The sequence below is a fragment of the Canis lupus genome, chromosome 16 (genome assembly GCF_048164855.1).
Source record: "Canis lupus baileyi chromosome 16, mCanLup2.hap1, whole genome shotgun sequence".
NCBI lineage: Eukaryota > Metazoa > Chordata > Mammalia > Carnivora > Canidae > Canis > Canis lupus.
This window is the reverse complement of record NC_132853.1, coordinates 48,433,927-48,536,906: the sequence shown is the minus strand read 5'-3', so window position 1 is coordinate 48,536,906 and position 102,980 is coordinate 48,433,927. Positions and strand designations below refer to the sequence as shown.

Sequence of the window (102,980 nt, the reverse complement as noted above, 5' to 3'; positions counted from 1 at the left end):
AAAGAAAGAAAGAAAGAAAGAAAGAAAGAAAGAAAGAAAGAAAGAAAGAAAGAAAGATAGATAGATGAATTTGGGGACAAGATCTAGTAGAGAAAGATCATCAAGTTGATAGCCATTATAGGCTTCTGTGAATATAAGCCCAGGAGCTAATGGGGCACAGAATAGACACTAATAACCCCTGGAGAACCCCAGTAATGTTTTAGGGGTGGCCAATTTAAGGCTATTAAGAAGAGAAATCAGAAGGGCGATAAAAACCCAGGAAAGAATGTTGTCACCAAAGCTGAGGAAGAAGGTATTGGAGAAAGAAGTGGTCAATAGCAACATAGCCTCAGAAGGTTCAAGTTGGAAGAGGTCTGAGGAGTGAACCTTGGGATTTGGAAATTAGATGGTTATTGAGTCACCAACCAAAGCAACATAGGTGGGGAAATACAGAGGACCCCCCCAGAGCTGGGCTAAGGAAAGAGAATGAAGAATTTGGATAAGAGAGGAGCCATGGGACAGGGTCCCAGGAGGCCCACAGGGAGAGGGAGCCATGCTGGAGCAGGAAGAGGGTCCCCTCTTCCACTGCAATATGTTCCATGCAGCTAAGAATGGGTGTGGGTGCAGCTTCATTCATAGGTGGAAGGCAGGAAGTTGAGGAAATTCCTGCCTGCTGGCTTCTATTTTTTTAGCTCTAAAGTGAGAAGCAAAGTCATCTCTTGAGAGTAGGTGGGAGGTGATAACAGGGGTTTGCAGGAAATAGTGAAGAAACTGGAAAAGCCTCTGAGAGGAATGAAAGAGGGAGCTGCGAAGTCGAGAGGGAGAATTCTGGGCAGCCCTCAGGGGCCCAGGCACTTGAAGTGGCCCCAGGTCTTTGGAGGGCTAGGCACCTGGACCCAGGTGTGGGGAATCCAGAGTCACAAATCCACAGGGTCAGGAACAGGAGGAAAACAAAACAGCTCAGATACTGACAAGAGGGGGTTGAAGTGATGGGTCATGGGTCCTACCTATGTTGGACAGAGATAGAAGGAAATCCATGGAAGAGAGGATAGGCAGGAAAGATGAGAAGAGCCAGTCTTGCTTTCATTCAGTATAGGATGGTAGAGGCAAGGTTTTCACAGAAAAGTGATTCTCAGTGATGACAAAGTCAGGTGTGGCCACAGTTAGCATGTGAGACCTGGGTTTACCAAATATAAATGTCTCAAAGCTCTGTCATTCCCAGGGTCACTGGGGGACTGGTGGCTTCCAATTGATGTGGAGCAGAGCCAGAATGGAATTTCTAGGGAGAAAGGCTAATATTTCCCTCCTTTTTCCTGCTCATTCCATGCCTTGCCTCTCAGCTCCCCATTGCCCCTAATGCTCAGAGAATGAATGCACAGTACAACAGTTATTCCCTTGTTTTCTCTATTACCTTGATGTCACCCACCATCCTGGCTACCTTCCAACCACTAGACCCACTGCTCTACTGCAGCACGGGACATTCGATCTCCAGCTTGCCCAGAATCACCCTGAAGCACAGTCCTAACCCCAGGGATGAGAGGGTCAGCCGCACAGCCAACAAGTGTAGCCCCAACCCTGCATCTCTCATTCCCATCAGAACACATCAACCCCCCCCTTTTAAAAAAATATTTTATTTATTTATTTATGAGACACACACAGAGAGAGAGGAAGAGACACAGGCAGAGGGAGAAGCAGGCTCCATACAGGGAGCCTGACGCAGGACTCGATCCCAGGTCTCCAGGATCAGGCCCTGGGCTGAAGGTGGCGTTAAACCACTGGGCCACCCAGGCTGCCCCATATCACCCCTTAAGTAACAGAAATGGGAGGGCTCAGCTGGCCATTTAACAACATATATATCCACCTAAACACAGGGGAATGTTGGGCTTTTTGTCTTTGGTTTTGATTTTTAAATCTTGAAAAGGAGATTTATATATAATATATTTATATTTTTATATACCCTGGTATATTTCCCATGAGTCGGTAGGAAATGTTAGCTCCTGACCAGGTTGTTAAAAAAGAATTAAAATTAAAGTGGAATTGCTCGTCTTGACCATTTCCACACATCTATTCTTCTCAACACCTATGCAGTTCAGAAGACAAAGGTAGTCTGTATTTGAGTAGCACTTAGGCAAAGGAAATGTTTGAATCTGTACTGGCCAGGGTTCCCCAGAAGGCACAGCTTGAGACTAAACTCACATTGAATACATTATTGTGGAGTATGAAGCCAGGAAGCATACCCAGAGCTCAGGACTTGAAGCAAGGATAAAAGCAGAAATGTTTGATAATGTGTCATTGGGATGGCCACATTCCAGGCTGCTTAATTTGGAGGGACTGAGAAGCCCTGTGGAAACATCTCAGGACCCACCATCTGGGATGGGGGAGAAAGGAGAAAGCATTTATCCAAAGGCTTCTGCCCCCATTGGTGAAAGGCTCTGCACAGGATGAGCCCTGACTCCAGGATGCACTGGCCAGGCACCAAGTGGCTGTTGACACATGCCTGGGTTGGGGCTGAGAGGTGCCAGCTGTGGGCCTGAGGCAAGACACTGTCAGATTGCACCTGCTGGAAGCTGGTAGGAGTATAACCACGAACTGGCCGCTGCAGCAGTGGCTGGAAGTTCTCAAGTGGGGTTAAGAAGTTACTGATACAAACTCCAATCTCAAAAAGAGTGCCTTATACAATCCCCCCAAACTGCCATCTTGGGGTATCAGGATATAAGCTTTCAAATGTCTTTTAATGCTGTTATAATGTTCTCTTTAGGGAATCAGCGTTAGGCTAATGGCTTTGGGGGCCATTTGGACCTAGGTTCAGGTTTTGCCTTTGTCATTTCTGAGCCATGTGGCCTTGAGAAGATACTGGATTTCCTCGAGCCCCTGTTTTCTCATCTGTAAATTGAAATGCCCACATTGTATGATATTGTAAAGATTCGCTGTATACATAAATGCCTAATATAGCATCGTTACATAATAGGTGCTCAATTAATGGAGGCTGTTGTTTTTCACTCTAGGGAAAATGGAAGGAGACAATAGAGTGACATGCTTAAGCCTCAGCAATAAAAGTGAAAGAAGATATCGCATGGTCGCAGGAAACAAACAAACTAAAAGGACTTCTAATACTTTAAACAACCAGACAGTCTTAACTACAGTAACTACCTATCTTGGAATTTCCAGGAAAGCATCAATATCAAATATTCTATCAGTACATAAGTTCACATTTGAGAAGGAGTTACCTTGATCTTGGACCAGAAAATGGCATTATAGATCTGTCCCATCAGGAAGGAGGAACGTTAGCCTTCTACTTTCCTTTGCCTTGCCCACTCCTGGAGAGTGGGAAGCACAGCTCTTCTTTAGAGGAGGTTCTTCCTCCCACACCTCAGTGGAGGGGTCAGCTTTGTTTGCACAGGTGAGCTAATTAGCAGCTCCATAACTTTCAAAAGACCCAGACACTTGAAGCACTGTGAATGCCACACAGTGAAGGAAGAACCAAACTCCACAGGTGGAGGGGTCCTCCCTCAGCACCCCCCCCTCCCAGGTCCTCCTCCAACCTCCCAGCACCCGTCTCTCTTCCTGGGCCTGTGCGATCCACCACAGCAGGAAATGGTTTGGGGTTTCCTATTATGAAAGAGATAGAAGCTCAATTTAGAGTATTAAAAAAAAAAAAAAAACCTAGAAGAAGGAAGAAAAAAAGCTCACTCATTTTCTTACTACTTATTAAAACCGTCAACATTTTGGTTGTATTTCCTTCTGTTCTCTTTAAAAAGCAGAGTTCGATTTAAATAGTTGTTATTTTTCACGTATACAATGTTGTATTCCCTATTTAAAATTTAACATTGTAATATATTGAGCATCAGTATAGGCTAAGGGAAAGGAGGGCTTGGCTTGGATTATCAGAAGGGTCTGAGTGTTAACCTCAGCTCTGCCACTTACTCACTATTTAACTTTGGGTGTATTATTGACTTTTTCTCAGCCTCAGGCTTGCCATTTGTACAAGGAAAATAATAGCCACATCCATTCTCTGGCACTAGTTTTCAGTGTGGTCCTGGATGGTAGGACCTAGACTATGATCTAAACTGTAAGTTCTGCAAGCTCAAAACTCTTCTGTCTGGTCCTCTGCTAAATCCCTAGGGCCTGGCTCTGGTGGAGTAAAGACAGTTACAAAGTCTTGGTCATTCCTCCCAGCCAGAGGTAGAAGAGTCTATTTCTCCACCCATTGGAATCTTGAGCTAGCTTTCTGTGATAGCCAGCCTCCAAATGGTCCCAGTGATCCTCACTTCCTGGTCTTTTGTGTCCTTTCATGGTCTCCTCCCACTGCAAGTCAGGGCTAGTCTAGCGTGACAAAAAGATATGGCAGGGGTGATGAAATCTGTCTTCAAAGCTAGCTTGTAAAGGACCGTCTTGGTCTCTTGGATCACGTGTTCCGGGGAAACCAGCTCCCATGTCACAAGGATACTCATGTGGGTTATGGAGAGGCCCGTATGCAGAAGAACAGAGGCCTCTTGCCAGAAGCAAGCCCAAATTTGCCAACTCTATGAGTAAGCCATCTTGGGAATGGATCCTCTAGTCCCAGACAAGCCTTCAGATAAGCACAGCTTGGGTTGACATTTTGACTGCAATCTCATGAGATACCCCAAGTCAGAACTGCCCAGCAAAACTGCTCCATATTTCCTAACTAACCCTCAGAAGCTGTGAGAGATAAATATTTATCATCATTTTAAACGACTAAGTTTTAGAATTATTTGTTATGCAGCAATAGGTAACTGATACATACTAACACTGGCTTTAACCAATAGAATGCAGCAGAAGCTTCCAGAGCCTGGGCATCAAGGGGACTGTCAGCTTCCACTTCCCGGCTCTTGGAAATCAGTCACCATGTTTTGAGAAACCCCAGCCACGTGGAGAAGCCATACAGAGGAGAACTGAGGCATGCCAGGTGAAAGACCCAAGCGATCTCCCAGCCCTCAGTCAGTGCCAACTGCTGTCTCTGTGAGTGAGCCACCTTGAAGGTTCTATCTGAGTCTTGCCCCAAATAACTGGAGCCTCTGCCATCACCATATGGAGCAAAAGAACCACACAGCTGAGATCAGTTGACCCACAGCTATGTGAGAAATAATAAAATAGCTGTTGTTTTAAGCCTCTGAGTTTTTGGGGTGATGTGTTGTGCAGCAATATCTAACCAAAACACTGGCCCAGCACTTGGCACATAATTGGCTCTTGAGAAATGTGTGGTGAAGAAATGGATGACCTTTGTTGGGATTCAGCCTCCTTTAAAAATCACAGAGGTTAGGCCATTCCATGCCTTATGTTCTACATGTGTCCATCTGTCTATTGTCTTATGGCTGTTTACCTGGCTGCCTGCCATGTGGTCACTTTACTATTATGAGAAGATTCCAATGTCTATGGCATCCCTGTTCCTCATCCTGCATAGTTCTGTTCTTCTTTCTTCCCGTGGCACACATACATTCCAGGCACCTGGTCCTCGTGAAGCTCTCCTGGGGATTTTCATCACAGACCAGTGACACTTGGCAGGAAGAGATCAGAGAGGCCTCCACCCTACAGGGAACACCTGCTCAATTCAGCCAGAGGAAACTGGAAACACTCCCAGCTGGTCCCTGGGATGCACGGGCTAAGAGCAGAACAGCCACAGCCTACATTTTTCCGTCTACCTTCCTTAAGGCCAAGTCCTACAGTTGTCTGTTGGCTAGAAAACGACTGGCCTCTTTCACAGTACCTAGGACCCTGGCTAAGTTTCCTAGAGTAGAGACAAAGTCTTTGCTTCTGAGAACACATACTCAGCTTTTGGTTTATCAAGTTTCCTTGTTTGCCACAGAAAGTGTCACAATTTTATTAGTGGCACCTATGGCCATTTGGGGTGGTAGGTCTCTATCACTTCCATAAAAAAACCAACCCCCAAAAAACAAAAGAGTGGGAGAAATCAAGTGGTTAACCTGAGGTCACAAAGCAAACCCAGCTCCTTGATGGAATTGGACTTGCCTTCCTCCCATTTTCTGATCACCCCCACCCCCACAGCCACTTTGCCACTCGTGTCAAGCTGAGCAATCATGGTGTGACCCATTTAAGTCATTATTCAGAAGAGTACTTGGTCCTCCCTGACTATAAGTCATCCCCCAAGTCATTGTCATTATTATGATTAACAAGGCCTCTCTCAAGAAGCTCTGAAGGTAGTCACCCAGTTACTGGAGGCTGAGGGTGGGGGTGGGGGGGTACCATGATGCTATGTATCTATCTAGACAGAAAATATTGATTGAAACCAACTGCTCTGTGAGGCTCTAGAGATGCATCAGTGAACAAAGTGCAGGCTGTGCCTGCAAGGAGCTTTCAGTCTAGTGTGCAGGAGACTTTCCTCCTCTTCGTGCAAGTCAGGACGGTGATGTCACACACCTAGGCCCGGCTTGTGCATAGTTCTCACATACTACAGAGCAAAAAGGAGGAGAAAAGCTCCCCATTACACTCCAGCCTTCCCCACCTGCCTGCTGGTCTCTGTGGATGCCTGCATATCATCTCATATTTAAATTCCTCAAACGGAGCTCTTGGTCTCTGCCACCCTCATCTTAGTCCGTGGCCCACCTGCTCACTTGCTCAAGCCAAAAACAAGGAGTTATTCTTGATTTCACCCTCTCTTGGCCACATCCAGTCCATGAGCAAGTCCTGGTCTGGACACATCCAAACTCTGCAGTGTGTCTGCTTCTCTCCTTCCCCCCAGCCACCATAGCCACCATCAGCGCTCACCTGGGCTCTCTGCTTTCACCCTCACTCGTGCTTCCACTTTAAATCCATCACCACAGACCTCTCCCATGGGCATTCCAGCCAGGCCAGCAAGGAGGCCTTGCCCCAGTGGGTTCACTCTCCTGCTCTCTGGGACAGAGCTGACTGCTCTCCCTACGGGTAGATGCCCAACACCACCTTCCCCCTCATAGCTGCTGACCTCCTCTCCTCCATCCCTGGACATATGGGCCCAGGGGGACTGGAAGCCCTCCGTCTTCTCAGCACCAGGTCTCCCTTTGGCATCTTCACGCATACTCTGTTTCCTGTCCTCAGTCCTGGCTTCCTAGGAATTTGTTGCTCTGGTCATTCTCCCCTCTTCCTCCTGCATATCAATTTCTTCCTCTCTACTGGTTCAGTCCCACCAACATACAAACATGCCGGAGTGGCTCTCTTCTGAAAACTCCCTACTTTCCGGTCCAAGACTCCCTCGTGTCCCATTCTCTGCCATCCTTTGGAGCACAACTTCTCAAAAAGGTTCTCTTCCTCTCCTATTATCCTCTCTAACCTGCTCCAGAGGGACTTCTGCTTCCACACTGCTCCCCTGAAATGCTCTTGTCAAATTCTTGATATCTGTACTCTGGCAATCTCAGGTCATTTCTCTGTCTTTCTTGACCCTTACTCAGGCCTTTCCAAAACACCTACTGGCTACCTCTCACCTCATCCCAACTTTGCTCCATTAGTCTGGTTTCTCCCATCCCTTCTGAGCCATGTTGGGATGGTGATGGTGATATTGGCCACCCAGGTCAGGTCACACATTTCTGATGATCTGTTTCCTGTCCGGTAGGCAGGATGTCAATCTGTCCATTGGTGCCAGGAAATGTAAGAGTGGGTGTTGGCAAGAGCAGGCCCTGGGATGTCTGCTATGACCACCAAATAATGTGCCCACAGGCCTGTGCTCTTCATCTTGTATGCAGGACTGGAAATGGAAATTTTAATTCATTGATATGAGAGTGTGATAGGATGGCTGTTATTTCTATCTACGCCCCCCCACCCCGCCGTTTCCATTACGTAGTTCTAATGGTGTTTGGGCAACAGAGAATAGTTGGATGCCAAAAAATGAAATGCCTGATAAGAAGATTAGGCCCTCATCTGCAAGGATCTCATTTGCAGGTGGAATGCCAGAGGAGGAGGTGCCCACGATGGACATCAATCCATGGAGGTGACTTGCTTGCCATAGCACTAAAGGATATGACATTCTGGGGCCTGGTCGGCATCACTCAAGACTCCCACGGAGCTGTGATTATATCTCAGTGACCTTTTCAAGAGCTTGACTATAGAATTCATGTATCTGCTGTAATTCTGGTTAGTGTTTACACTGATGGGAACAACTTGAAACCTTGCCTTTTTTCCCTTTCTGGAGATCAATCAATATCAAATATCAATATCAAATCCCAACTTTTCCAATCTTTTTCATCAATATCTACTTCCTTCTTCTCAGGCCTCTTCATTTTTAACAGAATCTTCCTTTTCTAAAGGTGAAATTGAGCCCCATCCCCCTGGCAACCATTTCCTTTGGCCCTAGGTTGTAAATCAGAGTGGTCTGGGTCCTGCTGGTGCTGCGTATCTCCTCTGTGATGCTAACCAAGAGTAATTCAAGTCATTATTGGCATCTCTACCTCCTGGACAGTGAGCTCCAAGAGAGCAGGGATCAGATCCTGTTTGTCTCTCCTCCTGCAAGATTCAGGCCCATCATAAGAAGGACCCTCTCTGGGCCTGTTGGACTGGAGAAATGTCCATCAGCTCTTCTCACCTTGGCTCTTATGGACATGTGTTTCCACCCAGCTAGAGCTTGGAAGGGTCCTGTCTGCCTGTAGCCTTGACTACCAGAAGGAAAGAAAGGCAAAGTTCCTGCAATTGAGATATTTTTAGGTTAGATGCTGCTGGGATGAGCCAGAGTTTCTTTCTCACTCCATGGTAGCGTGACGGACATCATTTCTTTCTATGCCTCAGAAGCTTCAAACTGACAAGTCCCATCAAGGGAACAAAGTGGCCTCCTGAGAAAAAAGAAGTGCAGACTCTGAATCCGTAGGATGGAGTCTCTAAGGCCTGAGGAATAGTATGGAAATTCTTTCTCTGTGTGGTGGGAGAAGGGCAGTGACTCCAATGATTTTGTATCCAACATCCACTGAGCCTAATAAAAACCTACAACAGTGGTGTTTGTTTGAGAGAGTGAACTCTCTCCCCTTGAAGGATTTTATTTCCTGAATCACATGGAATATAATAAGGATAGGTAGAAATTCCTGTTACTGTGGCCAAGTCAGGGAAAAAATGAGGGAAAAGAATGTGCCAATCTTTCTTTCCCCTTAAGAGCTCTCTCCCTGCAAAAGAACTCTTTCCCCCCTGAATATCTAATATTAAATATAAAATAGTAATAAACTTATAATTACATATTTAAAAGCTGAAGGCATCTTATATTTACTAAGCACTCATTTTGTTCCTTTTTTTCTTGCCTTTCTTAGTGGAGATATAATTGACATATAACATTTTCAAGTGTACAACATACTGGTTCAACTTATGTGTCTATTGGAAAATGATCACCACAGTAAAACTAATAAACATGCAACACCACACATAGCTACAAAAATTATTTTTTTCTTGTGATGGGAACTTTTTAAGATCTACTCTCTGAGCAACTTTCAAATAGACAAGGTGCCGGCCCACAGGAAGAAGTGCCTAGAGAGAAGGAATGGGAGTAAAACAGGAAGGGGTATGTGAACAGAGTGACAAAGGGTATAACTAACTCCCTTTCATTGTGATGCTGTGACCTCTCCTGGGGAGTCTCCAAAGGCTCAATGCTTACCCTTGTCCAGAACACACAAAACATTTTGCCTTTTAAATCTAAAATGATAGGTGAGGATGCCCACTAGGAAGGGAACACTGGACTGTTCCAGAAATTTAAAGCCTGTCCCAAGCAATGGTTGGGAGGTGGATGCACAAAATTGTCACAGAGCATTGATTATAATTCAGAAGAGGATTCTCAGTAGTTTAGAAGAATTAGGACCAGATCTCAAAGACCCTTTCTGGTTCTATGACCCTATTAAAAATAAAGAAAAGTCTTAGCAAAACAAAAGTGATTGATATGTTTTGGTTTTAGGGAGAACTTAACTCTTGTTTGATGTGGAGAGAGAGATGAGCAAAACTCTTCTGGAAAGCTACCCCATTATTCTTGCCTTTCTCACTGAATTTGGCAGAATAAGAATTATGGGTCTCGCTTCTACTGTGGATTATAAGTTTTTTTATGGGTATATTTTAAACCTTTTTTCATAGAAATTTACAAACATATATAAAAGTAGAAAGAATAGCATATTTGAAATTGTAACAGAGTTTGTTTTTTTTTTTTAAGATTTTATTTATTTATTCATGAGACACACAGGGAGAAAGAGAGAGAGAGAGAGAGACTGGCAGAGGGAGAAGCAAGCTCCACGCAGGGAGCCTGACATGGGACCCGATCCAGGGTTTCCGGGATCAGGCCCTGGGCTGAAGGCGGCACTAAACCACTGAGCCACCTGCCCCCAGTAACAGAGTTTTATCAGTGATCAACACATGCCTAATTTTGTTTTTATTTATCTCCCTACTCCTCCCTTACCTAGATTATTTTTGAGTAAATTCTAGATAATATTATTTCACTTGTAAATACTTCACTATGCATCTCTAGGAAAGGCTTTTTATTATTATTATTTTTAAAAGATTATTTAAGTAATCTCTATCCCCCATGTAGGGCTGGAACTCATGACATAGAGATCAAGAGTTTCAAGCTCCACTCATTGAGCCAACCAGGTGCCCTAGGAAAGGCTCTTTACATACATAACCAAAGCACACCTAGAAAAATGAACAATAATTCTTTAATATAAAATATCCAGGCTGAGTTTGTTTTCCTGAAAACTGTCTCGTATTTGGTGCTGTATATTTATCAAGGGCCTTACAAATGTTTAGATGTGATAAGTTCACTTTCAGCAATATTTCCTGAATCCAGAAAAAGCTTTGTGCATAAAGATGTTTTCTGAAGCTCTAAAATAATGAAATTTGGCAATAAATGAAATGGACACACTAGGTAAATGGTTAAAACCCAAGGAAATAGCACTGTGATTAGAGAAAGGCAATTAAGCATCTTTCTACTCACCGGTAAAATACAGGTCATAAGAGTCCACCTAAATGGGTAGGCACTACTGTGGCGAGGATTCTATAAAAATGCACATAAAACACCCAGCAAATGTTTGCCTGGTTCCAAGTGAGCCCTTAATATACACTGTGTTATGTGTAGCAATAAACGTGTTTTTGAAGAACTTGTAGTAACATAGAAAAATATTATATCAAATATAAAAGTGATTAAACAATTACACTACCATATAGCCACAACCATGTTAAAAAAAAAAAAAGTGTCCGAGTTAATATATCAAAATAAGTTTATCATTGAGTGGTGGTCCCCCTCACCAATTGGAAAGTGCAGAGTAGGGGAAAAAATGTAAGATCTGATCAGTTAAGAAGGGAGCAATCTTGAGTGTTTCTTTTTATTTTATTATTTTTTATTTTTATTTTTATTTTTATTTTTATTTTTTGAGTGTTTCTTTTTAAAGACCTGAATGCCAATTATTGTACGCCAAGCCCTCTAGCGCCACCTTGTGATCAAATGAAGCAACTACTTGGACAAAAATCCCACGAAGGATTAAACCTACAATGATACATAGAGCCCCAAACGCAGCATCGGTGTCACGGTAAATTTCCTGCCATGGGACTTCCAACCCAAGGTCCATCGCAGTCTGTTGGCGCGAGAGAATCCTGAGGACCTCACGTACGTGTCCTCAGGTGAGAAACATGCATGGGTCATGTCATTTCATATGACATCCTTCATGAATCTAGCTCACCTGTCCCATACCTGTTCTAGGTTCGGTCTGAGCCTTTCTGGAAACTTGGGTTCACTGTGTGACTTACAGAGGAGCCCAACTGTCCCAGGGTTTACTGCCAGCGCGGAGAAAACCCGGCTGACACCTTCCCACCAGAAAATCACCTGAGAGAGGAGCTGCCCAGGAGCAAGTGGCACCTTGGTCACCATAGCTCCACACACACCAGGTCCTTTCCGGGTCACCCCCATTGTGTAAGGAGCCAAACCAGCTGCCAAGCCTCCTCTCCTGTAAAGTGGAAGGAGTAGACCTGAGGTTCCCTGAGGTTAGTGCCTGGATCAGCTACATTAGAGTCGTTTGGGGAACTTTGACATAATGAGTTTTGTTGCTTTTGCCCAGAGATTCTGATGCAGGCGGGCTGCAGGGGGACCCCGGAATCTGTAGTTCACAACCCCTCAGCAGGTGTGGGGATCTGGGAGTCTCCAGATGATGTCCCTTCCGGATTTGCCAGTCTCTCTCTTCCTCCTGCAGAGTCTGGAAAACTTCCTCTGGAGTATGGCGTCGTTTCAAATACATCCCAAAGTAACACATACGTCACCGCGGTTAAAAGCAGGGCTCTGGAGGCGGATGGAAGGTTTCCTCCTGGATCTGTCCCTTAACCTTGCTAACCCTTAGTTTATTCATCTGTGAAATGAAGATAATAATGTTACACCTACCTCACAGGGGTGTCCTGCAATGAAGATTATTTATTATAATCATTTAATTATACTTATATTTACATTTAATTATAATTATTTTATGTATGCAAAGCCTGAAGCCCTTAAAACAGTGTCTAATGCATAAGAGTTATTATTAGTGATTATTTTAACTGCTATCATCATTACTATTATGTACAGATGGGTATCTTTAGATAACAATACATTAAAAAAGATATGACTCTTAAATCTTGAAAGAGAACCTATGAGGTATAGTTAAAATACAGGGTTCAAACCACTCCCCTACTTCCCCCTCAGAGTGAATCCAGGTGGAATATCTGGGACAAGGATAAGCTGCACTATCTAGGGGCACCTGGGTGGCTCAGTGGTTGAGCCTCTACCTTTGGCTCAGGTCATGATCCTGGAGTCCAGGGATCGAGTCCCATGTCAGGCTCCCCCCAAGGAGCCTGCTTATCCCTCTGCCTGTCTCTGCCTCTCTCTCTCTCTCTCTCTCTCTCTCTCTGTGTGTGTGTGTCTCTCATGAATAAATAAACAAAATCTTTAAAAAATAATAATTTATCAAAAAGCTGCACCATCTATGTTGGTGATGCTTGCTCTCTGGAGAAGGATGAGTAGTGGGACCCTGAGGGGTCTTAGGACCAGGCAAGGCCAATTGCGGGGACAGGGGCTATGTCTCCATGCTCCAAGGCTAGTATATAATGATAGGAAGCAGGGTTTCCTGAAGTGCATCACTGCAGGCACCTGCAGCGTTTCTGGTGGTTCAGGGACCAGTTGGTCATTAAGATCCATGGACCACACCACTGTTTTGACCCTGTCCATGATGGGTCAGCAAATACCAGTGCTCAGTGCTCTGGCTGTTCTGTTTTTTGGTTGAAATCAGTTAACTGCAAATGAATGTACTGGACTGTATGTAGTCCTGCAAGGGTGGGAACTTGGTGTCTTTCATCCCTATGTGCCCGGCCCCTAGAACAGTGCCTGGCAAACAAAATGGGCTAATAAATATATGTTGAATGAATGAGTGAATAGAAGTGGCTCCCTGGATTACTTATCTAGCTCTCCAGGGCTTGCTTATTGAGCCTGATGAAGTAAGCTGGGAGGGAAGTTTTGGCGAAGGTAAAGCCTGGGTTAGAGCACTGCCTGGAAAGACACTCTACTGATGAGTGAGGAAGACCCATCCCCGCCCAGCACTTGATGCCTGGGCTTCCTGGTGCTGTGCTGGGGGCAGTCAGAGCCGGTCAGCGGGCCCTTGCCTCGGGCCCCTCCATCCCTGTTGGCTGAGTTTAAGTGCTCCTCTGACACATCCAGGAAGGCTCCTGTCCGGGGCTATCAGTGGATTCAAGGCCAGCAAAGTGAAGTCTGATGAAGAGTGGCTTCCATCTGAGGTTCCATCACAGAAAGAAGCGACATCTCCAAGACATGGATGAATGGCTGCTGGGAAGTGGGAACTGATTCTCAAATGGTCACCCCTGCACCCACATCAGGAGCACGTAGCTGTTCTCAAAGGGCAGGGCTCAGGACAGAGAGCCACCATTTCCTTATCTGATGATCAACAATTAGAAGAGTCACCCAGGGGTGCCACAGCAGCCCAATGGCCATCTGGGGAAGTGAGAGTGATGTCCTGGGCCATCACACAGTCAGGATCTGCCACTGTCCTAGCAACCCAGTGTGACCATGACTGAGGAAGGAAGGTCTCCTGCCTTGGAGGAAGCTGTGCAATGCAGTAGAAAGAGCACTGTCTTGGGAGTCCAGGCAGGGCCCATCGCTATCATGAGCACAAGGTGAGCCAGGATGGAATCATTCATGAGTGGAAGTTTCCAGAGCAGCCATGGATGGACCTCTCCCCTGACTAAAGGAAGGTTTCAAGGTCTTCCCATCCTGAGGGGACATCATGAACCCTGGTGGCCACTGCAAGAAACAGCAGGACCCTTCTTCACAACCCCAAGCTCTGGGCATATCAGACTCCTCCTGGGACTTTGTTAGGGACTTGCCTCTGTGCACAGAGTCCCCTTGCCCTCCCTTTATGTTGGAGATTAAAGTAGACCCCCACGCGCATTGGATCCTGTTTCAAACAAAGCAACCATAAATAATGTTTTTGAAATGATTGGAGAAATTTGAATATGAACTGGGTATTAAGAATATCAAAGGAGGGAGACAGAACATGAAAGACTCCTAACTCTGGGAAACGAACTAGGGGTGGTGGAAGGGGAGGAGGGCGGGGGGTGGGGGTGACTGGGTGACGGGCACTGAGTTGGGCACTTGACAGGATGAGCACTGGGTGTTATTCTATATGTTGGTAAATTGAACACCAATAAAAAATAAATTTATAAAAAAAAGAGAAAACTACACCTATAAAGATGGAAAAAAAAGAATATCAAAGGAATAATATAATTTATTCTTGGTGTGATAAGAGTATTGTATACAGGAAAATATACTCATTTAAAAAATGTACAATATTTACAATGTACAATACTGAAGTATTTAGGGGTAAACTGCCACAATATCTGAAATTTACCTTAAAAATTTTTCAGAAAAAAAATCTAGCAAGATATTAACAGTCCCTAAACTCAGGTAATGAGCATGTAAGGCTTTCTGTAGGTTTAGAAATTTGTATAGTATAATGTGGAAATAACGGAGGTCACCCCCTCTGAGAAGCCTTCCCTGATCCCCCAGAACTGGATTGAATGTCCCTCTCATGGGCTACTTTTGTTCCAGGACAGGAACTATTGTCATTGGGGCACTTACTATCCTGAAGTCAAGCAACTGCTTCTTCCACAAGGCAAAGACCCTTGAGTGCACCTCCTGGAATCTGGGAGAGAGTGGAAGCTAATCAGGGAAGAAGAGGGGAGACAGGAGGCTACAGCCCCAGCACTCATCTCAGCATCTGGCAAAAAGCAAGTCTTCAACTCTTGTTTATAAGGCTGAATTTTCTTTTTCTCTTTTCTCTCTCTCTCTCACTCTCTCTTTTTAAAGATTTTATTTATTTATTCATGAGAGACACACACAGAGAGAGAGAGAGGGGCAGAGACATAGGCGGAGGGAGAAGCAGGCTCCATGCAGGGAGCATGATGTGGGACTTGATCCCGGGACTCCAGGATTACGCCCTGGGCCGGAGGCAGGTGCTAAACCGCTGAGCCACCCAGGCATACACTCTTTTTTTTTAAGACCAAATTTTCTAAGAAGCAGCCTGCCCAGGATGCCTGGGTGGCTCAGCAGTTGAACATCTGCCTTCAGCTCAGGTTGTGATCCTGGGGTCCTGGGATCGAGTCCTGAATGGGGCTTCCTGCAGGGAGCCTACTTCTCCTTCTGCCTGGGTCTCTGCCTCTTTCTCTGTGTCTCTCATGAATAAATAAATAAAAAAAAAAAAAAAAAAAAGGAAAAGAAAAGAAAAGAAGCAGCCTGCTCTCCTGTCTTCTTTTTCCCTGAAGCCTCCATCAGTGTGACAGTCAGAAAACAGGCTGGCTTTTGTGGCCACCATCACTGACTTTGTCTCAAGCACATCCTCAACCATAGTTCTGATGGAAATTGATATTAAGCATTTATGTCTACCACCCAAAAACTCGTGCATGAATGTTCCTAATAGCACCATTCATAACACCCCAAACAACCCAAATGTCCATCAACTGATGAAGGGACAAACAAAAATATGCTACATAGATACAATGATATTTTATTTGGTAATAAAAAGGAATGAAGTACTGACATGGTGATCCTTTAAAACATGATGCTAAGTAAAAGAAGCCAGTCACAAAGGACCATATCCATGTTTACATGGAATACACAGAACAGGCAAATCCACAGAGACAGAATGTAGATTGGTAGATTCCCAGGACCAGGGTTGTTAAAGGAAATAGGAGTGACTACCAGGGGCTATGGGGTTTTTTTGGGGGGTGACAAAAATGTCCTAAGATTGATGGTGGTGATGGTGGCACAACTCTGTGAATATACTAAAAGTCACTGAATTGTAACACTTTAAAGGGGTGAATTTTTACGGCATGTGAATCTCAATCAAGCTATTATTAAATCTATATACAGATATACTTATGGCCATTACCCAGTCTGTACCCACTGGGCAGAATTGCAGAAGAAGATGGATGTGGCATTGGCCATCTGTCCAATTTAAAATATAATAATAAAAGATGACCTTGGCAGGGAAGGGGGGGGCGGTTAGTATGTAACAGCGTCTATAAATAAGACCTTGGCTTTTAGCTGTCAGATGCAAGGTGCTGATGAGGGCTGGTTATCTGTGACCTGCAAGGGGAGAGATTCGATCTCAATCTATTTACTACAGAGTAAGTGTGATGCTACGGAGATAGGAAGGAAGAAAACTCCTTCCATGATGTTAGAAAGATAATAATTAAAAACATTAATTATACTTTCTAGGCTTTGGAGGCATTCATCATGCTGCTTTCCACAGGCACGCACAGATAAAGCAGTTTGAAGAATTCTATTAATTATCTTGAGAAAGAAAAGGCAGGGCCATCTCTGGAGTTGTGAGCACTGCAGCTGCCTGGAGGAGGAGGCAAGGGAAGAGGACAGAGCTGCAGTTGAGTACAATGTGGGGACAGGGAGAACATGAGGGGACCTCATGGCCTGGTGGTCCACACCAGAACATGTTTTGTGGGCTCACACAGCATTAGAGATTTTCTTCATCGGTTGCCATAAGAACATAAGCTCTGGGAGGGCAGAGATTTGGGTTCCTTTTGTTCATTGATGCATCTGGATGGCTGGTGCTCAGTAATTTTCTGTGTGTGCAATGAATAGATGAATATTTTAAAATTAGGAGATTTGACTTCTGTGTCTGATCAAGACAGAGCACCCAGGGACCAGCCTGAAACATCTTAAATATTGGACAAAATATATGTGACAATGGTTGTCAAAACATTGGACATCGGGCAGCAGAGGACAGTGACCCCTGAGAGATGGGAAACAGATGAAGTGAGCCCTACGATTGCCTGGGAGGATTTGCAAGCCACGGTGTGGGCAGTGGGAATCAGATGGACTTTGGTAGCCTCCCCGAATCGAGAAGGTGGAGCTGTGTGGCCAGGGCAGCTATTTTGCAAGGTAGAGACCTGGAGAAGAAAGCATCACAAAGAGAAAGTTCAGAAATCTGCACAGGGTCCTGCTCAAGTCATCAGCTAAGTACTGATCAGCGCAAACATGTGAAGAAACTATCAGAAGCCAGAGAAATGACCACCTGAGAGGAACAGACAGAACAATCTTTGCTGCTCATATAGGACCAGGAATAGGAATAGTCCGTGTTGCTACCAGCCAGAGCGGAAAATCTTGTAATTCACTGGGTTGCTAAAACTTGATGGGGAGGGGCCCCTTGGCTGTACCCCATACTCTCCTGGCAGCCATGCAGCAGGACCAAGAGGCCAGTAGAAGTACCTGAGAGTAAGGAAGAGAAGCCCCTTTGCCTACAGAATCCCTCTAGTGCCCCCTACTGTCAAAGCCTAATTTGGTGCCAGGGGCAAAGAAGAAAAAATGCTCGAGTCCCTGGCCAGCAATGAAGAATACATTTGAAACTGTGGGGGAATAAATGGGTAACTAGTACATTCACAGTCTGATATCCAATAAAAAATTATCAGGCATTCAAAAAAGAAAAAAGTGTGACCCACAATGAGGAAAAAATCAACTAACAGAAATAGAAAAATTGCAGACTGTATAATTGGTGAACAAGGGCATAAAAACAGCTACAACACACCCTATAGGTAGAGGAGAATGACCATCTTTGGTAAAGACATGGAAAATAGGAAATAAGATCCAGGCTAAACTCCTAGAGATGAACATACAATATCTGAGGGGAAAGAATACACTGTATGGTATTAATTTCAGATTAGACACTGTGGAAGAAAAGATGAGTAAACCTGAAGACAGCATTAGCAACTACCCAAAATTAAACTCTGAGGGGAAAAAAGACAGGAAAAAAAAAAAAAAAAAGAACAGAGTCATTTCCCTGCTTCTTTTATCTCCCAGTGCAAGGATTGGGATAGCTTTTCTTTTCTTTTCTTTTAAGATTTTATTTATTTATTCATGAGAGACACAGAGAGAGGCAGAGACATAGGCAGAGGGAAAAGCAGGCTCACTGTGGGGAGCCTGATGCAGGACTCGATCCCAAGACCCCAGGATCACGACCCAAGCCAAAGGTAGAGGCTCAACCACTGAGCCACCCCGGTGCCCTGAGATAGTTTTTCTCAAAGGGCAGATAGATTTAGGCTGGTGGACCATATTGCCTCTTGCAGCTTCTGCTCAACTCTGCCTTTCAATCGTGCTCAAAAGCAACAGCAGACAATATGAAACAAATGGGCATGTCTGTGTTCTAATGAAAATTTATAAAAACAGGCAGCCAGTGGTAGCCTGCAGTTTACTGATGCTATGCTGAGAGCACCCATCAGCACCCTGATGCTCATTCAGCACCCCTAAAACTCAGAGGGACTGTCCGGCCCACTAGATGATAGCCCACCCCAGGCTGCTTCTCTGCCTTCCTTTCTAGCCCTGTCTGACCTTCTCCTTCCAGCTCCCATCCCCCAGGACCATCAAGACCAGCTAGCAGATAAGTGAATTTATCTAGCTATTGTGGCTGTTGAAAAATGGCCCTCCAAAAGATGGCCACATTCTCATCCCTGGAACCTGTGATTGTTACCTTATAAGGGAAAAGGATCTTTGCAGATGCGACTAACTTAAGGACCTGGAGATGGGGCAGTCATCCTGGTTTATCCCGGTGGGCCCTCTATGCCATCACAGGTGTCCTTATGAGATAGAAGCAGAGGGCGACTTGACATACAGAGGGGCAAGCAATGTGAAGATGGAACAGAGGGAGACGTGAAGATACTGGCCCCGGGGTGACGTGGCCACAGTGAAGGAACCAGCAGCCCAGGAAGCTGCAAGAAGCAAGGAATAGATTCTTTTCTAGAGTCTCCAGAGGGACCACAGCCCTGATAATGTCTTGGCTTCTGCCTAGTGATACTGATTTTGGGGTTCTGGTCTCCAGAACCATGACAGGGGGAAAAAGAAGTGTTGCTTTAAGCCACAGTCTGTGCCCATTTGTCACAGTAGCTAGGTAACAGATACCGCCATCTCTAATTATCTGCAATATTACCTGTGATCGGGTGCCAGGGTGGCTCAGTCTCTTGAGCATCTGACTCTTGATTTCAGCTCAAGTCATGATCTCAGGGTCGTGAGATGGAGCCCTGCTTTGGGCTTTGTGCTCAGCCTGGGTCTGCTTGAGATACTTTCTCTCCCTCTTGTTCCCTTTCTGCTCCTCCCCCTCTGAATCATCATCATCAGCAGCAGCATCATCATTATCATCATCATCTGTGATTATCAATATAATTAAATGGCCTCCCCCCACCCCATCCTGGTTAACAGGTCTAGAGCCAAGTTAAAGGAGGCTTTCTGGAGCTTTTGCCTTAATCCACAGCAGGCCTCTTGGGAATCGGGAGGCAGCCCCGTCAAGGAAGCGGATGGAGTCCCGGCCAGGGAGTCCAGAGATCTGAGCTCAGGTCCTGCTCTGCCTTCCTCACTGCCTGAGCGCAGCAAGTCCCAGCTTCTGGTTCCCCTGCCTGTAAAACTCCCACACCGGGGTGCAGGAAGAGGTTCTCCTCCGGCTCCAAGGGCCATTAAGCGTAAAGGAAATGCCTATGAGAACACTCAGCACAAATGTGCTGTTACCACCTCCGGGGCTGGGGGGTGGGGGGACGCAGCAGTTCTCAGATTCTCCCACTGACAGCCACCCTGCTCTGAGTTTTAGGAATAACACCATTGATAATAAGAGCAGCTAACCTTTAGCACTGTCTTCTGTGTACCAGGCACAGTGCCAAGCATTTTATTTGTGCCCTCCTCCAAAGACACGAGGACAGGGGAGGATAGCAGAGATCAACTTTTAGAACCAGAAAGACCTGAGCTGGAATCTCAGCTCTGCCACAGTTAGCTCTATGACCTCTATGACCTCAGGCAAGTGACAGCCTCTGCAAGCATCAGTGTCCTCAGCTACAAAACGGTGCTGCCTTGAGCTATCTTCCTGGGAGGTCTCGAGGTTCAGGTTGGTCTTCTGCAACAAGACAGTTTGTTCTTCATAAGGAGTGGTGGGTTCGTGGTGATCACACAGGCTGGTAAGGGGGTTGCTGATGTCTCTCGGTGTGGGAACACCTAGGTGCCCCTGGCATCCGCTCCCAACCCGCCCCACGGCTGCAGAACTACAGAATCCTTCTTCGATGACAGCGCCCAGACACCTGCATTTGTGGTGCTCTTCGGGCAAGGGCTGAGCCACTCATCTCCCCACCTAAAATGTATTCTCTCTTCTTTTGTTATTGTAGGCCGGGAAACATAATAAAAACTCTCTGAGTCTGGCAAAGAGAAACAACATGAAAGGTGGTTTGAAACGGAAAGTGATCACAGTGTCTACAATTCTCTCTCTCTCTCTCTCTTTTTTTTTTTTTTGTTAAAGATTTTATTTATCTATTCATGAGAGACACACAGGCAGAGACATAGGCAGAGGAAGAAGGAGGCTCTCCACGGGGACCCCGAGGCAGGACTCAATTCCAGGACCTGGGGATCACGCCCTGAGCCAAAGACAAATGCTCAACCACTGAGCCACCTAGGTGTCCCCTGTGTCTACAATCCTTAAAAAATGAATAAATCAAAGAGAAGCCTTTAGAGTCCGGCTGAAGTCACACTGTAGGGCCCGAGTTCATCAGAGGGGGCTTTACACATCCAACAATTCTATTTTTTTCTCTCTCTCTCTCTCTCTAACATGTGCTCTGCCTGGGTTTTCTGTCCTGATTAAACTAGACTCAGGGGTGCCCTCCAAAGTCCCTTCTGGCTCCATGGGGCTGCCCCGTCCTGCGATTTCCTGCCTGTCAGGGTTGTGGGATATTCCCCTCGCCCCACTGCCCACCTGTTCAGGCAGCAGCAAGGGGAGTTCCCTAGCCTCTGGGCCTGAATTTGGCTGAGCACCTCCAGGCCAGCTGCCCTCGGATCTTTCCAAAACACAGATGAGAATATCCTTTTTCTTTCTTTCTTTCTTTCTTTCTTTCTTTCTTTCTTTCTTTCTTTCTTTCTTTCTTTCTTTCTTTCTTTCTTTCTTTCTTTCTTTCTTTCTTTCTTTCCTTCCTTCCTTCCTTCCTTCCTTCCTTCCTTCCTTTCTTTTCTTTCTTTTTTTTTTTAGATGAGAAGATCCTAATGGTGATAGTCAACGACCTAGTGTGTCTGCCTTCTTGCTTATACTTTCATTTTGTCTCCAGAAGCCCACCAGGTAGTTTTTATTATTGGTCCGATTTCACTGATGAGGCAACTTGCTTCAATGACTTGGCAAGGTTGCTGAGCTGGTAAACAGGGGAAATAGGATTTGAATCCGGTCTGTGGGACTCAAGTGTGTGCTGCTTCCATTTCGCTGGTTTCCCTCATGGGTTTCTTACTGACCACACCTGAGTTTCCCAAACTCTGCCCTTGGGGACACCACTGTGTAAGATGTTAATAATGAATTTTCTTTAAAAAAAAACATATCAGGGGCACCTGGGTGGTCAGTTAGTTAAGTGTCTGCCTTGGGCATGATCTCAGAGTCCCAGGATGGAACCCCACTTTGGGCTCCCTGCTCAGCAGGGAGTTTGCTTCTCCCTCTGCCTCTCCCCATCTCATACTCTCTCTCTCTCAAATTAATAAATAAAATATATACATTTTAAAGGCTTTGATGCATCCTGCAATTGAAAAAAAAAAAAAGAACAAGTTAACCTAGAGTTTTCCAAAGGCATTTTGCCATGGGACGCCTTCCCACTGAACATCTATCCATCAGTCTGAAGGAGGACTGGTATTCCTTGGCACACAGTCTGGGAACCACTGACCCTCCAGCTCAAATTGTAGGTCCTTAACCTAGTGCACAAGCCCCACTGAGGCCCTATGTGCCTCTCCCAAGTTCACCTCCTCTGTGCCTTGTGCAGACTTCTGCTCCAGCCACACCTCACTGCTCACATTTTCCCAAAAAATGCATGGGTGTTCATGCCTCCGTGTCTTCCACGCGGGCTGTTTTCTAGATCTGAAAAGCTGTTTCCCTCCTTCTCCTTTATAGGCACCTCAAGGACTGGCTGAAATGTCTCCTGTTCTGGAAGTGGTTTCCCAGGGCTTGTAACCAGAGCAAGGATTACGCTGGATTGCAGCGTACCTCACACTTACCTAGCACGACATGTTTTTCCATGTATATTGAAGTGTTTGTTTTCCCATGGCTGCCTCCCATGGAAGTCTGTGAACTTCACCAAGGGCCAGACCATACTCACTTTAATTTTGGAATCAATGCCACTATGGGGCCCAGTACACAATAGGTGTTGGCCAGCTGCACTTCCCATTGTCTTCCGGTCTGTTTTCATAATATATTTTTCTTTCTTTTTGCAATATATTTTTTCTGATTATAAAAGTAATTCAAGCCTATTTGAGGTCGATTAAAAGAAAAAGCAAATTTAAAGAAGAAAAACCTGCCATCATGGAGGGACCAGGTAAATGATTCTCAAACTGGTATTAGCAGAATGACCTGCAGTGAGCTTGTTAAAAATAGAGATAATAGAGATGCGCCACCTGCAGCTAGGCCACCTGGCTTCTGCCCCAATGTGTGGGTGTGAGGATGTGTACGTGTGCATGTGTGTCCGTGGGGTTAGTAAACTTCCAGTTGGTTCTAAAATGCAGCCTCATTAAAGGTCACTGTTTAGGTGATCTCCACTATTTCTGTACTATAAACAAGGCTATGACGAACATCTTCATAGATAAATATTGTCTGTGGGTCTATTTATTGCCTCAGGAGGGATGCCCAGAAATGGACTCACTGAGCCAAAGGGTGGAAAGGTTTTTAAAGCTCTTGGAAGGAGCTTTTCTTCAGAAAGACCATGCTCCTCCCCTTTCCCAACCAACAGCTTATGAGGGCGCCTATCTCATCACAACCCATAATTATGGCCACTTTGGATGAGAAAGAATAGAAAAATAGTTGCTATTAAATGTGAAAGAAAAATTGCCTAGCTGGGTGGTTCTTTAAGAGACATTTAACAAGCTTTGGAGGTATAATTACTGTTGATTCAGGCCTAGAAACACATGGACTCATTTTCTTTTGGTGTGTGGCTGGTGACTTTGCCCACGCTGTGTGTACTGGTCCCTACATCCAGTCTCCAGGGCTCAGGTTGCTAGAGGGTTTGCCTAGAAGAGCTGCTCTCTCTCCGTGAGGGATGAGTTTCCTCCAGCCCAGAGACTCAGTGAAGGGGCAGGTCCCTGCCCTGAGGTACTGACACCCTAAGTACACCCTAATATGTACTGACACCAGCTAAGCTCAAAGCTCGGTGTACTTGGCCATCCTAGTTCACACTCTCCCCTCTTTCTGCTTCCAGAAACTCTGGCAAGTAAGCTCGCCCCCGCCCCCCAGAGCTTCTCAAAGCCTGGACCCACCTGTACCTGAAGCCTCCCTGGGCCGCTCATTCCTGCCTTAGGGTGGAATAGGCCCCCAACTGCCTCCCTGTGCTCAGGGAGCCAAGGGTCTCTGTGGGCTCCCATCTAGTAGGGAAGAGAAGTCAGGAAGGACCACCTGAGACTGGGTTCAAGAGCCATTTAAATACTCCATGTGCTCATCTTCTGATCCGCAGTTCCCAGTCCAGAAATGTACCCCAGAGAATACTCACAGAGGTGGTACATAATGGTATTTGCAAGAACTTTCCCTGCTGTTTGCAATGGAGGGGAGGGGGAGTGTGCTTTAATGAGCAAACTGGTTAAACAGTGAAGGTCCTTCCATAGCATGGGAAACCAGGCAGTTAAAAATAATGAGGCAAAAAGATGAGGAGGCAGGGCTGTACAGACACCAGAAAACAATCTACTTTAAATGAAAGCGGCAGGCAGAAGAAAAATATGTTCAAAATGATCCCATTTGTGTAAAAGAAAATACTTATTTTATTCAACCAACATTTAATGAGAATCTGTTCCAGGCTGGGCACCACGAATAAAAAGGCAGGCTACCCCAAGCCCCTGCCCTCATGACATGTGCAGAGCCAGGGTTTATTTTATTTTATTTTATTTTTTTTAATTTTTATTTATTTATGATAGTCACAGAGAGAGAAAGAGAGAGAGGCAGAGACATAGGCAGAGGGAGAAGCAGGCTCCATGCACCGGAAGCCCCATGTGGGATTCGATCCCGGGTCTCCAGGATCGCACCCTGGGCCAAAGGCAGGCGCCAAACCGCTGCGCCACCCAGGGATCCCAGAGCCAGGGTTTATAAATGAACGCAAACAAGATGGGAAGGACCTGTTCACGTTGGTTATTTCTAGGCAGGGAGTATGGGACCGGAGCAATAGTTTTATTATTTCTTTATTTTTAAAGATTTTATTCATTTATTCATGAGAGACACACAGAGCCATAGGCAGAGGGAGAAGCAGACTCCCTGCAGGGAGCCCGATACAGGACTCGATCCCAGGACCTGGGGATCATGCCCTGAGCCAAAGGTAGACGCTCAACCCCTGAGCCACCCAGGTGCCCCAGGGAAATGTTTTTTTTAAATTATTTATTATTTATTTTTTTATTTTATTTTTTTGGGAAATGGTTTTAATGAGGGTTTTCCTATTTTACTCTCTGTGCTTCCGTATAGTTTGAAGTTTTCCAAGATTAAATATGCCATCGTATTTGTAATTTAAAATAATATAAAATAAGGAAATGAATGGGAGACACGGAGCTGGAGATACAACCCTGAACCTGATGTCTCACTTCTACTCTTTCCATGGTCCGGAGAGGCAGGATCCCTGTAACTTCAGTCTTCCAGGCGCTCACCAGCTCGACCTTAAGTTGACCCCAGCTCTTACTACCTGATTCATAAGTCCCTGGTCTCCTTTAGTTTCTTGTGACTTAAAGTATGTCCAAAGATACTCATTTCCCTTTCTTATTCTGAAAATTTTCAAGCCTTCAGAAAAGTGACAAGAAATAATTCAATGAACACTTGTATATCATTCGTCTAGATTCACACTAGTTAACATTTTGCCCATTTGCTCCCTCTGTGTGTGTGTGTTCCATTTTTGCTGAATCGTTTGAAATTTAGGTACAGACATCATGATTTATCCCTAATATTTCAGTATGTATCCCCTAAAAATAGGGACATCCTCCATCACCACAGTATATTATTATGCTTGGGAAACCTAACATTTAATACTAACTTAGTACTAGCACACATTCCAAATTCAAACTTTCCAAATTGGCCCAATAATATCCCTTTATTTGTTATTATTATTATTTGAAGATTTTATTTATTTATTCATGATAGAGAGAGAGAGAGAGGCAGAGACACAGGCAGAGGGAGAAGCAGGCTCCATGCAGGGAGCCCCTCTGTGGGACTCGATCCCAGGACTCCAGGATCGCACCCCGGGCCAAAGGCAGGCGCCAAACCGCTGAGCCATCCAGGAATCCCTATTTATTTTTTTTTTAAGATTTTATTTATTCATTTATGAGAGACCCAGAGAGAGAGAGAGGCAGAGACACAGGTAGAGGGAGAAGCGGGCTCCATGCAGGAAGCCCAACGTGGGACTCAATCCCGGGTCTCCAGGATCACACCCTGGGCTGAAGGCAGCACTAAAACTGCTGAGCCCCCCGGGCTCCAATAATATCCCTTAATAGCTATGCCCACCTTTTTTTTTTCTTCCTTCTTTCCTTCCTTCCTTCCTTCCTTCCTTCCTTCCTTCCTTCCTTCCTTCCTTCCTTCCTTCCTTCCTTCCTTCCTTCTTTCCTCCCTCCCTCCCTTTTCTTTCTTTCTTTCTTTCTTTCTTTCTTTCTTTCTTTCTTTCTTTCTTTTTCTTTTCTTTTCTTTTCTTTTCTTTTCTTTTCTTTTCTTTTCTTTTCTTTCTTTTCTTTTCTTTTCTTTTCTTTTCTTTTCTTTTCTTTTCTTTTCTTTTCTTTTCTTTTCTTTTCTTTTCTTTTCTTTTCTTTCAGGCCTGGGATCCCATCCAGGATCATGTACATGTTGCATTCTGTTCCCTGAAACTAAAGAGTTTCCTTTAACCTAGAGCAGTTCTTACCACTCTTTGTTTTTTCTGACATGGAGACTTCAAAAAGTCCAAGCCAATTGTTTTCAAACTATAATTACTGAAAATATAATAAAATATTTGAATCTTATATGTGATCCTTGTCCTAGAAATGTAAATTTTCCTAGGTCACCACCAAGTGGCGCTCTCAACAGCCCTTGGACCATAAAAACCCTGGTGGAAAGGCGATTTAAGGCAAGCAAACTGGCTTTGTCTCAATCAGATAAGGCTATTTGGTAAAGCATATGATGTTAAAAATGCCCATATATTTATAAAGCTGCTATATTTTTGAGCATGACTTCTCACATATGATTCATAATCTCCAGGGGATATTGCTCATCAGGGTTCTGATTCAGTGGGATTGTGGTGGGTCCCTTGAGTCTTCATTTCTAAGAAGCTGCTGCATGACTGTGATGCTGCTTGCTGGTCTGTAGACCACACTTGGAGGAGGAGCAGGGGTTTAGAACAAGTGTGTGAAGAAACATACCTATGCACAATTAGACAACTTTTACTTTTGTATGGTAATCAGTAAGGAAGCTGCTTCCATGTCCTTCTCCCCAGACCCCAGCACTTTGGCCTCCTTGCTTCCAACAGTAGGGGTTTCCGCTCTAGCTCTTTCCTCTGGCTAGAATATTCTTCCACCAGATGTCTTTCTGCTTGTCTAACTCTCTTGGTTCCCTCCAGCCTTTTCTCAAATCTCACCTCTTACTGAGGCTTGCCCAGACCACCCTCCTGAATACCACCACCTGCCCCCTTCCCTGCTTCCATTCCTCTTCCATCTGTTCAATTCTCACCACCTTCTCCATACTATATAATCTGCTCATTATGTTTATTGCTCATTTCTGTCTCTGCTTGCTAGAATCTAAGTTCCACGAGGGCAGGAATCATCTACTCTCTTCACCAAGATAGCTCAAACACCTAGAGCAGTGCCTGACACCTAGTAGGTGCCCAAGAAAATATCTGTGCATCTCATGGGACCTTCAAGATCACAGAGCCCAAACCCCTCATTTTCTGGTAAAGAAATGAGCTCCAAGTGTTTTGGCCAGATAAAGACTTGCCCAAGGTCACACAGACTGTAGGGACAGCGTCTCTAATTCTTCTAAATGAATCTAATTTAAAAACAGGACTTGTTTCTACCAGCCAAATTTTAAGTGACATTTTAAATTTCTATTATTTGTCTTAGGCCTTTTCCAAAAAGGATCTGAAGCAGTGGACAAGATTAAAGGTCACATAAAATGGAACAGTTAGGAATCAAAATGGAAGAGATATCATCTAAAGGAAGAGGGAGTCCACGTAACAGGCACTTGACAGTAGTTAATTACTCTAATGGGGTACAGGATTTGGCTCCAATTTCTTTGGCAGCTGAGTTAAACAGGAAGCACGTGGGACTACCTAGAGTTCATTGTCTGACCTAAGAAAGCCTGGACTCTCAGCAGGGACTCACTTCCAGGAGGAATTGGTGTAGGAGAACTCTGTGTAACATCTACTGGGCTCTAAGTTGGCCACTGTTTACAAAATACCCAAAGTCATCGTTAAAGAATGCAATCCCTTTATCAGCGAAGATTGAGAGTATAGCATTAAATCACATGATAGCTCTTTTTTTTTTTTTCACATGATAGCTCTTATGGTTCAAGTGAATTCTATTCTGATGCTCTAACTGAAAACAAAGATGGAAACTGGAGAATCTGGAAGAATGCATAGTTTAACACATCCAAGAATATGTTTTACAAATATCTGATGTCTCAAATCTTTGATAAACATTGAACCCAGGCAATTCATGGATTGGATTTTTTTCATGTTCAACAGATACTTATTTTCTGCCATAAACCACCTCTTTCCTTTTCTCACTTTCCCGCATGGAACTCCCCAGGCCCAGTATCTGTAGGGCAGAAAGGACAGGAGTGGAAGCCACATCTGTTTCTCCAAGTTGCATGAAGTCTTTGCTAGGGTTTATTACGTGTTTAAAAGAAAGGGACCACACATATGGCAAATTCACTTCTTCTGGCCACTGGGAAGCTGTGCCTCACCTCTGAGCAAGGGCAAGTGCTCTGTTTTCTGCTGATGCTCTTTCAAAGCCTACTTCTTTTACAAAGCTTCTCAATACCCTGTGGATGAATTCTAGCCAACGTATTTGAACAAATGAACAACTGACAATACATGCTTTCTGATAGACCCTTTGTCATTTTTTAATTTAAAGATTTCCCAAGACATTTTTTCTGTCCAAAAGTTTTGTGTGCATGTGTGCATGCACCATGTGTCATAAAATACACATAATATAAAATTTACACTTTAATCATTTTTAAATGTGCAGTTCAGTGGTATTAAGCACACTCATAATGTTGTACAGCCATTACCACCATCCATCCCCATGACACTTTTCATCTTATAAAACTGAAATTCTATATCCGTTAAATAATAACCCTCTCCCCATTCTCTCCCAAGCCTTTGGGACTACCCTTCCATGTTCTGCCTCTATGATTGTGACAACTTTAAGTACCTTATATAAGTGGATTTATACAGTATTTGTCTTTTTGTGACTGGCTTATTTCACTTAGCATCATGTCCTCAAGTTATCCGTGGTGTAACATATTGCAAAATTTCCCTCCTTTTAAAGGCTGAATAATATTACACTGCATGTACGCACCATGTTTTGTTTATTCACTCATCCATCAGTGGATATTTGGGTGCCTCCATGTTTAGTTATTGTACATGCCTCTGTGAATATCGGTGTACAAATATCTCTTCAAACCCTGCTTTCAATTCTTTTGGGTATATATCTGGAAGTGGAATCACTGGCCCACATGGTAATTCTATTTTTAATTTTTTTTTTTTAGGACTTACCATATTGTTTTTCATAGTGGTCGCACGATTTTATGTTCCTACCAACAGTGCGCAGTGCTCGGATTTCTCCACATCCTCACCAACACTTTTATCTTCTGGGCTTTTTTTAGAAGCCATCCTGATGAGTGGGAGGTGGTATCTCATTGTGATTTTGATTTGCATTCCCTAATGATTAGTGATGTTGAGCATCTTCTCATGTGCTTATTGGCCACTTGTAGATCTTCTTTGTCAATCCAAGTTCTTTGCTAATTTTGTTTTTTTTTTTTTTAATTTTTATTTATTTATGATAGTCACACAGAGAGAGAGAGAGAGAGGCAGAGACACAGGCAGAGGGAGAAGCAGGCTCCATGCACCGGGAGCCCGACGTGGGATTCGATCCCGGGTCTCCAGGATCGCGCCCTGGGCCAAAGGCAGGCGCCAAACCGCTGCGCCACCCAGGGATCCCTTTGCTAATTTTGAATTAGGTTGTTTGGTTTTTGTTATTATTGAGTTTTAGGAGTTTTCTATATTCTGGATATTAATCCCCTAGAAGATATATGATTTACAAATACTTTAATATACTTAACATATTTCCCAAGGCATTTTTTTCTGTCTGGTGCTTTTTATTTTTTTATTTTTATTTTTTTTAAAAGAGTTTATTTATTCATGAGAGACACAGAGAAAGAGGCAGAGACACAGACAGAGGGAAAAGTAGACTCCCTACTGAGCAGGGAGTCCCACATAGGACTCAATCCCAGGACCTTGGGATCACAACCTGAGCCAAAGGCAGACACTCAACCATTGACGCACCCAGGCATCCCTGTCTGGTGCTTTTTTTTTTTTTTTTTTAAGATTTTATTTATTTATTCATGAAAGACACAGGGAGAGAGAGAGACAGAGATACAGGCAGAGGGAGAAACAGGCTCCATGCAGGGAGCTGGACGCGGGACTGAGCCCAGGACCCCAGGATCTGGCCCTGAAGCTGAAGGTGGCGCTAAACTGCCGAGCCACTGGGGCTTCCCCATCTGGTGCTTTTTAAAATAAAAAGTCACTGTGACCATATCTTCAACTGAGTCCTCACCACACTGTGCCTCTGCCCATCACAGATGCATCACACATACACAGATGCACAGACACACACACAAAATATTTTTTCTCCACTTGGCATTGATTATGCCATGTTAACAATCTTTGGCTGTGAGAGGGCCCAGAGCTTGAACCTGCAATGTGTCAAGTAGCCTTAGCCATGAACTGGAGCTAGGTTCTGCCCTGATGAAACCCTAGGCTTTTGCGTGAATGGCCTGGTTTCCTCTGCTTTAGTTACATAGATCAATTGCTTCCATCTTGAAAGAGAAGACCCGGTTGGATTTGTCAGGAGTCTGCTGTGTGCAAGACACCATGATAAGGGTGCCATCTTTGAGGGCTGGGGGGGCCTGTAACAGGCTTCTAGTCTGTGCTGGCTATTTGTGGGCTCCTGTTTCTTTGGAGCATCTGCTTATCTTAGCATCTTCCACACAGCCATGGAACATGCAGAGCCTTGCACAAGCCAGATGCTCAGGGTTTGTTGAATAAAATAAAAGTAAAAGTGATATGTGGACTGTTTGGAGTCAGGCTGTCTTGATTTTCATTTTTTGACTTAAATATCACATATCCACATGCCAACACCTTCCTGTATAACAGAGAGAAGCACCTGTGTTGGTCATGGCACAGGATCTCTTTAGGGGCAGGGCTGGGGCATCCTTGTTCTCTGGTGTACTGTATACATGTGCAAGTGTGCATATGGATGAGCACATGAGTACTTGTGTGTTCACGCACATGGATACTTACCAGGGGCTGGGCGAGCACATCACCTCAGGACAGTGATGGGACCTCTGAGAAACTCAGAGATGAATACAGTAGACCAAGTTGTTCAAGTTGTAAGGACTCTTCCTAACTATAGAAAAGTTTACAAAGACTCCCACATGAGTTTAATTGACCTTTTAGCATTTGTAGCTCCCTATGCATTTGAGGACCTTGTGCAATGGTTCCAAAGCTCTCCAGATCTGGTGATCCACTTCCTGAGTAGACATTAACACTGGAAAGGGATGAGTACTGTGAACATTTGACATTTTAGCATCTTTCCCCCTAAAACTCATGACTAAAAAGCATTACTTCTCTAAGCAATGCATCATAAGCACCAGAGACCATGTCTGTCTGGCCCTCTGATGCATCTTTTTCCTCTTCCTAGGATTCAGTCTCAGGATCCTTCAAAGTCCCAACAGCAGGAGGTTTTCTTTTGCTGCAGATCCTGGCCTGAACAGTCTGAGCCCTGAGAAGAAGTTAGTTGTACCAGAAACTAATGGAATAGTTTCTGGCATTAAACCAGATCTTCCTGTGCCAAGAGGTTCCAGGAAAACTAGCACATCCCAGGATCAGGAGGAAATAAGGCAACAACTGGGGACTTTTTCCTAATGAATCTAATAAACCCTTGGAAAAATAATCCACCAATGGTCAAATATAGACAGAAACCAAAAACAACTGTGCAGGCTTTTGGAGGCATTTTTTTCCTAAAGAGAAAAATAGAAAATATTCCATGCATTGATTCTCAAAATAAATGAGAATATAAAACTCATCTATAAATACAAGAAATATATAAAAGGCACTGCTGGGTGCTCAGCTGGTCAAGCATCTGACTCTTGATCTCAGCTCAGGTCTTGATCTCAGGGTTGTGAGTTCAAGCCCCACACCAGGCTCCACACCCAGTGTGGGAAAAAAAAGAAAAAATATATATATAAAATTAAAATATAAATTCCACTACTGGTTATTTACTCAAAGAAAACAAAAAACACTAATTTGAAAAAAATACATGCACCTCTATGTCTATTGCAGCATTATTTACAATAGGCAAGATATGCAAGCAGCCCAAGTGTCCATCAATAGATGAATGGTTAAAGAAGATGTGGTATATATCTACAGTGGAACATTAATCAGCCTTAAAAAATGAGATCTTGCCATTTGCAACAATATAGATGAACCTAGAAGGTATTATGCTAAGTGAAATAAGTCAAAGACAAATACCGTATGATTTCACTTATATGGGGAATATAAAAAACAAAACAAACAAAGCAGAAACAGAGCCATAAATAGAGAGAACAAACTGATAGTTGCCAGAAGGGAAGAGGGTGGGAGTTGGGCAAAATGGGTGAAGGGGAATGGGAGCTACAGGCTTACAGTTATAGAATGAATAAGTCACGGGGATGAAAGGCACAACATAGGTAATACAGTCAAGGTAACAGCGTTGTATGGTGACAGCAGCTACTCTCGCAGTGAGTACAGCATAACATACAGAATTTTTTAATCACTATGTTGTACACCTGAAACTAATGTAATGCTGTGTGTCAACTATACTTTGGGATTTTTTTTTAATGAAAAATTTCACAGTGAAGTAAAGGAATAAGAAAGGAAAAAAAAGGAATATACAAACTTCAATTCTGTATTAGGCCAAGTAATCGCGGATGGGGGAGAAAGGAAAGATGAAATGGAGGGCAAAAAGGAATGGCACAGCAGGGAAAGGATGAGAGATGAGAGGGAGGACACAAAGAACATTAGAGACAGTAACACGGTGATAATGCAGAGGTGGAGACACCAAACACAAGAAAGCAAAGCACAATGAGCAAACAAACACCAGACTGGGATGGCTCAACAGATTGATTATGTTATTTTCAGGTAAATCACTGGTGCCATACCTTTCTATTTATAGGAGCATCTTAGAAACATGGAAAGTCAGAGCTGCAAGGACTTGAGCTCATTTTATCTAATTCCTTCTGTACTGGGTTGAATAGTATCCCCCTGAAATTCATGTCTATGTGAAGGAACCTCACAATGTGAGTCTTTTTGGAAATAGTAATTAGTAAAGATGTGGTCATACTGGATAAGAATGGGCTCTAACTCCAATGACTGGTGTCTTTAGAGAAGGCCATGTGAAGACACAGACCAGATATGTATGGAAAAATGCCTTGTGTGACAGAGGCAGGGATTAGTGACTTAGCTGCAAGCCAAGGGTTACCATCGATTACCAACAACCCAAAAGCTAGAGGAAGCAAGACAAGAATCTTCTCTAGAGCCTTTGGAGGGAGTATGGCACTGTGGGCAACTTGACTGGGGACTTGTGGCCTCCAGAGCAGAGGGAGAATACATGTTTCTTGTTATAAGTCAGAGTTTATGGTTATTTGCTATGGCAGCCCTAGAAAATGAATACACCTTGTTTTGTAGAAGAGCTTGAGGGTATGTGACATCTCCAAGGTTACAGAGTCAAGTGGTAGCCAATATCCTATTGCAACTTGGTTTTCCTTCATCCTCTGTAAACATAGAAATCATTTTTCTCTTCTATTCTCAAAATTCATGTTGAAATACAAATTTTTTTCCCACTGAATTTTGAAATCTATATGATGGGGACAATTCAGGTTTTAGAAATACTTTTAATTATTTTTTTTAAGATTTTGTTTATTTATTCATAAGAGAGAGAGAGAGAGAGAGGCAGAGACACAGGCAGAGGGAAAAGCAGGCTCCATGCAGGGAGCCCAATGTGGGACTCGATCCCGAAACTCCAGGATCACATCCTGGGCCAAAGGCAGGGGCTAAACCGCTGAGCCACCCAGGGATCCCCAGAACTATTAAGTTTTTTTTTTTTTTTTATGATAGTCACAGAGAGAGAGAGAGGCAGAGACATAGGCAGAAGGAGAAGCAGGCTCCATGCACCGGGAGCCCGACGTGGGATTCGATCCCGGCTCTCCAGGATCGCGCCCTGGGCCAAAGGCAGGCGCCAAACCGCTGCGCCACCCAGGGATCCCGAACTATTAAGTTTTTAAGTTAATTTACTGTCTATTCCTTTGCTTTACCAAAATAGCCTAATAGCTTATTACTTTTGAGAGACTAGGGCTGTCCCTTTTTAACACTGAAATCACCATTTATTTCTTTATTTTGAGCAATTATCTCAAGGCAAGTCAAATTCCTCTAGAGATATTGGACTTAAAACTATCCAGAAAGTAGTCTCTTTGAGAAGAAATGGGTTAATAACTCTTGGGTTTTTTGTTTGTTTGTTTGTTTGTTTGTTTGTTTGTTTTTAAAGATATTTTATTCATGTGAGAGCAAGAGAGAGCACAAGAGCACAAGCAGGAAGGTCAGAGGGAGAAGGAGAAGCAGGCTCCCTGCTCAGCAGATCTCGATCCCAGAATCCTGGGATCGTGACTGAGCCAAAGGTAGATGCTTAACTGACTGAGTCACCCAGGTGCCCCTTTTTGGGGTTTTTTAACAGACACCAAATCATATGGAGTGTACATGAGTGTTTATTTTGTAGTTCTTAACCTTGTTTTGGACCTTGTCTCTGAGAAACTGATAAAAACGGACTCTTTTCCAGAAAATTGCAGACTCTCACAACTTTTTGCCCCTACTTTCAGGGGGTTCACAGCCACCGTACCCTACCCCCCCGCCCCCCCGCCCGTGGACCCAGCTGTGGAGACTACCCTCAAATAGCTGGGCTTCCATTTCCCTGCAGTTTGCCACACGGTGGTGAACAAGGGCAGAATCTGGCCCATGGCAGAGATTCTTCTCTCCAACATGCTAATGACACACATGGAGGGGCTTAAAAATGACTGTGCTCAGGAGCTGAGTGTGGCTGAGCAACTTGCAGAAAACTTCTGAAGACTCTCAAAGATGGAGTCAGGCCAGTGAGGTGCCTGGCAGAAATTTCAGAGGACAATGGTAGCTTTTTGAGAGGGCCAATTTAAAAAAACAAAACAAAACAAAAATTAGGAGGATTAATTGATCCTTGGGCTGGAAAGGACCTGGGGCCAACAGACTGTCTTCCGGCCATTCCTTGAGGACACCAACCTCTCCCTTGCCTCGGGGCCTTAGCACGCTTTCCCCTTCTGTCAGCCATGCTCACCTCACCTTTCCCGCCTGGTTCCCTTTACTGTCCCCAGGTCTTTGGTTAGACCCAATTTCCTCTTGGACATTTTGTCTGATTCCTCAGGGTCAGTGTTAGAAGCTCTTTCTCTGTGCCTGCATCAGATCTGAATTCCTCCATCTGTCTTTGTCCCTCCTATTGTAATTGGCGCTCTACGCATCTGTATCTCTACTGGATTGTGTGTTCCAGGAAGAACAGAGGCCAAGGGATTCTTACAATCTGGCCTATTTCCAACAGTGTCGGGAAAACAGAGCATGACGGAGGCAAAATAAATGGTTCAATGCAGGCATTACTGGCATTTTCGACTTGATAGTTATTTGTGATGGCCAACTGTCCTGTGCTTTGTAGGACATTTAGCAGCATCCCTGGCTTCTCTCCATCAGATGCCAGTTCCATCCCCCACCCAGTTGGGACAATTAAAAATGTCTCCGGACACTGCCCAGCGACCCTGGGAGGCAAAATCACCCTAGTAGAAAACCACTGTTTTGATGGATGAATGCTGACCTTGGAGTCACCTCTCTGATCTTGCATCTATGTCAGGGGGCAAGAATACAGTTTATGTTAATGCTGATGGAGTGCTCAGTGTCTGCTCCTGAAATGGGTGGGTGACCTCTTGTCAGAGGGGAAAAAAATTCCACTCTGTGGTTGCAAAGGAGTCCTTTAGTGACATTACAATCTGAGGACACGAGAGGGAGCCCTGACCGCCGAGGAGAACCTGGCCTCTCCCAGAAAGGGTGACTGTCGCTATTCTTCAGTGATGAGCTCTGGTTTAGATGCTTGGTTATGCCATCAGGTTAGGACAGCTGAACCAGGATCTTGGACTTAGATTTTTAGCTACTGAATCTACTATGAAAGATCCCTGCGTGTGTGATTTCCCTCTCAGAAATATAGATGAGAGGAAAAACAAAGATCCCCTTATGCTCCATAAATAAGTTATAAGCAATAGGAACTGCTTTTAAGTTATAAGCAGTCCCAGCTTCCATGGCAATGGCCTTGCTTTGATGGCAGCAGGGACTGAGGAGTTGTCACGATGGCTGTGGGTTCTCTCCAGATCAGCACATCAACCATCAGATTTGAAGTTCATTACAGACCATTTCATCCTTCGCCTCCAACCTGAGTCCATGGCCCTGGAATCTGGGAAATTATATGACATTTTTGTGATACAGCTTTGTGTGTGTGTGTGTGCATGTGTGCATGTGAGAGAGTCCCTAGCTTTCATCTTATTTTCAAAGGAGCCTAAACTCTCCAAATGTTAAGAACCATTAGTCCAATCTCCTTATTGTGAAGAAGAACCCGAAGCTCAGAGGTTAAGAGGCTCCTTCACGTTTCTGTGGCTGTCATGTGGCAGAATCAGGACCGTACTCCATGGCTCCCTCTGCCTTCAGGCCCAGGAGGGTGGTGTTCTGATGGGGACCCAGACTCCGGGACAGTGAGGTCTGGTCTGAGGCCACTGAGGCTGGCTTAGAGGGGTAGGAGGGTGCTTTGCCAGTAGGGTTACCAGATAAAATATGAGATGCCTAGTGAAATTTGAATCTCAGATAAATGAATACTTTTACAATATAAGTACACCCCAAATATTATGTGGGATATACTTACATTCAAAAGATATTCCCTGTTTATCTAAAATTCAAATTTAACTGAGCATCATGGATGTTTTTGGTTTTCTTTTAAAGATTTTATTTATTCTGGAGAGACCCACAGAGAGAGGCAGAGATGTAGGCAGAGGGAGAAACAGGCTCCCTGCGATGAGCCCAATGTGGGACTTGATCCCAGGACCCCAGGATCATGATTTGAAGGCAGATGCTCAACCACTGAGCCAGCCAGGCACCCCTGTTTTGGGGTTTTGTTGTTGTTTTTGTTGTTGTTCAACCTGGCAACCCCATCTGCCAGGGACAGCCTGCAGGCTTTGGCTTGGGACGCTGAGGCACTAGCCAATGGATATTAATGACTCAGTGTTTGACCCTCAGACTACCCCTGGCCCTGCCTTCAATGAAGGCCACAGAAGCCCCTGGCCTGTGTGAGATAGCCAGCTGATAAGACCCGCTTGGTTCTTTGTGACTTCAGAAGGTCCAGAGTCCAAGCACTAGCTATTCTATAGGAATGCAGCCTCTTAGAAGATGACATCTCACAGGTCCGGGAAGAGGAAAGATCAAATTTATTTAATACAAAACCTTGCAGCTGTGTCACTGAGGTGGAGGGTGGGTGTGTGTGGGGGTAAATGGTTTCCGTTAGGTCTGCTCACTAGTGAAATCCCACCGCAAGATGGCTGCATCTTGGCTACTCGTCCACTCACTCAAGGCACCATCAGAAACATCTTAAGACCTCAGAAGACCATTTCTTTAGCAAGGAATAAATTAAAAAAAAAAATTAGTGAGAAAAGTATGCATTTCGTTTTCCTATTAAAAACAGTATTTGCTGTAGGCAAACAGCTTCCTGTCTTGAAGCCTTCAGCATGGTAAGAAAAGAAAGAAAGGGTATAAAAAAACAGCTTAAGAACATCTGTGCTCCGTCCAACATTGTTTTCTATTTTATGCATTGCCCGGAATGAACCTTATCTTCAAGTGGGCATCTCACAGGGGTGACTCCCAGGCAACTTTGTTTCTGCATCTGTGGCAGGTGAGGTCATGGAGGGCACCGGGTGCAGCTGTCTGCTGGGTGCCATGCACTTCCAAGGACCAAGGACTACCCAGAAGCATAGGCCTTTGAAGGACCAAAGGCAAAGAGAAAAATGAGCCCCTAAGCCAGGCCGTTCACTGGAAGTGATCGACTACAAAACAAAAATGGTTTCTGTGTGTGAAGATAACTAGGAAAAGTTCTTTATCTCTGTACAAGAGAAAATATTCAAGTTTCAAAATATCCCAATGACCTGTTTACCCTGAATCTTCTGCGGCTCTCAGCTCCTGAGGATGCTCCAACTTGGTGAGAGGGGGGCCGGGTAAGAATTGACCAGCCCCTCTGTATCTCTTTATGCCCCACAGAAATGTAGTAGGATGGATTAAGGACTGGTGACTTGGCCTGAGGAATTGCTATGTTCAGTGGGAGCAGGGCAGATTCATAAATAAGTGCACAGAGCTCTCGGAATACAGGGATCATCTGCTCTTCTTGGGATGTGATGTCCTCTCAGGGAGGAGCGTCTGCTCCCGTGGTCCTAAGTTCCGTCAAGGGAGCCTTCCGTTCTCTGTAGGAACAAGACAGAAGACAAGCTATGGTCATACCCTTTAGGACTGAAGACGAGCCTGGTGGAAAGAGATGTCAAACTGCAGACAGCACTTGACAAAGGAACCCCAAAGCAGTGCTATGTTGGGCTGGTACCTCCACCCTGGAAGGCCAGCTCTCACCCACACTTTTCCCTTTTGTCTATCCCAACTCTGCAGGGCTGCAGCCTTCACTCCCTGGAGACATGTTCCACATTAGAATATCAACCAGCTTTATCAGGCAACTTACTGTATGTACACCCAGTGCTAGGTCCTGTGGGTGCTACACTTACACACAGAGCAAGTCTACTAAAGTTAAGAGAGATCTGGCTTCTTGTTCCAGCTCTGCTTCTAACATGAGATGAACCTTCTCTGTCTGTTTTTTAATTGCAAAGTCGAAGGGCTTCTACATGGATAAATGTTGAAGACATTACACTAAGTGAAAGAACCCAGAAGCAAAAGGAACAAATATTGTACGATTCTATTTACATGAGGTCCCCTGAGTAGTCAAACTGATAAGAGCTAGAAAGGAAAACTCTGGTTCCCAGGTGCTGGGGGGAAGTGCAAATGGGGAGTTAATGTTTAATGGGTAGACTTTTGGTTTGGAATGATGAAAAAGTCCTGTGGATGGATGGTGGTAATGTCTGCACAACACTATGAATATACCTAATGCCACTGAACTATAACTTAAAAATGGTTAAAGTGGTAAATTTTGTTGTATGTTTTGTGCAAAAGGAAAAAAAAAGGTTCCACATGCCATCTTGTAATGTTTTCTAGCTGCTTTGCATGGTATTTTTTGACACCTATGCATTCACCAGTGACTGGACCCCCACCTGACCCAAGCGCTATTATCTATATGGAGGATGCAAGAATTTTATATCCTATTCATTACTGACACACGGTGCTACCACGTGGAAGAGGTCCTAACAAGCTGCAGGAGGTTTGCAAGAGGCCTGAGCTAAGCCAGAGAAGGTCTTCATGGAGCCGGCCTCCAAGGTGGGGCAGGTATAGAGACAAATGGATGTAGGGGGCAAGAGTGGGGCAGGTGGAAAATGCTGGAGCTGAGGGGCCCTGGGCCCCAAAGGGCAGGCAGCAAATGAGTCCATGACTCTGGACCCTCTGTGAGCACAGGGCTCCCTGCTGCAGGTGGACCTCAAGGAAGCAAGAGTGGGGGCAGCTGTGGGGATTAGCCAGGTCTTGAAAGCCCCGTGGCCAGGCTGGTTGGCTCCCAGAGGGTGGGCTGAGCTAGAGTCCCTGTTTTGTTCTGGCTCTGCCACGTCTGAGGAGACTCTCAGAACAGGATGCAGGTCCAAAGGGCTCCAGCTGGCAGGTCCAGGCTCTGCCTCTCCTTTGCCAGGAGAGACACTGACAAGTGGGCCAAGAGAGTGGTGTTGGCCCCCGAGGGCTGGAGGCCTGCCAGCCTTGGCAGCTACCTTCCCTTCATTTCTTCCGCTTTGCCCAGAGGGGTGACCCTGATGTCCAGCCTTCCTGCAGGCCCCAGACCAAGTCCCTCCCTAGACACCTCTGCTCTCCTTCACCAGGCGAGGTGAGTACTGCGGATGGAAAGGGCTGGGCCACAGTCAACCGGACCTTGAAATAAAGGTTAACATGCGCACATCCAAGACCTGTCCTTCCAGGGGCTTAAATCAGTGGCCAGCTGTCAGCCACTCAAGAACAGCCTTGAAATCGCCCCACTTCTAGACAGAACATAGTGTGGATGCTCTCAAAGGTCATTTTGCTTCTAATGGCCCTTTCTGCTTCTAGAATGTATGTGCCCCTTATAGAGCACTTCCAGTAAACCAAGTCTGTGCTAGGTATTCATTTAACCCTCGCAACTACCAGGTGGTGGTGGGATGGTTATTACCTCCGATTTACAGGTGAAGAAACCAAGGCCTCCAGGAGTTTAGGTTAGGTTTTAAGGAGGTAGGAGAGAGGGGTGGGATCTCTGGTTCCTAAGTCAAAGCCTGGCTTTGGTTGAATTCTGTAAAGAGGCCATTTCAGGGCCAAGTGATATAAATCCCCCATCCATACCTCATGCTGCCAGTGATGAAGAGACCTTTACATAGATAATCATAGATTATCTGGCTGGCTCCCCAGAGGGAAGGAGGTCAGTTGTGACTGGGGAGCCGCCTTCTTGCAATAAGAAGGCAAGGCTTTCTGCAAGATCCTGGGCCTCAAGAAGGTTCACCCCTTTCATGTAAGTACGAGGTGTTCTCTTTCACATTATCTGTCTGCCTGGGCCACAAACACAATTTATAAACAAGGCAAAAAACGGCAGAGGAAAAATGAAGTCAGAATGTGCCATTGAAGCAAGTCAAACAATACTAAATTAGTATTTGGCTAAGTGGCTATCTCATTGTTAAGATATTTCCTCCAGTGTGTTTTCAGAAGCAACGGCCATTAAACAACTGGGAATGATCGCCAGGTTTGATTTCAGGAAGGAAATCCCCTCCCATTTCCCTGCTGGGCAATTCAATTAATTTTCTCCTGACCCTCACCAGCTGATCATTAGCAAAACTAGACCTGCTTCTTTTATAAACAAAATGCATTTGCTTAAAGATTTGAAATCTCTTTCCCAACGGCTGGGAACCCCTGAGCTCCCGCCAAAAGACTATTATTTGAGATGGCAGGCCTGGCTGTATGAGCTCTCGGGGGCATCCTGGGAGCAGACTCCTGGACCCACAGGCCAGCTTCTGGGGAAAAGGAAAGTTCTATCTGTCCTGGAGCTCAGTGCCTTTGTCCAGAGTCACCGTTTGGATTGAAGACAAAGTAAATAAGTCAGTCCCGCAGGCCCAGCAGACCTGCCTTGGGTGGACACAGCTCTGTTTATTGTAGTGAGAGCATCTCTTTATCTGGATCCCACACTGTCCATGAAGCAAAGTTCTTACTTTCCACTTTCTCAAGGCCATGACAGCTGGAACAATGATGTCACTTTTTTGAGGGAGTCTGGGAAACCTAGATTCTAGTCCTGGCTCTGCTACTACCTAGCTGGGTGACCCTGGGCAGGCTGTTCTAACAACCTGGCCCTCAGTTTTGTCCCCTGTACATTGGGACCCCTGCCCTTCCAATGCAAGTCTCTGGTTTCAGGAGTCTGGGTGGGATTAGGCTAGAAAAAGACATTTATTTCATTCCTCTTTTCCTCAAATTGATAGCTTTCCTCCATAAAAAAGAATGTCAGTGGTTTCCTGCCCATCAAAGGCATAATGAGCTATTTTATAAAAATTCAGACTCCAGGAAGACAAAGGAAGCCGGGGGCCCATTGCAAGGGCTATCAGCAATCTTGCAGAAAATTCTTCCCAAACTTTAAAGAAGCAGTTCCTCATTTCTCGAGGTACTAGCTCCCAGTTAGTTAACCCCTGCACTGTTGGAGAGATTGTAAGGTTGGGAGTGGGAGGACAGGGGGAGGCAGGTCTTAGCAAAATTTGAACTGGGACCTCTACATTTAAAAAAAAAACATTCCATTTGCCAAGTAGTGGCTTCCTAAATTCTCAGTTTCCTACAGAGTGAAACCTCATAATGAGGTTTGAGACCATTGCTTGCAAGCCCTAACTGACCTCTTCCTAGCACTTGTTCCCACACCCTTTCCCCTCCCATTCTGAGCTGCTTGGACTGCTCCTCCCCTCATACCTCAGCTCCTGCTGATCTTTCTACCTGGACCTGCTAGTCAGACTCATTCCTCATGGCCTGCTCCAGTGACCCCTTCCTTGGGGAGGAAACAGCTAACCAGGCTGGTCTCTCTTCCACATTTCCATAGCGTCTGGTGACCACCTTGCTTTATTAGTATTAACTCATCTCATTCCCTCACTGGGTCAAGGACTTTGAGTGGCCTCTGTGGCAGAGGGCCTGGTGTGTTGGGGTGACCGGCATAGGTTCTCAGAGTTCAAAGCTCAAATGAGCTGTGGGTTCCTACCCCCCTCAAGCATGTCTGCCCCCCCAACCCCCTGACCAGTCTACTTCATTTCCAAAACCTCAACCTAGACTAGGAGGAAATGTACACTTCAATTATGGGGAGCTAAGTACCCTAGATTCTCAATTCTATGGGGAGGGGAAATTCTGTCTTCATAGGAGGGCCGTGATATAATGATAGAAATGGTGGGAGAGAATATTTGAAATTACAATAGGCCAGAATGTCTGGCCAACCTGACCACACCTTCACTGTCCCAGGCTAGTTCTGAGTTCCCTGGGGCTCCTGGTCTAAAACAGATGGGGCCAGTGTAGGGGTGTGATAAGTGGGAACGCAGAACCTGGGTGAGTTTGGAAATATTGCATTGTTTAATGGACTATTTTTTTAAAAATGTTTATGAAATGTGTACTTACAGAATATCTGTTTTCCATGAAATCTGCAAAACAAAAGATAACATGGAGGTGAGCAGTGCACTGAGCACCTTAGGCTCCCCCATCCCCACAATCTCAGGAACTGGGTGGGTAAAGGAAGGGGGGCGGTGCAGAAGGAGATGCCAGAGCCACAGGTTTACTGGGTGCTCAGCGGGATGGCTCCTTTGCCCACAGACAGCTTCCTCTAGACCCTGTCGCTCCATGTGAACAGTATATAAAATCCTTGGCAGCTCATTGGACATTTAAAACAGTTTAAATATATATATTTTTAAAGTAATCTCTACACCCATCGTGGGGCTTGACCCTAAGATTAAGTATCACATGCATGTGGCACCTGGGTGGCTCAGTGGTTGAGTCTCTGCCTTTGGCTCAGGGCATGATCTTGGGGTCCTGGGATGGACCTGCACTGACCTGCTCCCTGTGGGGAGCCTGCTTCTCCCTCTGCCTATGTCTCTGCCTCTGTGTCTCTCATGAATAAATACAATTACAAAAAAAAAAAAAAAAAAAAGAGTCACATGCTTCACTGAGCCAGCCAGGTACCCCTTAAATACTTTTTTAAAAATTAGTACTGCATGTTATTTCAGGAAAAAAACTGAAAACTCCAGTGAAGTAGAAAGTAACGGATAAACATGATCTCTGGTTCCACCCTTCAAACCCTGTTGCCACTCTTGTCTTCCAGTGATTTTCTGCTCTCAAGAGGCTTTTTTTCTGAGTTCAGATATACAATATAGGCCATTTTATAGCCTATCCTTATTACATAACACAATTTTATAAACATTCTCTGGCACCTTCTTAAGCATAATTGGTAGAAGCTGCATAATAATTGTTAAATAGATGTGTACTTGTTTACTTCTCCAGTTCATTACTTTAAAAATTTAGGTTCTTTCCAAGTTTCTACTATCCTCTTTGGGAATAAAGCTATTCCCCTATTTCATACTAGTTTGTCCATTCCCAGGAGTGGGATCAGGAGGGCAGAAGGTATACACATTTCTAATGCTCTTGGGATATATGACCCAAGGGTTCTCTGAAATGGGAGGGCCACCCCCTGCCCTGCCCATGGAGAGACTCATCCCAACACTGTCTTCTTCTCAGAGTGCACGCTGGGACTGGATGACCCTGCCAGGCTACAGTGATGAAGATGGGCCTGGCCAAATGTCAGGAAGATCAGAGTGAGGTGAAGAAAGGCCAGTAAGAACAGAAAACATTGTGTTGAGGGTGAGCCAACCCTGCCTGTGTTAGGGACAGTTTTCACCAAAACACACAAGAGAGGGCTGTGGTTTGCCTGTTTGAGAAGGACCAGGCCTCACTAGCAGCTGTTTCTAAATGGGCCCTGGTCCATATTGTTGGGGCTTATTCCCCCAAAGAGCCCCTTATGGACATAGACCTGAAGACAGAGAAGTCATGGGACTTCTTGTTGTCTGGGGAAGGTCCCAGGAGGAGATGTGGGTATTGGGGATGGTTGCCAATCTTGAAGGTGGTGGAGGTAATGGCAGGAGGGCCCTTACCCACCCCCTCTGAGTCCTCAGTGTTACTAGGGGGATGTACTCCAATGGGCCTCAGTTTCTGCCCCGCTGCCTAACCTGAGTTTTGGGCAGTCTCAGGGCCCACCTGTCACAACGGTAGTCACAGCCCTTCTGTTTCTTTCTCTAATTTAAAAATATCCTGTTTCCAAAAGTCCACTTCCCACTCAAACCCTGTCTTATCACAGCTCTATTGTGCGTCCCCTTGAGAGGGAACAGGGCCAGAAGTTCCTAAGGGGCCCCCTTCTGTCCTGGCTGGGCCAGAGGCAGACGTCAACGGCCAAAAGGATGAATCAGCCTGACTGCGAAGTCGAGCCATTGTGTAAACTTCCACGCATTGAGTGAGGCATGGGCAGCACTCCCACCTCCAACCCAAATCTGACCTGGAAGGACCTGAAGGACCCCCATGCTTCCCACCCCCCAAAACCCCAAGGGCTCTGGAATGAGACACAAGAAAGAAAGAACCTTAGGCTGTGTTTCCTAAAGCAATATGAATATAAAAAACTTCTAATATGCTGAAAATAGTGAGGGAACCCTAGGTTTATGCACACTTGTAGTTTCTGCTTCTTTTTGGTAAGAGAGCAATCACCACAAAAATAGAATCTGGTGGGGGCACCTGGGTGGCTCAGTCAGTTAAGCTAAATGTCTGCCTTCAGCTCAGGTCATAATCTCAGGATCCTGGGATTGAGTCCCTTGGCAAGCTCCCTGCTCAATGGGGAGTCTGCTTCTCCTTCTTCCTCCGCTTGCTCTCTCTCTCTCGTCTCAAATTAATAAATATTAAAAAAAAAAAAAAAAAAAAAAGAATCTGGTGGGTAGTACCAATTTTTTTTCCAGGGTGCTTTTTTACCTTCTTGGATTCTAAAGTAGGAAATAGCACCCTGGGCCGGGGTTGGCAGTGCCCATTGGCCTGGCTGGTTTGGACCACACAGGATGGGTGGGGACTGAGCCCCAAGTGTTCTTCTCTCCCTCCCAGAGGGGTTGTGACAGAGAGGCCCTCTGTTCTATGGTTCTTTCTTGATGACAGCTACTCTTAGTATATTAAATTTCTACCCCCTTTGGAAACACCTGGAACAGCAGGAGAGAGCAGAAGGTGAAGACTGAGTGAGCAGATACTCTGATGGGAAGGTAGGCCCTGTCTGACCCAAAAGGCATAGGTTAGTGTCTGGGGCAGGACTTGGCATTTCTTCCCAGGGCCTGGAGTTGGCAGGTGGGATGTGCCCAGGACACCTTCCGAGGTGGGCACAGGGCATCTAGAGAGGAAAACCAGCTCTCCTGCTGGGAGATTTATGGGAAGTAAATTTCTACAAGCGACGGTTTCTTAACACTGGCATTACTGACATTCTAGGTTGGATTTTTTTATTTTTTTTTGAGTTTACTTACTGCTCTTTAGTAATGTCTATATCCAGTGTGGGGCTCAAAACTCATGACCCTGAGATCAAGAGTTTCATGCTCCTCCAACTGAGCAAGCCAGGTGCCCCTGGCTGGATCATTCTTTGTTGTGCTGGCTGTTGTAAGATGTTTAGCCGTATTCCTGTCCTCCATACATTAGATGCTATAGCACCCCTTCTACCTGCCCTGCCTTGGCCCCCATTATGACAACGGAAAACATCTCCTGCCTTGAGGACCAGTGCTTCAAGCTGTGGAAATGTCATCTTAGACCTGAGTTTTCATAGGGAAGAACTTGACTGCATTGTTGACTGTAGCAAACCATTTCATTCTTCTGTTTTTGTTTTTTTGTTTTGTTTTGTTTTTTGTTTTTGTTTTTGTTTGTTTTTTTTCATTCTTCTGTTTTAAAATCCAGTGTAGGGGCATCTGGGTGGCTCAGTGGTTGAGCACCTGCCTTTGGCTCAAGTCATGATCCCAGGGTCCTGGGATTGAGTCCTGCAACAGGCTCCCTGCAGGGATCCTGCTTCTCCCTCTGCCTGTGTCTCTGCCTCTCTCTGTGTCTCTCATGCATAAATATATAAATAACAAAATCCAGTGTAAATATACACAAATAGGTTTTGCTTTGGATGACCTGCAAGCCATTTTATGAAGTACTTTTAGAATAAACTGGAGCATTATAAAATGTCAAGGACTGAATCAGAGTAAAGATACAAACTTTCCAGGTGAGCTGGATATTGCAGTCCACAGGAGGCTCTCAGCCAGGCTGAGTGAAGTTGTGGAGAAAGCCATAGGTAGTCATGCCTCTGTGGAGAGGCTCCCAGTCCAGCTCTAATTTCTCCCTTTTTGTTCTTGTCAGTAGGAGAGCAAGGGGAGGAAAAGAAAACCAAACCTTTCCCTGGATTAGTCAGAGAAAGAGGAAGTTGATGACAGGTCAAAGAAGTTTGGGGGCAGGGTGGTATTTGGGGGTGGGGAGCTTTTGATGCCAGGTCACCCTGCAGCCCAGAGCACCAAAGCTCTGAACAGGCCCTGGGAGGACACACCACCTAAACCAAGAGAACTCAGATGAGTGACACATTATCCTGCATAAAGTCCAAGGTAATAGGGGATGAGAGTAAAAATTGGGCCCAGTTAAATGTTAACAGAGAAAGGCACCAAACTGTAACCTGTATTACTTTCTCTAGACACTCACTTTTTAGGATTATCTACATTACCACTTAATAAGAGACACAAAAACAGACTTTGTTCCCCTTTCTGGAAAGCCAGTTCAGAAGTCATAGCCAGAGTCCCTGTTGATGACTGGGGTTTGCAAACTTGACCTCAGGCAAATCACTGAAAATGGAATACTTCCTTTAAAAAGCTTCAAGTAAAAAAAATTAAAAAATAAAATAATAAAATAAAATAAAATAAAAAAAGCTTCAAGTGCCAAACTTGCAGATCTAAGTTACAAGAAATTGTCTGCAAGTTCTTCCTGGCCTAAGCAAGCTGATGGTTACATAGATGCAAAAGCTTTCTCAACCTATTAGGGCTGTATTCTAGGGTTTGCTTTCCCTTCTCCTTAGGCTTCTCTCAATTTGGTCTCTTCAGAAACACATTTCCTAGTTCTGAGAACCCCTCTCCTTCTTTCCCTAACATGTTGTAATGAATCACCTAACAGTTGCAGAGGGGAAAAGCTCAAAGATCAGGGGTATCCTTGCCCTAGACTGAGTTAATTGCTGGAACAAGATGTTAGCTTAGCTCTATGTCAACAAAATAGTAAGCTCCAAACAGAAGAGCAGACCTAACTATAGCCATGACCCAGCAGGGGATACGGAGTTGGAAGAGATTGCCCCGCCTACCAATTTTATTGAACCCACCTGCCCACCAGTCTTATCATCACCCCCTCCACACTCTCCTGAGAACACAGGTGTTCACTGCAGCAGTTCCACGTGGGTGAGTGGCATTTTATTGAAAAATTAAGGAGAAAACAAACACCCTGAGGAAGAAATGAGGGGTGGAAACCAAGTCATATAACTGGATAAGGACAGGGACACCTGGGGTGCTGAGCAGTTGCGTGTCTGCCTTTGGCTCAGGGTGTGATCCCGGAGTCCCAGGATGGAGTCCCATATCAGACTCCCAGCATGGAGCCTGCTTCTCCCTCTGCCTGTGTTTCTGCCTCTCTCTCTGTGTCTCTCATGAATAAATAAATAAAACCTTAAAAACAAACAAACAAACTGGATAAGGACAGGGCTGAGATCAAACTCCAGGCCTCTATCTCCCACTTAGGGTGTTCCCTTTAGGATTACAGCAGGAAGAACCAACCAGGTGGACTCCAGCCAACACAAACATGACAGAAGCACAGTGAGTTGGCCCCTGAGACCCATGACTTAATTCAGATTTGAAGGGAAAACTCAGGCTTAATAGCAAATACTTATAGGGTCTTGGAGTGGAAAGTGAATAAAGCATTAGGATGGGCTCCAAGGGACCTAGGAAGTAACTCTTAGAAGTTACTTAGAACCAACATGTTCTGGGGGAATGGCTCAGGACAGACCAAAGCATAGACAAATGACCATTACTTCCAACTGCCAGGACAGTGACTCTGTGTTGTCACTGGAAGGCAACCTAAGGTCATCCATTCAATCACCTGATTTGACATAAAAACGCTGAGCATAGTCAAATTCACAGATAGACCAAGTAGAATGGTTGTTGCCAAGGGCTGGGGAGAGTAGCGAGTTCTTATTTACTGGGTATGAAGTTTCACTTTGGGAAGATGAAAAAGTTCTGGAGATGGATGGTGATGATGGTTGTATGGCTTTGTGAATGTATTTAATGCCACTGAAATGTACACTTACAATGCTAAGTGGGATGTATATTTTGTCACAGTTACACACACGTATACACACACACAAAGCTGAGCTTAGAGCCTAAAGCCAAGATTGCAAAGACCTAGCTCCTCCCACAGCCTACAGATGCCCAACACTCCTCAGCCAGCCCACAACACGCTCCCTAGGGCACTGGACCTACCCAGAGCCCCGCCCTGGAGCTGCTCCTTGGAGGCAGGCCTGCCCGATGCCCTTTTGCTTATCTAGAGGAGCAGTTTTCCTTTGTATCACTCAGGGGAAAAAGGGGTTTAAGAGCCAGAACTACGCCCTGTGAGCCATTTCCCAAAATAGCCAGCCCTGAAGTGCTGCTGGCTGGAAGGTGGTGAGGACTGAGAAATTAGGGTGGGAAGAATAAAGGCCGAAGAAGGAAGGGTTGGAGAAGACCTAGCTCTGCATGCAGCCTGTTCACTGACCTATCCAGAGACTCACGGTCACCAGTGGGTGTCACCTTTATTATGTGTCACCTTTCTCCCCCCCCCCCCAAACATGCATGCACAGGTGTACACACACACATATACTCCGGTTGGAGGATGATCTCTGCTGGCCACCCCTGAGTGATCCTTACAGGATTGCTGGGGAGTGAGGAAGACCCTACCCCTTCCAACAGGAAACAGAACATAACTTGTGGTACAATCAGAAGGGAACTCAGAGCATCCAGAAGATGCTTCTATAAGACCAACAGCCTCAACATGTGAGAATTTGCTAGGAATACAAATTAGCCCCACTCCACACCTACTGAATCAGAAATTCAGGGGGTGGTGGAGCCACACCATCTGTGTTTTAACAGGCCTGGAGAATACTCCATCCAGATTCCAGCCCGTGTCCCTCATTTCACAGAGGTGGTGACCAGGGTCCCAAGAGATTCTGCGACTCACCCAGACCATACAGGCTGTTATTTTTAAGAGAGGTGAATCCTCTAATGAAATGGATGATAATGTGAAACTGAACAAAGAGAGCTGGAATGTAGCAGCACGCAGTCCACAGTCCGTTGTTTTGGCAGCATGGACATGGAGAAGAAACGTGAAGAGCTCCGCTGGGTAGCCAAGCTCCCAGCCTCCAAATCCCTGCTCTGCCTCTATTGGCCTTGGGATTGGGAGGAGTTATTTAACCTCTGGGCCCATTTTTCCCATCTGCAGGGTAGGAATAGTAGTAGAGCCTCCATCAACTCTAGGATGGTTGTGAGGATTGAGCACAGAGCGGCCTCTGACAGAGGAAAGGAAAGAAAAGGGAAGAGACTTGACCCGAGGTCAGCAACCTCCTCCCAGGGAGCAGGAAATGCTCGGAAACAGCAGCTCCGGAGGCTTCCAGGACAGAGCCTCTTCGGCAAGGGGCGACCACAGACTTCCAAAGCAGCACTGTGATTTTGGCTGGGGGCTCAGGGCTTTCTGTACCCTCCACCCCATACACTGGGCAGCAGCCGGCTGCCAGTCAGAGACCAGATGACAGAGGAGCCCGGGGCTAGCAGACTCCTGATGGCCCAGGTGGGGCAGGGGGAGCGCCCTGGCCCGAAGTCAGGAGATGGCTCCAGTCTCTGCCTGGGCCTCCCACTGAACCCTAGGGCTCCAGTTTCTCTGGCATCTCTCAGCTAAAAGGGCTTGGATGCTCCTGTACAGTAGGGATAATCCGAGGACTGGTGCTGGGGTAATTAGCACCATCCACCCCCACCCCCGCCCGGCCCTAGGCTTCCTCATCCTCCTTTCCTTATTGAAATCATCTCTAGGGCACCTGGGTAGCTCAGTGGTTGAGCGTCTGCCTTTGGCTCAGGTTGTGATTCCAGGGTCCTGAGAGCGAGTCCCACATTGGGCTCCCTGCAGGGAACCTGCTTCTCCCTCTGCTATGTCTCTGCCTCTCTCTGTGTCTCTTATGAATAAATAAATAAAATCTTAAAAAAAAAAAAGTCAGTGGGTACAGAAAGAAGCCTTCTAGGAGCTTCCTTTCTTTAACCAGGATCAGAAACTGTTGAGTAATGAAGACAGCCATAAAGCCCCTCTCCCAGGGAAGGTTTCTGGCTCCCAACATGACAAAGTCGGTGCTGAGATGGACTTACATAAACAAACCTTCATTAGCTTCCTCTGTGTATTTACCTTCCCACTCTGTCACTTCTCTGCAAATTTATTGTTCTTGGTTAACATGTTAAATAAGCCCCCAGTTTTAACCACTCTGCAGAGTTTCTCATCACTTCTCCCGCTAATCTGTCTTTGGTCAGTCTAACTGCCCCTTTGGGAGGCACTGGGTTATGGCCTTCACCAGCTGTAAAGGGTCTCCAGCAGGAGGCTCAGGCACAGCAGACCCTGAGACCTCCAGTGGGGGAGGAGTCCCCGTGGACTCCACACACCACCAGCTTCCTTTCCTCAAAACCAAAGGCAGTGCAGGTGTGTGATCAGTGATGGGAAGGGTAGAGTCCAGCTCCAGGGTGGCCCAGTTTGAGGACTTGCTTCCTGTGTGAACTTGGGCAAGTGTTTTAAGTGAGGCTCTATGCCTCAGGATCCTCATCTGGAAAATGGAACTTACTGTGAGGATTCAAAGAGATATTGTAACATAGACCACTTGGCATACACAGTAAACGCTCAATCCTTTCACATAACCAAAGCAACCCAAAGTGAACAACCTCAGGGACCAGGAGGGGAGTAGAAGGGGTGTTTTCACACAATTACCAAACAGGACCAAGCATGAGCCCTCCTGGAGCCCTAACTTTTTGTTATACTGGAAGGATAGAGGACATCTATTTATTTCCAAATTTGCATTTTGCTAGCTCTAGAGTGCAAAATGAGACACCAAAACCAAAAATTGCCCCAGGAGATGGTTTCCGAAAATCAGTGTCAAGTTCCACAAGAGACTGAGTTTCTGTTCTACCCTTGAAAATACCATTAAAAAAAAATTAATGAAGGGGTGATTCTTCTTTCAGATAAGAAGTAGTCTCCTCCAGTTAAGACAGTGCTTCTCATAGGCTGGCAGCGTCAACAACATCTGGGAACCTGCTAGAGTTCAGATTCTGGAGATTTTGATTCTGTGGGTCTGGGCTGGCCCTGAGACCCCAACTGGTACCGGTCTGTGGCCCATGCTCAGAGAAGCTGGACTGTACCAAAGTTTCTGGGCCAGTTGCAATGCTTCTCAGAGAATCCACTTAAATACAGGAATGTTGTACAAAGTAAGATATCCACATAGTGACCACTTCCCCCAGAATCTTACTAATAAGCCTTGGGTTATGAGTTATTTTCAGAATTTAAAAGTAGTCTTTATATTCCATTCATTTCCCCAGAATGGGATAGAATAATTTTACAAAAAATGATACTGCTGGGAGCCTGCCCAGTTCCATGGGCACTGTGCTGAGTCCTGGGGGAAGCTCTTCATGACAAAGTGGTGGAGTGGGAACTGAGCTGGGGATCTTGAATCAAAGACAGGGAGAAACAAAGGAGCAGATCCATACCCCACCCCCAGAGAGACTAAAGCTACCCAGCATCTTCAAAGTAAAGCACTGACTTTGTCTATGAACTTTGGGCACCCATTGGTGCACCAGGGCCTGTGGAATTGGGGGCAGGTAAGGAGCGCTGGTGGGCTCCTGAGAATAGGTGGGGCCATGCCACCTCTCTTGGGGTTACATGAGCACACAGTGGTGCCAGGACACACTCCAGCCCAACTGCCCATTAGCTAGGTATGAACATGTGAGGTTCTGTTTCCCTGGCATGCAGTAGGCACTTACTAAGTGTTCATTGACTAAATTACAGCACACATAACACGTGTCTACTTTTTAAGAGTGGCAGGAGAGAGGCAGTCAATAGCTTCACCCTCCTTTGCTCCTTCTTCTTCCTGCCCCCTCCCCAGGCCCCCTGGAGGACTCAGGAGGAAGCATCCCCCAGGCTGGGGGAGTCAGGGGCCCTCACTCACCAGGGTTAGCTTTCCGGATTTCACTGTACACCGTCTCTGTGCCCTTGGTTTCCAGACCTGGAAAGTGACCAGGCACAGTCAACAGCCGCCTCTGGGCACCAGGTCAGCCCACTGCCGAAGCAGGAGAATGTCTGAGGCTCCCTGCTTGCCCGCTACCCCACCCCACAAGTGCCTGTCTCCATCAGGGCCTGGAGACCTTGTTGCCACTAAGCTCAGGCCATTTCCTGGCTTTAGAAGATCCTGGTCTAATTATCATCATTCTCAGCCTGGAAGTATGAGATCAACAGGCCATTATGGGGGCAGGTCCACCTACTCAAGGGGAACCCTGGACCTGAGGGCAGGCCACATGTAGAGGGGTCTCCAGTATAGGCCTGCAGCCTCCAGCTCACGCGAGGCCCCATCCTTCCTTCCCTCCCAGCGTGTCTCTGTGTCCAGCTGCTTTGCCAGCCCCTCCCAGGAGGCAGGGCTCTGAGGCCTGGGTTAGAGCCTGGGCATCATCTCTGACTTTAAGGCTCAGCTGGGACTGAGAACCACTTAAAATCTTGACAGCTGGGCTAGTTGATTTCAAATGCCAACACCTGGGCCTCATACTGATTCTGATGGGCTAGGGTGGCCCTGGCACCAGTGTTTTCTTAGAGCTTCCAGGGGATTCTAATAGGCAGATAGGGTTGAGATCCTCTGGTCTGGACTCTTATGGAAAGGCAGACAGATGACCGACCAGGGTACGGGTTATACCCAGAGGAGACTCAGGGTTTGGGGTACAAAGCACCCAGGAGGGCATCTGTTGAAGTATATGTACAGGCTGTGTATACACACACTGGTACACACACAGCACGTACATACATACACACCCACAAGCCTCAGGAAACAGGATGGGGCCCAGCCACTTCCCCTGCCTCCTCTCACCTGCACCAAGGACCAGGAAGCCTCATTGTAGAAAGGTAGCTCCTGCCATGTGGCCAACATTCTCTTTCTACAGATCCGGAAATGAAGCCCCAGACAGGGTAAGACGTTTCCTGCCACCATGCTCAGTACAAACGCGGGTGTGGTTTTCTTTGGCTGGGGCATGCCCATGGACTAACTACAAGATACTCAACTCCCTGGGCTCCAGAGATGATCCCCGACCCTGAACATATCCCTTTGGGCCCCCACAGCCCTTCCTCTTTGCCATGTCCTTCCTTGTCCTCCAAGTTCCAGGACAAGCTTTGTTTTGGCTCTTGGGCGCACACATCCTCACCCATCCACCTACTCCCTGACACTCTCACCCCTTCCTGTGCCCAGGGCAGTCACGAAGGACTCCTGTGCTCCCACAGCACTTTGGGGACACTTGCCCACGACCACACTGACAGTATTTGTCCCACGACTGTCTCCCTGGTGGACCCAGAGCTCCTCCAGGGCAGCACCTGAGGCCACATGCATCTCCTGATCCCAGGCCTCGCACAGCTACCTGGAGGCGGCCATACATATCCATACAGATAGGACAGTGAAGGCACCAGTCAATGTCCTTGCAAGTGTCTCTATCTCAGACCCATGAGCTTCAGGAAGGCCTTGGCATAATGAGCCTCTTCCCCGGAGTTTTAGATTTTAGGATTAAAATTGTGGTCATTCATTAGACACTGAATGCTGGTGGTTCCTGGGTTAGGACCTGAACACCAGGAGGAAGCCTGGGGGGGTGGGGGTTCAGATCCCAAAAGGTGACCTTGGGACATCTGGGGTGGCCAGGGCCTTGCAGAAGGCTTCATATGACTCCCCTCAAGGCCCCAAACAGGAGTTGGTACTCACCAGAGTGGCTGAGATTCCAGGCACCCCTCTGCTAGGACACCTGCTTTTCTCTAAGAGATCAGCAGAGATGCCTATGCCATTCCCCATGCTCCCTTCGTGGCACCAGATTTTGGGGGTATACAGGGAGGCTCCAGGGATTCCCAATCTCTGGGGACCTCCATATCCCTAAGGGATTCTGCTCAATGTTAGGACTGGGTGAGTCACTCCTTCAGGATGATCCTACACCTGTCGTTGCTGGGTACCACGGAAGAGGAAGGGAAAAGGTGACTCGGATCCAGAGCTTTCAGGAGCTCCAGGCTGTGGGGCAGACAGCTGGGGATACACAATATAGGACACTGTACACTGGGTGCACTGGGGTCCCTGTCAGCTCGTCCTCAGACCCTATCCCATAATGGGAGTGGGGGCCATGAGGAAGGAATGGAGGGAGGGGGTGGGGTGGCTGAGCCGGGGGACCTGGACACCCTTGTAAGATCCACAGCCCTCAGGACCACAAGGGGTGCTGGTAGACCTCTCTGGTCACCTTGGGGACACTCTAACACCCTCTGGACTCAAGAGCCACACTTGACCCCCTTCTTCCTTATAACTGCAGATCAGCCAAGGCAGTGGGGTGTTTCCACTTCTTGGCTGAGTGGCTACACTTGCAGCTGCCCCCGTGGTTCCTCCTGCTGCCCCCCTGTCCTGCCCCTCAGGGATGGGCGGGGGCTGGCACCTCAAGACGGCCACCCCTGCTCTGCTCAGCAGCTGCCTGCTAATGAGTAACCCAGGCCAACAGGCTGTTTGTCTCTGCTGTCAGGGATGTTTCCGGATGGGGCTTTATTTTGGCTTCTGTTTTTCTCTGTTAACAGAGAAAGAGATGGCTTCAACGTCATGGGGTTTTCCCAGCAATTAGCCTCAGAGCAAACAAGAAACAGACCGGGTTTAACAAGTTCCTTCCCATCCCCCCACCCCCCACCCCGCCTCCATCCCCGAGTGACTCCTTGGTCAGCAGCCAGAGCCAGAGCTGGACACGGTCCCCATCCCCTCCTCCACCTCAGCTGTGGAACTGGGAGCCTTGCGGACAGGGAACTGGATTGGCCAAGACCAAATCAAGTTGACTCATCGCTGGCCTTGAAACCACAAATCTTGATCCTTACCCTAGTAATGCCCTACGCCCGCCCCCCCCCCCCATGACAAAGCTCTACCCTGCTGTCCCTTCTCACCAAGGAGGCTAGGTCCAGAAAACTCAATTTGAATCTTCTGGAAACTCTTCATTTCCACCCACGTGGTACTCATTCTAGCTCTCCTGAGGCCGTCACAGCAACGTGGGGAAAGGGGACTACAGCTGTACACAGCCTGGCAAGGAAAGCACCCTTCCACCTCCTGTCCTAGGACTTCTTTTTCCTTTAAAGTCCACCCCACCTTCAAGCAAGAAAAAGAAAACCAGACACTCTAACATTCCTAAAAGAATGGATCTGGCCTTTTCAGGGGAACCTCAGAACCTAAGGCCAGAGCCCAGGGCGATCCCCATCTGCTAGAGCGCCCAGTGGAGTCTGGAGGGTCAGGGGACAGCATGATTTTTCTACACATATTCAAAATTCTTGGGCATCTTTTTCCCCATTATGGTTCCCCTTTCCTTCTGACCCCGGAGTCCCCTTAAGAGGAAGTAAGCTGTTTCCCATGGGACTGAGCCATTATGCACAATGATGGAGCGGCCTTTGTATCAGGCTCTGGTGGGACAGAGAAACCTGGAGGGGAGCCCCCTACAGCCCCTTAAGCCACATCCCACCCAGACTCGGTTCTGTGCTGTCTCCTCTTGGGCATCTCATGCTTAACCTAACTGAACCCTTTCTTCCCAGTCTTAGACACCATGACCTCCAGTTTGGTGGTTCAGTCATGCAACCTATAGTAATTCTGTTTTCCTGATCCCTGCCATAAAATTTCTCCAGTGTTGTCACATCTCTGAAATATATCTTGAATCCATCCACTGCTAGCACTTTGGTTCCGCCTTCTCGCCTGGTGATAACACACAGATCTCTCTGTCTCCTTCCAGATCCTCAAATGAGTCCAGCTCTGGCCACCTTTCATGCCTTCTCAATGCTCCCCATTCCTTTTCTTCCAAGCACTAACCAGAACCTGACACTATCTACATATTCTTTGGTTCCTTACTTTCCTGGCTCCCTCCCAGGCTATACCTCCCCGGGGGTTGGGGGTACACCATATATGTACCTTGGCTGCTTGCATAGGGGCTGGTCCGTGCACCCTTAATTTGTTAACAAGAGAATCACTTTACAATGAAATAAAGAGGAAGAGAACTGCAGGCCTGCCATGGCCCCCGGGTCTGGTCCAGACTCAGAAGCGAGATGCCCTGTGTGGTCAGACAGTACAGACCCTGGGGGCCACTCTGATTGCAGACTGTGGGAATGGTGCCCCACTGGGTAGCACACAGCCTAGGAGCTGCAGGGGACAGCCTTACCTAAAGATTCTGTGCACATGCCTGCTGACATGGTACCCAGAACCTAAGCAAGGGAAGGAAGGAACCCAAAACTCCTCCCAAATCGTGGAGCCAGAGGTGACGAAGGGATGCCATTGCCATGTGACTCTGGCTAATGCTACACGTGCCTCATCTGGAAAATGGCATTCAGCTTGCCAGGCTGAGTGGACACAGCGGCAGCGCTTGGCCTCAGTAGGAGGAAGGCGGATGCATGGCAATGGCCCTAATGAGCCTCCCAGCAGGGCCAGAAGGCTCTGGGTGGCTCCTTTGAGTACAGTAGCCCATGGGAGAGCTAGGGTGAAGGACAGCTAGGAGGATATGCATGGTTATTTATGGTGTCAAAAGCAACTGGTGGGGATCCCTGGGTGGCTCAGTGGTTTAGTGCCTGCCTTCGACCCAGGGCATGGTCCTGGAGTCCTGGGATCGAGTCCCACATCAGGCTCCCTGCGTGGAGCCTGCTTCTCCCTCTGCCAGTGGCTCTGCCTCTCTCTCTCTCTCTCTCTCTCTCTGTCTGTCTCTCATGAATAAATAAATAAATAAATAAAATCTTTAAAAAAAAAAAAAAAAAGCAACTGGAAGTGACGTTCTAGCATTTGCTATGGATCAGTCCAGCCTAAGTCAGTCTCCCCAGGACAGCATCGGGGCTGGGGACCTCTAGGCTGAAAACTGAGACTGAAAACTGGAAGTATAAAGCTAGTGCCACTGTTTACACAGAAGGGGACTCTGTGTTTTCAAAAGCATTTACCCAAGAGTCCCTTTAAATAGCCAAGCCCTCACTATCTTCAAAAATGCATTTCATTTCCCAGAGCTCGGTGTATGAGCAACTCTTTAGGGATGATGCTGGATGTGGGCAAGGAACAGACCTGTAGAAGAAAGCCCAAACATCCAGGAATAAGGCTGCCCTCAAAAAGTCTCTCAATGAACACACTTCTTAGGACTTAGTAATTGCTCAATAAAACCTACTCATAATTAACAAAGTTTTATGCTTTGAAAGCCTCAGCAGGGGTCAATGCTCCTGCTGTAGGCATGTCCCTCAGGTCTGTCTGCTAACCACCTCCCTTCTGACCAACTGAAGGGACCCTTGTCCTTGGGTGATGGCACACCTCACCCTGTTTGCCTCCAAGCAGAAAACAAAACAACTGCAGTGATGGTGTTTACCTTGGTAAGGCTCAGGTGAGGTCACTTCTACTTCTGTGTATTCCACATCCAACGTCAGAGGCTCTGCTCAAAAGAACCACAGCACCCTACAGTTAGACAAAGTCTTCCTGGGGGGCCTCAGCCTGTATTAGAGATTTCTATTCAAGTGACTGAAGGATTCCCTATTCCGAGGAGGAAGCCATACACAGGCTGAATGCCATTCCAGGTGAGCAGGACACATCAGGCCCGGGAAGGTAGTGATGAGTCCTCCTCCCCCCAGAATGTGGAGGGAACCTCCTGCCCAGACCCTCCATTGTTTCTACAGGGGAAGGATCTGTAAAAGCTCTGTAGACATGGAGAACAGCCAGGATCAGCCGCGGCAGTTAACTCTGGAAGTCTACCCTTTAGCCACAGGCACAGGAAGTTATCTCCAAGATGGAGAGGATCTCAGGAAATGGGGAACAGGTGTCCCCCAGCCTAAAGATGCCCTGAGAGTATAAGCTGTATGCATAGAAAAACAAATTAACAAAAACCCTTGGGCTGCTATGGGGAAATCTGGTAAATGAGTTTGTCTTCAACTCAAAGTAATAGTATTGTTTTATTTTTGAAGTCTTGGAGTCAGGTTTTCTCACCAGCACCAAAAGCAGTGATGTGCGGTCAAGAACATCGGTGTTTAGTTCTTTAGAACTTTAGCTCCCAAGATAGCAGCCCCAAGGGGAAGAGAATTTTGAAAAATAATTTAGTCCAATCCTTCTGAATTTTAAGCCATAAAAAAGAATCTATTGTTCATTGTCTTTAAAAACTAGCAGCAGTGCAGGAGGCCTGGGTGGCTCAGTGGTTGAGCATCTGCCTTTGGCTCAGGTCATGATCCTGGGGTCCTGGGATGGAGTCCCACATCAGGCTCCCTACAGGGAGCCTGCTTCTCCCTCTGCCTATGTCTCTGCCTCTTTCTGTGTGTTTCTCATGAATAAATTTATCTTTAAAAGATATGAGCAGCAATGCTATTTTATTTTTTATAGTGTATGTTTTATTTTTATTAAATACTTAGATATCAAATAATATTTATAAATTATGTATGAAATACACATAATAATAGTAAGTTCCAGCATACCCATCACCTCTTTTAAGAAAAAGAACATTTTTATTACCTCTGAAGTACCCTGTGTGCTTCTCCCCATCCTAGACCCTTAATACTTTCCTTCCAGCTTTACTGAGGTATAATTGACATGCAACCTTGTGTAAGTTTAAGGTGTACAACCTGATGATATACCACAATGCTATTTTAAAAACACCTGCACCTCTACTATCCAAGAGAAAAGAGATCCTCCTACGGTACCCAATAGCCCATTCTGAATCAGCTAGTTCCCTGTTAGGTATAACCCAGCTCTTTCTTACTGGAATTTAGGTTCTTTCTTTCCTTCTTTCTTTCTTTCTTTCTTTCTTTCTTTCTTTCTTTCTTTCTTTCTTTCTTTCTTTCGTTTATTTTAGAAAGAGAGAGCGAGCAAGTTGTGTGTGTGTGGGGAATCTCAAGCAGACTCCATGCTGAGCTTGAAGCCCAACATAGGGCTCGATCTCACAACCCTGAGATCATAATCTGAGCCAAAATGAAGAGTCAGATTCTCAACAGACTGAGCCACCCAGGGGCCCCTAGGTTACTTCCCAGTAAGGACACAAGATAGAATCTTTGGAGCAAGTGACCAGCCACCTCCGTTTTACACAGCAGCCAGGGAGAGTGTCACTGAGAGAGGGAGGAGGGGCAATATCCCCAGATCTTAACCATCTTAGTTCTTTTGTAGGGGGTCTTTTTTTCTGTTAAGGTTTCTAATTTTAAAAAAACTTAATTACCTTTATTTTCATTTATTGGTTTCATTGCATGGTTTCCAACATCTTCATTGTAACCTAGTTGAAAAATAACAATTAGGATGAGGGGCAATGGAAATCCTAGTTTCTTATATAACTTAAGAAACTCAGTGCCACTAACACATGAAGTCAAGCCTAACTTCCTTAGCATAGTGGGCAACCAGCAGTGTAGCTGATTTTGGATTCCCTCCTGGTCCTCCTATGGCCGCATCCAACTCCTGTGTGGTCTCTTTATAAATACCAGTGACTTGCTCACCATCCTGTGGGAGGGACACTTATGCTTATGAATTGTTCAAGATTCAGAATTGTTCACTTTGAGCAAACTCTTTAGAAATTAAGCTTAATTCTAAAGGGATGGGCCGGTAACCAGAAACAATTAGAAAACTAGCAAACTAACAACTCTCCAACTAGAGAGCTAGATGCATGAGAACATGGTTTAGAGAAATTGTGGTATCTCCAGTCTGTCACCTCAGTGGGCAAAAAAAAAAAACACCTTTTTAAACTTTTTTTTAATCAAGTCGTTCTCTATTAAAAATAATTCTATGGATTATAAATAATATAAATAATACTTCTAAAGAATACATGATTTTCCATTATGCATTTAAGTTAATTACTTATTGTGATTACTAAAATATCTTATACAGTGAAATAATCCATGGAGACAACATAAGAATTAGAGTATTTCTTGCATTTTGGAAATTTGGGGGAAAATCCTATTTTAATATAAGTCTATATTAGCATTTAATTTAAAGTGTCTATGTATTTATGTATAATACAAATACTCAAAAGACCCCCCCATGCCACCATATTTCTGAATGTAATTTCTCAAAATGATACATTTGCTCTTTTCTCTTTATGGTCCATTACTTTTGTTATTACAAATGTCTTACTCACTTTTTAGTAAGGATTGTACCACATAATGTACTTTCTTCAGTTCTTGTTCTATTTGATGGATTTCAGGAATACATTTTCCCCAGTTTGTTTATTTACTTATTTATTATTTGTTTGTTTTATGTTTATTTTTTTAAGTAGGCCCCATGCCCAGTGTGGGACCTGAACTTACCACCCTGAAACTGAGCCACATGCTCTGCTAACTGAACCAGCCAGGCACTGTCTTATTCCCTTTTTAAAGGTTTATGATTTGGTAATATAACAATTACTCAATTCTCAAAACATATTTCTCAAGTACGCCCTGCAAGAGGCATATTTGAACTATTCTAAAGTTCTCATTTTGTGGAACACTTACACAATTAGAAAAGAACATGAGCATTCTATTCCCAGACTTACTGATAAAGAAAACTGGTCTGGGACAGGGTATAGTATGTGATAAAATCACCCACCCCTCTGGGAAGCAGCTGGCACCTCTGCTCAAAGGCTCAAGCAATTTTCTCCTAGACCTAATGGGATTAAGAACTCCTGGAGATTGGCTACCCACTCTACTGAGCTGACTTTCAAACTTGTGCTAAGCCTAATAACCAGGTGTTCTTTGATTGTACCACTTTTTTCTTTTAAATGCCTCCACTAACAGAGAAATATTTAAATTAGTTGTGGCAAAATCTGAATGGAAACCATCTTGTGCTTGTAATAATTCCATCTGAGAAGATGTTTTACCAATGTCTTTGGTTTTTTTTTTTTTTTTTGTATTTTTTTTTTTTTACCAATGTCTTAATTTGATAACTTCTCTCTCTCTCTCTCTAACAAAAGGATAGTAATTATACTTGGACAATGTTTAAAGTTTTGAAAGATAACCCAGGATGGATATCCACAGCATTGTAATTATTCTCCACCTTTCATTCCCCAGGTGTTTAGGCGGTGGTAAAATTAGGGTAAAATGCTCTGCTTTGCTTATCAGCTCACCCTTCCATGACTGATTGGATTAAGTGCCCCTGCTTGAGGACAGGGCTTCCTTTCCAACTTGAACTCCGTCACCTACAGATTCTAAGAGGGGCAAAGGAAAACGTTTAGCAACTGCAGGAAACCATGACTCTACCGTAATGTCTGTTGACTTCAGTATTGGGGTCTGACAACATCTTCTCATTGGTGGAGTTCAGAAGTGGTACTGCTGGCCTTAAAATGAAATTTCAAAGGGAAAGAAAAAAATGTGACTTTTTTTGGCTCTGACTTCAAACTAAGAAAATAATCAAGGAAAGATTATGAGAAAACCAGGAAAAGATTTCTGAAGTTAGGAAAACTTTTACCCTCTCATGTGGAAAACTAACATTTGACAAAATATTTCAAAATATTGACAAAAACATTTTGCTGTTAAAATAAGTATCAGGGCCACGGTGCATCTCACTGCTCAGAATTCTTCATCTTGTGCTACTGCTTTTCTTCAGAACAGAGCTATCCTTTCCATACTTTTGGATTTTGGATTTCAAGAACAGTAAAAATATGACAATCTCTCTCTCTCTCTTTTTTTTACAATCTCTTTTTTAAAAGCCAGTTCTATTTTGCCAATTAAGTAAATTTTTAAAATTCCATCTACTACCAGTATAATTTCATAAGGAAAAGGGGATTTCACAAGTAACAGTATAGGAAGGACATGACCTCAGAATAAAGCTATTCTTTCCATGAAGGACAGCTGGCAATCTTCCAAGGAGCCAAATACACACATGTGCATACACACACATCCCTATACCACTTGCACCTAAGACTGTATTTTTCTGAGTTTTCCAAGAAAAACTGAAAAGTTTCTAACAACCAGCATTTCCCTACAGTTTATGCATGTCTACAGAGCAGTCACCTATCTTCCAAGTACACACACTGACCTGGACATCTCCACTGGCGTCTGCTTGGCTTTAAAAGAGAAAGAGAGAATCCAAAGTCAATATAAAATATCCACATCTGTACTAGATAAAAACACTCATCTCAACCATATTTGACTTTCCTGAAGATTGAATATCAATAAAAAGAGAAAAGAAAGTCAAATATATTCCTGTTTTTTAAAAAGAAGAAAAATAATGAACAAAGTAGATCTTCTCTTGGTCTTATACCAAAATATTTCACATCATTTCCTCCAGAAATATAACATTTTGACTGTTTTAACCAGGAGTGATTTTTCTTAGTGGAATGTGATAGAGATAAAGTCAACCATAGAGAAACCAGGTAAGCCAGATAAACGGGCAACTATCTCTTTGATTCAAAATGATTCCAAAAAGTAAAGGCTACACCAGTCCTTATGCTTTTAATTCCAGGCTGGCCTAAGACCATGGCCAGGAGCAGTTTTAGGAATGGGTTGATTCTGGAGCCTGTCTTCCCAGAAGGGTTGCAGCTTTCTTGTTCTAGAAAAAGCATAAGACCCCTCCTCATCCCATCTGTCCCCACCTATCCCAGGAAATAGTACTGGAGCTCCAAAAGAACCTGCCTTACTCTGCAAAAAGTTTTCAGAATTTAGTGGGACTGTGCCTTTTCCCTCAAGTTCAGGCTAGCTAATTCTGATTCCTGAACATCAGTGGGTGATCCTGGCTTCCCTTTCATGTGTGGTTAACCTCAAGCACAGGGTAGAAATCATGGCACAATAGGCAGATCAAGTGAGAGGCCTTCAGTGGATGAGGGGGAGACGGGTCTCCATGGTGCTCATACCCTACTACTGACTGCAGTACTAGGTGTGGCCAAATCCACATAAACAGCTTCTTCTGTCCACATGTAGATACAACCTCCCCCCGCCCCCAGATGCATCTTTTCTGGGTTGTCCAGCTGGAAAGCAATTGCTTGCATTTGTGCCTAACTGAATCCAAGGGGCACTAAAAGCTTTATGCCTACCGAATCCAAAATCTTTGGTTATCAAGATGACACCCCAAGGAGAAAAACAATGGTCGTCAGTTATATCTCCTCAGTTCCCACTGGGACGGAGCACCAACCCTCTGTGAAGCTGAAGCCCCTCATTTCCATGGCCAGTTTCCTGGCCAAGGTAGCCTGCCAGAATGGAACAAAAGAAAACTGTACTTACCCTTGGCTTTCTTCAGAATATAACATCTGGCCCCAAGTATCAAGACACCAATTATCACTCCAATGACAACCACTGCAATGAGTCCTTTTATCCATGCAGCAAGAAAGACTGGAAATGAAGACAAAAAATACATACATACACATACGTTCTTCCTCTACCAGGAAGAATAATATCAGGTTTAGGCAACAAGTAAGACTAATTTTTATAGTTTTTGTAACTATACAGCATCATACACAAGCATCTACCTCTGAAGGACACTGTTCATAACTGGAACAGAAATATTTTTGGGGGTTTGTTTGTTTGCTACAGAGTCAACTATGGTCTTAAAGGACCATTCACTGAAGTAGGCTCTTTTTTGAGGTCTCTTCAGTCCTTCTCCCTCACTAGGAAACCACCCTCTACCCACTTGTGTGGGCTTGCCTAACTATATCTCTTCTGCACGATCCAATCCCGTTGGCCCCAGGTAGTCCATGGGTGGACATTTGACCCAAAATGGGCCAATTGTTATCTCTCTACCAAGAATTTGGAATTACGACTATGTGAGAAATTTCTAATTTTTTATAGTAACCAATTCCTCTTTTATATTTAATTTGGATGCGTGTCTGTCACTTGCAACAAAAGAGCCTATAGGACACTGGTCTCTTAACCCTCTGTGAAATGAGCTAACGCCACACTAGATCCCACTGTTTGAGACCTTGACTCACCTCTGACTGTCAGTACGTTGCTTTGGGGACTGCTTTTAAGGCGGTTGGCTCTATTGGAGGCTGTGCAGTAATACTGTCCCTCATCCTCCTTGCTAGCCTTTGACTTGTACCAAACGGCGTGGGTTTCATTCGAGGTGATTTGGTAGAGGAGACTGCCCGCTTCTTTGTAAAACCTGTAGGTGATTGGACCAGTCGCCTCGTTCACCGAGCACAGAAGCTCAATGTCCTTCCCAAACTCCACCTCTGCATTCATTAGGATAGAAAGCTTGACCTCATCCACTGGGGCTGAAAGGCAGCGAAAGGGACAGCACTGAGAAGAGGCGGAGGCCAGAGAGAAGGAATGCTACACAGCACTGCTCATGGCCAGCCTCCTGCTGCATGGTGACAGAGATCGGGATTGCGTCTTTTACCCAATTGACCACCACCTTCATCCCACATTCTTTACATCTCCCCTCCTCTCCTTAGACCAGAAGGGCAGCAACAGATGTCTCCTGAGCCTACATTGTTTATATACGTGATGCTAGGGACACCTCCCTTTACTTAGCACCTCAAGTATTACTGACCACTCAGCCTGATGATACAATTAATCTCTGTGCCCTGTTGAGATTGTGTGTGTGTGTGTGTGTGTGTGTGTGTGTGAGAGAGAGAGAGAGAGAGAGAGAGAGAGAGAGAGAGAGAGAGAGATTTCCCTCCCTGTGCTTACAAAGATGTAGGCCACTTCCAGATCTCATGAATAAATTTGACCCACTATCTTTAGCTAATCCCGTTTTTTTCTCCTTTTCCTTTATGAATGTTCTACATCAACAGCTCTCAAATCCTCCTTTCCCACCTTCTCTTTACTCCTGACATCTGACCTCCATCTGCTCTGGAAACTGATCTCCATCTCTAGCTTTGAAGAAATTCCAAAGGTCACGTGATCTCCTGACTCTCCCAGCCCTGAGTCCCCAGCAGATTAATTCTAGTCCATGAGAGGTGTCCTTCCAGTCTGCCAATCTGTGGCTTCCCCACAGCTCTCAGCTGCCCCAGGACGTTCCCAAACCAATACAGCTTCCTCTGTGGCTTCTCTGATGCCTCCCAGCCCAGATTCTCTTTCCTCCTCACCTGTCACTCCCTCTTTAGTCACTAGTTTGTTTTCCTTTTGCCCCTTAAATATGGACTTTCTGCAAAATTCAGTCCTCAGCTTTCCATCTCTGTTCTTTTTTTGGTGATTTCACCTACATCATAGCTTCTGCTTGCGCATTTAACATATAAACATACAGCATTTAATGCCAAACTACATAGCTTTAGATTATTCCCCTGAATTCCAGGTCTTGATTTTGACCTGAACATTTCCACCTCAATGCCCTACCGGCTTCTCATTCCCGGCAGATCCAAGCAGTTTCCTCCCATATACTTTTTCCATGGTCAATTACCAAAATTCTGATCCTAAATTGTCTCCCAAGTAGACCTTCCTGTTAGTGTGAGAATGGGCTGGTCAGCAGATTGGCATCTGATTTATTTATTTTTTTAAGATTTATTCATTCATTTTAGAAAGAGAGAGTGTGAGAGCAAGTGGAGGGGCAAAAAAAGAGAGAGAGGGAGAGATCCTAAGCAGACTCCCCTCTGAGCCAGATGCCAGGTTCCATCTCATCACCCTGAGATCATGACCCAAGCTGAAACCAAGAGTTCAGAGGCTCAGCCGACTGAGCCACCCAGGGGCCCCTAGCATCTGACTTATGAATCATCTCCCTGTGAGTGCAGTGGGTGGCCGGACTTCGGAGATGCTGGTCCCACAAAAGGGGGCACCAGGCCAGAGATGAGAAAATGAAGTTCAACCACAAGGGCAGAGCCCTGGGGGGCACAGCCTGAAGCGCAGAGGGGGTGGTGGTAAGCCAGTCTCAATTCCCAGCCCCACTGCCCACCAGCTGTTTGTCTTAAACCTTAGCTGCATCATTATAAAATAAGGTTAATATTTCCCTGGGTCTTACAAGACTATTGTTAAGTATTAATGGGGATAATTTACTAAAACACTTCACACAAGGGTGCACACATGGTCAGGGCTCAGTAAATGTTAGCCACTAAAATTGGGCCCCCAATTCACATGGGCTTTTGCATTAGCTTTTTAAGATACTGTGAGGTCTGAGACCTTCACTTCTCACAGATAGAGTCCCTGGGTTAATCTTCCCCAAGCTCCATTCCCATGATCTCCTTTCCTCTTTCTGGCTCTTATTGCACATATGACAAATTTCCAATTCTGAAGACTGGCACCCTTCACACTTGAAAACTCAGTCACTTTTTTAGTTTGCATCCAATGATTTTCCAGTCCCTTGTTTCCAGCCATCTGATTGGCCCAGTCTTTTGAACTACTCCATGGAGACTTTTTGCTCATGTATTTTTTTTAATTAATTAATTAATTTTTTTTATGATAGTCACAGAGAGAGAGAGAGAGAGAGGCAGAGACACAGGCAGAGGGAGAAGCAGGCTCCATGCACCGGGAGCCCGACGTGGGATTTGATCCCGGGTCTCCAGGATCGCGCCCTGGACCAAAGGCAGGCGCCCAACCGCTGCGCCACCCAGGGATCCCTTTGCTCATGTATTTAACTGGTAGGCCATCTGCAGGACTTTCTTGACCCATGGTTGAGACCCAGCTCTTCAGCTTTTCATCCAGCTCTTCCCACTCAAGCTAGATGATATCTCTCATGCCCTGAATTCCTATCACTGTTATCGTAAGGATAGTTCACGTGACAATCATGGGTTCCCTAGTAATATTTTTTTTCTATGCTTATTTGCAGTGTTATTCAAAGGCACTAAAATATTCCTCCATTATTTAATCAGGACATTCCTGTGTTTCTTGTTATATCATCGAAAATGAAGTATATGTTTTCTTTTTTGTATGCCCTATAGCATCAGATACTTTATATATATTGATGTTAATTTGAAAAGATGGCTCCTTTTAGACCACACATTAATTGAAGCAGGAATCTCTATCCTACTTAAGAGATCCACAGTGGCACATATAGATAGTTATTTTTTAAAGTTTTCTTTTTTTAATTTTTATTTATTTATGATAGTCACAGAGAGAGAGAGAGAGAGAGAGAGAGAGAGAGAGAGAGGCAGAGACACAGGCAGAGGAAGAAGCAGGCTCCATGCACCGGGAGCCCGACGTGGGATTCGATCTCGGGTCTCCAGGATCGCGCCCCGGGTCAAAGGCAGGCGCTAAACTGCTGCGCCACCCAGGGATCCCTATAGATAGTTATTAAACAAGGAGGAGGAGGAAGAAGGAGAAGCATATTAAGTTTTTTTACAAGATGCAGAATATCTCAGAGATGCAAGCAGTGGCACTCCTGAGGCTTTCTGAGACATGAGGCTCCACAAGACAGAGGCTTAAGGAAAAATATCCACTCCAGCATAATGGTATATTTCCTCTGAGTACGACAGCCCCAGTCCCATGAGACTTGCAGCTCTGATGGCAGCAGGTTCTGCATATGATGGAATCTGCCTCCCCAGGAGTCAATAGTAGAGAAGAACTCTGGTCTACAATTCTCAGGGATGGCTGTTAGTTCATCTACAAAGGAGCAAATGTTAAGGGAGCCCAAAGGCACAACTTTAGAGCTTCTTGAAGTCAAGAAGCTCTTATATTTGCTCTTATATTTTGCTTTTTTGCTCTTATATTTTAACAGTTTCCTCCAAAGGTTCTGCAAAGAAATGTTACTGGCCACACCAATAACCACCAGATATTTCCTGGCCCCATTTACCTGGGCCTTGGTCTCCTTTGCCACATGGCATGTTTATGGACTTTGCGCTAGTACCACCCACTTGTGCACACAATGCCTGGGCAACCCCAGACCTTTGAAAATGTGAAATAAAGCCCCCAAACAATAAGATTTCTTCCTAAGCACAGCAACTTACCTATCACCTTGACACGCAGAACTTCACTGACCATCTCAGAATGGGAATGACAATTATCCACGATACACTGGTATTCTGTGTCTTTTGTTGGGTTGTCTTTGAATACCGCAGGCTCATTTGAGCTCATGTCACGGCTCTCCAAAATGTTACTTGTTTTTAAAAGGTGATAAGATATAGGTGTCGTTCCGTTTATGGATTGGCAACTGACTGCTATAGTCTGTCCTTTTATTACCTCGGAGCTGGAGTCATAAAAAATCCTGGGCTTGGATAGCATTTCTAGAATGACAGAGAGAGAAACAACATGAACAACACAGAAGGTGGGCACAAAGCATCCAGCCCAAGAGGGTCGGTCTCCAAATTCTGCTCTTTGCTTCTCTGGTATTACCATAATTACCTGCCCATCTTATCTACCTTTACAGGACTACTTTAAGATAGGCAGGTAATGTGTGTGTGTATGTGTGGTAAGGAGAGAGAGAAGTGAATGCTATAAATAACAAAGGATGACATAAATTCAAGAAAAACATTACATCCTCCAAGTACATGTTTATTTTCATATATCTCACATACACATGCTCACACATTCATGTGTTGTTGTGTTGAGATAAGATACAGGAAAAGCATAAGAAATGTAATAAGTACCCAAACCGATTCTTTTTTTTTTTTTTAAGATTTTATTTATTTCTTCATGAGAGACACACAGAGAGAGGCAGAGACCTAGGCAGAGGGAGAAGCAGGCTCCCTATGGGGAGCCCGATACGGAACTCGATCCCAGGACCCTGGGATCATGACCTGAGCCAAAGGTAGATGCTCAACTGCAGAGCCACGTAGGTGCCCCACACAAACAGATTCTATCTGAAAATAAATTCTCAGTGTCTTGGCCTCTCTGGATAGTAAATTGCATGCCTCAAGAAGCAAGAATTCTACTAGGTTGTTATTTAGAAGTTTGCTTATTTATAAAGCTTATAAAATGTAATGGCCCACGTTTGTCTCTTGCATTATTTTCTTTGGAATTTCATGACGAGAGAGTTGACAATAGACTATGACCCTGATTGAGCTGAGACTAAAATCTCTGCTGCATAAACCATAGCCATGGGTTAAACTGAAGGACTGAGTAGCAGCAGAGCCTGTGACAGCTTGACCAGAGTTCCACATTCACTTAGATCTCTCTATCTACTCGGACAGTGGTCCAGGGCCAAGCATCCCCAAAGTGACTAGTTAGAGGTGTGGAATGTGGCCCCATCCTGACCTGCATTCTAACCAGATTTTGCATGCATGGTCAGCTCTGGGAAACACAGCTTTCGGTGGTTCCAGTACCTGCATTCTGCTTACCAGAAGTCTTAGCCTTGCTGGTCAGCCAGGATATAGATTAAAAAAACAAAACAAAACAAAACAAAACAAAAAACTGGGAACTGAGATCCTAAAGTTTAGTATTGAATAAGGAGCATTTCCTCCCTGACTTTTTGAGTGGGTACCTGTTCCAGTAGCCAGAATCTTGCCAACCCAGCCACATCAGCAGTATGCAGCCACAATAAAGCCATAAATTTGACTTTTGCCAACATGTTCCTTGTATTGCCTCTTTCCTGTGCTCTGAGCAGGAATTCCCACTTGTTTGGTCTCTTGATTTCACCGTTCCCTCTTTCCCTCAGGTTCTTTCCCTGCCTCAGTCTGATCTGCCTTCAGACTGGAGAGGGTAGCAGCTGGTGGTAAATTGCATTGCTCTCATCCCACCCCAAGACTATCTGAGCCAGGGAGGATGTACTCACCACACACGGTTATCTGGACTGCACTGCTTCTCTTGACCACCTTGCCCATGCTTGCGTTGCAAGTGTATGTCCCACTGTCCGTCGCAGAGGCTATCTTGGTGAAATTTTGAGACTGTGACACAATCGTGTTCTCCTTCTGGATGGTGAAGTTGGCTGGGGGTGCTTCTGGAATGGAGCACCACAGGTTTAGGCTTTCTCCCTGGTCCAGACGGGTGATGGAAGATTCCAGCTTCGGCTTGGAAAACAGCTCTGAAAAACCAGTGAGTGGAAGGGGGTGAGATGTGTTTCCAGGCACCACTCCCACAGCCCCATTATGGAGAGGGGAGAGAGATTATCAGGGAAAGGACTCTTACAGGAAGCTCCCAAGGCCAACTGGGAATGTTCTAGGCAGAGGAATAGCAGGTGCAAGGCCTGGCAGGAAGCACCACCCAAAAGTTCAGGCATCCTGGAACATCATGGGAGGAGAAGAGGCCAGAGGAAGACCCATAGGTCTTGAAGGACCTTGGGAACCACCTAAAGAAGTATGAATTATATCCTAAGGTCAATGGGAGCCATGGAGAGTTTGGGTCAGGGGAATGACATTGGACATGTATGAAGGGGAGATATTTGGGTGGAGAATGGATGGAGTTGAAGGGGCCCAGTCTGGAAGCAGGAGGGATGTAGTGCAGGCTTAAAGCAGAATAAGGTCATGAGGCTGGGGAAAAGTGGCAGCTGGCCACCATCCCTCCAGAACTTTTTGCAGAAGAAGATGAAGATGACACCTGAAGCCTTCTGAAGTTGAGTACTTTGTAAGCTAGAACATTCTGTGCCACTTTAAGGAGTCATGAGTGCCATAATTCAGGTTGGATGCCAACAGCAGTAAAGACAGAAGTTGACTTTTAAGAAGCTTGGCATCTCCTTATTTATTTTTAAAATATTTTATTTATTTATTTGACAGAGAGAGAGAGAGAGCATAATCAGGGTGGAAGGGCAGAGAGAGGGGGAGAAGCAGGCTGCGCAAGGAGCCCGATGTGGGGCTCAATTCCAGGACTCCAAGATCATAACCTGAGCTGAAGGCAGATGTTTAACCAACTGAACCACCTAGGAGCCCCTTGGCATCTCCTTATTTGAATATCCCCTGAAATACACCAAAATTTTACAGTCATGGGATAGGTTTTTATTTTCAGCTGCTGGGAAATTACTAATTAACTACTTAACCACTGTGAAGACTTGGTCCTTTGTATAAGCAAGTACATGCTGGCTTCAGGATAATGGCCTTCGTTGCAGAAGGAGTCAGTAGTTATTGAGAGTATCTGGATATTCAGAAAGAAACAGAGACCCAAAGTTCCTCTTAGGAAAGCATCTTGGTCTAGAGTTTGAGAATGCAGCCAGGAGTCAGGGAATCAAATTCTACCTTTAGTTCTAAATTTTCCCACCATAAAGGTTTGGGGATACAAATCAACATTGTCATTGATGTTTCATAGCTATGGGAGTCGTTTCCATTATAATTGATCCCCAAATAAAACTTTAAGTAAAGTGGTAGCCCAATAATTAATCCATATTTTATCATGACACATTCCACCCTTCCTCCCATATAAGCAATGACTTCTCTATTTTCAGAGCACTGTCAAAAGCTCTAGGTTAGGAGTGGGGAAAAGAAATCCAAGAAATTGACATCCTCACAATCTCATTGGGTGGACACCAAAAAATGTGAAAAAGTGACTTAGCAAGAATCCCAAAGAAGTGACTCTCTGTTTAAAGATATGTAAACAAAAATATGAAAAGTAGAAACCATCCTGCAGAAGTAGGTGCAAGATGGTTTAAAATTAGGAATGAATTGTTAGGGAACAATAGTCCATTTGTAAAGGACATAATGTAACAGACTGACAGAACCATTATGTAGACTAATAAGGATTAGACTTCTATTTGCTCATTGAATGAATATTTATCGAGCTCCTACAATGTGCCAGGCTCTCTGCTACGTAGCAGTGATGTAAGGTGACTTGAGCCCCAGACCTGGTCCTTCAAGAGCTTACAGATGCTAGATCTTTGTGGGACTGCTGACATAAAGATGGGAACAGAGTGTGATGGGAACTGAGGTGTGACCATGGGACTCTCCTGGGGGAGCCTGAAGGGACATCTGGGACTTGGCCTTTAGGGTCAACATTAGTTGGCCAAGGGGAAAGAGTAGGAGGGATGCTGGGAAGGAGATGGGGTCAAAGTGAAGGATTATGACCATGCAGGAGTTTAAGCCCATGAATAGTGATGTCAAATAGGAGACAGATTAGAAGGGCTTCTCCTATAGCTGGTTGAAGAATGAACTAGAATAGAGATGCTCCAGGACACCCCTGCAATAGATCACCTTGGTGTGACGGCCAGTGTTAGGGTGTGAGTTGAGAAGCTAGGATAGAGTTGAGAGACCTGGCAACACCTGGTGACAGATTGGATCTGAAAAGGTGAGCAGTGGTGGGGTGAAGTTGTCTTTTTTATCCAAAGACAAATGACTAATTCAATGATTCTCATCTTCATAAAATTCTTGTGAGCTGCTAAAGTCACTGTATAGAGCCATTGACAGTGAGGCTTGATAACAACAGGGGTGTGGATAACCAGGTGTATAGGTGGGCCTGGAGACATTTCCAAAGGCCTGATAGAACTTGAACATGAGGGTGCTTGCCTGCCAGCCCTGATGTGGCTCAGTTAGCTCCGTGTGGAAAGGGCAGAGCTTGGGATCACAGAGCACTCAGGCTGAAGGGATGGGAAGGGCAGCCTGAAGCACTAACATTTTGCTATCTTGGGCCAGGGAGGCTGATCTACTGAATGACTTGCATACTCCACATAATAAAGACTTCTGGGTGTAGATGATCACCTACAACAGTAGTATCTTGGGCACCAGTGATGCTTTTATGCTCTCCTAAAGTAGCCTGGCCCTGCTGCTCTAAATGATGCTAGAGTCAAGTGGTTCACCACTTGGCTCCTGTTGCTTTCACAGCAGTACGCCCATCCCTTTATTATACTTGTTCATGATATTGCATTTGAATGGTCTATTTATGTCTGTGAATTCTTCAAGGGCAAAATCTGACCTTAAGTAGCTGTCTATCCCCAATAAGTTGCCCAGCATAAGAAAGTACTCAATGTATGTTGAATTGAATACTTTTCTCTAATGAGATACTATGTCTTGTTGGTGAAAAACATCATGTACCATCAAGATAGTTGTCATTATCAATGATAAATTAAATTGCTAGTACACACTATAGACCAGCAGGATCCAACGCATATGCCAATCATCTAGTCAGGAAGTTGGCAGCCTACCTGTGATACTTGGACTGTCCCTGTGATTGTACACACAATGGTTGACACTTAGAAGGCTTTCTGTAAATGAAGGAATGAATGAACACCTTCATTTGGCAACCAAGAAGTGCTGACTCACTCTGCTCTCAGAAACTCTGTCATCCAGTGTTCCTTCATGCATCCAACAAATATGTATTGAAGTCCTACTGTGTGCAAGGCACTATTACAGGTGTTAAGGACATAGCACTGAATAAAACAGGTAATGTCCTTGCCTCTCATCAGCTCGCATTCTAATCCCTGAATATATACAATAAACAGGAAAAGATAAAGTATATTTCTTTGGCGGTAGGTACCATGGAGAGAAGTAAAACCAGGAAAGGGAGGAAAGAGTCCAATTGAACTATTAAGTGCATGGGTTTGGAAGTCGAATGGACCTGAGGATAACTTTTGTTCTACCATCTGGTAATCCTGTAATTTCTGGGTGAGTGACCTAACACCTCAGCCTTAATTTCCACATCCATAAATGCAGAATCATGACACCTATCTCATAGCATTGTTATAAGCATGAAATGAAAATGTATATAATCCAGTCATATAGTGTTCAACAAAAGGGAATTGTTACTATTGTTTTTTCATTTATTAATGCTTTCTCACTCCTGACCCTATCTTAGGACCTATGTCTGGGATCTAGGCTAGTGCTTGGCACATAGGAAAGATAAATGTGGTATAATAATAGACATGTTAACTAACATTCACAGAGTGCTTCTTCCGTATGAGGCTCTTTATTTTTTTTTAAATCTTTATTTATTTATGATAGTCACACACAGAGAGAGAGAGAGGCAGAGACACAGGCAGAGACACAGGCAGAGGGAGAAGCAGGCTCCATGCACCGGAAGCCCGATGTGGGATTTGATTCTGGGTCTCCAGGATCACGCCCTGGGCCAAAGGCAGGCGCCAAACCGCTGCGCCACCCAGAGATCCCCGTATAAGGCTCTTTATAGCAGAGCCACATCACTTAGTCATTGTAACAGTCCTATAGGTGACTGCTGTCATTATCCCCATCTCATAGATCTGTGCCACAGAGAAGCTCAGTAAGTCACCTAGTAATGAGTGACAGTATTGGGATTTGATGCCAGAACTTGCACACTCAACCACCACATTTAACTGCTTACTGGCTCAGCATTGACTTTTTCACTTGAGCACCACAACCCCATTTGAGTACATCATTCAGACAAGCAGGAACAGAACTATCAGCCCTCACTGGCCATTCTGGATTCCAGCATGGTGACTGCTTAAGCCCATCATATTCCCACACCCTCCAGCAGCAGCCCTACCTGTTATGTTGACCACGATGCTGCTGACCTTGGATATCCGGCTGGCTTCCACTTTGCATGTGTAATTGCCATTGTGCTCCGCCATGGCCATCACTGAGTAGGTGGCTTCGTTACCATGCCTCTTGTGTGCTACAATTGCCTTGTCCTTCTGGATTATGATTTCTGGAAATGCTTGGACCAGATGTGTCACTTGAATGGTGCACCTAATGTAGAGCTGATCTCCTTCTGTGATCACTCCTTCGGGGCTGACGTGGAATTTGGGATTAGAGAAGGATTCTACAAGAAGAGGATAAACTGGTTGGACTCAGGCTCAAATCTGGACGAGAGGAAGAGGCACTTATGTCCTCCCCCCTTTTTTTTAATCTTTTTTTTTTTTTTTTTTTTGCCAATTACTGTCCTTCCTTATTAATTAAAAAAAATTGAAACTTTCCTCTCAAAAACCTTCTCTTAAGTTGCTCTAATGCTCCCTCCCATCTTACTCTTTAATAAGTTTCAGGTGTGAATCACGAAACTGAGATGCCAAAAGGAAAAAGATGGATAGGTTTGATTATACAGAGATGAAACACTTCTGCTTGAAAAGCTTATAAAATAAAGACAAATGACAAATGACAAACTTGGGCAAATATTTGCACAGTACTCAACAAAGAGTTAATGCCTTTAATTTATAAAGGACTCAAATAAATCAATCAGAAACAGTAAAAATGGGCCAAGTGCATACGAGCAGGCAGTTTATGGGGGGAAATGTAGTAATTGGTCAATCAACACAGAGAACATACTCGACCTCAGTAAAAGCCAAAGAAATACAAATCACAAGAACAACAATATATCACTGTGCCTCAATTAGATTGACAAAAAAATAATGAAAGTAGATAATACTCTGAGAGCAAGGTTGTGGGAAAATAAACACTAGCATCACTTTTGATGGACATGTTCAACCAATCTGAGGAGTGCTTTGGTAATACATATCAATATTTAAAATGCACAAACATTTGAATCAACAACTTGACTACCAGAAATCAATGTCATAAATAATAATGAAATAAAATATTTGCAAAAGTACAAATGATAAGTGTAAGTGTGTGTATTCCAGGGTTGTTTTAATAGCAAAAAATTAGGAAAATACCCAAATGTTTACCACTGGAAAAATAATGGTACTAGTAAATTATGGTACATACCTATAATAGGATTCTGAGGTACCACGAAAAAAAAAGACCTACATCTGTATTCCTTGATACAGACAAAAGTTTGTAACATATTGATAAGTTAAAGAAAAGTTATAAAACAGTATGTTGGTCAGGTTGTGTTTTTTGTAAAAACAAAGAAAAACAAACAAAAATTGTGTGCGTGCATGAATGTATAAGCAGAACCAGTCTGGGACCTACAAGTGATTTTCTCTGAGCAGTGGTACTATGAATGATAGTCACTTTATCCTTTACATTGTGCCATATTTTCTGAAAACTGAACCCACACCATGTATTATAATCAGAAAAATATTACATATACATAATTTCATACCTGTATATATGTGTGTGTGTATATATATATATATATACACACACACACACACACAATGGGCAGAGGTGAAAATAGGTACCAAAAGCAGAAGGGTATTTATGACAAACTTTGAGGCTCCTATAGAAAAGACTTGAGGCTATCTGCACTAGAGTGTGCCTTCCCTTGACTCTTCTCGGCTCACGAGTCCTTGTCCCATTCTGCGGGTTGCCTGTCCTGGAGCTCTCTTGATCCTGGATACACAGCCCCAGGCTTCCCTCTGCTATTGTCTTTCTCACTCCAGAGCACTCCTCAGGCCACCTCATTTATTTCTTATTTGTCCAACATCTTGGTGATAAGGGGTGGGTAGAAGAGGGGAGTCTTTTATCAAATGTGGGAGGCAAAGGCGGAGGACCTGAACTCCCTTCCCTCCCTATCCCCTCCAGACTCCACCTCCTGGTGTCTGACCCAGGCTTGGGGGTTGTTGGTTTAAAGCCATGATTTCCAAGCTGCAGGTTACACAATGCATCATTTCACGGAGTCATGGCCAGTGTTTTAAAAAACTGAAATACAAACGAATAGAAAATGGCAAAATGCCTCATATATTAAGTATTATTTGAGAAACTTTTGTTTGGGAAATTTTACATGTACACACAAACACACATATACACACATATATTTTAAACTATAAACATAGCCTTGAAGTGGTTAAGAACAGTCTTGAGAACAGAAGCCCAGCCAGAAGGCCCCACCCCCCTTCCTGATTTCTGGGGTCTTTCTCCCCATCCCAAACCAGCAAGGCAGAAAGAGTGATAAAAAGGAGAGTAGGACTCTAACCCGTCACGGTGACCAGTTCACTCTTGATGGCTCTAGAGGTCTCCATGTGGGTCCCAGAAATGATCCTGGCTTGGCACTGGAAAAATATAACGTGGTCCTGTTCCTCCACTGTGAACTCCAGCATCATGAAATTCCGGTTGGGAGAAGTTTTTTCTCTTTTTTGCTTGAAACCTTTCGTATCTAGTTTGAGTTTTTCAATTGTGAAATGTATCGGGGGCTTTTCCTCTGGGACAGAACAATTGACCTTCACGACCCCGCCTTCTATTGCCTCTTTCTTGTCCAGTGTCACTATGGGATCGGACACTCCTTTGGGGGAAGAGAAAGTCCATTAGTATCAGTTTGCTATAGCTATGCAAGCCTCCCTCACCTGGGTCTCTGTGGTTGACCCATCTGAAGGTCTTCTGCTTTGTTCTTAGAACCCCAGTGCTACCTATCAGGTAGTTATTGAGCATGTTATGTGCCTAGAGCTATACCAGCTACTTTGAAAAATATGAAATATGCTTAAGATGTGGTTGGTGCTTTCAAAGTTTATAAACCCATGGGGAAGACAAGTCTTCCCAGCTGATATAATTAAAGACAAAACAAAACAACTAGTATCTATTAGCATTACCGTGGTTGTTGTTATAATTTATTGACTGCCAACCACAAGCTAGGATTGACTTTGTATCCATGACCCCATGTAATTCTCATAATAAATCTCCTGGATGGGCATGAAAGATAAAACTGTGCCTAGTTTTACAGATGAAGGTGAAGCTCAGAGAGGTTCAAGTTTCATCCAAAAACTCAGAGCCATCAATCCCCAGAACTGAGATTTGACTCCAGGTCTGTCTGACTCCAAAGCCAGAAGTTGGGGTGGGAGTGGCAGGTGGGAGAGGGGAAGGATACATTGCCTTCCAGTTCAAAAAAACAAAGCTGAAAATAACTAAATATTAGAATGTATTGCAGAGATAATGAGTGATATAGCAGTCAGGAAAAAGGAGGGAGGCTCTCTTTGCCTGAGGGATCAGAGAGATTCTAGAAGGGATGTGCTTGAGAGCAATCTTAGAGGAAGGGTGTTATTTGGATAGACAAGGTGGGATGGAGGCTAAGGACAGGCATTTCAGGGTGCTTGTGCATGGGAACTGCTTGTGTCAAGGAATGTGGGGGGCTTTTTGGGAGGGCCATCTAGAGCAAAGGAAATGGTAGGAGGAAAGGTACATTAGGTGGTGAGCCATCAGATGAGGAGGAACTAGGAGACTACATGTCTTGTTCGGGCTCTGTGATCTGGTGGTCATGAGCTCCATCTTAAGAGTCAGACAGACTATCTTTTACTGTGAACCTGCTACCTCCCCCAGTTGCTTATGACTCTTATGAATCTTTGTTTTGAGACACCCAGTTTGGAGATGACAGGGTGTCCTCTTGGGAAGGTGGCCTATACTGTGTTCATACCACTATTGTTACCTGTGGCTGCAGCTGTTTATGAAAGTACTGCCCTGCTTCATGCTGATCTCCCCAAGGGAAGGGATCGTGTCTTACTTATTGTTGGGTCCTCAGTCTGCCTCAGGATGGGACTCAATAAATGTGTAATTAATGAATGAATGAATGGCCAACTTTGGAGTCCAAGAGATCTTGGCTCTAACCAGCTTTGCCTTGATGCAACTCCAAGGCATGAGCATGCCATTCAACCTCTCTGAGCCTGTGTCTACCCCTGGAAATGGGGGGAACCACGTTTGGTTCCCAGCACTACTGCAGGGGTTAAATGAAATGTGTGTAAAGCACTTACAACCATTGACCTCATGAGGGCCTAAGAAGGTGGCAGTTCTTATCACTGGAAGTTACAATAGTGTGAATGACTGCTCTGATGACCAAAGTGAGCACAAAAATGCAAAAATGACATTATGGTGGCAGCTCTCAAGGAAGTACAGGGCTCACCTTGCTAACTCTATCCATTAAATCACTAAATTTTAAGAAAAATTACCCTAAGTTTCAAAAACCTGCCAGTACCTGTCTTTTCAACACTTCCCAAATCCAGCCCTGCCAATCTTTCCTCATCACTCAAGTCAATGCTAGACCCATTGGTCCTGGCAGGCCCCATCCTCAGTGAAGATGGAGAAAGGCTGGGCTTCATCCCTGTGGCTGTTGTTGCCCCTGGTGACACAAAGAGATGTCCAGCCAGCTGTGCCCCCTACTGTCTGTTCGACACCCACAGAACTGGCCCTGGGGGAGGATGATGATGTCATGTCCTCCCATGTGAGCCTCAAGGACTGACCAAAAAAAGTGGCCAGAGATTGTATGCTCATGAAAGGACAATACACCTGAGTACTTGCCCACTGGTTTTCCCTGCTTCTTGTATGCTGAAAGAACTATCCCTTCCGGGATCCCTGGGTGGCGCAGCGGTTTGGCGCCTGCCTTTGGCCCAGGGCGTGATCCTGAAGACCCGGGATCGAATCCCACATCGGGCTCCCAGTGCATGGAGCCTGCTTCTCCCTCTGCCTGTGTCTCTGCCTCTCTCTCTCTCTCTCTCTCTGTGTGACTATCATAAATAAATAAAAATTAAAAAAAAGAACTATCCCTTCCTAAGGATGGCCTGGCCAAGCCCCTCGAACATTCATTCATTCATTCATTCATTCAGTACTTGCTTACTGAGCACACTTCGCTACTATAACAGTTAATCTTCAAAACCAAATGAACTTCAGGGGTATGTGTAGCTACTAGTGATCTCTATTTTAGAGACAGGAATGAAGATTCCAAAGATTGGGGAATTTGATTGAGGAGCACTCTGCCGGGATACTTCGTGCTCTTTCTTAGCCTCTGCTCTTCCACTCACGCTACACTCCACTTCACCATCAAGCAAACTCCTACTAGATCTTCTATATCTGGAGCCAATGTTCCTTCTCCAGGAAGCCATCTTTAACTTCTCCAGGAGGAATGCTTTCCTCTCACCTTTGTATTCCCACAGCACTCAGATCACAGGAGTATTGGACTATAATGATTTTTGTAAATGTCTCTCTTCCCCACCAGACAGTAAGTGCACCTAGAGGTGGCCTCCACCTGACGCATTTTCAGGTCTTGCAACTGGTCTTCTTCCTGACTGGCAGCCTTGGGAAATGCTTCTTAAGGGAGTAAATCAATGAGTGGATGGATGGAATCCTGTATCTCTGAACCCAAATTCCCCATGATTTCCCTCGTTTCTCCATTTGTACTTCCCTTTATCATTTGCTTGATTTATTCCATGACTGTTTATTGTCTGCTATGAGCCAGATTCTTTGAGATTTTAAAAATGGATCAAACACCATCTCTTTCCTTGTGACTTCATAGTCCAAAACAGATAAATATGTGAGAAACACTTGCAATGCAGTGAAATAGCAATTGCCATTTATTGGGAATTTATTATGTGCCGGAAATGATATTGAGCACTTTACTGAGAGATGTCTTTTAATTCTCCCAATAACGCCCTGAGCTGGGCATTACTATTACCTCCATTCCACTGGTGAGAATTTTAAAATTTAGAGAGGCCTCCAGGCAGAGTGACTGCAGCATCCAGTGTCAATACTCAGCCTATGGGCTTTTATACAAATACTATTATATACCAAGACTGCCTAAGAGCTGTGAGGATGGGGACCCTGGGGGCATTGGTTTTGCTTGGTAACGTGTCAGAGAAGAGTTGAGTTGAGTCTTGAAGGAGGAATAGCAGTTCACGAGGAGAGGAGAAGAAGGGTATTCCCAGGAGAAAGACTAGTATATGCAAAGGCAAGGAGATGAGAAATAACCTGGCATATTAGGAACATGTCTAAAGCTGACATTTTCAGGTTAGGACAATGCCACGCAGAGGAGTAGGAAGGGTAGGTCCAGGGTTACCAACCATTCAGTTACTATTCTTGCTACCATATGTGCTATCCTGCATCTGCTTGAGCTACGTTCAAATGCAGGGACTCACCTTTGACCCACACCTGGTACTCCAAGCTGGTTTTCTCCTTGTTGTTTAGAATCACGGTGCATTTATATGTCCCTGCGTCATAGACCCGGGCTCGGGGAATAAAATAACTCTCAGTGTTCTCCACGGAGGAGACATTGTGAAATAGCACATCATCCTTATAGAACAGCACCCAGTGCTGAGGCTTGATATGAGAGGTGGTGCTGATGTCTACGATGCATTGCAAGGTCATGTTCTCCCCATTTTGCACCTCTTCTCCTGGTAGGATCTCCATGTGGATGTCGTTGATGGTGAACGCTAAATGCCAAGGAAGGAGAGCAGACACACCTGTTATCTCAGAAACATCATCCTGGTGTCCTTTACCACGTCAAATTGGTATGAGCACACCCTCTTCAGTGTAGCATCCAGGGGTCCCCATGCCCACAGGGACCAGGCAGGCGATGGCTGTGTGTGGTCCCCATTCTCAAAGAGGCTATCTCTTCAGCATCAGGATCTGGGATTGAGAGCTACTGTGTCTGCCATGATCTGTGAGCCTCCCGTCTCATCGACTTCCATGAAGCGTGAATAAAACAATCAGATATTATAAACATTTCATTTAAATTTTTGAGTGCCTAGTATAGCCAAATGTTTCAAAGTCCCCAAAGGCAGATGATATGATGTCTATGTGAAAACCCCAAAGAGCCCACAGATAGGTCATTTGAAATAATGCAAGCTTAGAAAGGTGGATGGAGGGGCACCTAGGGGGCTCAGTTGGCTAAGCATCTGCCTTCAGCTCAGGTCATAATCTCAGGGTCGGGGATTGAGCCCTGCATCAGGCTCCCTGCTGGGCAGGGATTCTGCTTCTCCCTCTCCCTCTGTCTCCTCCTCAGCTGGTCATACTCTCTCTCTCTCTCAAATTAATAAAATCTTTTTTTAAAAAGTGGATGGATATAATTAATATTAAAAAATTAGGATACTGGTCATTTCTGAAGGGAAGAAAGGGATAGGATCAGGAATACATAGAAAGATACAGAGATGTTCTAATTTCTCCTCTTGCAGAAGTAATCATTGATTTTAGTTTCTTCCAGCTAGTCTTTACACATCTCTAAGCAAATACAAAGTCTTACTCTCCTCCCCACCACCCCTGCCACGCCCATGCCCCCACTCTCCAATCTTTTACAGGAGAGGTAGATCTTCATCTACAAAATTTGGCACCTAACCTGAAGTTTATATGGCCCATGAGGACTTCAGGGGCCAGAGATAGTGTGGGACTGTGACAACCAGGTATTATAAAGGCAAAACAAGGTCACATGGCTTAAGTAAGGCTCCTAAAGATGTATTCTTATCAGACACATCAAACAGAAAAATATTAATGGATAATGCTTGATGAATGTACATTTATTGGGTCTCCTACATATCCTGAACCTCCTTAGCCTTGAACAGAGGAAGATCTTCAGAAACCTGCATTCTTGGATTACTTTGCTATGGGCCCCCATTGACTTGTATTAACCAAATTAAGTTTGGCACTCTCTCAAAGGATGCTCTTAGGAAGGGACTGAACTGTGTCCCCCCCCCCCCCCCATACACATCCACAACATTCTATATTGAGAACCTAACCCCTAGGACTTTAGAATGTGACTATGCTTGAACATATGGCCTTCAAAGAGGTAATTAAGTTAAAATGGCCCCTAATCCAATCTGACTGGTGTCCATATAAGAAGAAATCTGGAGAAAGAGAGACCAGGGACATGAGCATAGAGGGAATGACCATATGAGAACACAGCAAGAGGGATACCAGGCTCCCCTCTGAGCAGGGATTCTCGATGATGAGGGGCTTGATCCCAGGAGCCCCGGATCATGACCTGAGCAGAAGGCAGATTAACTGACTGAGCCACCCAGGCGCCCCTGGGATGAATTTCTGTGTGCTAAAAGACCCATAGTCTTATTGGCCTGCCCCTACTTTGTCACTCTGATTTCCTCCTTTATTTTCTCCTATTAAACAACAATATGTAATTTTTACAAGTGGTCCCAAAACATTTTTCAAATAAGAAAAGGTACAGCTAGCTAGCTGGCCAGAAATACTAGCAAAGATGGTCTTTCTTTCTCTTTTAATAAGGTCAAATCTTTCTGAACAATTTAGAATTTAATTTGTCTATAATATGTCTCAGGTTTTAAAATGAATACAACAGTCCCCACCTGTTCCTTTCTTCTGAGTAATTAGTTTAACGAAAAATGGCATCTGACCAGTCCGCAGGATGAAACAAGGTGATTGTTTAAACACAAGTTATTTCCTATAGTATTAATCTTTATAACTCCCTTTTTGTCTCTTCTATTCCTTACTAGTTCCTGGTCTGAGGAGTCTACTTGGTGAGCTCTCAGAACAAAGTTTCTTTGGACCATATTCAATTTCCCGTCAATTAATATGGTCCCTTCTCAGGTAGGGACAGGCAATCACACTACCCCTTCAGCACCTCCTTATCTTAAACCATGCTGTTTCACACAGTGATTCTAACAGGAGAAGAAAGTAGGTGCAGAGCCAGATTGCCTAGGTCAAATCCCATCGCTGTTCACAAACTGTGTGGCTTTGGCAAGTTCCTGAACTCTGAGCCTCATTTGGCTCATCCATACAATGGACATAATGATACTAAGTATAAATGGAGCCTGAGTTTAAGTACTAGGAACACAGTTCCTGGAATAGATGAAGTGCTTGAGAGATGTTAGCTGGGTTCTGTCAATCACAGATACAAAGCCAAACTTGAGTCTTGAGGGCTCTAACACCCCATATCCACTCCCTATTTCTAGCAAACTTTTTTCAAAAGAAAACCAATTCTTCATTTTCTGGGTTAATTACAGTGACTTCTCCAGACTCCCTGGGTTAGTCACCCACTATGTCATCAACCTGGATGAAGTGCACACCCATGGCTGGCTGGTCAGGCCCCAGATCGGGATGCAGACCTGGGTACAGGAAGAAAGCCAGTCAGGCATGCCTGGGGTACATAGCCATTAGCTGGGTGATGTTGGGAGTTCCTTAACCCCTCTAAGCTACCACTTCTCCTACTATAAAATGGGAACACTCGTATCTGCCTTCCTTTGTAGTTGAACAATGACTGAGCCAAGGTGGCCAAGAGCACTGAAGGGGTAGAGCGTGTCCTGCCCAATGCCTGACCCCTGGCTGATGACATTCCCTTCCCTCTTCCTTAGCCTCATCATTCAGTTGACATTCCAGGGGGCTTCCCTGTGCCAGGCATTGCACCTAATACTGGAGGTTCAGAGAAGAGTGGGATCAGCACAGTCTTTGCCCCTTTGGAGCTCACCGTCTGTTGACGCAATTCCTCTCTATTGCAGGCCCTCCAGGCTTAGCACCATCCCTGCCTGGGTCTCTGATTGACCAGACCTAATTCATATCGTTTTTACAGGAGCCCTAAAGGAAACTTGGCTAAAGCATCAGGTGGTGGTTTTTTAGAGAGGATGATATCCACTAGCACAGGCACTTTTGCCAATTTGTTTTTTCTAAGCAAACAAACACACATCTGCTTAATAAATCAACTCAACTGATTTGCTGGAAGAAACATCACACTCCCATGTCCAGCTGCAACAGACAGGGGAGAAGAAAGGAAGGCAAAATGGAAGAAGGAAAAGCATTTTATGAAATTTATCAGTAATTTTATTGTAAATGTATGAAACCCAGCTCTTTGATGAACACAAAGCCTCATTGATGCAATGCAACAAAAAGCAGTGGCACAGCTTTTAACACCACAACCACCGCCACCTCCACCACCACCACCCTTGTAGTAGACAGCCTTCAAATGGCCCCCAGTGAGACTTGCCTTCTGGTATTCACATCAGCATGTAATCCCTTCCCACATCATCCCAGGGTTGGTTTTGCAACCAAAAATACCGAAGTATTGGTTTGTTGCTTCTGAAATTAGGTTATAAAAGACGTTGCAACTTTTGTCTTGAACACTTTTCCTTTTTCAGGATCACTCATTCTGTGCAGTCATGAGCATCCCTCTGGAAAGGCCCATATGGTGAGGAACAGTCGAATGACTGAACTTAAAGGCAAATCCCCTCAGTCTCCAACAAGCCCTCCATTCACTGTAATCCTGACCAGTATTCTATGGGCAACTGCCTGACAGGCCTGGAGCCAGAACTCCCAGATTCTTAACTCTCGGAAGCTGTGAGGTAATAAATTGTTATCTTAAGCCACTAAACTTGGCGGGTAATTTGTTAGGCAGCAATATACCACCCAACTGATCTTCAAAAATTGATTATTAAGATAATGTAGAAAACATTGTCCTCTTTGTGAATCAACTGTTCAGGAACAGCCAAGCTAGATTACCGTGTACAGGTCTCACTATTTACACAATAGAGTGAGTGTGCACACCTGGGCCCCCTGGAGGTTCATGAATGGGCAGTAGGGGGCCCCTGAACCATCTACAAGTATAGGCAAGTATGCATTTTTTTATGGGAGGGGTGGGAAGGTGGAGAGGATCCACAGCTTTCTTCCCTGAGCCCCAAATATTCAGAACCATTGTGATGAAAGTTTGGAGTTAGGCAGCAGCCTAAAGAGGTCAGATCTTTTCAAGCTGGACAGATGAAGGCTGATAGAGGGGGGTCCACGGTAACAAAGTCATCACAGCACAGATAAGGCCCCCATGGACCATTGTGCCAAATCCCTAGACCTTAAAGGAAGGGGCCTGCTTCCCTGTACCTCGAGCCACCATCAGCGGATGCTGATGCTCCTTGGGAAGATGAGGCATCATGACTCAGCCAGCCTCTTGGCCAACCTGGAAATGACTCAGAAAGGGGGGAAGAGAGCCTCCCGCCCCTGCCCACCCACCGTTGTCAGGAAAATCACAGGGAGCCAGTTAGCACGGAGCCCCTCATGAACTCTGGTGCTCAGCAGAGAATGCGCTGACCCATCTCATCTGAATCTCAAGTCTGTCTAAGTTCAGTTTGGGTTCCCTTCAGTGAAGCATTTACTAAGCACCTGTGTCAGATGCTGGGATTACAAGGTAAATAAGAAATAATCCCTGGGGTCCTAAATCATACAGCTGGTAGGGATCCAGATAACTGAAGTACAATGCTATCCACACCAAGAGGAAGAGTGGCTCAAGAGAGGCAAAGGAAATTCTGCTTCATCTTCACCTCTGAAGTGGCCTCTGGACCAGCCTTGGACAAGGCCAAGAACATGTGGTGGGATGCTCCGGGTACAACAGCGTGTACCAGGCACAGGGGCATGAGAAATCATAGGTTTGATATTTTCACGGTGAGCATCTTTGCTGCAAGCATTTTCACTGCATGACTATTTGCTGTAAAGCCGTTTTGCCATAAAAGAGAAAATCACAAAATATAAAAGAGGGACATTCATTAAAGAGGACAATGAGTAATGGAAAATGAGTAACAAAATTAGAAAGCTATTGTAAACTACAAAATAATCAAATACATTCAAAATGTGTGTAGACTCATGGCAATTCTATGCAAATAACTGATTGTATTTTATGGATTGTACCTAAGCACATGTCTCCAAATCTTTGGTTCATAGAATTATGCTTTTTTTTTTTTCTCTTGCTGATGGATCTCTTCATTTTTTTTTTTTTTTTTTTTTTTTTTTACTGAAGTTCCTTCCTCATTAAAAGAGGTATAGTTCTAGGGTATCTGTCTGGCTCAGTCAGTGGAACTTTTGACTCCTGATCTCAGGGTCATGAGTTCAAGCCCCACATTAGGTGTAGAGATTACTTAAAAATAAAATCTTAAGGCACGCCTGGGTGGCTCAGTGGTTGAGCATCTGCCTCTGGCTCAGGTCTGATCCTGGGGTCCTGGGATCGAGTCCCACATCAGGTTTCACGCAGGGAGCCTGCTTCTCCCTCTGCCTGTGTCTCTGCCTCTCTGTGTGTCTCTCATGAATAAATAAATAAAATCTTTAAAATATATAAATAAAATCTTTAAAAAAATACAAACAAAAAAGAAGTAGTTTCCAAATACTAGAATGCATATTTGTAACAGAACTTTGTACTACATTGTGAAGGTGTTACCGCCTCCTACACTGTTGTTTGTTCTTGGCATACTGTCATGTGTCCACAGATAGATGTTCCAAAGTTCCATGGGAAATGTGAGTTCAAAACTCTGCACCACTGTGTAGACCACATGAGGACTAAGATTGAAATAATACAAAAATGGAGCACATGTCAACAGAGAAATGAAACCAAACTCAACCAGTTGATAAAACCAACAAAGTGTCAACCAGTTATTTAATTTTTCAAGGCAAAACTGCATAACAGCCTATTAGTTATGCAATGAAAATGCTTACAACAAAGATGTTCATGGCAAAACTACCTAGAACCAAGAAATCAATGCATTCTGGGCATGTGCAGTTACAGGAACCAGACTGTAGGGCCTGAGGGGGCAGGTGGGTCAGGTAGGAGGTGCCAGAAACAGAGGGCCAAGCTGGGCCTGCCTAAGGGTATTTGGGTGGGGTATGGGAAGGAGGTGACAGGATGACACCTGAGCTTTAAAAAGATCACTATGGGCTGGCGGGAGAGACATCCCAGACCATGTGGTTCAGGTGATAGCCCAGGAGGGACTGGTAGAAGGGGTAGACTGGAGAACACCAAGGAAGAGGGTCCAGAAGGCCAAGAAAGGAGGCTTCAAGCAGAGGCAGCACAAGGGTCCGGATAGCTATGGGCTGGGAATGTTCATGGCATTTGTTTATTACAAGGTCCTTGACGACCCCTTAGTGAGAAAATTCTAGTGGCAGGGAGGTGTGGGGGCTAAAGCCAGGGTCCTAAGTGAGGGCAGACTGAGAGCTGGGGCAGGAGAGATGACAGCTATAAACCAGCCTTGAGAGAAGTTTGAGGAACAGAGTGGATACACAGAGGGACACAAGATAATGGAAGGAGGTGGGTTGTTCATGATTTTTCTTTTTCCTATAAGAACAAGAGCTACCCATTGTGTTCGTAGACAGAGGAGAAAGAGCCAAAAGGGGGTGGGGGATAGAGATACTAAAAGTGGGGTGGGGGCTGAATAAATGATAGAGCAAGATTGGGGAGGGAATGCTGTGGGTGATGGGCTCAGAGCCCAGGTGGACGGACTGGCCCCCCTGATACCTCTGAAGCTGGGAGGGAAGTTGGAAGGATGGGTGGGGAGGCAGATAAGCCTGCAGCTGGGGCAGGGCGGGAAATAGAGGGAGTTCCCTCCAGACAGCAGTGTTTTCTAGGTGAAGATGAAGCTGAGGTCATCTGCTGAGGCAAGAGGGCTGGGGTTGGGTGGGGGAGCCTGGGATAAAAGGAAGAGAAAGAAAGGGCCAAGGCTAACCCAGGACCTCGATCACAGAGCAGGCCATGTGGGGCCAGCCGGCAGATTATGCATGTTAACGTGTCATCAGCATGATCCTGGGTGACGGGAGGAATGGGAGACTTGGTCCTAGCCCCCATGCTGCTAACACCCAGTTGACCACATGCAGGTACCTCATGGTTTCTGTGCCTCAGTTTCCTCAAGTGTAAAACAAGGTGGAGGTCCGAGGAAGCAGCGAGAGAGGCTTCCTGCTCCAAGTCCTACAGTTCTGAGGTCTTCCCTGGAGGTACAAAGGCCTTTCTCCAGGAGCCCTGGGAAAGGAGCAATTTACTTCCACGTGAGGTGGGGAAGGTGGGAGAGACTGGAGGTCCTGGGAAGCAGAGGCCCAGCAGCCTATGTGTTTGTAGGGCGTGGTATGGATGGTAGCTGGGGTATGTGGGCAGCCGTGGACAGACCGGGGTGACGCAGGGACCGTGATCATGAAGGATTGTGAAGGAGGGCTAGGACCAGATAGTAAACTATTGTTGTCATCATATGCCTCCTTTTATCTAATCTTATCCTCATACCAACTCTGTGGGATCAATTCTCTTATCATCCCCATTTTACAGATTGGGAAAAAGGCTCAAAGGGGCAAAGTGAAGGCGGCTCTAAAGATCTAAGTTTGGCCTATGGCCCTAGACACAGAGCCATATTCCAGACAGCGGAGGTTCTAATGCTGATGCCCTGCTAACTGGCTCTCACTTGGTCCAGTTGGTTATTTCTCTGAGGCACAGAGACATCATTGGTTTAGTAGGATGCTGACCAAGATAGTGGATATAAAGCTTCCACTGGTTGCCATGGGGGTCACATGCTCACCAAAGCACATGGACACTGAGGTAGGAGACCAGCAGACTAGCTTTGCTCATGGCCTCTCTAGGGAGCCACTGCTTAAAGCTTGGACTCAGCAAACCAGCATCATCCATGTACATCATCTCCAAAGAGCTATACAACTGTCCACAACCCAGTCACCCCCATCCTTTTGTGAAGTAAAGTGACCTCTGATAAGGGGAATCCTGGGCAGCCCCAGTAGCCCAGAGGTTTAGTGCCGCCTTCCACCCGGGGTGTGATCCTGGAGACCCAGGATCGAGTCCCATGTTGGGCTCCCTGCATGGAGCCTGCTTCTCCCTCTGCCTGTGTCTCTGCCTCTCTCTGTCTCTCTCTGTGTGTCATGAATAAAGAAAGAAAGAAAGAAAGAAAGAAAGAAAGAAAGAAAGAAAGAAAGAAAGAAAGAAAGAAAGAAAGGGGGGGGGGGAATCCCTGGGTGGCGCAGCGGTTTAGCGCGCCTGCCTTTGGCCCAGGGCGCAATCCTAGAGACCTGGGATCGAATCCCACGTTGGGCTCCCGGTGCATGGAGCCTGCTTCTCCCTCTGCCTATGTCTCTGCCTCTCTCTCTGTGACTATCATAAATAAATAAAAAATTAAAAAAAAAAAAGATAAGGGGAATCCTGTTCTGTGGGCTCTCAGTTAGCCCCCAGTCACAGCCGAGCATCTTATCTTAAAGATTCAAAATTAGCTCTAAAATGGATGACAAACCAGACTTTAAAGATAAGTAGAAGACCTGCCACCCCCTCCCTGCCGGCTTTGCACAAGCGCAAAATATTAGAGATGTAATCATGGCCTCACAGGTCAATGGGAAATGAAATCCAATTATCTGTTTTAGATCATTTAAAGGAACAAGTCATAACAACAATTTAAATTATGCTCTGTCCTCCTGAATCTAACAGATTAATTACCTCTCATTTGTGATTAAAAACAATGGGGGATGGAGAATATGAAAATAAGACATTTATGGTAAAAAAAAAAAAAACAAATTATGGAACCACTCCTTTTTTTCACTTCCCCAATCCAAACAAGTATCAATTCACTAGTTTCTAGAAAAAAATCATATGCAACTTCTAGAACATGCTGATTAGAATTTGGCTTAGAACAAGTGTTTTATTCTAAAAGCCTTCTAACATGCCAGAAGGGAGTAAACTTTAGCTCTGAATTGGAATGTTTTTCTCAGTTGTTATAAACATTAAACCCAAGCAATTTGATGTGAGTTGTAAGAATCACGAAAAGACACAGGGAAGCTAAGTAGAAACTTTACAACTTACAGTTTTCTTGTCCTTCAAGGCTTGGACCTGGAAACAACAGAAGAAATATGTTGATGTCATTAGCTTCGATTCTCGTGAAGTTTAAGTAATGTGGGAAGAGAATAAAAACTCACAAAGTAGAAGTATCAGCAGAGCTCCTAGCCACATCTTGCCCTCTTGGGTCCACTCCAGTTGCATCTTGAGAGTGAACTTCGGGCAGTTAGTTCTGCCTTTGGGCCATGCCCCTGGGGCAGAAGGCACTTCCCACGTGGCCCAGATAAATCCGCCCTGTGAAAGTAGAGAAACCACTCTGGTAACTTCTCCCGGCGCCACAGAGAGAGACAGGCTCTAGTGCTTGGTCAGGTAATGGCGGCCATTGCTGGGAACTGGGAACAATGAAGCATGGGCCAGCCTGATATCTCCTCAGGAAATGACTGGCCTTCCTGAGGGACCACTGAACGCAGACTCTTTGTTTTAAAGGCACAAGTGACATTTGCCTTTCATGCCCCTGACCACCTCCCCCCTCCACTTGTCTCACCTGGATTTGGAGCCCCCTCTCATGGCAGGGTGAGAGTTCTTTCCCCTTTCCATCCTCTACCCAAAGGACACCCAACGAGATCTCTTGATTTTTTCCTGGGTGCATCTCCCCCACCCCTCACCCTCCCACCCCTGCCGCTCACGGGCCTCTTTCCACACAGTGTAAGTCTGGACCCCCTGCCTTCCCTGGCAATGTTATAGGACAGGGCTGACTTTTCCAGAAAACTGCAGGTTCATCAGACAGACCTGCTGCCTTGGCAAACTCAGCTTGGAACTTGCTGTACCCAGGAGGTTCTCCCTGGCTTCTGCAGTTGGTTTTAGTGTGGATAAAGACAACCCTACGAGGTATGCATGTTTGTGGTGGGCCCCTCTAGCCTGTACCTTTATTTTTTATTTTTTAAGTAGGCTGGGGCTTAAACTCATGACCCTGGGATTTGAGCCAGCCAGGCCCCCCAGGCTATACCTTTAAATATACACAGTATATCAGGCCATTGGGTGCTTTCTAAGATAAATATCAGTTCTTTTCACTCCCCTGCTTGAAATCGTGATGGCTCCCTACTGCCCTCCACAGAAAGTCTGTTGACAATCCTCCACAATCCAGCGGCTGCTTACCTCTCCAGCCAGGTCTCTCACCAATTCTTTCCTGGCCCTTACATTCTGATTGCTATTATTTATAGTTCCCATCACATGTCTGTGCCTTTGTCTATGCTGTTCCCCTGCCTGGAGGACTCTTACCCCTCTCCTTTTCTAGCCTATTCCTACCCACTCATTGTAACTCAGTTTAGGCATCCACTCTTCCAGAATTCTCTCCTGTCTCCCCCACACTGAGCTGCCCTTCCTCTGCATTCCCCTCTGCATTCCTTACCTCCCTAGTCTTCCGTCTGTGAGACACCTTCTACAGTGTGTCATAATGGCCTGTCCTCCCCCAAGTGGACTGCTGCCTGCATGATGACAGGGACAGTGCGTGGTACCTAGTAGATGATCAAAAAAGGCTCAGTGGGTTAAGCGATCTACTCTTGATTGTGGCTCAGGTCATGGTCTCAGGGTTGTGAGATCAAGCCACGCATCGGCTCCACGCTCAGCTGGAGCCTGCTTGGGATTCTTCTCTCTCTGCCTCACCTTCTGCCCCTCTCCCTGCCTCGTGGGTGCTCGCCCTCTCTCTCTTTCTAAAAACAAAAACAAAAACGTGTTAGTAGAGTAGATGATTGGGTGAATGAAGGTAAGTTAACAATATTGTCTGAATTAGATTATTACTTCCTTGAGGTCAGAGAGCAGTAAATGCTACCCTCTGATACTGCCACCAGTAAAGCTAAATCAGATTGGAATGGGTACAATGGAAACCAAAGAATTCTCTGTCATAGGGCAAATACCCAGAAGTGATGGTTTCCAGCTAGAAGACAACTCCTCTCTCTGATCTATGGTTCAGTGGAAGTTATGAGAAGAGCCATGAAGAGCCATGCAGCATAAAATAATTTTTTCTATTGTTTCATTTATTAGTGTTGTTTTGTATTCTTTATTTCCCACTGTAAACTCTCTTCTTCCATAACTGCTAGAAATCACCCCCACCCATCTACCAAATTTCTATTTGGCAAGAAAAAAGAAACACCATGAGTCCTAAAACAGACATTGGCTTCAAAGATAACTTTCACATGCCGTAGAGTAACCAACTTTTACTTCTTAAAGTAAACGTTCAAGCAATGGTGGTGAATGCCCCACCCGATGCCCCGAAGTCCCAAAGTAAACTTCAAAGCCTTAGTCATTGTTTCCTATACAATGCTAATAGTTTTAGAACGCCATGAGAAATAAAACTTCATTTCAAAATAAGTGTTAATATTTTAAAAGAAAAGTAGAAAAAAACTGTATCCCGTCACTCACACCACCTACCCAGAATAAATTTCAAATGGACCAACCATCTGAAAGTACAAATGAAACCACAGGAGTTCTAGAAGAGAACATGAAAGAATTCCTCATGACCCTGGAATGGCGAAGGCTAGTTGAACTCTGATTTTAACCAGAAATTATAAAAGACTGACAAATCATACTCCACGAAAAAAAGAGTTCTATTCCCTCCACCCCCCAAAAGAAATTTCAGTCGAGAGGAAAAATACAAACTGGAAAAAACATTTGTGGTTTACATTATAGACAAAGAGCTAACCTATATAACATGTAAACTAATATGTAAGCCCTGTAATATCCACGCCACAACCCACCATCCCTCATTGCAAACACCTGCTTTCCGTTATTATAGGCCCATTTGCATTCATAGAATTTTATAAAAATGGAATTATACAGTACGTACTTTGGGGCGGTGTCTATCTTCTTTCAATCAGCATAGGCAAATATTAATTTCTTTTGATCGCTGAGTAGGTATTTCATTGCATGAATATATCACAGTTTATCATTATTTGTTAATGAACATTTGGGGTTGTTTCCAATTTTGAGCCAATAGAGAGAGCTGCTGTGAACAGGCCTTTGTATGGACATACACTTTCATTTCTCTTGGGTAAATTCCCAGGAGCAGGATGTCTCGATTGGATAGTAGGTGTACGTTTAATATTTCAAGAAACTGCCAAATTGTCCTCCAAAGTGGCTACACCATTTGACATCCCTGCCAGCGATGTATGAGTGTTCTGGTTTCTTCACGTGTGACCATGCAGGTCCTTGGGATCTCCAAGCAACAGAGAGGCCAAACTGGAAGTTCCAGATGAGGGTTTTATTGGGGCTTATGTTAGAGCTCAAGGGAGACGGCACAAAGGAAAGGGCCCCTCATGCTGGCTCTGAACAAAGGTCAGGGAAATTTTGTAAAGAGGCTGAGGTGGAAAATGAGTGCCAGTAACATGCAAAGGCCGGAGAGATGCAGGAAGTTAGGTACACAGGGCAGTGGACGGGATGTACTTTGTCATGCATCGTTGTCTCTTTGGCATATTAAGTCTCCACCGGGGTGTGATTTTTAGTACTATAATGAGGAGGAAGTCGGTGAAAGTTCAGCACTGGGGCCCACCTTAGCACAGACTGGTTGGGTTCAGTCTTCACCAGTCTTGGTAGTGGAGTCCCTCCTATGGTGAGCACACTCACCGGGTCTCTTTTTAGGACTGTGAGTAAGAGCTGGGTAAGCCATGCTGAAGAATCTCCCGAACAAGTCTGATACATGATTTTCATGTTAATTGTAAGTGTAAAATTTCCTCTTGCAGGGGAAACCTAGATTGCTTTGCTTTTTCTGGGAGGAGGTGATATTCCACTTAAACATTCCAACCCTGAAAGCTCAAACGGCACAAGCAATTTTCACTTTTGAAATTAAACTTTTTTATAATGTAAGTGCATGGTGAAAGGCTAAGTAACCATCTTACACTTTAAGACAAATATTCTTTTATTTCTGTTAAACTGACTATACAATTAAGGTTCCCCAGGCAACCAACTTTTGCTTATAACTACAATTTAATTTCACATTAACAAAACACAGATGGTGAAAAGACAACTTTGTGAAGATCTAAATACAATAATAAATAAAATAATTTATACAAGAAAGAAAACAAACAAACCTGCATCCATGTTCCTGTAAGATTCACTAGTTGACAGGCACAGGGGTTCAACCACCAAGGAATGCTGGACTTTGCCCTCTGGGTGGAGGGCATTGGAGTCCAGCCCTGCTCTGTTTCAATTTGGACTGTTCTAGATCCTCACCTTTCCCTTATGAATTTTAAAATCCAATTCTTGGGTTGCCTGGGTGGCTCAGTGGTTGAGCATCTGCCTTCAGGTCAAGTTGTGATCCCGGGGTCCTGGGAGCCAGGGATCACATCCTGACGTCGGGCTCCCCACGGAGGAGAGCTTGCTTCACTCTCTGCCTATGTCTCTGCCTCTCTCTCTGTGTCTCTCACGAATAAATAAATAAAATCTTTTAAAAAATTGAAGCATGTAAATGGAATGTTTTCTAGTTCATCTTTCAAAAAAAAATCATAAATTGAGTGGCTTTTTACATGTGTGTGGCCCTCACATCTCCCTCTCCTTGCCCTGTGTCCTTAGTGGACTCCTTAAACAGGAAAAAAAAAAAAGTTCCTCAAATGTTTTTCCTCTCTTCTCCCTCTTCTTGGTAAAAGGGAATTGAAGGAACACAGAGTGGTTTTAACTTTGCTGTGCTTCTGGCTTCCAATGCCAGGGAAGTCACACACAAATCTGGAACACAGCAATTCATTAACTGCAGGAAAAAACTGTCTGCTGTAATAAACCTCAGGAAGTGCTTTTTCTGAGAAGCCAGGGGTGGGGTCGGGAAAGAGTCGGGGAGGAGGCAGCAGGTCAGAGAACTACAGTGCCAGCCATGGCTGATCACCCATCTCTTTCATGACCAGAGTGATGGGAAAGAAGGTATTGGTCATTCTTCCAGCCTGTGGCTGCAGGTCTGATAACAGTAAACTCGGCGAGTTGATGAGCAGGACTAAGCCCTCATTCGCTGGATTTCGAAGTCACCACAATGGAAGACTAAGCCTGGTTGTTCCAGTCCCTTCTCTATTCAAAGCAGTTGAATAGCTTTTGCATTTTGATGTTCACGTTCCTTGCCTGTAAAATGCAGGTAATACGCCCATTCTACCCATTTCACAGGCTTGTTCTGAAGATCAAAGGAAAGCCAGCATTTGAAAGCATAGGTAACCAGCAGGGCACAATGGGAATATAACAATAGTTAGAGCTCTGGTTTGGGTCCCAGCTCACCTGATCTGAATTGCTCTGGCAACTCAACTCAACTTAACTTAATGAGCCCAAGGGGAGGGGCCCAAAGGCCCTAATTCAATGCCCACCCAGGTGCTGGCCTCATAGCCCCAGGTGGTCCCTCCCAGAGATGGGCAGCAAAATGGAGGCAGGCAGAAACCTTGTAGGGGTGGGGAGAGAGGGTCAGTGCTGTTTCATCCCCTGCTAGAGGCCCCTTTTCCCCACCCCCACCCCCAGTGACAGGGGACAAAGTTGTATTATGACTCATAGCTGTATGCATTTTTGTCTTCAAGGGAAGTTTCCTCCATTAAAAAAAGTTTAATTATATGTTACAACTGCATTGGCACAAGCAAGAATGTATTAGAGTTATATTTACATGAAAACATCTCTTTGGAGCACCTGGGTGGCTCACTGGTTGAGCACCTACCTGCCTTTGGATCAAGTCATGATCCCAGGGTCCTGGGGTCAAGTCCCGCATCAGGCTCCCAATAGGGAGTCTGCTTCACTTCTCCCTCTGCCTATGTCTCTGTCTCTCACAAATAAATAATTTAAAAAAAAATCTTAAAAAAGAAAAGAAAACATTTCTTTGACCTAAAGTTCTTTTTTATTCTTCTGATTAAAAAACAACTTTCTTCATGGGCCCCTAAAAATATCATGGACCCTGGCATTGTGCTCCCTGGGTTTAATGGACAAGTCAGCAAATCAGCTACACAACAGTGTAAGGGGCCAAGGAGTCTGCTGTGTTCTGCTCTGAGCTGCCCAGGCATTAGCCTGGGAATAGGGCCAAGAGCACCACCATGTCTCAGGTGCCCAAAATGAAAACATTCTACAGGTATTTGTGTATTCTGTACAACCAACAAAAGGAAAATTAGATGAATTGGACTTTGCTGAAATTACAAACTTGTTTGGTAAAGGACACCATCAAGAAATTGAAAGGCAATTCACAGAATGGAAGGAAATATTTGGAAATCATCTGATAAGGATCCAGAATATGTAAAGAGCTCTAATGACTCAACAACAAAAAGACCACCATTTAAAAAAAAAATAGGCAAAAGAATAAATATTTGGCCAAAAAATATATATCAAAAGATGCTCAACATCATTAATCATTTCAGGATTGTAAATCAAAACCACGATGAAATATCACTTCATATCCAGTAGAATAACTATAATTAAAATGACAAACAATAATAAGTGTTGGTGAGCAAGCGGAGAAACCGGAACCCTCATACATGGCTGGTACGATTGCAAAATGATGCAGCCACTTTGGAAAGCAGTCTGGCAATTCCTCAAAAGGTTAAAAATAGAGTTGCCATGTGACCCAGCAACAATTCCATTCTTTAAAAAAAAAAAAAAGATTTTACTTATTTATTTATTCATGAGACACACACACACACACAGAGAGAGAGAGAGAGAGAGGCAGAGGCCCAGACAGAGGGAGAAGCAGGCTCCTTGTAGGGAGCCTGATGCGGGACTTGATCCCCAGACCTGGGATCTCGCCCTGAGCCCAATGCAGACACTCAACTGCTGAGCCACCCAGGCGTCCCAACAATTCCATTCTTAAGTATAAACCCAAAGGAAATGAAAACATGTTTACACAAATACATGCGAATGTTTATAGCAGGATTATTAATAATATCCAAAAAAGAAGAAATGCAAATGTCTACCACTTGATAATAGATGAACAAAATGTAGTATATCCATAAAATAGAATATTATTTGTCAGAAAAAAGAATGGAATATGGATGAAACTTGCTACAAAATAGGATGAGCCTTGAAAATGTCATGGTCTAAGTGAAAGAAGCCACACATGAAAGGCCACATATGATGATGATGATTATATGATTCTATTTATATGAAATATCCAAAATAGTCAAATCTCTAGAGACAGAAGTAGATGAGTAGTTTCTGAGGACCAGGGGAGTTGGAGGAAATAAGAGTGACTGCTAATGGGGAGAGAGTTTCTTTGTAGGGGTGATTAAAAAGTTCTAACACTTGGGCACCTGGGTGGTGCAGTCGGTTAAGCATCTGACTCTTGGTTTCAGCCCAGGTGGTGGGATCAGGCCCCGTGTCCAACTCCATGCTTAGAGGGGAATCTGCTTGAGATTCTCTCTCTCCCTCCTCCTCTGACCCTCCTGCTTGTGCACTGTCTCTCAAATAAAAAAGAAGAAGGCACTGAAAAAGTGTTCTAAAAGTAGTGTGGTGATAGTTGCACAATACTGTCAGTGATGAAAGACCACTGAATTGTACACCTTAAGCAGTTGGATGGTATGGTGCGTGAAATATGTCTCCATAAAGCTGTTATTTAAAAAATCCTAGGAGGTAGGGGTTTCTTAGTTTCTTGTGTCTGCTATAACAAATCCCCACCAATTTGGTGACTTAAGACAACAGAAACTTATTCTCTCACAGTTCTGGAGGGCAGAAATACAAAATCAGTACCCCTGGACCAAAATCAAGGTGTCTGCAGGGCCATATATCCTTCAGAGGCTTCTGGGGGCTCCCAGCATCCGTGCCCACATCACACCCATCTTCAAGGCCAGCATCTTCAAAGGTTTCTCTGTTTCATCTTCTCATCGTTCTTCCCTGTATGTCAAATCTCCCTCTGCCTTTCTCTCTCTTTTTAAAAAGATTTTATTTATTTATTTGAGAGAGAGAGAGAGAGAGAGAGTGAGCACAAGCAGGGATAGGGGCAGAGGGAGAGGGAGAAGCAAACTCCCTGCTGAACAGGGAGCCCAACTTGGGGCTCGATCCCAGGACCCTAACTCGGGGCTCAATCCCGGGACCCTGGGATCTTGACCTGAGCCAAAGGTAGAGGCTTAACCGACTGAGCCACCTAGGCGCCCCTCTGCCTCTCTTTTAAGGACACTTGTGATGGCATATAGGGCCCGCCCAGACAATTCAGGATAATCTCTCCATCTCAAGATCTCTGACTAAACACATCTGCAAAGGTTTTTTCCATATTAGGTTCCAGAGATTAGGACCTGATATCTTTGGGGGCTACCATCAGCCCTCTACACTTGGAGTCAAGGTCCCTGTCAAAGATGGGAAATGGAGCTCGAAGGTCAAGTGTCACTCAGTTCTCAGAGTTGCATCTGTGCCCTGTGGCTGGCTCTTGAGGGCTCCAGTAACTGGCCTTCAGTGGTACCTTCCAGCTAGAAAAAACTCAGATCCTGCCCCTGACCTGACACACACATGAGTCATGAGACCAGGACCAGCTTTCCCAGGTGTGTAATCTGGACAGTCCTTGAAATTCTTTTTATTTTATTTCAATTTATTTATAGAACACGAGAACAGGGCCGGGACAGAGAGAGGAGAGAATCTGAAGTGGACTCCATGCTGAGTGTGGAGCCCGACTTGAGGCTCCATCTCAAGACCCTGAGATCATGACCTGAGCTGAAATCAAGAGTCAGCCGCTTAACCAACTGAGCCACCCAGGCGCCCCACCATCTTAAATTTTGTAATAAATTTTGGTCAAGGGGCACTGCATTTTCTTTTTTTTTATAAATTTATTTTTTATTGGTGTTCAATTTGCCAACATATAGAATAACACCCAGTGCTCATCCCGTCAAGTACCCACCTCAGTGCCTGTCACCCAGTCACCCCCACCCCCTGCCCTCCTCCCCTTCCACTATCCCTAGTTCATTTCCCAGAGTTAGGAGTCTTTCATGTTCTGTCTCCCTTTCTGATATTTCCCACTCATTTTTTCTCCTTTCCCCTCTATTCCCTTTCACTATTTTTTATATTCCCCAAATGAATGAGACCATATAATGTTTGTCCTTCTCCGATTGACTTATTTCACTCAGCATAATACCCTCCAGTTCCACCCACGTCGAAGCAAATGGTGGGTATTTGTCATTTCTAATGACTGAGTAATATTCCATTGTATACATAAACCGCATCTTCTTTATCCACTCATCCCTTGATGGACACCGAGGCTCCTTCCCCAGTTTGGCTATTGTGGACATTGCTGCTAGAAACATCGGGGTGCTCTCTCTCTCTCTCTCTATGTGACTATCATAAATAAATAAAATTAAAAAAAAAAAAAAAAAGGGATCCCTGGGTGGCGCAGCGGTTTGGCGCCTGCCTTTGGCCCAGGGCGCGATCCTGGAGACTCGGGATCGAATCCCACGTCGGGCTCCTGGTGCATGGAGCCTGCTTCTCCCTCTGCCTATGTCTCTGCCTCTCTCTCTCTCTCTCTCTCTCTATGTGACTATCATAAATAAATAAAATTTAAAAAAAAAAAAAAAGAAAAGAAACATCGGGGTGCAGGTGTCCTGGCGTTTCATTGCATCTGAATCTTTGGGGTAAATCCCCAGCAGTGCAATTGCTGGGTCATAGGGCAGGTCTATTTTTAACTCTTTGAGGATCCTCCACACAGTTTTCCAGAGTGGCCGCACCAGTTCACATTCCCACCAACAGTGCAGGGGGGTTCCCCTTTCTCCACATCCTCTCCAACATTTGTGGTTTCCTGCTTTGTTAATTTTCCCCATTCTCATTGCATTTTCATTTTACACTGAATCCACAAATTATCTAACTGGCCCTGCATGGGACTTTGGGCAGGAAAAGGAACAGATGAGGAGAGGTGGGTGGGAAGGCTGCCCTGTGCACTGGCCTCCCCTCAGCCCCGGAGAGTGCTCAGCTCTCTGACCCTGCCAGCTATCCTCTCCCCTTGGACAGCTCTTCCTGACCACCAGCCCCATCTAGCTACTCCTCCCCTCCAGGCTCAGCTCAAGGATGCCCAGAGCCTACTTCCTGCTGCATATGCTCAAAGCACCTGTCACTGTTGTTAATCCTGTATTTGTCTGTGTGGGACTTAAGAAGGGTCACCCCTATTAGGCTGTCTGCTCTGCAAGGGCAGACATGGGTCTGTTGGCTCAGTGTCCCTGCAGGCAACACCACACCTGTGTCACGGTGAGCCCTACCAAAGTATTTGCTAAAATGACTTTGAGAGCTGGAAGCACAGCTGAGATATAAGCCGTCATCGCATGCAATGCTCTGCATGGGCCACGGTGGCAGATTCGCTCTCCATGGATACTCTCAGCGCTGAGCTGGACTCCTTGGAGGCAGATAGAAAGCCAGTGTCAGCCCCTCACCCTATGTGGCAAGACACGGCCCTGGAGGGAGGGCAGGCCCAAGGCCAGGGAGGGTGACCAGGGCCTGAGGAGTCCACAGGAGCGAAGGAGGAAGTGTGTGTGTGTGTGTGTGTGTGTGTGTGTGTGTGTGTGTAATGGCTTGGGGGGCCTGCACCCTCCTTCCTGAGAGGTGGTTTGGGTTGGAAGTGGGCTGGGCCAGGCATCCCTGGTCCCTGGCAATCACCTCTGCCTACCTTGGTAGGGCTGTCAGATTTAGCAAATAAAAATACCTGACAGCCAGTTACCTTTGAACTTCACATAAGCAACAAGTCATTTTGTCCAATAGGTGCGTCCCCTGTGTTGCATAGGACATACCAGAAAATGATTTGGGCTACCTGAAATTGGGCATCCCATATTCTATCTGCCAGCCAGCATTCAGGACCCCACTGTTTCAGGAATGCTTATGCTCAACTGGAGTCACGTATAGAAATGCCAGAACATTTGGGGCAAAAGCAGTGCATTTCCCCATTTAAAAAATTTTTTCAGGTTGAGTGGACGCAAGGGAAAACAGGCACCACATGGGGCTGCAGATGGGAGGGAGTGTCAGAAAAGCTCGGCTCCAGGTCCGGCTCAGGACAGGAGGCCAGTGTCCTCCAGGAAGCCCCATCTGATGATGCAGCAAAGATGCTCCCTGCAGAACGATGGCTGCTCTCTTCCCTAGCTGGCACCCCACTAAACACCAGGAAAGACAAAGGCCTGGCCCTACCCTCAAGGGGTTAGGAGGCTGATTAATCAACAGATTTTTCAACAAAGAGCCAGGCATGCTGAGAGGCTCCTCCTAGAAGATAGAAAATGAGAGATGGCCTTCCTTGGATATTCTTCATCAGTCTAAGGTGGAAAACAGTATCTACCTCCACGACCAGTGACTTTATCCATCTTCTTGACAATTGATTTTATCCTCTGACTTCTTTCCAGGTTTGAGTCATCCGCTGATTTTATCAGAAGGTCACCAGTGTCCTCATCCAAGTCATTAATAAAAATATTTGGTAAATGAAGATAGAGCCCTATAGCACTCTACTAGAGATTTGCCCTGGGCTGATTTTTTTTTTAAGATTTATTTATTTTAAAGAGAGAGAGAGTGAGAGTGCAAGGAGTGGGGAGGGGCAGAGGGAGAGGGGGAGAGAGAATCTCAAGTGGACTCCCTGCTAAGTGTGGAGCCCAACATGGGGCTCGGTCTCATGACCCTGAGATCATTACTCAAGCCGAAATCAAGAGTCGGACACTTGGGCCGCCTGGGTGGCTCCGTGGTTGAGTGTCTGCTTTCGGCTCAGGCCGTGATCCCATGGTCCTGGGATCGAGTCCCACCTCAGGCTCCCTTGAGGGAGCCTGCTTCTCCCTCTGCCTATGTCTCTGCCTCTCTCTCTCTCTCTCTCTCTGCGTCTCTCATGAATAAATAAATAAAATCTTAAAAAAAAAAAGAAGAGTCAAACACTTAACTGACTGAGCCACCCAGGCACCCCTACCCTGGGCTGATCTTAATCAAAATTCTTTTGATATAAATGCTTAACAAGCTTCAAATTCCCTTCCTCTGCTGTCATGTATCCCACACATCTCCATGAGGACATGAGGCTTCTTCATGAGGATGGCAAGGGTGTCTTGATCACATCCAGAAGTACCAGTGAAATATACATCCTTTATTTATTTATTTTTTTATATATACATCCTTTAGATGGTGGCCACTGTCAATACTGTCCTAGCAGCAGTGGTAACAGATAACAATAATAAATAACGGATTTTTTCTTTTTTGCCTTCACTCTCCTTTTTCTGTTCTTTCTATCCAAGACAAAGTAAACTTTGCTAAAATAAGAGGAAACCTTAACTGGTTTATCATAAGCTCAAGGAAAAATTACCCTGCCAGGAACAACTCTTGGAGAGGGGGTGGGAAATAGTCATGGTTTATCTAGAAATCAGCAAAATGAATTTTAGATACAAAAAGTGACTTTGGTTTAAAGTACAAGCAGTTTCCAGCTTATCATCGGATGGTTTTGATCCAAAAGTTTGTTTTTAAGTTGGCTGTTGAGCCGATGCTAAATGTACTCAGAAAACAGTCTGACAAACACTGATTAGGTTCTCTGCTCGACCCCACAAGTCATTTATCCGCAATGAGGCTGAAATCTTAACTGGACCCAAGTCTCTCCAAGCTTCCAGCTTTGAGCCCCTTAATCCCAGGGAGAAATCTGGGTAGTTTTCCTTTCCAGCAGGTGGGACTCAGCAGGCAGCTGCCTGTGTGCAGGATTACTTTTAAGTTCACTGTCCATAACTTAAAGGCATTTTTAATGGAGCACAATCCCCTCTTTTGGGGAATTTCCCAGCGGGAACAATGTCCCTGTCCCTCACATCACCCCATCAGTGCCTGTAGACCCCCTCTATGAGTGCCAGAGCCTCACCTGGCCCGGGAAAAGGTGGCAGTCATTTCTCTAACCTGGTTTCTTAAGCCTAGAGCATTGGACTATAGAAACCCATCTTTCTCCTAATATTTTAATATTAGACATTAAGAGGAAGTAGCAGAAAACACAGAAGGTAAGAGCCGGGAATGTTGGCTGATGGCTGCTA

General features: G+C 45.1%; 1 protein-coding gene across 4 annotated transcripts; it reads right to left on the bottom strand.

The window, feature by feature from the left end:
• Positions 1-37,233: 37,233 nt before the first annotated feature.
• On the bottom strand, positions 37,234-90,536 carry PECAM1 (platelet and endothelial cell adhesion molecule 1). Of its 4 annotated transcripts, XM_072781093.1 has the most exons (16): positions 90,195-90,536; positions 90,082-90,108; positions 80,678-80,971; positions 76,762-77,067; positions 74,434-74,709; positions 69,833-70,081; positions 68,070-68,345; positions 64,182-64,466; positions 63,478-63,585; positions 62,297-62,324; positions 61,519-61,595; positions 59,514-59,567; positions 57,690-57,752; positions 52,280-52,336; positions 42,613-42,635; positions 37,234-38,279 (listed from the first exon to the last, which is right to left on the bottom strand). In XM_072781093.1, exons 1-16 carry the CDS (start codon positions 90,256-90,258, stop codon positions 38,250-38,252), a joined length of 2,217 nt encoding a protein of 738 aa, XP_072637194.1. In that variant the 5' UTR covers positions 90,259-90,536; the 3' UTR covers positions 37,234-38,249. The 4 variants fall into 4 exon arrangements, with proteins under 4 accessions (XP_072637194.1, XP_072637195.1, XP_072637196.1 ...); XM_072781094.1 differs by lacking the exon at positions 42,613-42,635; XM_072781095.1 differs by lacking the exon at positions 52,280-52,336.
• Between the last annotated feature and the right edge of the window lie 12,444 nt (positions 90,537-102,980).

Excerpts from the sequence above, each read along its gene's own strand:
- PECAM1 (XM_072781093.1), bottom strand. The coding sequence starts at position 90,258 with ATGCAACTGGAGTGGACCCAAGAGGGCAAGATGTGGCTAGGAGCTCTG. Across the intron at positions 68,346-69,832 it reads AGTCCAGATAACCGTGTGTG|AAATGCTATCCAAGCCCAGG; the intron begins GTGAGTACATCC and ends CTGTCATTCTAG. Across the intron at positions 61,596-62,296 it reads ACGCCAGTGGAGATGTCCAG|GCCAGCAGTACCACTTCTGA; the intron begins GTCAGTGTGTGT and ends TTTCATTTTAAG.